The sequence below is a fragment of the Panthera pardus genome, unplaced genomic scaffold (genome assembly GCF_024362965.1).
Source record: "Panthera pardus isolate Hobbes unplaced genomic scaffold, ASM2436296v1 HiC_scaffold_2, whole genome shotgun sequence".
Taxonomy (NCBI): domain Eukaryota; kingdom Metazoa; phylum Chordata; class Mammalia; order Carnivora; family Felidae; genus Panthera; species Panthera pardus.
This window is the reverse complement of record NW_026526765.1, coordinates 25856476-26000654: the sequence shown is the minus strand read 5'-3', so window position 1 is coordinate 26000654 and position 144179 is coordinate 25856476. Positions and strand designations below refer to the sequence as shown.

Sequence of the window (144179 nt, the reverse complement as noted above, 5' to 3'; positions counted from 1 at the left end):
TTCTGTCGTGTCTTTGGACTAGTGCCTGAGCCATTTCCTCTGGATGGTGTGTTCTCTAGATCAGTTAAGCCCTAGAAACACACGGGTACATCCTATACACTAGGCTCTGGCACTACACTTCCCCTCCACCCGACACCAGCTGTAGGTGGCCTGGCCCAAATGTCCCCTCCTACGCAAGTTGTTCCTTGACTTTACCACAGGTAGATTTAATGCTTTCCTCATTCTCTGTTCCCATAAAGTTTTTTTTTATACGAAATAAACCCTTGGTATTCATAAATTTAGCCCTCCTCATTTAGCCAGTTCAAAAGTTGCTCTATAAAATAGCGAGTCTATAAAGTGTCATCATTTGTCGTTTTGCCAAAGCACAAATGGGAAACATTCTTCCTGAAGAGCTGGGAAACAAGAGTGAGTCACCTCCTCTTGGAAGCCTCTCCTGATACTCCATCCCACTCAGTCTCAGATCAGTGGCCCTCAGAATCAGTTGGGATATTTCCAGCTCTAAATGAAAATGGGAATAACAGCATTTAATTATTTCACCCAGCAGAGTCTGAAGGTGGGTGGCTCCAGAGTGTGCTCAGCTCCTTATCAATGTCAGGGCTCTGGGTTAGCATTTTTCCAAGTCTCCCAGCCACATCCACAAAGTCAGAACATGCCAACGGAAGCTCCAAACAATATGTCCTCCATAACTCCACTCAAAGTTGGATGAAAGGGCAGGCCTCTTTTCAACTCCCTTTTTCCCTGGAAGTGAGCATTCTTCCTGGAGGTCCTCCATAGGCTTTCCCTTTCGCTTCATTGGCCAGAGTTGGTCATGCGTCCATCCCTAACCCAAACACCAGGATGGTAGAACCAGTGGACCATTCTTGATTTAGATTAGCAGAACTCAGGTCAGCTGCAGCAGCATCACCTGGAATTTGTTAGAAATACAAGTTCTTGGGCCTCACCTTGATCTACTGAATCAGAAGCTCAGGGGAGGCTTGGGATTCTGGGTTTTAAAAGCCCTCCGAGGGTGATTCAGATGCATACTAAAATTTGAGAATCACTGGCTTAGGTCTATCATGGTTCATCCTGAGCCTGGGGAGGGTTGAACATCTTGCCTCTTGGGATAAAATCAGGATTCTATGAACTAAGGAAGAATGGATGGACGATGTTGGATGGGCATCACTTTCTATTATTTTCATTTGAGGTATCGCTAATTACATTTATCCATCAATTTTCTTGCCTGATTCCCTGACCTACCTGCACGCTTCCCGAGAGCATGAACTTTGTCTTTTATTAGTGTTTCTGTCCCTAGCACAATACAAGTCACTCAATCAATGTTCGCTAGACAAACAAGTAAATATCAAAGTGGCCTCTCCTTTCCAATCTTCCATACCCTTAACAGCTTCTGCCTTCCATTCAAGGAACATTTTCACATCAGCTCCTGTCAGTGAGCCAAGAGCTGTCTCTCGCAGGGGGTCTGAGAACCATTTTTTTTTTCTCACATGGGTGCGAGTGGAACATCAGCTTTCTGAACTCCTGTCAGACCTTTATGTGCATTCGTTTTTGTTGCTGGGTGTCCTTGGAGAGCCCTGGGTACACTAGCACAGAACTGAACATGTGGGCTGTTTAGCTGAGGCCTGGCTGCGACTCCTGGCTGGCAATCTTTCTCAGAGGCAGCTGTGTATGTACTCCGAGTCAAACATGACCTGGAAAGAAGCCTGCGAGCTTTATCCACTGCAAGAGCAGCATCAGAGGCAAAGGCATAGCAGCGCCCGCTCTGTTGGGCCCAGCACAGTAACTCTAACAAACCTGCTGGGCTTTCTGGACCCAGTTGTACCAGGTGGGACCCTTTCGGTTGCAAGTGACAGAAACTCAAATGCAAAATGGCGAAAATAAAAGGGAGGAGGGAAGACTTACGGGCACAAATAGCTAACAGTCCTGGGGCGTTATCAGTTTCAGCTGCAGCTGGATGCAAACACTCAGATAAGGTTTTGGGGAACCTTCTCTCTTCGTCGCACAACTGGATGCCTTGCACTGGGCTCCGTTCTCCAGCAAGCTTTCACAAAAAAAGGCCAGGAGCCACTCCAGACTTATATCCCATCCATTTAGCACTCATAGCAGAAGGCAAGCCCCACTGTCACAATGTGACAGCAAAATCCTGGGGCTGATTCTCATCATCCCAGCTTAAGTCACATGGACACCCCAGTGCGTTCACCGTGACAAATTGCTTAGGTCGATGTAAAGTGCCAGCTGGAATAGGGGCACTGGGGTGGGTGGGGTTTGGTCTCACTGATTATATAAACTGGAGAGTGAGGAAGACACGGTGTCCCCCCACAAAACCATAGGGCTGTTACCAGAGGAGGGGGAATGGCTGCAGAAGAACCAAAACCCACACATGCCCAGTCTATCACTGTTCCTTATTTTGAGTCTCCGAGTAACACTTCACAAAAAAGGAACCCACGTGCATGCAGAGGTGGGTATCATTTTCCAAAACAAGGAATAAAATCAAGTGCTTCCTAAAGATACGTAGTGCAGGCTCTCTCATTCCCACAGGCTGGAAATAGCTCCCAGCCCTACTGAGCAGGGCTGGGGGATGGATGGCACCCACAGCCTCACTCTCTGTAATTCAATCCTCCAGAGCATCTGTCCTGAACAGTCAGTTCAGCAAACCCCCTCCCCCCAACAGTTTGTTGGCCTGCTTTACTGTCTTTGTAATCATCAGTTAACATCTGCAATATTTTATATGTGGCAGAAAACAGTTTTTTTTTCCCTCCTGCACCCTTCTTCTCCTGGGTTGAATACAAAATAGATTAGAATAACAAAGGAGGCAGCCATGCTTCTTAACTACTAACCTAAAGATTTGTTAAACTGGAAGGTGTCAAAGGTTTGGATACCTCCCTCTGCCATTCCCCAAAGGCAGTCCCTCCCAGAGGCCTCTCTTGCCCTCTTTTCTAGCACCTTCCTGGCCCAAAGCCCTGGATCCATCCAGAAAAGAACCAGATGAAGCAGAAGGAATGAATGCAAACCGAGGAAGAGGACAAAAGGTGTAAGAAAGGAAGAGTCACAGTGCGGGGGGGGGGGGGGGGGGGGGGGGGGGGGGGGGGGGGGGGAGGGGACAGAAGAGATAAGAAATCCAAGGAGGTAGAAAATGAAGGCAAGACCTCTCTGTGCCTTGAGGGGCCTCTGTATTTTCCATCTGCAAGGAGAAATGCAGCTAGAGGTGGAGATACAGTCTTTACATTGATGACAAAATCGAGGACCTGGCCCTCCCTCCCCCCACCTAGCTTTTACCAGAAAGAAGAGAACTAAAAGGGGGACAGCAAAGGAGAAAGAGGCGATCTTGCTCACACAGTTCTGAGCTGAGATTTTCCACCCCAGTGAGGAAAACCAGGCAGGAAGCTGATGAAATAGGACAGAGGCCACCCCCTGGATCTCCAGCACCCCCCACCCTGGCCTGGTGAACCCTCTAATGGACATCCTTCCAGACTTGGGGTCTGGGCTTCATCAGCGTATCAATTTGTGGCGTGGATCAGACAGCTACTTCCTTTCCAACACAGGGGTAACCAATAGGATCTCATGTTTATTTTCCTCAAGATCATTCAGCGAGTACATTGCAAAGCATCATGAAAAGGGATGTTTTGCTGATTTAAAAATATCTAGCACAGGGGCGCCTGCGTGGCTCTGCAGTTTATGCGTTTCACTCTTGATTTTCAGCTCATGGTTGGTGGGATCGAAGCTGGAGTCAGGCTCTGTGCTAGAGCAGATCCTGCTTTGGATTCTCTCTCTCCCTCTCTCTCTCTCCCTCCCCCGCTCATGCTCTCTCTCTCTCTCTCTCTCTCAAAATATAAACTTAAAAGAATAAAAATATCTAGTACATTCATTTTTCATATAAGTATATCTCTTCTCCTTAATTGAACCGATAACCCTCCCCCAAATATGTACATGACAGGTCCTTTCCAAAGGAACTCACTCTGTCTTCCCAGCAGCGAAGAGGAAGATCACATCTCTCTTCCCGGGACCTATTTTCTTCTCTACAGACCCCAAAGACTCATTTCGTTTTCCTCCTCTCCTCCTCACTGCTGCTACCTTCTCTGTGTTTTCTGTCTGTAGTGATCAGAGTTGTGAGTGGCTGACAAGAACTCCCTCTAGTTAGTTCATGCAGAAAGGGATTAATTAAAGCTATCAGGTAGACTTATGCATTTCTGAGAAGACTGTGGAGGGAACCAGCCTTGGATTAGGGAAGCATCCTAGCAAACTAACAATAACTTCACTATTGCCACTGCAGGCCGCTTAGTGTCTGTCTCTTAGCAGGATTCTCTTTGTAATCCCAGGGAGTGCTACTCACATGGTAGACATCTTAGGTTACATATTTCAATTTCCAGCAGATGTGTGTTATTCTAATGCATCAGTGTGTCCTAATGACAATCTTTTTTATGGTTGGAATTGAAGTGCTTTAGGCCACATTAGGTGTCTTTTTCTAGGTGATCCGAAGATGTTGTATAACTTAGCAGTAACCATGCCCACGACATCAGATATTAAACAATAGAGACCCCACCACAGTTGTTCCAGCAGAATCAAAACCTCCACGGTGGCCCTTTCCAGAAAATACAGCCTCCCGGCCCTCAGCCGGAGCCTCATTTCCACCTCGAAGTCTCATGGGATGAGGGGTCTGAGGAGCCCTAGCTGTGCAGGAGTCTGGTAACTATAGGCTCCTCCAGCCCCCACATACAGGAATGTGTGAATGGTGTTCTGTAAAATAACCCATAGAGGCAGCCCCTAAGATTTGCAGTGGAGGGCACCATGTCTCCCCTGTCTCACCTTCTCATGCTACTAAAAAATATCGTTCAGCGTCTGTTCTTTAAAAAGTTCTGCTGATCCTTACGGTGAAAATCTGAGGAGGCATGCAAAAAAGAGATTTTGGAATCAGCAAAAATATCACTTTTTATGGTGCATTATGCTTTACAATTTACTAGTTGAATGTTGTAGGATACAAGGCTACGGAACATCTCAAAAAGATCTCTCTGTATTATTTTTTCAGTCTAGGTTGAATTGCAAATGGAGCTTCTGGTCCCACTAGGTAATCAGAGCCCACACATTAATAATCTATCGCTGACCACACCTGACACCTCATTCGAATGACAGTAAAGAGAACAGAGGAGAGGCCTTGCAGCTGAGGGAGTTCAGAGGCAGGCGTGTGAATGTAGGAAGCCACTGCCTTGAATATACAGGGAAGGTCTAACTCTCAGGGAGAAGCCCGAAGCCCTTCTGAGGGTCTGTGTCAAACTGTCAGGCTGTCCCTAAACAGCATGACCATGCAGCTGCCACGTCTGCTGACTTTCCATGCTGTCATAGGCAGTAAGGAAACAACCAGCCCGAGCAGATACAGTTTATTACTCCCAGCATGGCAGGCAGCAGGAGCCCCAAAAGTTTCCACCAGATCCACCTGCCCCCCCCCCCCACAGCCCTCAGGGGGATGATATGGAGCCATCTGGGTGAATACTGCCCACACAGAGGTCATACTGCAGCTGAGGAAACCCCCAATCTTATAAGGGAACTGCTAGCAAAACTTCCCCCCCTTCCCAGGCCCTAGAGGAAGACAGTATCTTTATTATACTGGTCAGGAAACAAGACTGTCTTCTGACCCAGAGAATGACATTGCTGGCTTCCAAGTATGATTGCCATGCAAACAATCTGGAAAAGGTTGTCCCGACAAAAGGCTGTCATAAAATGTGTAGAAACACCAGAAGAATTGCCTCACAACATACTGTGGGTATGACAGAGGCAGATGGAGAAGTGAGGAGGAAAACGAGGAGTCTACTAAATGTCTGTAGGAGGGGCGCCTGGGTGGCTGAGTCAGTTGACCACCCAACTCTTGACTTTCGCTCGGGTCATGATCTCACGGTTTATGAGATCGATCCCTGCACTGAGCTCTGCACTGACAGCGTGAAGCCTGCTTAGGATTCTCTCTCTCCTCTCTCTGCCCCTCCCATTGCCCTTGCTCTCTCTCAAAATAAATAAATAAACTTAAAAAAAAATGTTAAAAGTCTGCAGGAAGGGTGACACATACCTACTGCTCTGGCCCCAGGGTGGCTGGATGGGGAGTTTTAAGCTGGGGAGCTTTGCACCACCTCAGATTTCAGAATCAGTTGTAGAGGATTGCCCCTGATGAGGTTTTTTTTGGGTTTGTTTGAATTTTTTTTTTTTTTTTTTAGTTACTTATTTATTTTGAGAGAGAGAGTGTGTGTGTGAGTTGGGGAGGGGTAGAGAGAAGGGAGAGAGAGAGAGAGAGAGAACCAAGCAGATTCTGCACTGTCAGCAGAGAGCCGGATATGGGTCTGGAACTCACAAACAGTGAGATCATAACCTGAGCTGAAATCAAGAGTCAGATGCTTAACCAATGGAGCCACCCCAGGCCCCCCAACCCGTGATGAGTTTTAAAGCTCCTTTCGGGGAGTTTATTGACGTCTCAGGATGTTATATTTTGAGGATTAGCCAATGGTAAGACAAATAGGGGCTGAGCTAAGGTTTAGGGATGGACAGGAATCACCAGTTGTCATGACATTGGGTGAGATGTGGGCTAACTTGAGAAGTTCTCAAAGCACAGCTGCCTTAGCCCCTGAGCACAGGTAATGACAGGTAATAACTCAGCTCCCACTCACTTCTGGAGGCCTTGAATAAAGCCTCTTATCCCATCTAAGAGGCCATTTTGGGTCAGGCTTTGTCTCAGGAACCTCTCAAATCTCTCTCCTCATTCTTCTCCTCTCCTGGAGACTTTGACCTTTTAGAATCAAGCTAGATGGGGGTACCTGGGTGGTTCCGTTTGACTTCAGCTCAGGTCATGATCTCTCAGTTCGTGGGTTCAGGCCTCATGTAAGGCTCTGTGCTGACAGCTCAGAGCCTGGAACCTACTTTGGATTCTGTATCTCCCTCTCTCTTTGCCCCTCCCCCACTCACACTCAGTGTGTGTGTCTCTCTCTCAAAAATAAATAAACATTAAAAAAAATTTTTTTTTGAAGAGTCAAGCTGGACAAAGTTTGGAGCAACAAATTATGGTTACAAAACAGAATGTAAACTTTTACCAGTTTTGACAATGTGAAAACAAAATGATAGATGTTGGAAATTGGGAAGTAGAGCATGGAGAGAAAAGTTTAAGGGAAAGGCAATCTTTTTTGACTTTTAATAAAGTCACAGAGATAATGCCTAAAATCATTGGAACAAGAAAGAGACATGTATGTCCATCACTTAAAAGAGTAACCACAAGAAGAACTGAAAATGACAACGTACATCTACTGGGAGAGGGGTGTGAGCACGCTAGATCCTTATCGTTCACAACAGGAAGTCAAGAGATAATGTCTAACATTGATGAACCAAGAAACAGCAGTGTGAGCATAACAGACACACAGAGGTAATTACCTAAAAACTGAACCCAAGAATCTGCCTCTGGGTATCAGAGTATATTCCTGGTACACAAGAGTAGAACATTGTAGAATTTAAATTAAAAAAAAAAAAAATGTGCTTATATTACTTTGTTAAATACATTAAATTTTTTTTGTTTGTTTTTAAAAAAAAATTTTTTTATTAGTTTTCTTTATTTTTGAGAGGCAGAGAGAGACAGAGCGCATGTCAGAAGGGGCAGAGTCAGAATCTGAAGCAGGCTCCAGCCTCTGAGCTGTCAGCACAGAGCCCAATGTGGGGCCCAAACTCATGAGATCATGACCTGAGCCAAAGTCGGATGCTCAACCGACTGAGCCACCCAGGCACCCCAATACATTAAAATTTTTAAAGAAATATAAATGCGATTATGTTTGTCTCCCCTCTCTTCCTGTATGGTTCCATGAATAAAATGTTTCCTCAGCTTCTTTTCTTCTGTTCTTGTTGGTAAGACTCATCAGTTTAACTCCTTCCCAGTTCTGCAAGCATTGATTTAAGAGTGTTCAGTGTATCAAACACCTTGAAGGCTGAATCAAATGCCTGAGACCCCAATGAGAAATTTCCATCTTATTTATTTGTTTGTTCATATATTCATTCATCCATTCCTTTTATTTTCTGTGACTGTGTAATATGTGCTAGACACTGGGGAGGTAATGGTGGAGGTGAGTCCTTCACCTTGGATCCCTAAGTGACAATAGCAAGCGGAGTCCCTCTGCCGACCCACAGCAGACAGGTAACATAAACAAGAAATAAGCCTCCATTGTGGTAAGATTTGGAGGCTGCTTGTTATCATGACATCACCTAGTCGATAGGCAGGTATAGGGAGGCCAAACAGATGAAAGTTCTATATCTTCCATTCTGGAGTTTGCAGACCAAGATTTCACTCCTGCTACAAGTACTCACTATTTCTTATTTCTTCTGGCCAGAATTATCCTAGGGTTTGAAGCCCTGCAAGACCAGAAACAGCTCTTGAAGTCCCTGCTTAGAGTGTCCCTGGAATCAATCAGTGTTCTATTCCCATTCTGCCCTCCTTCATTCAAATCCCCTCAGCTCTAAAATTACCTCTTCCTCTCCATTCAATAAAAAATGTTTCTTTTTCTTCTCGGTGTGGGAGGTCACAAGTGTGCAACGAGAAGTAATGAGAAAATTCCCTCCAACCTGTCAATAGAAGCTTCATTTCCCCAAGAGGATTTGCATTTGAAAAGATTTAAAAACAAAACACAAATCCCGCACAAATGAAGCTATCCTTGGTGAGATTACAGAAGTGTGATTAAGTGAGATTTCCTCAAGTGAGGGAGATATCTGGGGGCAAGAGGAACTTTTCTCAGGTGCGCTGCAGATGATACCAATATTATAGTTGGATATTGTGCTTGAGATTACTGGGGGCTTCTGAGAGGCGCAGAACAAGGAGTCCTCAGAGATGCTTTCGGGCAACTTCCTGGGGTGTCCAATAATCCCCAGTCTCCTGCCAGAAGGCTCCCAATGACACACCAGTCTATCTCCTACAGCCTTACAGCCTTTCCTGTCCATCTTCAGACTCAGCTTCCCCCACTTTGTTTTCCACAGGGCAGCTTCCTGGGGAGTGTGGCCTTTACCTCAGGGTAAGGTTCTGGAAACCAGACACAGAAATATCCCTGCTGCCACATTTCCCCTCTTACTTCATCCCAGGAGGCCTACCTCATATCTCAAAAGTAATGTATATTCATAGGAAATCAACTAGGCAACTCATTTAAAAGACAGATTCCAAGATCTAGATTCTGATTCAGTAGGTTGGGATGCAGCCCAGAAAGCTGCATTTTTATAAACCTCCTTCCCCCAGGTGGTTCAAATGCATGAGGCAGACTATACTTAGAAAAATAGTGCCCCAGGGAGATGGGTTGAGCTATTAGCACAGCCTGCTCTCCAGAATCTCCAGCTAACTCTTTCCTCGTAAGCTCTGACTTCATGTGTTATTGATGTAGCTAGGCCATCTGCTCACAACCTTAAAACTAAACAAACAAAACAGACAAATAAACAAAAGATGGAATGTTGCTTCTTGGAATTTTGTGCCATTTTTCTCTTTTCTTTCTGTTTACAGGGAAAGGGTCTTTTTGTGTGTGTGATTTAGTCTTTGATGACAAAAATGAGGACAAAGGGTCCTCTCCTCTCCCATTTAATTTTTGCCATATTTGCAGAGCGCCTAAGGGTAAACACATTAGAAAGAAGCAATCAGCTGGAAGAGTTCTCAAATGAACACTGGGATAATCGAGAGTTAAATGAAACTTGTTAAACAGTGTCTTTCTAAACCTGGTTTAGAGCCAACAACCATAGGGCAGAACCAATGGTCAAAAAGAAATAAACCATTTGGACAATTGAAGGGTTAATTTCTATGGCCTCAGGGAAGAGGCTGCAGAGTCCCCACACCTGGAGGTAATTATCCCCCTTGGCTCCCGCCCAGCCCAAAACCAGATCTCTGGCCGACACGCGTTCGCCCCCTGGTGGTTAAAAGGTAAACTACAATTTACCTTAGAGAGGAGAAAATCAAATTTTATACTCTTGCATTTCGCCACTCAACACCCACACAGAGCTTTTTCAGGGACAGATCTGCAGGTACAGAGTCATCTTCAAAGACACACCAGGACTGTTCTATATGTCAGGATATAAGCTCTGGTAGTAGCCACACAATTTACTGCACACACCTGAAATATTTGGGTACTTTGATACTTCACAAAGGCAGACACTTAACAAGCCTTTAATGCACAGCTCTTGCCTAGCCCAACTCCAGGCCAACCTGCAAGTGTATGTCACAGAAAGTGCTCGATAAAAATCAAGTCCCAATTTCAGCGTGGGCCTTTGGCTCCACCAGCACCCGCTTCAAATCCAAACCTGCCCACCAAGCTTCCCCAGTCCTTTGTGGTACCTGGACCCCCAGAGTCTGCTCTCAGGGACCGAGCTTGCATTCACCCTGTGGCCCCTAGGCTCCATCTGGCCCATAGGTCCACACCATCCCCACCACCCTAATTAGGGAAATCTCACAACTCCTAACCAGAAAGTAATAGGAAAAAGCCTTTGAACTTTCAAAACAAGCTGGCTGTTAGCCAGACACTTTACACACATGCCAGATTTTTTTTTATTTTTAACTATAAATTACACAGATATAGTCTATTACTAAAAAAAAAAAAAAAAAAAAAAAATCAGGGTGCCTGGGTGGCTCAGTAGGTTAAGCGCCCAACTCTTGATTTCAGCTCAGGTCATGGTCTCTCGGTTTGTGGGATCAAGCCCCGTGTCAGGCTCTGTGCTGACAGTGTGGAGCCTGCTTGAGATTCTCCCTCTTCTTCTCTCTCTGCCCCTCCCTAATTGACACTCTGTCTCAAAAAAAAAATCAAGTATCCATACAGAAGTCACTGTTATTAGTTAGGAGTATGTCCGTCTATAACTTTCCATAGGTATTTACACGTATAGGCGTACATAGAGTAATAGAGATTTGTGAGCCTGTGGAGCTTTTTCAAATAAATAAATAAATAAATAAATAGGGTCTTATTGTACCTATCTTTTTTTACAACTTGTTTTTTTAAATTAACAATAAGATTCTTTTATAGGGCACCCAGCTGGTTCAGTTAGTTAGTGGAGCATGCAACTCTTGATCTCGGGGTTGTGAGTTTGAGCCCTGCATTGCGTGTAGAGATTACTTACAAATAAAAATGTTTAGGGGCTCCTGGCTGGCTTAGTCAGAAGAGCATGTGACTCTTCATCTTGGGATTGTGGGTTTAAATCCCATACTGGGTGTAGGGATTACTTAAAAATAAAATCTTTTGGGGCACCAGGGTGGCTCAGTCGGTTGAACTTCCAACTTCGGCTCATGTCATGATCTCATGGTTTGTGATTTTGAGCCCTGCATCGAGCTCTGTGGTGACACCTCAGAGCCTGGAGCCTGCTTCCAATTCTGTGTCTCCCTCTCTCTCTCTCTGCCCCTCTGCTGCTCGTGCTCTCTCTCTCTTTCTCTCTCTCAAAAAGAAATAAACACTAAAAATTAAAAAAAAAAAAACTAGTAAAAAAAGCCTTGTTTTATCAATGCATCTTTCCATTTTTATAAAAATGTGGAGCCATTTAACTGCTGTATAGTATTCCATAGTATTGGGAGTTTAGAAAGCCAAAATAATACTCCTTTCTTTCTCACCTAAGTCTGTGATCAATGGAGAAAGAAGGCACTGGAGACAAACAGATACAAATCAAAAGCTGGCAGAGATCAAACTGTCTGTGTTGTTAACATGTTGATTAGAAAACATGGCTTAAGGGTACATCTAGAAGGACTAGCATTTCACCCCTGAATGATTATAGACTTACCTGAAGGGTCACAGGCATCCGTGGATAACCACATGCCCTCAGGCTTCAGAGCTTACTACAGAGCAGGGCAGAGGCTAGAATGCCCCCCAGGCAGACACCTTGGAAAGTGGCAGTAAAAGGACAGGGAGGTAAGGTGCCCACCCCTTCCTACTCAACTCATCGATTGGGCAAACCAGTCCTCTTCTCAAAGGAATGAGTGGATGAGGGATAGGAAGGAAGACAGGAGTATAATCTAGAATCTAATGGAGGCCAGGGAAATGGAGATTCCCCCAATCATTTTCCAGCTTTTCTTGTAACCCTTTTAGCCTAAAATGTACGGGGACATGGTTGACTCCCTCTTTTTCCCTGTAGAAGAGAACAAGCATTTATCAGAATGTTCCTGGTTTCTGCCTTCATGAATCCATTCCCTCAATACCAATCACTAGTTTTTTTTAGATCTGTCTTGTGAACAGTTTGCATTTTAGCCTCAGAAGATTCTAATATGGGTTAGGACAGTCCATTTATTAAATCAACTCTTAGACCTTAATGTTATCTAAACAAAATATGCTCCATATTTTGCTTTCCATCAAAAACATGCCTAATCGCATTGTCCAATGTAACTTACCAAAGGTTATACAGCAAAAAGATATTCCTTTTGAAAATGCAATATCTAACATAATAAAGGTCATATATTAAAAACCCATAGCTAACATCATACTAAACAGTGAAAGACTAAATATATTTTTTGAAGATCAAGACAAAGATGCATGCTTTCACCATTTTTATTCAACATAGTATTTAAATTATTCAATGTAGTATTTAAAGTCCAAGCCAGAGTAATTAGGCAAGTGAAAGGAATAAAAGGCATCTAAATTGGAGAGGAAGAAGTACAATTGTCATTATTTGCAGATGACATGGTATGTGTAGAAAACCCTAAAGACTCCACCAAAAAAAAACAAAAAAAAACTGTTTTAACTAATAAATTCTGTAAAGTGGCAGGATACAAAATCAATATACAAAAATCTGTTGCATTTCTATATATTGATAATGAACTATCAGAATGAGAAATTAAAACACAATCTCATTTACAATTTCATTGAAAAGATGGGAATGCAAGCTGGTGCAGCCACTCTGGAAAACAATATGGAGGCTCCTCAAAAAACTAAAAATAAAACTAAAAATAGAACTATCCTACGACCCAGCAATTGCACTATTAGGTATTTATCCACGGGATACACTTATGCTGTTTCAAAGGGACACATGCGCCCCCATGTTTATAGCAGCACTATCAACAATAGCTGAAGTATCGAAACAGCCCAAATGTCCATCGATGGATGAATGGATAAAGAAGATGTGGTATATATATACAATGGAGTATTACTCAGCAATCAAAAAGAATGAAATCTTGCCATTTGCAACTACGTGGATGGAACTGGAGGGTAATATGCTAAGTGAAATTAGTCAGAGAAAGACAAAAATCATATGCTTGCACTCATATGAGGACTTTAAGAGACAAAACAGATGAACATAAGGGAAGGGAAACAAAAAGAATATAAAAACAGGGAGGGGGACAAAACAGAAGAGACTCATAAATATGGAGAACAAACTGAGGGTTACTAGAGGGGTTGTGGGAGGGAGGGATGGGCTAAATGGGTAAGGGGCACTAAGGAATCTACTCCTGAAATCATTGTTGCACTATATGCTAACTAATTTGGATGTAAATTTTAAAAAACAAAAAATAAATTAAAAAAAAAAAAACAATTTCATTGAAAAGAATAAAATACCTAAGAATAAATTTAATCTAGAAGGTGAAAGACCTGTACATTGAAAACTATAAGACACTGATGAAAGAAATTGAAGAAGACACAGATAAATAGGTATTCCATGCTCATGGATTAGAATAATTAATATTGTTGAAATGTCTATACTACCCAAAGTGGTCTACAGATCAATGCAATTCCTATCAAAATTCCAATGGCATTTTTCACAGAAATAGAACAATCTGAAAATTTGTGTGGAATCACAAAAGACCCTGAATAGCCAAAACAATCTTGAGAAAGAAGAACAGAGCTAGAGGCATCACTCTCCCTGTTTTCAAACTATATTACAAAGCCATAGTAATAAAAAAAATAAACATAGTAATCAAAACAGTATGGTATTGGCATAAAAACAGACACATAGATCAATTGAATAGAATAGAAAGGCCAGAAAAAAAAAAAAACCCACATATGTATGGTCAATTAATTTACAACCAAGGAGCCAAGAGTATATACCAGGGAAAGGACGGCCTCTTTAGTAAATGGTGTTGGGAAAACTGGACAGCCAAGTACAAAAGAATGAAACTGGACCACTATCTTATACCATTCATAAAAATCAGCTCGAAATGGATTAAGGCTGGAATGTAAGACCTGCAACCATAAAACTAGAAGAAAACAGTAGGCAGTAAGCTCCTTGATGTCGTTTTTGGCAAAGATGTTTTGGATTTGACATGGAAATCAAAGGCAACAAAAGCAAAAGTAAACAAGTAGAACTACATCAAACTAAAAAACTTCTGCGCGGAAAATGAAACCATCAACAAAATTAAAAGGTAACTTACGTAATGGGACAAAATTATTGCAACATATATATTGAGATAAAAATTCATATCCAGGTGTGGTGCCTGGGTAGGTCAGTCAGTTAGACATCCAACTCCTGATTTCAGCTCAGGTCATGGTCTCACAGTTCATGGGTTCAGGTCCTGTATCGGGCTTTGTGCTGAAGGGGGAAGTCTGCTTGGGATTCTGTCTCACCCTCTCTCCCTGCCTCTCCCCCAGTTGTACACACACACTCTCTCTCTAAAAATTAATAAACTTGTAAAAATAATATCCAAAATGGATAAAGAATAACAACAACAACAAATCCAGTTTAAAAATGGGCAGAGGAACTGAATAGACATTTTTCCAAAGAAGACATACAAATGGCCAACAGACACATGAAAAAGGTGCTCAACCTCAAATTATCAGGAAAATGCAGATTGAAACCACAACGAGATATCACCTCACACCAGTCAGAATAGCTATCATCAGAAAGACAAGAAATAACAAGTGTTGACGAGGATGCGGAGAGAAAGGAATCCTTGTGCATCTTTGGTGGGAATGTAAATTGGTACAGTCACCATGGAAAATAGTATGAAAGTTTCTCAAAAATTAAAAATAGAACTACCATATGATCCAGCAATGCCACTTCTGGGTATATACCCAAAGGAAATGAAAATGGGATATTGAAGAGATAGCTGCACTCTCAAGTTCATTGCAGAATTATTCATAATAGCCAGATGGGGAACAACTGATGTATCCATCAACAGATGCATGGAGATCTATCTATCGATCTATCTATCTACACACACACCCATATACACGCACACATATAATGTTATTCAGTCATGAGAAAGAAGGAAATCTTGTGACAACATGGATGGACCCTGAAGGCATTATAGTAAGTGAAATAAACCTGACAGAGAAAGACAAATGCTGCATGATACCACTTATGTGTGGAATATTAAAAAAAAAAAAAAAAAAAACAAGTCAAACATAAATAGAGAATAGAAATGTGGTTGCTAGGGCTAAGGAATGGGGAAATAGGGAGAGGTTGGTAAAAGGGCCCAAACTTTCAGCTATAAGATGAATAAGTTCTGAGGATCTAATGTAAAACAGGTGACTATAGCTGATAACACTGTATTGTATAACTGAAATTTGCCAAGAGAGTAAAACTTAAATGTTCTCACCAATAAAAGAAAACATGTGAGGTGATGGATATGTTAATTAGCTACATGGGGAGAATCATTTCACAATATATATATACATCAAATCACCATGATGTACCCTTAAATATCTAAATTTTATGTGTCAATTATAAACCTTATTAAAGCTGGATTTTCTTATTTTTTTATTAAAATATTATTTTTAAGGTTATTTATTTATTTTGAATGAGAGAGACAGAGAGAACAGGGAAGGGGCAGAGAGAGAGAATCCTAAGCAAATTCCACACTTCAGCACAGAGCCCGATGTTGGGCTCAAACTCATGAACCATGAGATCATAACCTGAGCCAAAACCAGGAGTCGAATGCTTAACCAACTGGGCCACCCAGGGACCCCAAAGCTGGTTTTTTTAAAAACTTACTACAAAGCTACAGTAATCAAAACACTGTGGTATTGACATAAAGATGACATACAGACCAATGAATAGATTACAGCATGCAGAAATATGCCCTCAAATATGTGGCCAAATGATTTTCAACAAGGATGTCAAAACCTGTCAAAGGGGAAAGAGCATTGTTCCAACAAATGGTGCTGGGAAAACTGGATATCTGTGAGAAGTAAGGGAGATAGATAATTCATTTTCAGAAGTACGAAATAAAAGCTGTACTGTCCAGTTAACAGTAGGTCTACAACCTACTGGAATTATGTACAAACCACGCCCCCACACCATCCCACACCCCCCAGTGGAGTCCTAACCTAACCTAATCTAACCTTTAGACACTTCACTTCCTGGTTCTTCCTGTCTCTGGGTTCGCGGGCTTATTTTCCTGGGTTTGTTTTCATGGGCTTTGCAATGAGCATGCGCCATAGAATAAGGGGAGGAGGAACCGAAAGTTTCTGCGTTACCTCCGGCAATGTACATTTGTTGCAGTCAGACTATTTTGCCTTACCTTACATGGGCATAGGTGATGTTGGGGGTTTGGGGGGAGGGCTGTAACTTCTTAGTACTCAGCCAATGAGGAACCAGGGGAAGGACATGCATGCTAGGAGATAAACTGCCTGCTGTGATTTCCCCAGGTGTGCCTGTCCATCAGATACCTAGTCTTGCAAGAACATTGATTAAAGCCTCGATTCACTGTGCTGCGAGTCTCTGCGTCCCTCCTTTGATTGGGTCAGTGGGCTTATTTCTCACAATATCCACATGCAAAGGAATGAAATTGCACTTCTACCTAACACCATATACAAAAATTAACTCAAAATGGATCAAAGACCTCAATGTAAGAGCTAAAACTATAACCACTCTTGAAGTGCCTGGGTTGCTTAGTCGGTTAAGTATCCGACTTTGGCTCAGGTCGTGATCTCACGGTTCGTGGGTTGGAGCCCCATGTCCAGCTCTGTGCTGACAGCTCAGAGCCTAGAACCTTCTTCAGATTCTGTCTCCCTCTCTCTCTTCTCCTTCCCCACTCTCTCTCTCTCTCTCTCTCAAAACTAAACATTAAAAATTTTTGAGTATATAACTAAAACTATTACACTTTTAGCAGAAAACATAGGGAAAAGCTTTACGACATTAGATTTGGCAATAATTTCTTGGATATGACACCACAACACAGGCAGCAACAAAAACGAAAATAGATGAATTAGATTTCATCAAAATTAAAACAGTTTGTGTATCAAAGGACACTATCAATAGAATGAAAAGGCATTCCATAGAATGCAAGAAAATTTTTGTAAATCATATATCTGAAAAGAAATTAATATTCAGAATATACAAAGCACCCCCTAGAACTCAACAACAAAAACAGACAACCCAGTTAAAATTGGGCAAAGGACTTTGCAACGGTTAATGTTATAGTTCAATTTGACTGGGCTAAGGGATACCCACATAGTTGGTAAAACATTATTTTTGGGTGTGTCTGTGAGGGTTTCTTTGGAAGCGATTAGCATTTGAATCAGTAGACAAAGTAAGGAAGCTCAGACCTTACCCATGCAAGGTGACATCATCCAATTCTTTGAGGGCCTGAATAGAACAAAAAGGTGGAGTGTTACAGAAAATACTCGGTGCCCAGGAAGAGACAAGCAACACCACTTGGGGAATTAAGGAAAGACTGTTTATTTCACACCGATGTTTATTTCCAAAGGCTGAGCCCAAGCACTGGCGGTGGTCTCCTTTTATGGGTGGGATTGCAGGGGCTCAAGGAAGAAAAAGTAGGGGGAGGGGGCTCTTATGGATTGTGCTACGCAGGCAGCTGGTGGATGCAGGGAGCAAGCAAGAATGCAGAAGCCAAAAGCATGCAAGGGGAGTATCAGGCCTCGGACATCTGGCTGGTCCCCTTTTGTATCTGCTCTCGCCAGATTTCCTTCTCAGGACATCTGGCTGGCTCTCTATCTGTTTTTGCTGGCTTTCCTTCTCAGAAGGAAGGAAGAATTTTCTCTTTCTCTTTTTGACCTAGGATATCTATCTTCTTCTGCCATCAGACATCAAAGCTCCTCATTCTCAGGCCGTCAGCGTTGGACTAAGAGCTCACCAGCTCACCTGGTTCTCACACCTTTAGACTCCGATTGTACTCCTGACTTTCCTCATTCTCCAGCTTGCAGATGGCAGGCAGATCATGAAACTTCCTGACCTCCATAACAGCATGAGCGAATTCCTATAATAAACCTCTGTCTATATATAGGATATATATATATATACTACATATATATATATACTATTGGTTGTTTCTCTGGAGAACCCTAGACTTGAATAAATTTCTCCAAAGAAGATATATAAAAGGCTGATAAACACATGAAAAGATGTTCAACATTACAAATCATTAGGAAAATACAAATCAAAATCACAGAGGATGTGGAAAAATGAAACACTTTCACATTGCTGGTGGGAATAGAAACTGGTGTAGCCACTGTGGAAAACAGCATGGGGCTCCTCAAAAAATTAAAAATAGAATTACCATATGTTTCAGCCATTTCATTTTTGGGTATACACCCAAAAGAATTGAAAGCAGAAACTCAAACAGATATTTACACACACAAATTTACAGCAGCATTATTCATAATAGCCAAAAGGTGGAAACAACCCTAATGTCCACTGACAGATGAATGGATACACAAAACGTGCATATATATACAATAGAATATTATTCAGCATTAAAAAGGAAGGAAATTCTGACACTTGCTACAATATGGCTGAAACTTGAAGACATTATGCTGTAGAGGAGAAAAAATAATTTTTCCTCTACTCTTCTGAGTTCTTTGCTGAAACTCCTGTAATAAAAGGCAGTTTAACACAAGAAAAGCAAAAAGTTTATTAGTATGTAATATATATATGGGAGATAATCAAAGAAAAATGAATAACTGTCCAAGATGGCATTAGAATTCTAGATTAAATACCATCTTACTAGGGAAAGGGGAGGGAAGATATAGGTCTCTTAGGAGAGAGTAAATGAGGGGTGCCTGGGTGGCTTAGTCAGCTCAGTCGGCTAAGCGGCCAACTTTGGCTCAGGTCATGATCTCGCGGTCCGTGAGTTCGAGCCCCGCGTCGGGCTCTGTGCTGACAGCTCAGAGCCTGGAGCCTGTTTCAGATTCTGTGTCTCCCTCTCTCTGACCCACTCCCATTCATGCTCTGTCTCTCTCTGTCTCAAAAATAAATAAACGTTAAAAAAAAAAAAAAAGGAGAGAGTAAATGATTTTTTAGGAAAGATGAATGGGCTCTTAGAAGAATAGGCAGGAAATATGATAGTTTGTGACAGAGTTTGTCTGGGGGTGCTGTCAACTTTCTAATCTCCTCACCAGTGATAAGAGTCAGTCCTCTCTGCTCATTGAAACGCCAGAGGAAGGGATCGATGACAATTGCGTTCCTTTGGATGACTGGTCTTTAGGAGGATAAGGGGACATCAGGGAAAGCCTCTCCCTGCATTTGCTGTTTTTTCAAGTGCCTAACCCTAAAAATGATCAATATACTAAAGCAGCATATTTTGGGGTGGCATATTCTGTTACCCTTCAATGCTAAGTGAAAGAAGCCAGTCATGGAAAGACGGATGCTGTATGATTCCACTTAACATGAGATTTCCTGGGATAATCAAATTCATAGAGACAGAAAGTTTAATGATATTTGCCACGGGCTGGGGGCAGGGGGAGAATGGGGAGTTATTGTTTTATGGTTATGGAGTTTCAATTTAGGAAGATGGAAAAGTTCTGGAGATGCATGGTGGTCATGGTTGCACAGCAATGTGCATGTACTTAATGCTACTAAGCTGTACAGTTAAAAATAGTTTTAAAAAAAGAGGAACATTTATTTTATATTATGTATATTTTGCCACAGTAAAAAACATACAATATTGGGGTGCTTGGGTGGCTCAGTTGGTCACGTGTCCAACTCTCAATTTCAGCTCAGATCATGATCTCGTGGTTCGTGAGTTCGAGCCCTGAATTGGGCTCTCTGCTGTCAGCACAGAGCTTGCTTCAAATCCTCTGTCTTCCTTCACCCCCTCGGCCTCTCTCCCACTTTGCACACTCTTCTGAGCTGAAGTCTGATGCTTAACTGACTGAGCCACCCTGGAGCCCCATGAGTACAGTTCTCTTAAACCCTCATACATTGAATCCATTCAATGGTAGGACTCTAATGTACTTCTCTTTTAATGAATCCAAAGAGTAAATAGGATTCACAAGCCTGTCAGCACCAGTCACATACCTACCACATTTTGGGAACTCAAGCAATTCTCAATCCCCCACGCTGTCTGTAAGTATACAGAGCTTGATCTAGAAACTTATGATTACCAAAGACCAAGGCCATGGGATCTGAAAGAAGCAGACTAGGTGGAAAAATCTTTGTTTCCAGCTCTATCAGAAGGCAAATCATCCATGTCAGCTATCTGGAGACCATAGCCTGAAAACAAACTATATCCAAATACTAATAATAATAATAAATCAAGAGGTGAATTAGAGAACCATGCATTTAATATACATAGAAGAAAAACGTCTCCTTTGGAGGATGGCATTTGAGATATTCCTACCTTCCTGCAAAGTCACCACGTTTTATTTGAGGTTCCTTTCTTAGCCACTGATCCAACTGATTTCAAACCTCTTAGTTCATATCTCCCCCTGGGTTCCTGGTCACTCCGTGCTCTGTCTGGTGACAAAGCCTTCACACCATGTCCTGAACAGACATTTTTAGTCGTCCTATGCTTCTCTTGCTATGGATGCTCAGGTCTATGCAGGGCTGAGATTCAGCAGAAATGCCCCAGGAAAGCTGTTCCAATTGTTCAGCACCAATCTTCTCTGGGGTTCCAAGGGCCTGTTTTCCCCAGTTTTGTAGATTCTGACCTGAAGCACTGCCTCCCACCCCCAGGGGCCTGCAAAGGGCCCAAACCCCTGCTATCTGTTCTTCCTCAAACCCTAGGTTTTCTCAGCTTTTTATATTTTTGAGGTCCTGTATTGAATTTCAGGTCTTGAGTTACTTTATTCTGCCAGGCCTTTTCCTGCAGTAGTGGTTTAAGCCTTGGGGTTCCATATCCACTTGTAGCTCCCATCCTCCGCCAGGAAGATTGTACGCATTTAGCCAGTTACTTAAGTCCACTGACTGTCTTCTCTAACTCCTACGTGGCTGACATTGTTCACTGCGCCTGAGTGCCTTCATCCCCACCATCCTTTTGCTTTCTGGCCCAGAAAAATTTTTTTTTCTGACACAGTCATCTGTAATTCATCTTGTAGAGTTTGGGAGAAAGAGACATTCAATTAGCGAATTCTGGGCTTTCTGAACACATTCATTTTCAAACAAACAACAGCAAACAAATTCTAATATCTTCCTGAATCAAACAATTCCATCCCGGGGTAGGTATTGAAAAAAAAAAAAAAGTCCCACTACCCTTCTGAGCTCTTAGCTAAGACCCTTGTAATAAAAGACAGATTATGGGGTGCCTGGGTGGCTCAGTCAGACACTACTCGATTTCGGCTCAGGTCATGATCTCACGGTTCATGAGTTCAAGCCCCACGTCAGGCTCCGCACTGACGGCACAGAGCTTGTGTGGGATTTTCTCTCTTTCCTGTGCTTTCTCTCTCTCAAAGTGAAAAAAAAAAATTAAAAATTAAAAATAAAATGGCCACATTTCAACTGTATCAGTCAAGGACAAAAGAACCCTGGCCCTGTCCTTCCTATAATGGCAACAAAGCCTAATGCCAGCAGCCCTGGCTATGCCAGGGGTATAGTCTCTCCATGTGTTTTTTCTGTTCGTAAGGCCAGTCCTCATCTATTGCCCAAGGTTCCAAGTTTCTGGGTTTTTAGGAGGCTACTATTTATAGTTCTTTATTCCCACCCCAAAACAGAACCAACTGAAAAATAGTAGACCACAGTGTCTGCTCTTTTTATAGTCCTGAGCACATGGATTCAAATCTTTGGCTACAAGCAGTTCAGCCTGTAATTAGACGGGGTGAAAAGACGGGGTGGAAAGAGATAGGCTTCCTCATTCAGTCACTAGTCCTAGAGGACTAGAAACTATCACACAGTGACAGGTCAAAATGCAGTGTTCCTGAAGGTCATCAAAAAAGAGAAAAAGGGAAGGACTTGGCTGAGCACGTCCAGTCTTTCTTCCAAATTCATTAATTATAGACATCTCTCCTTCCCATAGAGAGGTGTGAATAAAGGGACAGGGATGTTACTCTAATTAAATCCCCTCTCATTGGAAATAGGAGACCAGAAGAGAAATGAAGTTTCCCCTAACATATAGTATGGGCTTACCAGAGTTTATTTAACACTTCCTCCATTGATGGATATTTAGATTCTTTCTAGGCTTTCACACAACAAACGAGTGTCAGAGAAGATCCTGTATGTTTCACCGTGCACACATGTAAGTTTCCTCAGGCAAGCTACCTGGAAGTGAATGTCTAGGTTGAATGTATAAACATTAAAAAATTTAATAAATACTGAGAATTTGCTTTCCAAAAAGGCTATACATGGTTTACATTTAAGCCAGAATGTGTAAACACCTGTTTCCCCACATCTTCATCAATGTTGGTTCTAACTGACCTTTTAAATTTTTGCCAATATGATAGGTAAAAAAGATATCTTTGTTTTGGTTTACAATATATGATTCTATCACTGGGGAGAATGAGAATCATTTTTAAAAGATTTTTTTCATGTTTATTTATTTTTGAGAGAGAGAGAGAACAAGCAGGGAAGGGGCAGAGAGAGAGGGAGACACAGAGTCTGAAGCAGGCTCCAGGGTCTCAGCTGTCAGCACAGAGCCCAACGCAGGGCTCAAACTCACAAACTATGAGATCATGACCTGAGCCAAAGTTGGACACTCAGCTGACTGAGTCACCCAGACACCTAGAGAATGAGCATCTTTTTATGTTTGCTGGACATTTGTATTTCCTCTTCACAGAATTATCTGTTCATTTCCTTTGCCCATACTTCTCTTAGGTTATCTTTTCCTTATTCATTTGGCATTCTTTGTACATTTTGGATGCTAATATTTTGCCTTTTATATTTGTGACAATTACTCTTTCTAGCTTTGTAAGTTGTGTAGCTTTGGTGGTACAGAAATTTTATTTTTAGCAGGTTGTCATAATTTACTTTTTTAAAAAACTTCATTGTTTCTGCATTATTTTGTTGATTAAGTAAGTTTTACTATGTCAAGATCCTTCCGTATTTCTTTCTTCCCCATTTTATTCAAATACTTTTATGATTTTGCTTTTGAAATAAATGTAAAAATCCATCAGGAACTTGCAATGGAGGTAAGGAAATCATTTTATTTAGTTTTTTACCGAATAGCTAATTTTCCATTTGTTCCCCCACTGATTTAAAATGCCATCTTTATCAGGACGCCTGGGTGGCTTAGTTGGTTAAGCGTCTGACTCTTGATTTTGGCTCAGGTCTTGATCTTATGGTGGTAAGTTTGAGCCCTGCATCAGGTTCTGTGCTGACATCGCAGAGGCTGCTTGGGATTCTCTCTCTCCCTTCCTCTGTCCCTCCCCACCATGCACGTGTGCTCGCTCTCTCTCTCTAAAATAATAAAGTATATGCTTCAATGTCTTAAAAATAAATAAATAAATAAAATGCCATCTTTATCAATTACTGTCTTCCCCTGCTTGCACAGGTCCTGACGTGATTCTAACAGAGCTGGATAACTGGCTTCCTTGTCTATTACAGATTGGAAGCAAGAAAATAAATCAAGGACTTTATTTTAGAAAACAAGTCAAATGATGGCAAAAGGAAGTGAAAGCTGAACACAAAGAACACAGGTAAACAAAAGAGAGGAAGCTTTGTTGTTTTGCACAATAATAGATAAATATCCCAAGTCTTGAAGAAAAGACTGAAGAAGGTCACCTGGGTGACTCATCAGTTGAGTTTCTGACTCCTGATCTCAACTCAAGTCTTGACCTCAGGGTTGTGAATTCAAGCCCTGCATTGGGCTCCACACTAGGTGAGAAGCCTACTTTTAAAAAAAGAAAAAAAAAGAAGAAGAAAGAAAGAAAAGACTGGATTATGTTTAGGCCCTTTTGAATTAAAAAAAAAAATTTTTAATGTTTATTTTTGAGAGAGATAGAGAGAGAAGTGGGGGGAGGGGCAGAGAGAGAGAAGGAGACAGAATCCGAAGCAGGCTCCAGGCTCTGAGCTGTCAGCATAGAGCCCGACGTGGGGCTTGAACCCATGAACCACGAGATCATGACCTGAGCCAAAGTTGGACGCTTAACCAACTGAGCCACCCAGGCATCCTGCCCTTTTGGTTTTCAAAACAGTTAACAAATTACATATTTTAAAACAATATCTATTTTTTTAAAGTGGTCGAAATAAACACTGTTTTAGCACTTGAAGGGGCAAGTTTCCATCACATGGAATTATCAGCTGCATGGGACCTTGATTCACATACTATGTGGGTACACTGAGTGTTGCTGTAATTCTTAGATATGAAAAGAAGCCACGGTGGAACCAACCTCATAAATGCAGAGCAAGGAAGATCTTACCTGCAATTTTAAACAAACCTGAAAAAGACCTAGGAGCTTTATTTTTCCATGCCAGGCCTAGTTGCTACATTCACTGCCTGAGCACACAGCCCCCTTTACATTACAATTTGCAAACTCTACGTGCTCAAGTTCTCAGCCTTGGTGCTTCCTGCCAGAGACAGAAATGCCTGGCCCTGTAATTTGAGCTTCCACAGGCTCATATTTTAGCCTGGGGGCAAAAATCAAGGAGGCTCGAATTTTAGCCTAGAGGGTAAAAATCAAGGAATATGTATCAAAGTAACAGTAACAAAGGAACGATTCTGGCTGCGTGCCCCTACCTTTGAGATTTTAAGCTTCTCATTCAAGATGTTTCCATGGTAACTCACTTGTGCCTCCAAACAGCCTTGATGGGCCCTGTAGGAGATTGGGTTACTGCTCCTTCACTTCCTCCCTGCAAAAAAGGAAACATCCACAGCCTTTGCCTCAAGACCTTATAGGGTCTCCCAGTGCAGTACCTTTTCATGCCCCACTGATGTCAGGCTTGACTCTAGTTTGTTTGTCAACAGAATGTTAATGAACATCACCTATGCAGAGGTTTTAAATGTGCTTACAAGGTCTGGCTTGACTTGGTTTGGCTTCTTGGACCTCAGCCACCTGCTGTGAGAAGTTGCTGATCCCGGCTTAAGAGACATGGGGAGTTAACTTGAACCAGACTCAGCCTGAAGCCTATATTGGGACCTATAGTGAGAAACATAAATGTGGTGTTGATGTTGATATAAGCCTCTGAAATTTGAGTTTATTTGTTAATGCAAAACCATTGCAATAAAACCTGACTGATCCAGCCCCTACTTTTTAGAAGTAGAATTGCTCTAAAATATATAATGTATTACCTGTCTTAAAAATCGAAGGGTCTTCAACGTAATTCAATCCAGCCCCTTGTTGGGCACATCCCTGGTGTTTACCATGCAGCTGGTGTGTCATTCCAATAGTCCTTACTCACCAGACACATGCTGTGACTCTTGCTGCACGGGTCTTCACTCTCCCCACCATGGCTGGTGTCCCCACCACCCCCTGTAACATCTCCCATGTCTCTGTGGTCACAGGTAAGGTACAACTCCGCTCAGCTCCCACTGAAGTGAAACGCTTACTTTCTTCCAACCTGGGTTAAATTGTACAAGGTCACAAAATAGAGCCACCCTACGCTGCTCTCTGCAGCTCTGAAGCTTAACTAATTTTTTCTTTTTAGCACAAGACTCCTCGCCCCAGGAGATAGTTGCAAGATAGCTGGACCTAAAGATCATTTGAGACTCTGGGCTGCCTTCAAACCCTCTCTCCTCAGCAACCTCAACAGTGTCCCAGGGCAAGTAGGAGTGCTCCTGTTGGGGTGGGCTGCTTTCCTCTCAGAATACCATCAGGAAGGTTAAGGCAAAGTTAATGATCTCTGATTGAATGTGGTACAGCCCTGGGGTGTCAGTCCCCATGTACCAGGCACCAGGCTCTTGTGAGAGAACAATCCCTGGTAACACATGTGGAAATTCACATGAACTCCATAGCACACGCCTGCACTCTGACATTCGAAGCAGAATAACAGACTGGTATTTCCTTTTTTCTTTTCTTTTCTTTTCTTTTCTTTTCTTTTCTTTTCTTTATCTTAAGTTTATTTATTTTGAGACAGACAGAGAGAGAGAGAGAGAGAGAGAGAGAGAGAGAGCACTTCATCAGGGGAGGGACAGAGAGACAGGGAGAGAGAGAATCCCAAGCAGCCTCTGAGCTGTCATCACATAGCCTGACACGGAACTAGATCTCACAACTGTGAGATCATGACCTGAGCTGAAATCAAGAGTTGGAGGCTTAGGAGCGCCTGGGTGGCTCAGTCAGTTAAGCATCTGATTTCAGTTCGGGTCATGATTTCACTGTTTGTGGGTTTAAGCCCTGCATTGGGCTTTGTGCTGATGGCCCAGAGCCTGAAGCCTGCTTCACATTTTGTTTCCCTCTCTCTCTGCCCCTCCCCTGTTCATGCTCTGTCTCTCTCTGTCTCTCTCTGTCTCTATCTCTCTCTCTCTCAAAAATAAATAAACATTAAAAAAAAAAAAGAAAGAATCATAGGTTTAACTGACTGATTCACCCAGGTGCCCCCGGGCTGACATTTTCATTTTCCCATTCTTAGAGAAGATAAGTCTGTATCAGATTAATCTTGGAAGATTCATTCATTCATTCGCTCAACAAATACTTATTCACCTACTGAGTTAAGCCCTAGAGATAGAACAGTGAAAGGCATAAAGTCCTTGCCCCTGTGAATCTTATACTCCTGGGAGGAGGAGGGGAAGGAAATAGAAAACAAAGAAATAAACACATAAACATATCATTTTAAGTGGTGATAAGTGCTATACAAAAGAAGGAGGGTAAATGATAAGAAGAGTTAGGGCTCTTTCACATAGGGCAGAGAGAAAGCATCTCTGAGAACCTAACATCTAGGTAGGCACTGGAATCAAGGGAGGGAACAAGCCATAAAGTTTTAAGAAAGAACCATCTAGAATGAGAAGAGCAAATACTAGGACCTGAGGTTTGAGCAAACATTCAAAGAACATCATAAAAGCCAGTGGCTAGAGGAGAATGAGCCAAGAGGAGCGGGAAACAGAGGGTAGACAGGGGTTCAGGTCCTAGAGGAGATTGTCAGCCATGTGAGGAATTTGAACTTTATTACAAGTAGAAGAGGAAGCCACTAGAGAGACTTGAGAGGGAAATAGGGAGGTGACTTATAATCTGATTAATATCTTTAAAACCTAATCTTCACCAATACAAAAGACAAGTTGGAAGCTTACTGCAGTAGCCCAGATGAGAGATATTAGTGGCTTGGACCAAGTGGTAGTGGTACAATGATGAGCAGGACTCAGATTTGAGGAATATTTCAAGGTAGGGTCCATAGGACTTAGTAAGCAACTGGATGTGGAGAGTAAAGAAAAGAGAAGCATCAGGGAGGACTTCTTGGGAAGGGCAGGGTGTGGTGGGGTGTGTCTTGAGGAAACAACTCAAGCCCTGATGCACGGTAGCTGAAGAATCCCTTTCTTTATTGAGATGAGAATGTTCACGAAAACAGCTGAATATTTCAGTTGGCAATGAGGAGAGAGGCCTCGGCTGGAGGTGTGAACCCGGGAATCATCACCTTTTAGATGAGTGTGAAGCTGTGAAGCAGGGTGAACTCTTGAGGGAGAAAATGTAGTAAGAGAAGGTAGTTGAGGAGAGTCTGATGTATCTGGAGTCTCACAATCTGGAAGACGTCCTAAAAAATGTAGATAGTTCTCCATTTGGATGTAATGGTGGATTCATGTTCTCAAGGGCAGGGGCCTTGTCTTAATCATCTTGGTGACCCTTCCAGGTTTTGCATAAGTCCTGGTGTCTGGCCCCTGTCTCTATAGCAGGGAGAGTCTCAACTGAGGTTTCAGCTGGGAACCTGAAGGAGCAAAACCAACTCAGGACTGAGTTGCAGCCAGAAACCAGAGGTGAGCTGATAATTTACTTTGTGTCATACGTGGTACGAGTTTGGTTCTGTGACCAGAATGACAATTATGTTGTGTGGGAGGAGGAAAATGGAGATGAAAATTTCTTAGCATTTGAAATTTTCAACTATCTTTTGAGTGAACCTCCGAGTTTTTAAATAAGTCTTTTATAGTTGATAGGGTAGAAATTATTACCTACAATGAAATTTTGCTGGACATATTATAATTTTTAAAATATTTTTATTTGTGGAGAATTTCCAACTCACACAAAAGTAGATCAAATAGTATAATGAGCCCTCTCTGTATCACTTAATCCCCAAAATTATCAACCCATGACAATCCGGCCCCATCCACATCTTCATCCACTTTCTCTCTTGCCAAATTATTTTGAAGTAAATCTCAGACATAAAATTATTTCATCCTTAAAATTTTGAGTACGTTTCTTTAAAAGATAGTTTTTAGGGGCACCTGGGTGGCTCAGTCGGTTAAGCATCAGACTCAGCTCAAGTCATGATCTCGTGTGGTTCGTGGGTTCGAGCCCCAGGTCAGGCTCTGTGCTGACAGCTCAGAGCCTGGAGCCTGCTTTGGATTCTGTGTCTCCCTCTCTATCTGCCCCTCCCCTGCTCGTGCTCTATCTTAGTCTCTCTCTCTCTCTTAAAAATAAATAAATATTAAAAAAAATTTTTTTAAGATAAGTTTTTAGGGGCCCCTGGGTGGCTCAGTTGGTTAAGCATCTGACTCTTGATTTCGGCTCAGGTCATGATCTCCTGGTTTGTCAGTCCAAGCCCTGCATCAGGCTCCGTGCTGCCAGTACAGAGGCTGCTTGAGATTCTCTCTCTCCCTCAGATTCTCTCTCCGTTCCCCGCACCATTCACAGTCTCCTTCTCTTTCTCAAAATAAATACATAAAATTTAATTAAGTAAATAAAAGTTAAGCTTTTATTGATTTATTTTATTAAAAAATGTTTTTAATCTTCACTTATTTTTGAGACAGAGAGAGAGACAGAGTGCAAGCAGGGGGATGGCAGAGAGAGAGAGAGCAAGACACAGAATCTGAAGAAGGCTCCAGGCTCTGAGCTGTCAGCACAGAGCCCGACCTGGGGCTCGAACCCACGAACCACACAAAATCATGACTTGAGCAGAGTCTGATGCTTAACCGACTGAGCCACCCAGGTGCCCCTAAAAGATAAGCTCTTAAAACATAACCACAACACAACCATTACACTTTTAAAAAGTGTCTTAATAATGTCAAATGTCCCACCAGTGCTTAAATTTCCAATTGTCTCATAAATACTATGGATTTTTCTTTTTTCACTTTTTGAATTTTTTTTTCTTCTTTTTCTTCTTCTTTTTTTTTTTAAATGGGATCCAAATAATGTCCACACATTGCAAATGGTTGCTATGTTTTTAAAAATCTCTTTTAATCATAGGATTTTCTTCTACTTCTTTTTATAATACTTCCAATTTATCTGTTGAAGAAACTAGGTTGTTTATGCTGAATAGTTTCCAATAGTCATGGATTTTGCTTATTGTATCACATGGTTTATTAAACATGTTCCTTTGTCCTCTGCATTTTCTATAACTGGTAGTTGGAATTGGATCATTATTTTTAATACAACATTTTTTAATATAAATATTTTGAAAAAACACCAAAAAATATAGAAAAGCACCATTTACTCAAAGTTCCACCATCCTTTTGAAGAGTAGAGAATAGATGGAAGTTCTCCCTTCCCGTCCTGGAATCACACCTTTCAGGAGTAACCACAGGTAACAATTTGGGACTTGGAGTATATAGTTCCAATTCAAAAATGAAGAAGTAGTGATGGTTAATTTTATGTGTCAACTTGACTGGGTCATGGGGTGCCCAGACTTTTGGTCTAAGCTTATTCCGGGTAAGTCTGTGCGGTGTTTTTGGATAAGATTAGCATTTGAATCAGTAGACTGGGTAAAGCAGATTGCCCCCCCTCCCTCCCCCCCCCCCCCCCCCCCCCCCCCCCCCGCATGTAGATGCCCTTCATCGAATCAACAATAGAACAAAATACACTGACCCTCTTTCAGGTAAAAAGGAATTTCTCTTGCCTGATTGCTTGAGCTGGGACTGGTCTTTTTCCAGCCTTTGGACTCAAACTGAAACATTGGTTTTTGAGCCTCTGGGCTTTTGCACTGAAACTTACACCATCAACTCTTCTGGTTCTTAGGCCTTTGGACTTTGTCTGGAATTACACATCACCTCTCCTGGCCCTCCAACTTGCCAGCTGAAGATCTTGAGACTTCTTATCCTCCATAATTGCATGAGCCAATTCCTTATAATAAGTATATACGTCATATATCATCCATATATGATATACATACATATCTCCTATTGGTTCTGTTCCTCTGGAAAACCCAATACAGAAGACTAAGCAGAGAGAATGGAACTTGAGCTAACCTTGAAGGCTGGGTGGCATTTAAATGGTTAAAGACAAGGGGAGATAGTATGCCAGGAAAGCAAAGTGGAAGTGTCTGGAATATGAATATGTTACGTGGGGTTCAGAGGGGAGGTTGGGCAGACTGCAGCTAAGATTTGGGATTGTTGAGTTATGCAGAGTTTTGGAGGCCAGGGTAAGGAATAAGTACACTGTCCCACAGGCAAACAAGAATCATTGTCTACTCTTAACAAGATAAAGAGGCAGGTATTGAAGAAGTCCAATGTGTATGCAAAACAGCTCAAAGCAGTAGGATTTGCTGGGCAAGTTCCACTGTGGAATTCTGAAGGAACCCAAGATTCTCATTATCAACCGGGTGTCAGAAGGGTCACGTACACGTTAAGAAATGCATTTGCGGGGCGCCCGGGTGGCTCCGTCGGTTAAGCGTCCGACTCTCGATTTCTGCTCAGGTCATGATCTCACGAACTGTGAGATGGAGCCCCGAGTCAGGCTCTGTACACGGAGCCTGCTTGGGATTCTCTCCTGTCTCTCTCTGCCCCTCCCTCGTGCTCACATGCACACGCGTGCTCTCTCTCTTTCTCTCAAAATAAATAAAGCAAACTTAACAAAAAAAAAAGGAAGAAAGAGATACATTTGGGAACCCTCCAAAAGGGAGCTACAAGGTAAATGAGGGCTGTCCAGAGCTGTACCTCAGCATAGACACACACTCACACCCTGGCTCTGTGACTCTCCTGCTTTCCACCTCTTTCGGCTCTCTGGTTCTCATCCTTAGAATGCACCTGTATCTGTGTCTCCTTGACTTCTGGTGCATTCTGGTTGCCAGTCCTTGCTCAAGAGTTTGCTTTGTGTCTGTGCTTATCTGCTTGGCTTACATGAGAGGCAAAATTGGGTACAGTGGTTAAGTATCTCTGGAGCCATATTGTCGGCATGTAAATCCCAGCTCTGCCTCGTCACTCAGTCAGTAGACTGCTTTCCTCAGTCGGCTGATTCAAAGATGTTAACCTCATCCAAAAACACCCTCACAGCATATCCGGAATAAGGTCTGGCCAAGTGTCTGTGCACCCTACAACCAAGTCAAGGTGACACAGAGTGTGATCTGAGGCAAGCGTCTTAAACTTCCTGAGCCTCGGTTTCCTCATCTGTAAAGTGGGGAGAGTACTAGCAACTTACATGACAGGATTAAAAAGATGACACATGTTCTCCTGTCTCTCTGCCCCTTCCCCTGCTCTCACTCTGTCTCTCTCTCTCTGAAAAATAAATAAACATTAAAAAAAAAATTTAGGGAGTATGGGCTAAATGGGTAAGGGGCATTAAGGAATCTACTCCTGAAATCATTGTTGCACTATATGCTAACTAACTTGGGTGTAAATTAAAAAAGAAAAGAAAAGAAAAAGAAAAAAAATTTAAAGACAATATGGCACATGTGCAGTGCTTAGAACAGGCTTAACACAACAGTAAGTTATTTTTTATTAAAACATATGCAAAACATGTGGTCTCTGCCACCACTGCTCTATTCCGCTGCTGAAGTAACCCGTGGCCCTGAATGTCTGCCTTTCCTATCCAGAGCTGTGTGCTGCACTCACTCAGAGAGCTTCCCTGGGAATGCTGGATTTCTGCACTTGCTAAGCTGGTTTTCCATCCCTCGCCCCCAGCTAACTGAGCACCTGCAATGGGAGAAGAGATGCATGGTATCTGGCCCTGTCACTGCTCAGCTGTGGGCCTTGAGGCCTTTTTCCAGCAGGCTGAGCTGACCCTGACCGAGAATGGAAGGGTACTGGGAATACCCAAGCCACCACGGAAGGGATCTGGAATCCATCAGGCTGCCACAGGCCTAGCATCTGCTGTGCTTGAACTTCTCAAACCCCTAAGCCACAAGCATGCCCCTTTAAGCCTCAGGGTTCTGCCTCTACCTCCCATTCCTGGGCTGGAGTAAGAGTTGTCCCCTAGACAAGTCAGGAGTGTATGTGACACCCTGCCCTCTCTGGCCCAAAAGGGCTCTCCCCTGTTTTCCTCTAAAGGCTTTATTGACTTTTCCTTTCACATTTAAATTTGCAATCCAGCTGAAATTGATCCTGCCTTTAGTTCAAACGTTCTGCCTAGAACTGAATTGAAAATGGTTGGATTTCCTTCATGAGACAATGGTGTCTGTCCAGACTATTCCCGCACTTCCTGCTTCTTCACCTTCCAGAGCTGAGTTTGTTTCCATCCAGTTCCGAGCCTGATCCTCCAGGTTTCCTGCTATGCATGTAAGCTTTCTATAACCTCTTCCAAAGTTCCCTGTGGATTTCATCAGCCAGAGTTTGTTTCTACTGCTTGTGATCAAAGATCCTTAATTTTTATACCCCCAGAGAAGTGAATGACTGAGGTCCAGCTATCTGGGGTGAAGGTGGTGGAAATGAAAACATTTGAAGATATCAAGTGAAAAAGTATGTAGATTACTATTGGTGAAATTCTAATCTATTACATTTACTTTCTTTATTCAGGGGACTAGAAATACCCATCCCTAGGACTTGCCTAGGAATTGGGCAACATAGATAACTGTGAAGTTGTTTGTGATGGAGACAGTAGGCATTGGTGAACAAAGAATGCATGCACGGGGAACTCAGGAAATTTCCAATAGGCTACTGTACATGGTCATAAGTTGTAGACTTTTTGGGATACAGCAGGTCTTTTTATGGCAGAAGCAAGGCCACCCACACTCAGCCTATCCTATGATGGCTAAGATAATCAAGGACATTGTCTGTGCGTACAGCCCATTCACTAGGAGTCCCAAGCTCTGGAGGTCCATGAAGGAGAATGTGAGAGAATGTCAGGCCTGACTGGCTAGAGAAACATGATTTCACTATGGCTGAGAATACCATAATCACATCTTTGGTATCTCCTGCAACCGACATATTCCCCAGGCTACTACCAAGCTGGGACCACCTAATCATCCCACAGAGAAGGAATGGCAGACACTATTTATAGCCTACTTGGCAGCTGTTATGAATAGAATGTTTGTGTCCCCCACACACCCAACGCCTTCCCATTCATATGTTGAAGACTTAACCCCCAATGTGATAATATTTGAAGATGAAGCCTTTGGGAAGTAATTAGGGTTAGAAGAGGTCACGAGAGTGGTGCCCTCATGATGGAATCAATGCCTTTACAAGAAGAGACTTTGGAAAAGTTGCTCTCTTTCTCTCTCTCTCTGCCCCTCTCTCCCATCACACATGCCTAGGAAAGGGAAAGCATGTGAGAGCACAGCATGCCTGTTTCCAAACAAGAAGAAAACACTTAACAGAAACTGAACCCTGCTGCACCTTGACATTGGACTTTATGGCCTCCAATTTGCTGTTGCTTAAGCCACCCAGTCTACAGTATTGTTATGGTAGCCCTCGCAGACTAATACAACAGCCATTCTCTTTCTTTCCTAACAGAACCTTATTTTGTAATGGGTGGAAACCTCTGGAAAAAGAAGCCCAGGGCATCAACAATTATTTGTGTAGGACAATCATTGTGCTACTATTCCCCGTTTTCAATAATGGGTTTAGGGGTAGGCACATCAATCAATTATGGTCAATGAGATGGGAAAGAAAATTGGCTACAGATAAAAAACCATTAAAAAAAAAAATCCTTTTTCCTCTGCCCCTTGTTTCCTCTGGCAGAGTTGGAACATCAGCCGCCATCTTGTGACCAGGAGAAAACATATATGAGGAAGAAAAGCTAATGGGCTTTCACCCTGATGATGGTGAAGCCAAGGGTGTTTAATGATACTAAGCCATTTAACCAATCCTGAGACTTTGTGTTAAGTAAGCAATAAATGTCCTTATTGTTCATACTTACTGGTCAGCTTCGTGTTATTTGAAGCTGAATGTAATCTCACTAATACTGGAGGCTACCAGACTTCTCCCCAGGCAGGCTGAATTCCAACAGCCATTTAGCCAACGGAAGACTGCATCATGTCTCTATGCCTGTGATACAGGTTTTTGGCAAAACGGTGTTCTCCTTTTGGATTATGGAGCAAGACGCCATAATCATTAAGAGGTATGAATTTGGAATAAGATGCCTGGGTTCAAATCCTGGCTTTTAAGCTTATTAACTGTGTGACCCTGGGAATGTTATTTAACCTCTCTGTGTCTTAGTTTCCTTCTCCATCAAAACCTGGGAATAATAATAGTACCTACCTCATTGGGCTGTTAAAAGAATAAAATGAGATAATGCCTGTAAAGTGCTTTGCACAGGGTTGGTGTATAGCCTGGCATATAATAATCTTTCAAATGTTAGTTATATTCCATGGCAGAAGATGAGGTAGAAGGTCTCCAGCATTCACTGCAAGAATGTCCTGCATGGATTTGTGCAACTCTTGATCATACACACTGACAAATTAATGGGGCCCTCTTTTCTGGAACATCTGGAGTCTTATTTATGAAAACAAAGTAGGCAGGTGGCACCTGGGTAACTCAATTGGTTAAGCCACCAATTCCTGGTTTCAGCTTAGGTCATGATCTCATGGCTCGTGAGTTCAAGCCCAACATCAGGCTCTGCACTGACAGTGTGCAGACTGCTTGGGATTCTGTCTGCCTCTCTCTCTCTGCCCCTCCCCCACTTGCTCTCTATCTCTCTCTCTCTAAAAAATAAATACATAAACATAAAAAGAAAACAAAGCGGGGCTCTCAGGGCAGAGGTAGGGACATAGCTTGAAATTGCAGGCATAATTTTCACTTGTTTGTCCAAGAACATTACCAATCTCCTCTGATAGACCCTCAACCTCAGGCACCAACCACAAAACAACCCAAATCTTCATTAAGATTTCAGGGAGGCTAATTTGAGACAGGTCTACAGTGCAGTGAGTGGAGAAGCTCTGAAGACCTGAGAGAGCTTATTCAAATTGCTATGCCCAACAAATTACATTGATGCACAGATGATTCTTGACCAAAGTATTGCTGTTTCCTGGGGGAATATTGGAAAACTGTGGTTATTGCAATGACACCACTAGCATATAATGGTCAGGGGCCACAGATGTTAGACACCCTGCAATACACAGGGCAGTCCTGGACCCCAGTGGATTGTCTTACCTCCTGCATGACTTTATATCAAGTTGGACGTTCATGTACGTGTAAAGCAAGTTTGTAATGATTTAAGCCTATAATCTAAGTTGGCTTTGACAAATACAAAATATTTTTGCATAGTTTTAACATGCTCTAGATTTGAAAGAGATGTCATTATTGTGTAAATAGAAGGATGGTTGTATTGTGTTCTATTTAAAACTCTAGCACAGAGTTTTTTACCATTTCAGAAAAGCACATCACCAGTGCCCGAGTAATTAGCCAATTATATTACCTGATGCCATCTGAACCTGCAACTGCTGCATTCCTAGAGATTTTCACACTGGGTGCAGGAACCTGATGTACTCACTTAATGTCTTCCAGAGTAGTCATGACCAAACATTTATACATTGAAATACACAGTCTATTAATTACACATTGTATTTTATCATACACAGTATATTCTACTTTAAAGTTTCCCCCTCTCCTTTTTTCTTTATACTTCAACTAATGCATTATAGATTTTTTAAATTATAAAATTAAAATTTTGGGGCGCCTGGGTGGCTCAGTCGGTTAGGCGTCCAACTTCAGCTCAGGTCACGATCTCGCAGTCCGTGAGTTCGAGCCCCGCGTCGGGCTCTGGGCTGATGGCTCAGAGCCTGGAGCCTGCTTCGGATTCTGTGTCTCCCTCTCTCTCTGCCCCTCCCCTGCTCATGCTCTGTCTCTCTCTGTCTCAAAAATAAATAAAACGTTAAACAAAAAAAATTAAAAAAAAATTTTATTTTAAAAGGAAAAAAATTAATTATACATGTAGTATGTACAATTTTAATTTCAGGAGATACAGAGAATGTCACAAAACCCTTGTTATGAAAAGGGGGTGTTTGGGTTTGATAAAGTGGAGAACTACTGATCTGTGGTGACTTTTTTTTAATGGAAATTTTATATTGAAGTAAACACACATACAGAAAAATGCACAAATCATGAGTGGACCACTTGATGAATTTTTATAAATTACCCAAGTATTACAGAACTTATACATCTATAAATTAAAGTTTTATAAATTACCCATCACCTCTGATGGACTCTAATATTACCAGCTCCATAGACTTTGCCCTAATATTCTCTCCTAGTCACTTCCTACCCACTATCCTGACTTAAAACACCAGGGATTAACTTTGAGTGTTTTTGGTTAAAACTTCACATAAAAAATTATAATTATGTGAGGTGATGGATGTGTTAACTAACTTTGTTGTGGTAACCGTTTCACAATATATATGTGTGTCAAATCATCACATTGTACACCTTAAACTTACATATTATGTCAATTACATCTCAATAAAACTGGGGGCGGGAGAAAATTTCATGAAAATGATATATAACCTGTACTTATTTATGTCTGGCTTTTTTTCCCCCTCAGTGTTATATTTGTGAGTGCCATCTATGCTGTTGCATGTATCATTCATTCATTCTCATTGTTGATAATATTCTATTGTATGAATGTAATAGAATTTATTTTACCCATTTGACTATCGATGAATATTTGGACAGTATCCAACTTTAAACAATGTAAGTAGTTGCTCCCGTGAATATTCTTTTTTTTAAATGTTTTTATTTATTTTTGAGAGAGTGGGGGAGGGGCAGAGAGAAAGGCAGATAGAGGATCCAAAGCCGGCTCTGCACTGACAGCAGTGAGCCCAATGTGGGGCTCGAACTCATGAACTGTGAGATCAGGACCTAAGCCAAAGTAGGACACTAAACCAACTGAGCCAGCCAGGTGCCCCCTCCTATGAATATTCTTGAACATATCTTTTAGTAAACTTGTAAATATACATTTCCGCAGGCATGCCTAGGAGCAGTATCGCTGGGCAGGGCATATGTGCTTGTTGAGCTTTAATAGATACTGCCAGTTTCCTGAGGGGTTGAAGCAGTGGCATTTCCAATAGAGTTAACACAGATCCACTTGGCCCACACTCAGGTATTTAGACATTTAAATGTATTCTTCTATCCCTACCTTACATAGAACCTTGACGGTGGGGCTTTGAGGTGTGGCTGGGAGAAACCAGAAAGGTGGGAGTGTGACTACTTAGGCTTGGAGTCCTCTCTGGGAGTCCAGGAAGCCAACTGCTGCTTCAGGTCCTTGCTGGCAAGTGCAGAAGAGTCACAGCCAAGCCTAGAGGCTATGAGACTCTGGGGCTCTCACTGTGTCTCAGCGGGAAGATAACAACTCCAAGGCCTTCCCAGCAGAGAAGGGGCCTTTCAGATGTTCCTGGCCCCCAGCATAGCTGGGCTGCAGCAGTAAGGCAGGGCTGACCGCACAGGTGGAGTGTGGAGTGGGCAGAGGAACGGGAGAGGAAGGAGCAGTGTGACAGCTACGAAGCAGACCCAAGCAAGGTACGTTGGAGTGGGGGAGCCAGAGTACAAATGACTGTACTTCCAAGATGGATGCAGATGAACTTAGAACTAGATTTTTAATTAAAAAGTCATTCATTATACAAGGAAAACTTTTTTTTTTTTCCAACCACCACAAAAAGGCAAATAGTCTCTTTTGCTTCTTAGAAATTCTGGCCTTCCAGGCCCCTTCCCCAAAGTCCCTCTAGAAGCAGCCTGTGATTATGCAAGGATAGACACAAAGGGCAGAGTGTAAGAGGCACAGTCCTGAGAGATCCAGCCTCTACTTTTCCTGGTATTTCTGACATAAGGGAGAATAAGGACACTTAATATAAGTTTATTTTGCAAAGTTGGGGTTGCTATTTTTCATTTAAATCATTAATATAATAAATCTCTAAGTTGAAATGAAACTGGCTTTGGAGTAGAAGTCAGGTGTGTCTGGATGTGCCACTGTGGCAAAGGAGTTATGATCTTGCGCAAGTCACTTACCTCTCTAGACCCATTTCCTTGTGTATACAATGGAAGAATGGATTGGGTGGTATCTTATTTTACTGACTGTAAGGTGCATGGTTTGTGGGTTGTTGTTTTTTTTTCACATTTTAATATCTCTGAATTTGGAACGCATATATAACAATTACAATCAATGTTGTATTACAATTATTATTGGCAGAGTTTTTTTTTCTTTACCGCTCTTATAATCTATAGCAGATTAGAACAGTGAAATAATTGAAGTTTACTAAAAATTTACTTCTAGCCTGGAGAGGCTTCTGGGCCCTAGGAGGGACCGGACTGTGAGACACCAGGTGCCTATGAGAACTGTTCAACATGAACTGGGTATTATCTTTTTTTTTAAAGTTTATTTATTTATTTTGAGAGGGGGAGAGGGACAGGGGAAGAGGGGAAGAGTGAGAATCTCAAGCAGGGTCTGCACTGTCAGCACAGAGCCCGATGCGGGACTCAGACTCACAATGAGACCATGATCTGAACCGAAGTCGGTTGCTTAACTGACTGAGCCACCTAGGTGCCCCAAACTGAGTTATTATCTTATCTACCAAACTTTAACATGTACACAGCAGCATTCCAAAATAGAAGTGGTACATATATATGTGCATACACACACACACACACACACACACACACATATATATGCGTGTGTATATATACACATATATATACGTATACATATACACGTATATATATATACATGTATATATATATATGTATATATATATACACGTATATGTATATATACATGTATATATATATATATATACATGTATATATATATATATATATATAACCGGGCTGGAGCAATCCAGAAGGCACAAACACACTATCACAACCAGTGTCCAGAATCCCCTGTTACCTGCTCCTATTACTTTGCACTCTCTTCCTCCAGGCATCCCTGTAGCTTCTCGGGGAATTCCCTGTGATCAGTTAATGAAAGAGGCAAATTTGGAAGAATCATTGATCAATCTGTATGCCATATTGGTTCCAGCTGGAATTGGATGATTGTCCTACTGCCCGACTCAGGGTGGCCCTGACATATAATGATAAAGGAAAATCTTCCCAGAGGTCAAGATTTAGAGTGTCCACCTTATTGTCTACTTCGTGTGTAAATAAAGATAGACTGAGCATGGACCTGTATTTATTAACGAGCACTGGCTAGTAGGTTGGCCAGCTGATCAGAGACTTCAGAAAGAACAGGCCAAGGAAATGGTGACAAGATAATCCAGGGGAGAGGTTACATGGATGGACCTTTCAGAATGGTCACTGAATGTGTAATGTCCATATCCCATGTGTGGTAGGCAGAATCATGGTCCCCATATCCATTTTCCCTTACATGGCCAAAGGAATTTACAAATACTATTATGTTAAGGATTTTGAGATGAGATTATCCTGGATTTCCCAGGTGGACCTAATATAACCGCAAGGGTCCTTGTGAGAGGAATACAGGCATGTCCAAGTCAGAGGGAGATTTGAAGATGCCCTGCTGCTGGCTTTGAACATGAGGAAGGGGTCATGAGCCAAGTAATACAGGTAACCTCTAGAAGCTGGAAAAGGCAAGGGAATGGATTCTCCTCTAGAGCCTTCTAAGGGCATGCAGCCCTATTGACACTTTCACTTTAGCCCAGTGAGATTTCTGAACTAAAGAATTGTAAGGTAAAATGTGTAGTTTCAGGTCAAGAAGTTTGTGGTAATTTGTTATAGCAGCAATAGGAAACTAATACACCATGTTAATGCCCATGAGAGGGTATTCCCAGCAGAGAAGGCACTCAATTAATCAGGTGGACCAGATGACCCATTTTTGGATGTCAGTCAGCCTCTTTCCCTAGCCACCCCAGTGCTAGCTTAAAGTATATACTTAGTTACTTAATCCTCACACCAAATTTATGACATTAGTACTGTTATTATTGTCCCCATTTTATAGATGAGGAGAGCAGGGCACAAGGAGGTTGAGTAAATCAGTCAATCATATAGTCAGTAAGTAGTGGAGCCAGGATTTGAACCTAGGTCATCTGATTCTAGTACTGTACTATCCAATATGGTAGCCACTAGCCATATATGGGTATTTAAATTAAACAAAATTAGGAGAGCCTGGGTGGCTCAGTTGGTTAAGCATTTGGCTCTTGATTTCAGCTCAGTTTATAATTTCATGGTTCATGGGTTCAAGCCCCACATCAGACTCTAATGGAGCCTACTTGGGATTATCTCTCTCTCTTTCTGCCTCTCTCTCTACACCCCCCCTTCTCTCTCTGCCTCTCCCCTGCTTGTGCACACGCACACTTCTCTCTCAGAATAAATAAATAAAATTTAAAAAAAACAAAATTAAAATTTAGTTTCTGTCACAATACACCCTTCAGCATCTCTCATTAATTTGATAACAATCTCTAAATGATCACAGCATGGCTTAGACTCTTCTCCAAGCCCCTAAATAGCTATTCTTTGTGGCTGCCTTGAGTTCTGCATGTTCTTCAGATACCTCAAAATGTGTTACTGACACAAAGAAACGCTTACAACACAGGTGTTGAGTGTTGAGACTTGGCAACAGATAACCCATGTTCACGTGTCAAGGAACCTGGAGGACTAAAACAGGTTGGAATTTTCTTGTGTGCTTAGGATTGTGCCAGGTGGTAGCTGGAGGAGGGTAGACGGAGATACCAAAAATACATCGTAAAACCATTGCCCTCAAGAGATGAAGAACACAGAACTACTCTCATTCACTCCACAAATATGTGGGATGTGTCTATCATGTTCTTGCCATTTTCCTAGGCACTGGGAATTTTAAAGTGGATAAAACATAGCTCCTGACTCAGTGAAGCTTACTACATCCTTTTCTGGGGGAAAGAAAGACATTGAACAAGAAATAACAAATCTAATGTATGTTAGGAAATGTAAAGTATGGGATGCTTCAGAATAGAATAATTGGACAGTTGACAACATAAATGCTCTAGGAGTTTATAAATGAGATATAGCCAGGTACAATAACTGGCCAGGATTTTTACTTTAGGCAACAGGAATCTTCATAAGGTTTTCAGCAGGGTAGTTACATGCTGGTCAGAGGTGTTTCAGGAAGGTGGTATGTCATAGAAATTAGGCATTCTGGAGTCAGGTTGGTGTTAGATTTAAATCCTTCTCTGCCACTTACTAGCTTTGCGAACTCAGCTTCATCATCTCTAAATGGGATAAACATAATAGTCTCTACCTCATATTTTATTAAAGAATGAATTATTGTAATGTACATAGCTGTTTTTTCTATTATTACTACTAGTTTTTCAAACTTAGGTCCTTTGATAATTATGTAGAGAATGGGGATCCTTAGAAAGACCAATTGGTAGGCTGTTGAAGTAGCCTTAGCAAGAGACAAACTAGGGCAGTGACTATGCAGAGGAAGAGAATTTGAGATATTTGGAAAGTTTTTTTAAAGTTTATACCAGCAATTCCACTCAGGAGAAATGAAAACATGTCGATGCAAAATTTTGCATTAGTCAGGGCTTTCCAGAAAAACAGAACCAATAGGATATATAGTGATATATATAAAAGGATATCTGTTATAAGAATTGACTCACACTGTTATGGAGGCCACGAAGTCCCTTGATCAGCTATCTGCAGGCTAGAGAACCCGGAAAGCTGGTGATGAAAGTCCAAGTTGAAAGGCCTGAGAATGAGAACCAATATGTTCTCTATATATTTTTGATACTAATCTTTTATCTGATATGTCATTTGTGTTAAGTCCCTGTTGGATTTGAAAGGCCCAAGAACCGGAAACTCCAAGTTGGAGGACAAGAGAAGATGAATGTCTCAGCTCAGGCAGAGAGAGCAAATTCTCCAGATCTCTGCCTTTTTTGATGTATTCTGGGCCTTGGCAGATTGGATGATGCCCACTCATACAGGTGAGGGCATCTTTACTCAGCCTACTGATTCATGTGCTAATCTCTTCCAAAGACACCCTCACAGACACACTCAGAAATAATGTTTTACCAGCTATCTAGGCATTCTTCAGCTCAGTCAACTCATCACATAAAATTAGCCACCACAAATGTTCATAGCAGCATTATTTTCTTTAATATTTTTTCATAGTTTCTGAGTTTTCTTAAAAAATGGTAAATTTTTAAAATTTACATCCAAGTTAGTTAGCTTATAGTGCAACAATGATTTCAGGAGTAGATTCCTTAATGCCCCTTACCCATTTATCCCATCCCCCCTCCCACAACCCCTCCAGCAACCCTCTGTTTGTTTTCCATATTTAAGAGTCTCTTATGTTTTGTCTCCTTTCCTGTTTTTATTTTTGCTTCCCTTCCCTTATGTTCATCTGTTTTGTCTCTTAAAGTCCTCATATAAGTGAAGTCAAATGATATTTGTCTTTCTGACTGACTAATTTCACTTAGCATAATACCCTCCAGTTCCATCCATATAGTTGCAAATGGCAAGATTTCATTCTTTCTGATTGCCGAGTAATACTCCATCGTTTATATATACCACATCTTCTGTATCCATTCATCCATCGATGGACATTTGGACTCTTTCCATACTTTGGCTATTGTAGATAGTGCTGCTATAAACATTGGGGTGCATGTGCCCCTTCGAAACAGCATACCTGTATCCCTTGGATAAATACCTAGTAGTGCAATTTCTGGGTCGTAGGGTAGTTCTGTTTTTAGTTTTTTGAGGAACCTCCATACTGTTTTCCAGAGTGGCTGCACCAGCTTGCAATCCCACCAGCAATGCAAAAGAGATCCTCTTTCTCTGCATCCTAGCCAACATCAGTTGTTGCCTGAGTTGTTAATGTTAGCCATTCTGACAGGTGTGAGGTGGTATCTCATTGTGGTTTGATTTGTATTTCCCTGATGGTGAGTGATGTTGAGCATTTTTTCATGTGTTAGTTGGCCATCTGGATGTCTTCTTTGGAGAAGTGTCTATTCATGTCTTTTGCCCATTTCTTCACTGGATTATTTGTTTTTTGGGTGTTGAGTTTGAAAAGTTCTTTATAGATTTTGGATACTAATCTTTTATCTGATATGTCATTTGCAGATACCCTCTCCCACTCCATTGGTTGCCTTTTAGTTTTGCTGTTTGTTTCCTTTGCTGTGCAGAAGCTTTTTATTTTGATGAGGTCCCAATAGTTCATTTTTGCCTTTGTTTCCCTTGCCTCCTGAGATGTGTTGAGTAAGAAGTTGCTGCGGCCAAGGTCAAAGAGATTTTTAGTACCATTATTCTTAAGAGCCAAATAGTGGAAACAACCCAAATGTCCATCAATTTATGAATGATAAACAAGATGAGATATATTCAAATGGTAGAATATTATTCAATCATAAAAAGGAATGAAGTACCAAAACATGCTACAACATAAAAGAAACTTGAAAACATTAGACTAAGTGAAAGAAGCCAGATACAAAAAGCTACATATTGTATGATTGCATTTAATTTTTTTAATGTTCATTCATTTTTTGAGAGAGAGAGAGACAGATAGACAAAGAATGAGTGGGGGAGGGGCAGAGAGCAAGGGAGACACAGAATCTGAAGCAGATTCTGGGTTCTGTGCTGACAGCTCAGACAGCGATCGACATGGGTCTCAAACCCATGAACCATGAGATTATGAACTGAGTGGAAGTTGGCCACTTAACCGACTGAGCTACCCAGGTGCCCCTGTATGATTGCATTTACATTAAATGTCTAGTGTAGACAGATCCATAAAGACAGAAAGTAGGTTAGTGGTTGCCAGGACCTCGGAGGAATAGGACATAGTGAATGACTGCTAATGGGTTCAGGACTTATTAATGCAGTCATGGAAAATGTCCTGAAATTATACAGCAGTGAGAGTTGCACAATTTTATGTATATACTAAAAACCACTGAATTGAACACTTTGAAAGCATGAGTCTTATGGTAGGTGAATTATATTTTAATTTAAAAATTTAGTTGAGGGGTGCCTGGGTGGCTCAGTCAGTTGGGCATCAGACTCTTGGTTTTGGCTCAGGTCATAATCTCAGAGTTTGTGGGATCGAGCCCCACATCAGGCTCAAGCACAGAGCCTGCTTGGGATCCTCTCTCCCTTTCTCTCTCTGTCTCTGCCCCTCTTCCCCATGCTTTCTCTCTCTCAGAATACATTAATAAATTAATTTTTAAAAATTTTTAATTAAAAAAATAGTATAACAGGGTGAAAGAGATTAGAGATTACCTATGCCAAGAGATCCTTTATTCCCAAAGACATTGCTAATATCTATTCAGTCTTTGTGGTTTGTATTGAGGGATCGTATTGAGAACTTGCTATGTGCCAAGCAATGTTCCAAGAACTTTATGTGTATTTCCTTTAATGTCCACAACAACCACCCGAACTGAAGAAACTGAGGCTCAGCGAGGTTATATAACTTGTCCTAGGTCTACACAACTAGTATGTGGTGCAGGTAGGATTTGAACCCACAAAATTTAGCCCTAGAAGAAACCACTGTATCATAAACTCTCTTACTGAGATTAAATACATCATCATTGCACTAAACCCCCTTTTGCACCAGTAGGTGTCACTGTGTTTATCAAGGATGCATTCCATCTCTGTGGATTACCCTAGTGTCTGACATCTCCTAGACCACACAGTTATTCCTCAGAGGGAAGGAAAGAGACTAGAGGGGAAGGAAGAGAAGGAGATAGGAGGGAGAGGAGGAGAGAATATGGAAGAATTTAGAGGGGAACACTTCCTGATGTGTCACTGTCATATCCACCACCTGGAGTGCATCTCTCAGTTACGGTTTTCTTGATTAAAATCAGAGCTTTCTCGGGGTGCCTGAGTGACTCAGTCAGTTGACTTCAGCTCAGGTCATGATTTCGCGGTTCGTGAGTTCGAGCCCCATGTCCGGCTCTGTGCTGACAGCTCAGAGCCTGAAGCCTGCTTTGGATTCTGTGTCTCCTTCTCTCTCTGCCTCTCTCTCTGTCTCTCTCTCTCTCTCTGTCTCTCACTGTCTCTCTGAAAAACAAACATTAAAACAATTTTTTGTTTTTTTTAAATCAGAGCTTTCCCTTTGAATCAACACTGTCCTACCCCACTTGGCCCTTAAGAGCCAGTCTGATAGTTGGGTCAGCTCCCCAGACTGACTCTGTTGCTCTCCACATTCTCTCCTGTCCCACCACCACCTGTCTGTGTTGGGAAGGTCCCAGAATGCCTGGAGCCTCAGCCTGTTCGAGTCACGCCCAGAGCTAGAGCTTCATTTCCCATTCTTTCTTTATTAACCCCAAATGCAATGACTGTAGTTATCTTGAGAAAGCATCACAGGTTCCAAGTGAGCTTCCTGGCCTTCTTGCTCCTTCTCTGGGTTCTCAAGGAAACAACGATGCAACAGCAAGTTTGTCCCTTGCCTCTCCGTGCATTCCTCCCTATGACCCTCTATGCCCCTTTCCCTATCCAGGTCCCGCCCATTCTATGCCCTTGTGGACTCCATCTTCCCCCTTCCACTACAAAAAGAATGACCTCATCCTTTGGCTTTATCTCTGATTGTGATAAAACTGGGTGGGTGGTGGCTAGTGGCACCTGGGTGGCTCAGTCGGTTAAGCATTGGACTTGTGATTTCAGCTCAGGTCATGATCTCAAGGTTTGTGAGTTTGTGCCCCACTGACAGAATCCTGCTTGGGATTCTCTCTCTCTCCCTCTCACAAAATAAATAAACTTAAAAAAAAAAAAAAAAAAAAGAATGGGTGGTAGTTAGAAGGACCAGCCAATACTCATAGCACTTGCAAAGAACCCAGCATTGATCTAGGACCTTTACCTCTGGGAAGTTGTTAAAGCCCTGCCAACAAAACCCTGCTGTAGACACTACTTTTATAACCTCTTTTTACTTAGGAGAAAAATGAAGCACAGAGAGATTGTGGTTGAAGTCACACAACAGTTAGTGACAGCTGAGATTTGAAGCCATTTGGTTCCAGCTTCATACCAAGCCCTCATTCACCATGCCATACTCTCTTGGTTTATAGAGTAGCTCATATGTCATCCTCTCTGGCTGACACATTTGTATTTTAATGTTTATTTTTGAGAGAGAGTGAGAGTGAGAGAGAGAGAGAGAGAGAGAGACTGGGTATGATGAGGGGAGGGAGATATAGAATCCGAAGCCAGCTCCAGGCTCTGAGCTGTCAGCACAGAGCCTGATGCAAGGTTGGAACTCACAAACTGTGAGATCATGACCTGAGCCGAAGTCAGACGCTTAACTGACTGAGCCACCCAGATGTCCCTAACACATTTGTATTTTAACAAGACCTTTCAGGAAACCGGGCCTGACTCAAAGGTGTGACTAAAGGTGACTACAGATATTTGGGGTGAGATTAGGGGCAGGCCTTTTCAGGCTAGCTCCACCTTGTGGTTAATCGGTATGCCAATTAATGTTTCCTCATTTGCCCTCAGATGTTAATTGAGGTTCTTAATGATGACCCCGAGGCATTACAGTTTCCTGAAACTGTCTTCTGAATCATCAAAGATTAAGCTGTTCACTGCCTGGTTCATTTATTAAATAAGGACTTACTGAGTGCCCATCACCAGGCACCCAATATTGGCGCCCTGCCTTCATCAAGCTGTAGTTTGATGGGAGACATAATGTCAGTCAAACAATCACGCAGTAAGTGTAAGATTGCAGCTGTCACAAAGGCACCTTAAGGAGAGATGCCTGGTGCTCTGAGAGCATGATAAGAGTCTGATGGGGGGGAGGGGGCAGGGAAGGCTGAGGAGGGATTGACTGAGTGGAGATTTTGAAGCATGAGGATTAACTAGGTAAGGAGAGGAAGGAAGAACATTCTAGTCAGATAGAACATGCAAAGCCCTGTGGTAATAGCATGGTAGATGGGAGGCCAAGGTAGCTGGAATGAAGAGAAGGAGGAAGAAGCTGAAATTGGCTGGTAGGCCTGACTGCACAGGGTAAGCCAAGTGAAAGTTTTGCTTTGTCCTAAGAGTGAGGGGAAGCGCAGAAGTGTTTGATCAGATTTGCATTTTGAACACGTCACTGGAGTGAAAGTGTGGAGAATGACTGGTAAGTGTAATTTTTTGTATTCCAATGCCAAGCATTTCTGGACATGAAGCATGACAGATGTTATAAGTGACTTCCTCCTGTCAAGTCTCCCACCTGGCCCAGAGGACTGCATATTGCTCTGTTGGCTGGACTGGGTACACTCTGGGACATAAACCCTCTAAGGCAGAGCCACCTACTTTTTGGTTTTAGGTGAGTGACTTGGGCAGTGCATTCACTTTTTGGAAGGAAGATTTTAAAAAGATTCACAATCATCCAGCCTACTTCTTTTTACATAAATACCCTGTGCTTGGAGTTGTTCTATAGAAATGCTACCTTATTTAACCCCCACCACAGTCCTGGGAGACATTAGTATTATTCCTGTCACAGAGGTTCAGAAAGGTTCAATAATGTGTTCAGGTCATTCCACTACTTAAAGCCCAGGAAAAGGACCCATTGCTTCTTTTTTTTTTTTTTTTTTTTTTTACTGTTTATTCAGTTTGGAGAGAGAGAGACAGAGCGTGAGCAGGGTAGGGGCAGAGAGAGAGGGAGACACAGAATCTGCAGCAGGCTCCAGGCTCTGAGCTGTCAGCACAGAGCCTGATGTGGTGCTCAAACTCACAAACCATGAGATCATGACCTGAGCTGAAGTCGGATGCTTAACCAACTGAGCCACCCAGGTGCCCCAGGACCCATTGCTTCTTGATTCCAAGTCCATCCCAAACATCCCAAAACCCCTTCCTTTTTTATTTTTTTTAAAGGCTTATTTATTTATTATGAAAGTCAGGGCGGGGCGGGGGGGGGGAGCAGGAGCAGGGGAGGGGCAGAAAGAGAAAGAGAATTCTAAGCAGGTTTTGCGCTGTTAGCAAAGACCCCAATGTGAGGCCTGAACTCACAAATCCTGAGATGACCTGAGCCAAAGTCGGATGCTTAACCAACTGAGCTGCCCAGGCGCCTCCCCCAAAATTCCTTCCTTAAATAAATCCATGCTAGTTGGTGGAGCCCTTCCTACAGATTCCCTCTTTAAGGAGTACACTGTGGTAAATAATTTTCACTACTGCCACACCTACTCTGAACTCTAGGAACAGTTACCAAAGACAAGAGGCACGCCTTCCTCTTTCTAGTTACTTGCTTGCTCATTGGGGTGTGCCAGCAGCCCTCTTCCATCCCCTAAAGGCCTGCCAAGCATAAAATTGGCCTAAAAATAATCTTAGGTGATTAACACCTGTCTTTTCTCCTCCAGTTTTATTCAAGTAGCCTAGGAACTAATAGTGCAAGTTTATCAAAGCAGTGATAGTGCCTTAAAAGCTTTATTGCTCCATGAAGTTCAAGACAAATTACGTTGAAAATGCAGTTCTAATACCCTATGTGTAGGAGATATTTTTTTCCTAGCAACACACTTGGACTGCAAAGAACTTCTGCCTAGGGAAACACCAGTATTGTCAAAAACAATGACATTGGGGCGCCTGGGTGGCTCAGTCAGTTAAGCGGCCGACTTTGGCTCAGGTCATGATCTCTCGGTCTGTGAGTTCAAGCCCCACGTCGGGCTCTGTGCTGACAGCTCAGAGCCTGGAGCCTGTTTCAGATTCTGTGTCTCCCTCTCTCTGACCCTCCCCCGTTCATGCTCAGTCTCTCTCTGACTCAAAAATAAATAAACGTTAAAAAAAATTAAAAAAAAAAAACAATGACATTGATTTTTTACCCCCAATGTTCTACATTTTCTCTTTTTTGAAATGAGTAATAGGATAAATCAGACAGGTTCTTAGAACTTGCACCTTTGTAGGTGGTGTGGGGGAGCCAGGTTGGCACAAATAGGAACTGAGGTATTGTTTCTGCTCTGGCATAGGAAGGTGGGATAAAGCCCTAAACTTCATGATGAGTTCTGATTCACCCTTTGCATTTCTCTTTTCAAAAAATTATTGTTTATTATTATTATTATTATTATTATTATTATTATTATTTGAGAGAGACAGAGAGAGAGACAGAAAGCACAAGCAAGTAAGGGGCAGAGGGAGAGGGAGAAAGAAAATCCCAAGCAGGCTTCACGCCCACTGTGGAGCTGGATTTGGGGCTTGATCCCCTTATTGTGACCTGAGCTGAAATCGAGTCGACACTCAACTGACTGAGCCACCCAGGCACCCCTGCATTTCTTTTTAGTGCTCATATTAAACACTGAGGAGGGGCACCTGCCTGGCTCAGATGGAGGAGCATGTGACTTTTGATCTCTAGGTTGTGAGATTGAGCCCCTCATTGGGCTGTAGAGATGACTTAAATAAACTTTTAAAAATGGGAGGCACTTGGGTGGCTCGGTTGGTTGAGCGAATGACTTCGGCTCAGGTCATGATCCCAGTTTGTGAGTTTGAGCCCCGTATCGGGCCTTGTGCTGACAGCTCAGAGCCTGGAGCCTGCTTCACATTCTGTGTCTCCCCCTCTCTCTGCCCCTTCCTTGCTCGTCCTCAGTGTCTCTCTGTCTCTCAATAATAAATAAATGTTAAAAAAATTTTTTTTAACTTTAAAAAATCGTTATTTTTTTAATAAATGATTTTAATAAATAATAAACATTGAAGAGAGGCCAGTAGCAAAGGGTCTGGGGCACGGGCATGGAGAAGATGAGCAAGAGGTGAAATGGAGCACTTATGCATTAATGGGAGGCAAGAAGGAGGGACTGTAAGAGGAAAGAGAATGGTTGGAAATGAACTGGGAAAGCAAAGAGAAAACAGTGAGAAAGCAGAGGAAGAAAGAGATGCTTGCACGGGAGACAGTATTCTGTCCTTACCATGAAAGACCTGGCATCCCTACCAAGGACCTTTCAGAAGATCCTGTATCCTTATCACTCAACTCCAGTCGGACTAACTTCCTTGCTGCTCTTGCGCACTTGGCTTTAGGACCCTCCATTTGCTGTCCTTCAGGTATTTACCGGGCTCTTCCCTCATTTCCTTCAAGGCTCTACCCAAGTGGTCGCTCTATCCACACCCTACATAAAATAACACCTCCCTCCTTTTTATCCGACTTTATTCTTAAAGCCGCAATCACCATCCACCACACGATTTGCGATTGTCTGACACTCTCCACCTCCCTCCCCAGAAGGTAAATTCTATGTGCGAAAGGGTCTTCACTTTCCTCACTGATACATCTCCAGGACCTAGCCTGACACTTTGAGGTGGGGGCGGGGCTCAACATAAGTTGAAGGACTCAAGAAGTGGGTGTAGATGGGCGGAGACGGTGTTCCGAAGGGGTGTTTGGGGGTGTGCTTACAGCTCAACACAACAGCAATTTTTCTCTCCTCCCCAGGCATTGCCTCCCCTAGGAAGCTAGGAATCAGAAGCAGGAATGAGAGAATTAAGGAAGCATCCAAATTAGTCCAGCTCAAATTCTAATTAAAAGTGCAAAAGCGAGAAGGACTGAAAGGTAAAGAATACTGCATACACGCAAAAGTGAGAGTGAAAAGAGAAGACTAACAGGCGTCACTCTTTCCAATCTCTCCCTGATTCCACCCCCCCCCCCCCCCACGTTGGGGCGAGGCGCTGCTCGCACGCTCCTCTATCGCCCCTGTTGCGTTTCGCAGTCACCATCACTTTGGCGGAGACCAGGCCCGCCTTCGCCCGTCAGCTTCCCCCGCCCGCCTCGGCCAAGGCCCTGGCACGCGCCGGCCAGAGCCGCTAAGGCGACCGGGACTACACCTCCCAGGGTGCCGAGCGCGGGGGCGCCTGCGCAGTGCGGCGGGAGGCGGCGGTCTGTTCTCCGCTGAGGAGGAGCGGGGCAGAGGAGGGAGGCAGTGGGTGAGAGTTCAGAGTTCAGCAGCAGCAGCCCGAGCCCATGATTCCCATATGCCCTGTAGTTTCTTTCACCTATGGTGAGTATAATGTGCCCCGCCGAGGTCCCTGCCCGGCCCCTTCCCCGGCCCGGGGCCGCGGGGAGGCGCGGGGGTTGGGGCTGGCTCCAGGGAGGAGGCGGCGGCCGCCACCGGGGCGTGCGAGTGAGTGAGGGAGTGCGAGGCGGGAGGGGGAGGCGGCGCGGCCGCGGCCCTGGCCCCGGCCCGGCGAGGGCGGCTTCTCACAGCGCCTCTCTCTCTCCCTTTCCCTCCCTCGGCGTCTCTGCCCCTCTGCGCCTCTCCTCCCGCCATGGGACCCGACTCTCCGTGCCCGCCGCAGTGCCCAGCCGGCTGGGGGAAGATGCCAAAATGGCGACCGGCAACTACTTTGGATTCACCCACAGCGGGGCGGCGGCGGCGGCGGCTGCGGCCCAGTATAGGTAACGGCTCCCCGCCCTCTCCCTTCTTTCCCCCTGCTCGCTCTTCCGCCCACATCCCGCCGACACAACGCCCCCGCGCCGGCCCCCGCCCGGCGCCCCCGAGTCCCGGCCCGAGACGGGCCCGGCCCGGCGGCCTCTCCCGCCCCGCTGGCCCGCGACGGGGAGGGCCCCCCCCCGGTGGGGGCGGGAGCGAGAGACCGCCGAGGTGTTGGGACGTGGAGGGCCGCCGGGGCTTTCGGCGGCCCCGCAGCTAAAATGGCCTCCCGCGGCCTCGGAGCCCAGCCGCCACCCCCGCCCGGCCGGCTGAGGGAGGGAAGCGAGGCCGGGGCTCGGATCTCCCCCCCAGTCTCCGCCCCGCCTGTCCAGTTCCCCCCTCTGAACCCCCTCCCACTTGGGGAATGGAGCGGGTGGGCGCAGGGGAGCGCCGAGTCGCACTGCCCACCGGCCTGTTCCGCGACGCCTCCCGTGCGCCAGTCTTCGCCCAGTGCCGAGGCCCCTTGAGCCAGATAACGTGTCGTTTTCTCGGGTACCTTCTCCTTCGGCTCCTCCTGTCCCTCCTCTCGAAACCTGCAAACAAACCGCGGGTGTCAACTACATTGGGTTCCTTTAGTTTTTCCTCTAGGGAGAGATGTAAACATACCAACCACCTGTGAATTTGTAGTTGGTAGACTGGTAAAGATGTGCGAAGTTTCTAGTACTGATAAATGAATCCATGGCCTTATTCTAGCTATTGAGTTTAGGCCGGGGGGTGGGAGGTGGTAATAATTCCCCTTGGCGGGTCTTTTTCCTCGAGTATGGGGGCGGGTTGGGGGGGGGGGGGAGTTCGAGTGAGATTGTACTGACATTGTGATGCATCCAATGAAATCTGTACCTTAAGGGAAGCTCTAATTTCTGAAGTGTCAGTAGTTCATTATACATCTTATCAAAAGAGAAAAACGCGCTAGATTTTTTTTTTTTTTTTTTTTTTTGTGGTCGTTGTTGCTTTTGAGTCAGTCTGAGACATTGTGTTCAGATTCAGGCCATAAACCTACAGGGCTCCTAAGCGACCAGCTTTTTATAGAAAGAGATATATTAGATATGTGTGTTAACTATTTGGTTAAACCCAGGGAATTTTTTTATCTCCTTAACTTCAGGTGATAGGTTGTGTAATGCAAAGGGCATCACTGGGAATCAGAAGACCTGGCTTCCATGTCTTTTTTCCTCTTGATTTTAGTCGTTGGGGGCATCACTTGTTTGGGCTTTCATTTTCCTCATCTGTAAAATGAGATGTTCGGCTGTCTTCTTGAGTAAAAGCCTGTAACTCTGAAAAGGTTGCTATATTTCATGGAATTGTAAGATACCGCTTATGTATGCTTTATTTTATATATCACCAGAGAAAGTTGTTGCCAATTAAAGTATACAGTGCTTAAGACCCCATTGGTTTTAAGAGATGTTAAAATGTGTAAATGTACATTTTATTTTAAAAATTGGTATTAAATTTTTATAATTGTTGAATTCCTTTTTTTTTTTTTTTTTTAATGTTTGTTTATATTTGAGAGAGTATGCCGGAGGTGGGTAGGGGCAGAGGGAGATGGAGACAGAATCCAAAGCAGGCTGCAGGCTCAGAGCTGTCAGCGCAGAGCCGGAATCCCGGCACTTGAACTCACAAGCCCTGAGATAATGACTTGAACCAAAGTCGGACACTTAACCGACTGAGCCACTCAGGTGCCCCTGTAATCGTTGAATTTCTTAAACGCATGTGGCAATTTTTACAAATCTGTTTTATCTTGAGACATTCCAGAAAATATTGGGGGCAAGATCTTGGGGCTTTTCAAACACTAACAAATTCTTTGCTACTAACAAAGCATCAGTTACTTTGATCAAAATCTTTTAGAGCTAATAATTTTCATGGAGAGAGGGGGAAAAAAACCATTTCTTTTCCTGGAAAACAAGCTAGCTAATCAGCATCTGTGCCATAAATCCTGTGCTACCAAGTACTATGTGTTCTAGACAAAGCTGTACTTAACCATTAGAAATTTTACTTGTTTCACCCAGTATTTTTGTTGTTACTATGGGCAGAGTGATAGATTTTGGGATTATTTGCTGAAAATAGAATGGGTTCTTTGGCAGTTTTGAAATCATTGTTTTCTAGTCCAGACCTACAGATAGAAATGGGGGAGGAGGGGCGCCTAGGTGGCTCAGTCTGTGAAGCATCCCACTTTGGCTCAAGTAATGATCTCACAGTTCATGGGTTCAAGCCCCGCATTGGTCTCTGCTGACAGCTCAGAGCCTGGAACCTGCTTCAGATTCTGGGTCTCCCCCTCTCTCTCTGCCCTTCCCCCACTCACACCCTGTCTCTGTCTCCCAAAAATAAATAAAATGTTTAAAAAAAAATGGGAGAGGAAATGCTAACTTAAAGATGCTTAACCTTTTTTTTTTTTTTTTTTTTAAGTTCATTTATATTTTGAGAGGTGGGGGAAAGGAGGGGCAGGGAGAGAGGGGAGAGAGAATCCCAAGCAGGCTCTGCATTGTTAGCACAGAGTTCCGATGTAGGGCTCTATCCCACCATCTATGAGATCATGACTTGAGCCGAAATCAAGGGTTGGATGCCTAACCCTACTGAGCCACCCAGGCGCCCCACTTAATCATTTTTTTTTATAAAATAGTTGTATGTATGTGTTTTATCCCAGTATAGAAAAGTAGTACAGAATTTCTGTACCTAATTTTTCTATTGGCTTTGAATCTCAAGTTTCAGTAAACTGTAACAACCATCCAAATTACTAAATTTTATCTATATGTCTAATAAGGAAATACTAGTCTTTTAACTATACTTATTTATGCATATGCCAGCAAAACTAATTGTTAATATGTTCTGTCCTTGTATATAGATATAGTACATGGCAAATTGGTTGCTTTTATGGAAAGAAATCAGGCCCAATAATGCTAATCCTGCAGCTCAAGGAAGATAAATAGCATTAATAATAAAAGCATATACAAAAAATGCAGTGCTGATGCTTATTTTTCTTCCTGTCTAGAAATCACTATAATGTAACTTGTAGACATGGAAGACCAAGGGCTTACTTTGCAAGTTTTTGTTGTTAGTTTTTGTTTTTTATTTTAATTTAAAGGATGCAAACTTGGAAATTTTAAGCATTTACTTGTGGATAATGTGTTGAGTCAAATACAAATAACTCATTGAATACAAGTAAAAAAGTAACCTAAGTCTACATTTCATTCTAGTTCTTAGTTTTCTTGGTTATAGCTGTCTGTGTAAGGCTGTAAATTCTACTTCTCACTGCTAACTTCTAAATAAACTAAGTTTTTTATTTGTATAATGCATATTAAATATTTTCATGATAAGCACTCAGTCCTTGTGCTACATGTTCCATCAGCTACTGTTTTTCTTTTTGTATTTTTTTAAGGCAAGTAAATAAACCTATGCCTATTAGCCACTGTTGCAGATAAAATCTTTTCATTTTTTTGGCCTTTTTTCCTCCTTAGAAATGAAGAAATCAAAATACTTTTAAGTATTAATTTATATGTTTATATGTATGTGTTTCTGGTAGTATTAATTTGTGGGGCACAGGATGAAGCAGATAAGAAGTATGGTGAAAAAATAGGATGGCTTCATGGCAGAAAGGGGGGGACTTGGTTGGGTAGGTAACCTACTTTAGTAGAGCTAACCTTTTTTGTTTGAGAAGAAAGACTTTCAGATAAATTTAATTTTGCAATCTTGGAAAAAAGTATTTCAACAGTTATGAAGACTTAGTGTAGCAAAGAATGTGGGGCAAGATAGTTCTCAATAGAAAAAAAAGTTTTCTGATAGTTACATAGGCTCAAAATCAATTTTTTAATTCATTCATTGGCAGTGATAGAGAAGTTCTCATAGTTTTTACTTTTTGAAAGGGGTTGTGGCATATACAGATACATGTATATGTAATAAACATGTAAAATAATATATATTATGTGTATTATATATATAATAAAATAGTAATATAATCCCATTATATTTTACTATTAATAGGACATAAACATTTCTTTGAGAGTTTTAAATAGCCAATTTCCCTTATTTATTTATAATTTTTTTTTATTTTAATGTTTATTTTTGAGAGAGAGAGAGCAAGCATGAACAGGGGAGGGGCAGAGAGTGGGAGACCTAGAATCTGAAGCAGGCTTCAGGCTCTGAGCTGTCAGCACAGAGCCCTGCAGGGGGCTGGAGCTCACAAACCTGAGCCAAAATCAGAGCTTGACTGACTGAGCCACTTAGGCGCCCCTCCCTTTATTATTTAGACAAGCCTTGGACATACAAGTTCCTTGTCCTCTTTCTATCTAATCAAGCTATTTGTTACCTGGATAACCTAAATCTTTAGCTTTTGCTTAAACTAATTTTCTTTGTCCTATATATAATTCATAATGTATCATTGAATAATTTAAAGTTAGCTATTTGAAAAAATCATTTGGTAACTTTCTTTTTTACCCTTTTTATATCTAGTATTTATTGAATTTAAAGGCTTTTGGGTAGAGATTGTATAAAAATATAAAATAATTACTTTACCCCCATATTCTTAGAATCTTAGCAAATGTCATTTAAGGATAAATGTTTAAGTGGATTTTGACTATCATCTGGACATTAGTTTAAATTCAGCATCTGCTAATTCAAAAGAAGGCATCTCATCAGTGATTCTTAAGATCTGTTTAGTATATCTGTTCCTAAAGGTTAATCTCCTCACATCACTAAGATAACTTGGGTAGGTTGATAGCTGGTGAATTTTTTTTTTTTCTTTCCTTTTTAGTTTATTTTGAATATAGTGTTAAGAATACTCTCTTGAGGAAAGAATGAGAGTAACATTAGTAGGGTAAAAAAGGAGTAATCCCTAACCGAGAAGGTGAAAAACCAGGTGAACAGGTTTTTGAAACCAATCATGGTGATGGAAATTTACTGGCTCTATAAAAAAAATTCTGCAACTGCTAATTATATCAGCTCTTTCATTGTTGAATCAGAGATCTTAGGATTCATAATGCTTGAATGAGTTTGAAATAATGAAAATTTTCTTTCCAAAAGGATTACTACTGTTACATTGATGATATTTCTTGCCTATGTTATTAGTAGCCTTAAGGGTAGTGTGAGCCAGAATATTCCTGTAGAGAATGTTTAAGGTGTATGCTTGACTGTGCTTTTGTAAACTGCTTTACAGTATACTCTAATGGGAAGAGCATGAATTTGGAGCTTGTGAGACTTCAGATTTGAATCTCAGCTCTATCCCATCAGTCATTTGGCCAAATCACTTCATCTTTCTGAGACTGTTCCCTCACCTGACTTACCTTGAGGTGAAGATTAAATATAAAAACTTTCTACACTGGTCCTGATTTTCAGTAGGCATTTTACCAATGTTAGTTTTCTATGAAGTATAGATATTTGAATAATACTATAAGGGTTTTAAAGGAATTCATTAGTTGATATCTTTCATATATTTAATGTATAGAGTTTCATAATCTCAAGGTAAAATGTTTTAAAAGTAGGTAATTGAGTATCAATTGATGGGCCTCAATTTGTGTCATTTTGTTTTTTTTATTTTACTTATTTTTAAATGTTTAAGAGCGAGGACACTTGAGGGGAGGGGAGGGACAGAGAGAGAGAGTGCGCGCGCAAGGGAGAGAATCCCAGGCAAGTTCTGTGCTGTCAGTGGGAGTCTCTCCAAATGTGAGATCACGACCTGAGCCAAAATCAAGAGTCAGATGCTCAACCTACTGAACCACCCAGGTGCTTCCCACTCCCCCACTCCCCTGCCACCGTGTCATTTTAATGGGGAAGGAAGGAGATTTTTTTTAAGTTTATTTATTTTGAGAGAGAATGAGCAGGGGAGGGGCAGAGAGAGAGAGAGAAAGATCCCAAGCAGGCTCCATGCTAAGACTGACCAGGGGCACAATTTCATGACCAACCTTGAGATCATGACCTGAGCAGAAATCAAGAATCAGACACTTAACCAAGCCACCCAGGCACCCCGGAAATTTTTTATTTGCAAGCAACATGATTATTTTATTTGCAGCCAACAGACAAAAATAAGAGAAATAGTAAGTACTTAGCAAATTTTCTGAATCTATAATCAGGCAGGAATTGGTAACTTTCTGTTTCACCAATATTGTGTTAGATTATTAAATTTCAAAATAAATCTTTTTTTATATAGCCACAAAACCTATTAAGTAGAAATAGAACTAATGAGATCTACAAAACACTTAGGGAAAAAAATACATTAGGATATAAAGGCCATAAAAGAATACATAAATAAATGAGGATGGACTGGGTCCGTGGAGTGAAAAAATACCATCAAGTTATCAACTTTCTTCTATGTAATCTATATAATGCAATTCCAATAAAAATCAACAGTCTTGAGGGACGGGGGTTAACTTGATAAAGAGATTCTAATGTTGGTAATGAAGATAGTGTTTGTCCAAAAGTAGTCATAACAGTCTTGTAAGATATGACAAGGAAGGTCTTGTATTATCACATACCCAAACTTTATTAAACAGGAGAATGTCATATTAATCAGTTACAGGGATAGACAAATAGATAACTGGAATAAAATAGAGATCCCAGAGATAGAATTATGCTTATGAGCAGTTGGATTGTAATGTATAGCTGTTTAAATAGACATATTCGTTAAATCAGCCAAATTAGTTTTCAGAAGTACACCATCATGTTAATTAGAAGACAGGCCTTGGGCTTATAAGTGTGGTAATTGACAAAGTATGTTAGAATTACTTAGCTAAATGATTGAAGGTGTGCAGTGCACCCACTATGCTTGGCCATAAATTGTCCTTGGCACTTCTTCCTCAGAATTAGGGTCACTGTTCAGAGTATAGTATTTCTTAGTGCTGTGTGAAAGCTATGTGCAGTGCAGCTCTTTAATTCAGGCTTGTAGAGGACATACTAATAAAGATTACATTGGGCTTTAAAAAATATTTCCTATATAATATGTATATTAAAATACATTTTTAGGGAGTAACATGTAATATTTAATGAATATCTACAATATATATGTGCAGTCTCTGTACTCAAGGAGTTTATGCTTTTGTGGGATGTCCTGTGGGAGGGCAAATATACCTGCAAATAACCATGCCATGATAATGATCATACTTGAGTTTAAATGAAATACTAAAATGGGGAATTGGAGGATTCTCACTATGGAGTTTGAGATGCACTTCCATGGTCTTTCATTCTGAAAATTGAGGGAAGATCATTTTAGACAAAGGAAATGTGTTGAGCCAGGAAGGCAATGTATGATGCTTGATATGATTGAGAGTGGAATGACTTTGAAGTCAGACTACCTGAGGTGAATCCTGGTTCCCTGTACTACTTGCCGTGTGACCATGGGCAGTCTCTTGATATTTAAGCTTCATCTTTAAACTGGAGAAAATATTGTTCCTTTCTTCAGAGGATTGAGAGTTTTAGAAAGTTCTATGTTGAAGTACAACATATAGAAAAACTGCACAGTATAGCATGATGAACTGTCATATACTAAACTTTACCTGTGTAAACAGCATCCAGATTAAAAACAAAAACAACATTATCAGCATCCTGGGAGGCTTCTACATTCTCCATTGTGTTGTTTTGATAATTCAATGACATAGTATTTGCAAAATGCTGGGAACAGTCCCTGGCATATATTACATCCCCATCAGTGTTAGCTATTATATTCAGTAGACATTTGGAATGGAGCTTAAGAAAGGGATAAGGGTTGGTAGTGTAAATCTGGATATCATTCATATGGTAGTGATGCCCCGTTTAGTTGTTGAGCATGGGTGAAACCAGAGAAAGTACAATGGCTGGCGTACGTCATTTAGTAAAAAATTTTGAACGGGGGCGCCTGGGTGGCGCAGTCGGTTGAGCGTCCGACTTCAGCCAGGTCACGATCTCGCGGTCCGTGAGTTCGAGCCCCGCGTCGGGCTCTGGGCTGATGGCTCGGAGCCTGGAGCCTGTTTCCGATTCTGTGTCTCCCTCTCTCACTGCCCCTCCCCCGTTCATGCTCTGTCACTCTCTGTCCCAAAAATAAATAAAAAAACGTTGAAAAAAAAAAAAAATTTAAAAAAAATAAAAAAAAAAATTTTGAACGAAAGAGAGAAAAATAGAAAAAATAAAGCCATGGTTACAAACTTGGGAAACATCTGTGTTTAAGGTAAGGCCAGAGAAAGAAATAAGTAGGGCATGCACAGAGTTCCTGGAGGGGGGAAGGCCTTCTCCCAGCTTCTCAGCCTCACTGCAAGGTGGATGGGGTAACTTCACTCCCTGTGTCCTGAGTCCTTGCTAGAAACCTGCATTTCTGTCCACACACCTTGGACCTTGGTCCTGGGGGCTCAAAAACAAAAACAAACTGAAAAACTTTTATGGTCTAATTTAGTATTCAAATAAGTTCTTGAGGGCCCTAGAGATCAAAGGGGCTTAAAGTATTGGGAAGATCAATTAAGTGAAAATAAAAATTTTAATATATTTTTTATTTCTGGGAAAATATATGCTGTATAAAATGCATTAACATTGATATGGTAATCAGTTTTAAATGGGAAAGAATGTTCTTAAAAAGATTTGAAGAAATCTAATACTTTTTTGATAGGAAACAACACAAAAACCTTTTAAACAATAATCATCGAGATGAGGGCGAAGTGCTGTTATTTATGAAGATGGCTTTATAGCTTCTCTCACTCTCCCAGTCCTACACATCCCAAACCATTTTTTTTTTATTGTAAACAGAATACTCATCATAAAATGTAAATTCAGTCACACCACTCTTCTGCTTAAAATCTTCACTGGCTGTCTATTACTTTGAGAATATCTGGTTATCCTAGCTTTATTAAGGACTTCAGTATCTTATTGTACACATTTATAATTCCTTATCTACATTTATGAAATCAAAAAACTACTGAAAATACTCCTGGTAAGTTTGTAAAACACTTGACAATAAAAAATTGATCTGAAGTATCAGGAGCCTATTTTTAGTTTGTGTGTTTTTTGTTTTTAATGTTTGAGAGAGAGCGAGTAGGGAAGGGGCAGAGAAAGGGAGACAGAGAATCCCAAGCAGGCTTCACACTGTCAGCGCAGAGCCCCACATGGGGCTTGAACCCACGAACTGTGAGGAGATGACCTGAGCTGAAATCAGAGGAGTCAGTCACTTAACTGACTGAGCCATCAAGGCACCCTAGTTTTGTTTTGTTTTTCATTTTACTTACTGTGAATATTCATATCTTTAACTGAAGAAATGTTAATGTGTTTGTGAAGTAAGGAAGAATATTTTTTCTTGAGTTTGGAAAGTTACAAGGCACTTTGGTTTAATTACCTTATAGTATCCATCAGCTTTTATTGTACCTAATAGTTGGTGAATTTCTTTTTTGAGCAGTTCTATTTATAAACAGTTAAAAGGATTGACATTTCATGACTTGTTCCTTTTTAGAGGTCTTCAAAGAAAATCTGCTTAATTTTTAAAAGTGGAGTAAAATTCATTTTATCTTGCAATTACTGTATGGATCCATTGGGTCCTTTTTATAAGTCTTAAGATTTACCAGATGGGATTTTAGTGATTTTACTTTTCTATGTCTTGAAACATTTTGCTGTTTCATCATCCTAGGAATTATTTCCTCTTGTCACTTATTCCCAACTACACTAAGAAAGATTAATACGATAGAAAAATGGAGAAATGTTGGAATCACCTAGAAGGGTAGTACAATAGTGAAATAACTGGAGGACATTGATTGCATTGTCCTCATCTTTGCATCTTTGAAGAAATATGAAAGAAAGAGACACTACCATTAGAGTTGGCTTTTAGTTTTGTCCTTCAGCACAGTTGAGGATTCCAAGCTGTTCATACTTTGTGCATATTGGCAAAGAAAAGAAAATTAACAGGAAAATATTTGACAATTATTAGATAAATAGCATGAATGCCAAAAAACAGGATCACTGTAGACTAATGATAGTGACATTGATTGTAAAAGCAAAATCTCAGACTAAGAATCTTTAGATACAATATCCTAGATGACATTTTTTTTTAAGTCAGGAATCAGTGAGTGAAAAATCAAGTTTTTCTAAGGATTAAAAGGTAAGTATGGTAAGGGCACCTGCATGGCTCAGTCGGTTAAGTATATGACTCTTGATTTCCTCTCAGGTCATGATCTCATGGTTGGTGAGTTTGAGCCCCTCATTGGCCTCTGCACCGAGAGTGAAGAGCCTGCTTGGGTCTCTCTCTTTCTCTCTCTCTCTCTCTCTCTCTCTCTCTGTCTCTCTGCCCCTCCCCTGCTCTCTCTCCTCTCCTGTCTCTCTCTCAAAAAAAAAAGTAAATATGGTATTCTCATCTAATCAGTCAGTAGGAAGGACTTCTTACATAATATTCTGTGACAAGATCTTCAACATCTCAATTTGCTAGAAGTGTATGTGGCAGAATTCTTTCATCTTTTTGTAATGTTTATGCATCACAATTTACTGGATAGGATTCATCAGTGGACAGATACTGAAGGTACATATGTATTCAAAGATAATCGGAAGGAAGTTGATGATGTAGAAAGGAAAAGATTGATTAGATTGATCATTCCAGACTTAAAATTGAAAATGTTTGTATGGAGCAAAGAAGATGACTGTCTCTCAAAAAAAAAAAAAAAAAAAAAAAGGAGCCATCAAATGTTCTAAAAAACTTTTTAAGCATTGTATTTTGACAGTTCAGGTGCAGGAAGAAGAGCCAGAAGTAATAAATTAGAACTCATTGGAGATACATTTGAAATCTGGATTCCACATTTACGAGGTAGAAATGTTGTGGTTTGTGCATAAAAGTTGATGAGCAGTTAGGCTCAGGGAACGTGGTTTGTTTTAAAACCAAGAACATACGGAATAAAAATTTGGGTTTCTAATAGGTTTTTATTATCCCTTAATCTTCTGTAAATAATTTGTTAAATGACTTCAAAAATATAAAAAGTGCCAGGGGCACCTGGGTGGCTCAGTCAGTTAAGTGTCCAGGTCTTGGTTTCAGCTCAGGTTATGATCTCACAGTTTGTGAGTTCGAGCCCCATGTTGGGCTCGGTGCTGACAGCTTAGAGCCTGGAGCCTGCTTCACATTCTGTGTCTCCCTCTCTCTCTGTCCCTCTCCCGCTTGCACTCTCTCTCTCTCTCAAAAATAAATTAAAACATTAGAAAAAAAAGAAAAAGAAAAATCTCTCAGTGCTTTGGTAGATACATAAAATGCCATAATTTGACCTGGAAAATTTAGAGAAGTCCAACAATGTTGAGCATTAAATTTGGACTCATGAAAAGATCAAATTGTATTTTGAATGCCATGAAAAAGAAAAAAACATTTTGTCTATCAATCAATTTGACATTTTATCCAAAATTAAAAATAATGCACACAGAGTATGTTTTCCAGAGGAGAAAAAAAAAACACCTTTAATAATGTGAGTGACAGAAGCAGTCTGCATTTTCTTGATTGAGACTTTTTCTCATTCCTTTTACAACATCAGGTATTAAACATTGTTTCTGTTTTACAGTGGTTGCTCTAGAAATTTAATATGGATATTTCACACTGTCCAAAGTTAATCATTATCTTTACTCTCCTAAACAATGTAAGGACTTAAAATGCTTTATTTTTTTTTCTTTTTTGCCTTTTTTTTAAAAAACTTTCTATAATTTATTTTTTATAACTTACATCCAAGTTAGCACATGGTGCAACAATGATTTCAAGAGTAGATTCCTTAAGCCCCTTACCCATTTAGTCCATCCCCCTTCCCACAACCCCTCCAGCAACCTTCTGTTCTCCATATTTAAGAGTCTCTTCTGTTTTGTGCCCCTCCCTGTTTTTGTTATTTTTGCTTCCCTATAAAATGCTTTAATCTTAATCCTCTCCTGATTTTGTGCCATTATTATACAATATTTTAGATTTTTTTAACCCCACAACTAGTCATTGTTGAACAAAATTATATAGTCAGTGATTTTTTTTAAGTTATTTATTTATTTTGAGAGAGAGCGTGCACAAGTCGGGGAGGGGCAGAGGGGGGTGGAGGGCTTGAACCCATGATCCATGAGATCATGACCTTGAGCCAAAATCAAGAGTCAGAGGCTCAACCAACTGAGCCACCCAGGTGCCCCATATTAGTGATTATACTTGCTTTCATATTTACCATTTAAAAAAAATTTTTTTAATGTTTATTTTTGAGAGAGAGAGAGAGAGGGAGTGCGAGTAGGGGGAGGGGCAGAGAGAAAGGGAGACACAGAATCCGAAGCAGGCTCCAGGCTCTGAACTTTCAGCACAGAGCCCGATGAGGGGCTCGAACTCACAGAGAGATCATGACTTGAGCTGAAGTCGCAGCTTAACTAACTGAACAACCCAGGCACCTCTATCACTTTTTTTTTTTAAGTTTATATATTTTGAGAGAGAGAGAGAGAAGGAGAACACGAGCAGGGAGGGGTAGAGAGAGAGAATCCCAACCAGGCTCGGCACTGTCAGTATGGAGCCCAATGTGGGGTTTGAACTGAAGAATCATGAGATCATGACCTGAGCTGAAACCACAAGTTGGTTGCTTAACTGACCGAGCCACCCAGGCACCCTATATTTACCACTTTTTAAACATAAGTTTATTCATTCGGAGATCATTTTCATTTTTCCTAAAGGAAATCTTTAAAAATGTCCTTAAATATGGGTCTACTGGTAACATTTTGTGTGTGTGTTGTGTGTGTTTTTAATCTCATGTTTCTCATTATTGAGAAGTCACCACTTAGGCTCTGTAGGCAAATTGTTTTCCCTCAGTGCTTCTCTTTGTTGGGGCTTTTGAATCTCAGGATTGTTATTTTTTTATTAATTTTAGGAAATCTCAGACATTCATTTTAGGTGTGTTTCCTTTTTCTCCATTTGCAACTCTACTTAGATGTAACTTACCACTTTTTGTTCTTTCCTCCTGATTTTTTAACGTCTAATATTTTTCACCTCATTGTCTCTGTCCATTCTAAGTAATTTTGGAGACAATTTTAAGTTTAATTTTTTTTTTGTCAGCCATGTCTAATCAGTTATGTAATGCCTTTCTAAATTCCTGATTATAATTTTTATATATAGTGTATTTTGTTTCTGGAAGTTTTGTTCTTTTAAAAATTCATCTGGTTGTGTTTGATCAATTTCTTGGTCCTTGGTCTTAGTTTTGATAGTCTCTTTTACTTTTTTTAGTGTACTTATTTTATATTTTGTATCCAGTAATTCTAATACTTCTAGTCTTTTCAAATTTTTTTTTTTATTCTGCAAACTCTTTGCTCATAGTAACTTGTTTCTTTGTGGGTTTTGTTGTGTTTTTATTGAGAGCTCCTGTTTCTTGGAACATTGTAGCATTTAGAGAGGAAAATGTGTTTTGTGGCATCTGGAAGCACTATCAGCCCAGAGATACATTCAACGAACTTCTTAGCTTGGAGTGTTCCTAGTTAGAGAATGTGCATTCCAGAGCCCAAACTAGGGGAAGGCTGGCTTGTGATTAATTGTCAGGGGAGACTTCTTTCCCCTTTCCCCAGAGCCAAGGCTGAGATAGTAAAGTTTCTTTTACAATTTTCCCTTAAAAGGGGAAATGGGGGTCCCTGGGTGGCTTTGTTGGTTGGGTGTCCAACTCTTGATTTCTGCTGAGGTTGTGATCTCATGGTTTGTAGGAACCAGCCCCAAGAGCCCTGACGTGTGGCCTCTGTGGTGACAGGGCAGGGCCTGCTTGTTGGGTTTCTCTCTCTCCTTCTCTCTGTCCCTCCACCCACGTATGCCTCAAAATAAACATTTTTTAAAAATCTTTAAAAGAAGTGGGGGTAATGGATTTTTTCCTAATTCACCTTCTGTGCTGGTTCTCGTGGGAGTCCCAGAGTTCTAGGCCATTGCTTCCCAATGCCTTTCATGTCTGCTAACACAGAAAATGATGTTTGTTGAGCGGCACAGTAGGCAAAGTGGGAGATTTGGAGCCCTGGATAGGGTTATTGCAGCTGTAGGCAGCAGATATAGGGCTCTGACCATGTGCACTGCTCATTTTCCTGGAGAACTGTTTCCCTGTTACAGAATAGAAGGAAATGTTTTTGTTTAAAGGTATAATTTAAAGAGTGGGGAAATGAATGATGAATACCATTATAGACTCTAAGTTAATGCTCTATGATAAAATGGTGGTTCTTGAAGCGTACAGTTTTGGGACCCCTCAAGCAGTTACAAGTATTGAAGACCCCAAAGAGCTTTTGTTTATTTGGGTTATATTTACTGTCTTAGAATTTAAAAAAAAAATATTTATTGGGACACCTGGGTGGCTCAGTCGGTATATAGAGTATAGAGAGTATAGTATAGTATAGTATAGAGAGTAGCATGGCAGGCTCAATCTGAAGAGCATACGACTTTTGATTTCAGGGTTGTGAGTTTGAGTCCCATGTGGGGTGTAGAGATTACTTAAATAAATAAACTTAAAAAAAAAAAAAAGAGGTATAGAAATGTTTTCCCTGTTACCAGATGCCACTTATATGGACAAGTCATTGGTACACATAGTTGTTTTAATGTCATTAGTGACTATAACTTTAGTATAATAGCCAACTCATACTAATGGAACTTGCAAATGCTAAAAATGGGCTCAGGGTTGGGTATAGGTTAGGCCAGAAATGTAGAAATTAGGAGTATCTTAAATTTGTGGTGGGTGGTTCGTTGGTTATTCAAGTTGCCAGTTTGAGAATTCTATTCCAATACTTTCATGCTCCCCCCTAGAGTAATAATACTGTAATCAAAAATAAAATAGTATAGAAGGGCTTTTAATGAAAAAATTCCCTTATTTTCCTTCTCCCTTCTTCCCAGTTCCACTTTGTAGAGACCCTTACTTTTAGTGCATTCTGGTTTTATTTCTAACCTGCATATCATGAAATCATATGCTTCTCTGTATCTTAATTTATCAACTTTTTATGCATTATATTTTGACTTCCTACAGTCAGGAGTTAGTACATACTCTCTCATGCTTCTCATTTCTCCTTCCAAATTCATTGATATGCCTATTTCTCTTACTTCAACACTCCATTTCCATCAAAGGTAGTCAGTTTCTCAGTACTCTCTATTTTAAGAAAAGAATCTTGGAACTCTGGTGCTTTACTTTCCCTCTTTCCCCACCCCATCCCCCAACTTAGCTGTGGTTGTACTTGTGATTAACATTTATGTTATATTCTGTAATCGTAGTTTGTCTTCTGTAATTTAGGTTGATTCTGAAACTTTAATGCAAAAACTTTTATTCTTTTATGATTGTAAATAGTAGTACTTACTGTGGAGCCAAGTGGTGGTGGTGTACGATTATCATTTCTAATATGTTTGTTCCATTTTTACAACCCTGTGCCACTTAATAGAACAATCTTCCTAGGTTCAAGTTCAAATGGATGTTTGTTTTTTACATCCTACCGATTGCTTAACTGTGGTGTCTTTTACCAGGATCATGCCTTTCTTGAGCAATTTCATATTTGCTGAAGCCTTTCATTACCACCCCCCCCCCCCACCCCCCCATCTTTTTGGTGCCTTGATTGTATCTTAAGATTTTTCCAGGCTCCTGGTATACTGTCCTTTGTCCAATCCTGTTTTCCTGGACATTTCTCTCCTGGAGGCCTCTATACTGTTTTTACTTACAGTCTAAGCTCATTGCCTGTGTCGGTCTGCTGCACAGCTGCTGACCTGGCCTCTCCTCTCTCCTGGATTTGGATCCACTGTTTATAGGATCTCATTTTTTTTTTTCTTGGTTTATTTTTTATTGAAGTACATCCTCATGTTAGTTACTTCGGAGTGGGGTGGGTGGTGTATAGGTAGTAAACTCTTTCAGTTCTCGAATGTCAAAAAGAATAATTCTGTCTTGATGGTTTAGCTGGGTACAGAACTCTGTATTAATAATCATCTTTCCTTGAATTTTTAAGACAGTCTGCTGTCTTCTAGCCACTAGTGTTATCAGTAAAAGTCTGATTTTCATTTATTTGTATACAGCTGACTTATTTTTTTTCTTTCTGGAGACTTGAAAGATTTTTTTTTTTTTTTTAAACCTTGAAGTGTTGTAAAATGTTACATGTCTCTAGATGTAGTTCTTTCATTCAATTTTGCACTCTGTAGTCCCTTTAAATTTGAAAATCTATGCTTCCCTTCCAGAATGGGAAATACTATTTCTTAATTTCTTTCATTTGCTTTTTTCTTTTCTTTTCAGAATTCTTTCCAATTGGATATTGGACTTCCTAGATTATCTTCTCTTTTCTAGTTTTCATATTCTGATCTTGTCTGTATCCCTCAACTTTATCTTCTACCAGAGTGTAAAGTTTTTATTTTATGGATAAATCAGAGTTTTTTAAATTCTTGTTTGTTGCCTTGAGATATTCATTTTCTTTGGATCAATCCTGTTTCTTTTGCAGTTTATAGTAGGCTTTCTTCCAACTGTCTGGTGATTTTGGTTAGCTGTCTGTTGTGGTAAGGTCTCTGGTTGGTTTCACTTTCTGGTAAGGAAGGGGAGAAAGCTGGCCATTAACCTCCAGTTTAAGTCCAAGAATATAAAAAGTGCCATTACTCTTTAATATTAATAATTCCCTAAATATTTTATTTTTCAACCCCCAAGAGAAATACCTTTCCATTTTATGTCTGATTCTTCAAGTATTTCATAACCTTGCTTACACATATTTTTATATGTTTGTTTTGTGGTTAATTATTTAGTTTGTCCTGGTTTAAAACTAACTGAAGTTTATTAGACTTAATTTATTCACAAAGGATATTATCTAAATGGAAGCTTCTTCTGAATGAAAATGAAAGTCTTCTCATTTCACAAATAAATTTTTATTACAAGACTTGGGTTCTTAATTACTTGTCCAGTTTTATTTTAAAAAATTAATGACCATTAAGCCTTAAATTTTATGTAGGGATATAATTTAAGATCTTTTATTCTAACACTCCAAAGTAGGCACAATCCTTGGTTTAAAATATTTCGACCTAAGACTAATTTTGTTCAAACTAATTTGAACTTGAATTTTTAAAAATTTACTTACTTAGACTTAGCCAGTAGATATTTAATTGAATTGGTATGGTCCAGGCTGGTCATATACATCACATTAAAGGCAGTTTTTCTAAGGATATTTCAAGTTGAAAAAGAATTTCCCAGATGGGTTTAAGATAACCAGAGAATCTTTATTTTGAACAGCAGACAGCTGCCCTAGCCCTTAAACCCCTGGGAATTGGGACTAGATCATCGTTCATCATGATGCTTTTGGTAGAGGATATAGTTTCAGCCCAGATGATGGGTAGGTATCTGGCTAAGAGCATTTGGGTTAGGCAGCCCTAGGCATGTACTTTATGATAATTGCTAAAGGTATTGACATACTTTTTATATGGTTACTGGGAAGGGTGATTATAAGATTTATTGTTCAAGCCAAGACACATGGGTGTGAGAGAGTACTGTTAATAATTATGAGGGGACAGTGGGCTTAAACCAGAGCACATTGTCCTCCCTTTCTTAGTCACAGGGTCTTTTAAGGATCAGAGGCAGTATAAGTCAAATTGACTTAATGTTCCTATTCTATTCCCACTCTCTTTTTTGTCCTGTAGGACAAGTTTTGGGGATCAAGAAGTGTGAACAAATATTTTGATAAATAGCGTGGGGTGAATGGAAACTGTATAGGAGTCCAAGACTATCTAAATTTTTATATAAACAAACCCCTTTTATGCAGTGTAGTCTGAATGTGTGAAATTTTATCAGTAAATGTTAAATATAAGTTTCACAGAACTGGTGTATTTATATTTTAAATATAATTCCTTTTCTCAGTTCTAGGAATTTTGAAGAAGTATAATATGTTATTGGCATTTTTTTCTTAAGGCTGTGGAATTATCCATAGAAAATGTCAATCCCAAACCAATTTTCCACTATTTAAATTTCCCTTTTCCTGTCTTTCAGTTGTCATATATGTAGAAATTATTAGCTATTTTTAATATCAAAATGTGGAAAACCTCTTCCAAATATAAATTATAAGAGTTTCTTTGGACTTTGTTCTAAGTTTTTGTTTTTTTTTCTTTTTCATATTGGGCTGAAATCTGCCACCCTTCCATCCATTGGTTCTAGTTCTGTTCTCTGGAGCAGCATGGAGTAAGTCTCTTCTATTAGAAGGCAGCTCTCATATCTTCCCCAGTCATCTCTTCTAGACTGAATGTTCCCAGGTCCTCTACTTTTTATGTGAAATAATACCCATACTTATAAGTTTCATATTGATTCCCTTTGAATACATTATAATTATCAGTGTTTTCCCTAATATGGTTAAAATGTGATGGCCCCAAATTTTAATTGTATGCCATATTTGTATGGTATTGTGCACACCAGTGAAGAATATCCTGTACTATAACCCGTGAATCAGACACTCTGTTAGTGCAGCTTCAGCTTACGTCGGGTATTTTTTTTTCTTAGCTATTCTTAACTTGTTGGCTCATATTAAAACTTACGGTCATCTAAAACCTGTCAGCTAAAATAACTTGGGGCTTTCCTTTTTTTAGAAGGCATTTCTGCCTTGATAATAAAACTTAAGTGTAATTCTAAGTGTATTAGAATAACAAATACACTTTCATGTGCTAACATCTGTAAGCCTTGGTTTTATATGACATAGACTCTCAATTTAAAAATTAAACATTTTTCTGAGAACTTTAGCTGGAAATTTATTTGATCTACAGTTTTGAAAAATGTCTTTGCCTCTTTATGTTTTAAATGGTTATGATTGAAAAGCATCTGACTTAGGTCTTCTTTTGCAACATGTGCTACATTTTTAAGAGAAAAATAAATGTATGTAACGAAATGCTGCCTGTAACTTGGGTAATTTATCTAAAATCATAGATAGTCCATTGTAGGTTTTGTGCCCTAGAGCAAGATTTCTCAACCTCAGCACTATTGACATTCTTTGGATAATTCTTTGTTGTGGGTAGTTGTCCTGTTTATTGTAGGATAAGTAACAGCATCAATGGTCTCTACCCACTAGATGCCAGTAGCACACATCAATCACCACCACCTCCTCTGCAATTTGACCATCAGAAATTATCTCCAGACATAGCCAAATGTTCCTGGAGGGCACAATCTCCTCCAGTTGATAAGTACTGCCCTAGGGTATCAGAAGTATTTCTTATGTCAAATAAGTAATAGTTTCTCCTTTAAATGTTTTCTGTAATTGGAGTTAGAACTCAATATTTTTAACATGATTTCTTTGTAGAGTTTTTTTAACTATAGAACAAGAGTAAAGAACTTTACAAATATTTTTTAAAATTCCTAGTTTCATCAGTTTTTCTTTTCTTCCTAGTACTGCTTTTTATCCCAGTTTGTCATCCCTGCTTTGTGATATGGTCCATGATCTTAAGTGTAGTATGTGTGACTGTCCAATGTTTTAAAATTAAGGAATAAAAACTATACAACAGTAACAAATATGGTATTGACTAGGAGGTTTATTGAGTTCAAATACTTGGTGTTTTGTAGCCCGTGATTAAATTTCTTGAAAATGTGCTTTGTATTTTATTAAATGCTTAGATTTTACAACTAAATTGTATTATCTTTATTCTTCTACTCCACAATATAGCCAGCAGCCAGCTTCGGGTGTAGCCTACTCTCATCCAACTACAGTTGCTAGCTACACTGTCCATCAGGCTCCAGTAGCTGCTCACACAGTTACTGCTGCCTATGCACCAGCGGCCGCCACGGTTGCAGTTGCCAGGCCTGCTCCAGTAGCTGTTGCAGCTGCTGCAACAGCTGCTGCTTATGGAGGCTACCCCACTGCACATACAGCAACTGACTACGGTTATACCCAGAGACAACAAGAAGCACCACCACCACCACCCCCAGCTACTACACAGAACTACCAGGTAAGAAAACTACTGGTTCCAGTAGTCTTGACATACATGTTTCAATGGCCATAGTGTGTGATACAATGTCCAAGCCAGTGCTTTCAAACTTGGGTCTTTGGAAATCTACCTGTAATGATGAAGTGAGTGTGTGTTCATAGGTAATTTAGGGGCATCCTTGCAGTGAGTTTTATGTTAGTAATTCCTCTGAGTCCATTCAACTCCATTTTGTATCTGTGTCTGCTTTAATTAAAAATATTTTCCATTAATTACTGGTTAAATATTAACCAAGGTTTTCAGAAAAATGAAGACATAGTGAAGATGCTCCTTGTTTGTATTATGGCATTATTCATCCATTTGGAACACAAGCTGTGTCTCCTCTTTTGAGAACCATGAGCCTAAGCTATATAGGCCAAACAAGTTACATAGTGTTCTCTTGAAATTTAACAAGGACAGAAAACTGTTGCCTGTACATTCTTCCACTCAAGGTATTCTTTCTTGTTATGTAACAAATTGATGACTGCTCTTATTCATTTAGTTGCTTTTGGTTCAGTCTTTTGGGGACCCAAAGATCTAATTCCCTTTTATAGTAGTACTATGTTTGTTATGACACTAAATTACTACTTACTAAATTTGGTCCTCATGTTTTAGTAACCCATTTTCTGTTTGTTTGCTTTTAGGATCTGTATTTATTTATTAATTGATTGATTGATTGATTTAAATGTTTGTTTTGAGGGAGGGGGTGGGGGAGGGACAGAGAGAGAGAATCCCAAGCAGGGTCAGCACAGAGACTTACACAGGGCTCAGACTCATGCAAGATCATGTCCTGAGCCAAAATTGAGTTGAATGCTTAACTGACTAAGCCACCCCAGCTCCCCTAGGATCTGTTTTTAAACTCAGATCCTTCTGGACTTTGCCTGGTTTTCCTATATTCCTTCTAAAGTATATAAATTTATTTTGTTCAGTAATGAATTGACATGTGAATCATAACATTAGTATTTTCTGTTACTATTGGGCAAGTTACTAAACTCAGAAATCCTTTTGCCATGTGTGATTGTTTTTATTATGTCCAGAGACACAATATAATAAATCCATTGTTTTTAATAGGGTGTATGCAACCCATCATTTTCTGGGCCTTGCCTATTTTTTCAGCCTTTCCACCTGCATATCCCACCTCCTCACTTTATGCAGTGCCAGAGTTCACCCAGCTCACCTTGATCTTCACTGCTTTGGAGACTTATATACAGTGTTCTTTCTTCCTGGAACCTGAGTTCCCCTTTCCTCTCCACCCAGAAGCTGCTACTCATCATGTTGTTAATAGTGATAAAGAATGAAAAGAAAGCCAGAGCAGTCAAAGCTTAGAACACACAGGAGGTCTTTACTATGAGATCCATTTTTAAAGATAGGCATTATTTTTAAATGCTTCAGTGATTTTTTTCTGATGTGAAAGTTAAACATGCTGCTTGAAATGGTTTTGACCTTATTTGAAGTCCAAAATGATTGCCCTTTGTTTTGAATTTGATTCTTATACATAGGCCTGTAGTTAGTTGTTTTCCTTTATTACACTTTTATATAGTAGAGTTGGGTTTTTTCCCTGCCACTTCACTTACAGGAAGACTTTCTTTTATTGCCTTTCTTTAGGACTCGTACTCGTATGTAAGATCCACCGCTCCTGCTGTAGCTTATGATAGTAAGCAGTACTACCAACAGCCAACAGCAACGGCTGCTGCCGTAGCAGCTGCTGCCCAGCCTCAGCCTTCTGTTGCTGAAACCTACTATCAGACAGGTGGGTTTTATTAGCATACAGTTTCATTGAAAACTACTAAAATAAATTGTTCACTGTGTTTAATGAAGGTACCCTTTTGAGTTCATCTAAGCTCATTGTGTTACATTACTTAAAAAGAAGCAGGTTTTAGCCTTGTTCTCTGTTCTGCTGTTGTAATGCCTTTGAGTACCAAAGAGAGAAGGCCATGGGGACAAATCCTAATCATGCCCTTTTCTTACAGTTCTCTTCCTGCTGTGAAATAAGCTATACAAAAGGAGTTATGGTGATAATTTCTGGCCACATTCTTATCTTCACTAGAGATGCTCAGAACATATTGCTGCCTGCCTTTGTGTAACCAGTGGAGACCCTTTGAGGCCCCCCCCACCTTTTTAAGTTTTTAAATTTATTTTGAGAGAGAGAGTGCAACTGGGGGGAACAGCAGAGAGGGAGGGAGAGAGAGAATCCCAAGCAGCCTCTGTGCTGTCAGTGCAGAGCCCCACACAGGGCTAGATCTCAAGAACTGTGACCTCATGGCCTGAGCTGAAATGGAGAGTCGGACACTTAACTGAGTCACCCAGGCACCCTGAAGATGGATTTTTTTAATAGAGATTGAATTGAAAAGTTTTAAAAACAGCTGAGTTCAGAAAACTAAACAGTTCATTTATTTTAATTGTTTTTGAAGGACTGTGAGAGTGTGGGTAGAACCTTGGATTAGGAAAAAGTAGGACTAGCCTCTAGTACTGACTTTACCACTAATGTGGGTAGTGATTTTTACCTCTTTTCGTCTCTGTTCTATTAGTAAGTGAGGTAGTTGATCCAGATCTCTCTAGGGTACTTCTAGTTCTCAGATTTTTATGAGTCTCTTAAAAGTGGTATACAAATATTTTTATAGTTATGACTGATTTTTCTTATAGTTTGTTCTCTAATGATTGGTGAGTACACTGATCTGTAGTGAACTTCCTAGTTAATTATCAAAGTTAGATTGTATTTAAGAGTCAGAAGAGCCTTGGTTTAGTCTTGGGTCTGATATTGACTATGTGACTTGTAAGTCATTTAGCTCTTGGACATTAATTTCCTTTTGTAAAATGTCCTGATCTGTGTGTTGTGTGGATCAAGTTTCATACTACATGTAGATAACAGTTTTATAAACTGAACTGCTGTTTATTTAAGGTGCCTTTACTAAACTAAGCATAAGGTACTGGCCCTCTGATATTTGGGCCTTTATCAGGAATTAGACTTGTATGCCTTAATGGTTGTTAATAAATGATTAATTATTAATTTAGGGCTTAATAATAAGGTTCCTAAGATTCCTAAAGCATGCGGTTTAAAAAAACCTTAAAACATAAAGTTCCTAAGATTCTTAAAGCAAAATAAATATTTTGAACATGGTCAAAGGCAGCAGAAACCTGAATATTAGCCATTTGAGAACAATTGCACTCAAGCCATTGGACATTTGAAGATTTAAGTCAGTGTTACCTTATGAGTTGAAATTAGACTGAAGTTCACTATGGATGAATTAATAAAAATGTGATTAAGTATATTTGAACAAGTTGACGTAATTAAACAATGAAATTTTTATTGTGAATTGAAATACGTATTTGAGGCTCGCTATTCCTAATATTAAGCATAATGCTCAAATTAGACTGACTAGCCTAAATACACACACACACACACACACACACACACACACACACACACACCTTTTCTAAAAACGTTATTTAAGTAGTACTGCTATTCAGTTAGTTGTAAATTTGGACAGAATGCCATTTTGGAAATATATAGAAAGCATCTGAGAATGGGATATTAGATGAATTTATATAGATGTGTTATTTAATTGGTAGTAAGAATTTCAACCCTTGTGCTAAGAAAAAGCTGCTAGCATCAAATTTACAGTTGATGTTTATACTTAGTTTATCAATATCCTTGAAAATTAGAAAAAATATCAAGGTACACCCTTCTAATTTTCTGATGTCTCTTTCCCATTTTAGCCCCCAAAGCAGGTTATAGCCAAGGTGCAACTCAGTATACACAAGCCCAGCAGACTCGACAAGTGACAGCCATAAAACCAGCCACACCAAGTCCAGCTACCACTACTTTCTCCATTTATCCTGTATCTTCCACCGTACAGCCAGTAGCAGCTGCAGCTACTGTGGTGCCATCTTATACCCAGAGTGCTACTTACAGTACCACGGCAGTTACTTATTCTGGTAAGATGGATAAGCTGTGTTTAAATGAGTAAACAAATAAGTTACTAGAAGCTACCTTGTTTTATGGAATGATCTTCCTCCCAGTAGCCAGAATTGAATTAATTGATAGTTGTTGTTATATGTGCATAATGTAACAAATAGACCGTACCCTAGGTTGTATTTTTGTTGGTGGTAGTGTTACTGTTTGTTTCTTTTTTTATTTTTATTTTTTTTAAGCTAGGAGATTTTAACAATGTAAAATGCTCTTTGGGCATTTGAAAGGTAGTCATGAGTCCTGGGCCTAGCATTGCAGTTAGAGAAAATAACACCTAGTATTTTACGTGGTTATTTTTTTTTTTCCTGACTTTTCCAAATGAATTTGAAAACTTAAGGTTGACATTCAGGGACTACCACTGACAAATTGTATTTATTTCAGCTGTGTCAGGGAGCTGTTTCTTTATCTTTATTATCAGGAATAAGTAATCTTGAAAATATTAGGTAGCTTTTGTAAACATCCATAAGATTGTTCTGTAACACATGTCTCTTAGAAGGACAGAGTAGCTTTATTTTCCTTAAATAATCATATATTTTTTTTATTATCTTATTAAGGAAAGTATGTGTTTCCTTAAGTAATCATTATAGTGAGAGAAATATAATCACTAAAATCTTACTTATGTCCACTGCTTTTCTCATTTCTAGCTGAGGTACTTTGCATTGTTTCAGTGATTAAAATCATATGTTGTGGCAGCTCTTTCTGCCCACAGGTCCTGTCCCCGTGCTTTAATAAAACCACCTTTTTGTATTGGGGGAAAAAAAATGACATGTTGCTTTTTTGTAGATCCGTAACCTTGCATTACTGTATGGTTTGTTTTGTTCTGCAGTTTATTTCTTAATACCCCCCATCTTGTTCCATGGAGGATTTAAAGCAATATGGGCAATTTTAGTTCTTCTTGATACTTTGTTGTAGCTTGGTGTTAGAAGACTAACTACAGAATTTAAAAAAAAAAAATTTTTTTCAGAGTTTTTTGTTTTTTTGTTTTTTTTTTTTAATCTCTTACCCTATGCAAAATTAAATGCTTATGCTGGGTGCTAGGGATATAATGGTGAGTTAGGCAGACATGGAGTATTTAGGAAAACCTTTTTTTTCTGGGTGGAATACAGGATACACGAGGTAAATCTCAAGATATGAGGCTAGAAATGTCATTGTGAAAAGCCTTGTAGGCTCTGTTATAGTCTTATGGGCCAAAAGGGTGCCAAAGAGGAAATCTTAAGAACAGGAGCAGTAGGAGCAGGTTTTAAGTTAACTGTGGCAACCATGCAGAAATGAATTAGGAGTGAGGAAATGTTATTATTCCTAGGTCTGTGATTCCTAGGATTGCCAAGATACAACTTTTCTGCCTCTCTTTATCTCTGATTAATAAGTTATAACTGCGTATGGAATTATTTCAGTGGAATCTGACTAGACACATTTTAAAGTTTTGTTTTTCTCTTTTTGAGAGAGAAGGTGTGTGTGTGTGGTGGGGGAGGGGCAGTGGGGGGGTGGAGAGAATCTTAAGCAGGCTCCATGCCTAGCACAGAGACCAATGCAGGGCTCACTCTCAAAACTGTGAGATCATGACCTGAGCTGAAATCATGAGTTGGACACTTAATTGACCCAGCCACCCAGGTGCCCCTGGGCACATATTTTTAAAATGTCCACATTAACTTCAGCAAAATCAGGAGTACAATAGTATTCTTTCCTATTGTTGCTTCTCTCTTACATGTTCTCCTCCCTCTCTTTTCTCTCTTCCATTGTCTCAGTTGCTTGAAAAAATCTTACACAGGATGAAGTTAATTGTTTTTATTTACTGCTATATTACATGAATAATACATGTAAATACATTTAAAACTAGAAACTATAGATAAAAAAGGAGAAAAAATTAAATCATTGGACATCTACTCCTAGATACTTCCTGCCATTAACATTTTGGTGCATGTCTGTCTTTTCTTCATGGGAATATACATATACAGTATATACCTTTTTTTTATAAAAAGGAATTTGTCTAATGCATATTATTTTGTTAATTGGCTTTTTTCTCATTGTGAATGTTCTTTCATGTCATTAAATTAAAATATATCATCCTTTTGATTTGTTTTTCCCAACTTTTTATTTTAGAAAATTTTAATTTTGCAGAAAAGTTGAAAAAATAGTACAAGTGTACTATATACCATTTAACTAGATTTATCAATTCATATTTTATCATATTTGCTTTATCAAAACACATTTTCAAATGGTTCAGCAGCATATTTACAAGTTGCAGATGACCTGGTGCTTTGCCTAGAATTTTTCAGCATGTATTTCCTAAGAATAAGGGCATTCTTTTACATAACCAAATGCAAATATCATAAAACGAAATTGAATATGGATATTATCTAATTTCTTTAATTGTTCTCAAGTGTCTTTTATGGCTGGGCTTTCTAGGTGTTTGGTGTGTTTGCACTTTGTTTTATTGCTTTATTTACTTATCTATTTATTTATTTAATGTTTGTTTATTTTGAGAGAATGTGCACAAGCAGGGGAGGGGCAGAGAGAAGGAGACAGAGGATCCCAAGCAGGTTATGTGGTGTTAGCCAGAGCCTGATGCAGGTTTCCAGCTCAAGAACTAGGAGATCATGACTTGAGCCGAAACCAAGAGTCAGGTGCTTAACTGACTGAGCCACCCAGGCTCCCCATTTTTTTTTTTTAAGTTATTCTTTCTTTCTTTTTTTCTTTAATGTTTTAATTAACATTAATGTTTTAATGTTTATTTATTTGGGTGGGGAGGGGGAGGGAGAGAGGGAGACACCGTATCCGAAGCAAGCTCCTGGCTCTGAACTGTCAGCACAGAGTCTGACGCAGGTCTCAAACTCAGAAGTCATGAGATCATGACCTGAACCGAAGTTGGACATTTAACCAACTGAGCCACCCAGGCACCCATGTGCTTCATTTTAAATTCAGATTCTAATCAAGGAGCATGGATTGTACTTGGTTGTTATACCTTGTTAGTTTCAGTTTTCTTTAATGTAGAATAATCTCCTATTTTTATCTTGTCTCTCATAACCTTGACATTTTTGAAGAGTTCAGGCCAGTTGTCCTATAGAATATCCCACAATCTGGATTTTTCTTTCTTTATGCTTAGATTATGACAGCTTTTTAGTCAATAAAACTACCTAAGTGAACTTTTGTGTCTCATCATATCAAGAGCACATAAGTAATGTTATAAATTCTGTGTTGGTGATGCCAGCCAGGTATAATGACTATCAGATCTCTCCATTTTAAGGATACCTTTTTCACTTTGTAAGTAACCGAGTAATCTATGGGCCTATTACCCAACTACTCTTCACTCTATGGTGTTAGATCCTTTGAAAATCTCTTAACTGAATCAAGGTCAATGATGGTGGATGTAAAATCCTTTTACATTGATTCTTAGCACTCTTCTCTAAGGAAGAGTCCCCTATTCCTTCTTTTTTAGTATTACTGTGGACTCATTCTTTTTTATTCATTGTAGTATAATCCATTATTCTCTTTTTTCTTTTTGAGGCACACATTTTCCCAAATTTGGCCAATGGGATCCATTTCAAACTAGCTCCTGAGCCTTTTGGACTTGGCATCGTTATTCTTTGAGCCCCTATTTCGTTTTTGGCACAGTAAGATATTGCTGATACATACACTTAAAGCATTTCCTGCCCGAGTCTCACAATCAGCTATTTCACAAAGGAGCTGTGATTTCTGATATAGTATTTAGAAATCAAAATCTACGTTTAGAAGTACGTAGTTTTTAAGGGGTGCGTGATATTTTGTTGTATGGATGTACTATATAGATTTTAGAGTTTGTGTCTTGGGATGCTTGGTTTCGTATTAGGGAAAAGCTAAGAATGACATTGAGTTAAATAATCCTTGTATGAAAAGATTTGTGTAGTTGTCCGTTGTTTTCCTAAGATAAATTCCTAGAAATTCCTGTTGTGTCGAAGGGTATGCACTTGAAAAAAATGCAGTAATACACAGTGTGAAATTGTCATCCAGAAGAGTCATTATTAGGGTGTCTAAGTTCTGTATATGCAGTTTTATATCAGCTACAATTTAGGTTAGCTATTTTTTTGGTGTCATTAAGATGAGTTCTAGAATATTGGTATGTACTAAATGGTGACTTGTAGCATGCTGAGTTTTCTACTGAAGTGGTATGTTTTTGTTTGTGATATCTTACACTTAAAATTTCAGCTTATTTAACTTACTAATTGATAAGCATTTTATTTTATTTATTTATTTATTTTTTTATTTTTTTTAATTTTTTTAAATGTTTTTATTTACTTTTGAGACAGAGAGGGACAGAGCATGAGCAGGGGAGAGGCAGAGAGAGAGGGAGACACAGAATCTGAAGCAGGATCCAGGCTCTGAGCTGTCAGCACAGAGCCGGATGCGGGGCTCGAACTCACAGACTGTGAGATCGTGACCTGAGCTGAAGTCGGAGTCTTAACCGACTGAGCCACCCAGGCACCCCTTGATAAGCATTTTAAATAAGAGTACTTTTTAATTGAAACTGTCTTAGCCCTCAAAAATTGAGCTTTTACTTAAAGATGCAGCCTTATATTTGTTTTTCTACAGTGCTTTTACAAGAAATGTACGATTGTTTGCAAGTGTTCATAGGAGATTAAGTAGTAAGCTATAGTTAAGCTTGCCTTATATTAGTTTTAGACTACATGTGTACAGATGGAGATTATTTTGTAAATAGTAAGCTTAACCTGGTTATTTTTGTGGTTTAGATAACTCAGTGTTTAAAGTATTTCACAATCTCTTAGCCTCAGTTTTCTCATCCGTCAAATAAGGAGATACTTGCCTTAACACACCTGTTTTGAGACTTCACTGTGTCTGGAAAACTGCCTGTCATACTGTGGATTCTCAATTAAAAAAAAAAAAAAGCAAAAAACTGCAAGTCCTGGTCATCCAGCATTGTAGTATGCTGTTGCTGTTACCCTGTTTTTTACTTTATGATACATAATTCATGAGGTTACATTTAAGTGGCATTTTTACAGTTTCTGTATATAACAGCTAGTTATTTAGAAAATATCTATTGTAAAGATTCATACAAAAATCATGGTCCTAGCCAGTTTTAATCTAAAGGTAGCTTTAACTAGACAATTTAATGGATTTTAAGAGTGATATTTAAACTATTATTTTGAAGATACTTGGCTGTGAACTTAATTATATTTTTCTATCACATTCCTAAAAAATTCTTTTATTGTTTTTTATTTATTTTTTGAGAGAGAGATAGAGAGCAAGCTGGGGAGGGGTAGAGAGAGGGTGAGATACAGAATCTGAAGTAGGTTCCAGATTCTGAGCTGTTAGTACAGAGCCCGACGTGAGTCTCAAACTCACCAACTGTGAGATCATGACCTGAGCTGATGTCAGACACTTAACCGACTGAGCCACCCAGGTGCCCCTCTTCTATCCCATTTTTAAATAACAAAGGACATTGGTAAAACTGACCAGAAAAGAGTTTATTGATCTATATAGGTTTTCCCTTGGTCATTTACATCAGTTCTCTTTTTTCTTTCTTTTTAAAAAATGTTTGAGGGAGAGAGAGAGAGAGCATGTTAGCTGAGAGAGAGCATGTTTGAGAGAGAGAGAGAGAGAGAGAGAGAGCGCGACCGACCCAAGTAGGCTCCAAGCTGTCAGCACAAAGCCCGGCGCGGGGCTCGATCTCATGAACTATGAGATCATGACCTGAACCGAAATCAAGAGTCACACACTTAACTGACGAAACTGCCCATGCGCCCCTACATCAGTTGTTTTCTAATTGTTTTTTTTATCTGATCATATTCTTAGTATTGATATACCTACCTACTTCTCCCTACTTTTATTTTTAGATGTTTTCTTCTCTTACTACACTTTCTTTCTTTTTTTTTTAATGTTCACTTATTTTTGACAGAGACAGAATGTGAGTGGGTTAGGGGCAGAGAGAGAGAGGGAGACACAGAATCCGAAGAAGGCTCCAGGCTCCAAGCTGTCAGCACAGAGCCCGACGGGGGGCTCAAACTCACAAGCTGTGAGATCATGACCTGAGCCGAAGTCAGATGCTCAACTGACTAAAGCCACCCAGGCACCCCTACTACACTTTCTATCTTTAGAAGCATTTATGTAATTTAATAACCTGACAATAAAACTCTAGGAAGCCTTTTCATGCAAGTTATTTGGTCTCTTTTCTAGATATTTCCAGTTTCAGATGCCATGATTCTGATTTCCCATGCATCTTAAAATCCTCACCTTTCTAATTAATGTTTTCTTCCCTGCATGTAGATGCCTTGGAGCTAGTGGGTCAAAAGTCTTATTTTTTTTTTTTCTTCAATAAAGCAGTCTGCATTTGAGACATCAAAAGTTCAGTTTTCCTCAAGTAGTTCTTCTGTGCCACCTGGCAACCAGGAATCTTTTTCTTGAGCCTTACATGACTCTTTTTCCACTCATTTCCACTTCAGAGAAAAAAGAAGTCTTACTGTAATGGGGTAAATAGGGAGTCCACCAAATTTCCAGAGATCTTAGTTTAGAAAGGGGGTAAGTTTTCTAGTTTTGAGGTCATTTTATACAGCAGCTTTGTCAAATTTAAAACTTTTATAGATTTTTAGGTCTATAAATCACTGAACATAAACAACGTGTATATGTATTATGTTTATGTCAGTAACAAGCTTCGTGTTCTTATTCATTAGACTTTGAACAATGGACATGGATAGAATCCATACGTTCAACCAGAAAATATAGTGCTTTTGTCTCTTTTGGAGGATGAAAAACAGTGTATTTGGTCCTTAAGTCCAAAATCTTCCGTCTGTTGTCCTGTATATTCATCTAAACTCTGGTTCCATATCACAAACTTCTGCTAGGGTTTATTCACCTTACTTCTCCAAACCAGCTTCTGTCAGCCACTTGGTTTTATCAGTTGCACAGCCCATCAGTCAATCAGTGGATTTCAAAATCTTGGTGTGTTTTCTGTTCTTTTATTTCTTCTATTCTCTTAGCCATCAAGTATATAAAAATCTTACTTTCATGAGTTTCTTTTTTTCCTATTAGTATCTTAGTTCAGACTCTTCCTCAAATTCAACCCTTCCCAAATTGTATTCAGAGGAATTCTTTTGGGAGAAATATTAACAGATTCCGTGACCATGTAACTTTATCACTCTGTTGTAGCCCACCAACTGAACTATATGTTTTTGAAGGCAAAAACCAAATCTTAAACTTTTTCTATGCCTCTGTAACGCCTGGCATGTGTTGAGTTAAAAACTTGATTGACTTCTATAAAAGGAAGATAAAGATTTTTCCAGGTTTTGTGAGATACATATTTGTAAATATGCACACGTAAACCTACCTATATTGGCGGAATTTATTGAATTTAAATTCATGACATTTAACTTGGCCTTTTGTAATTATTTAACATAATCTTTGTTTGATTTTATTTGTAAGGTACGTCTTATTCAGGTTATGAAGCAGCAGTGTATTCAGCTGCATCCTCCTACTACCAACAGCAGCAGCAGCAACAGAAGCAGGCGGCGGCCGCAGCAGCAGCTGCTGCTGCAACAGCTGCCTGGACAGGGACCACCTTTACTAAAAAAGCACCATTCCAAAATAAACAACTGAAACCAAAACAGCCTCCCAAACCACCCCAGATTCACTATTGTGATGTTTGTAAGATCAGCTGTGCTGGACCACAGGTACTTAACGTTGTATGTTTTACCATGAGTCTTCAATGGGTATTTTTGATAGTTAAGTATGGTTGATATTCTAACTCTTATGCTTACAGAGAAGGTTTACATTTTCTTTCCTATTAGCTTTTAGCTAACACATACGTATTCTCCTAAACAGTCATTTTCAAGGAAGTATTTGTACTGACACATAAGAATTCTAGTAAGAAGAAATTTTAAAAATGATTATGAATGTTAATGAAAAATGGGCAAATTGTACTTTTTTCCGTAAAGATACTTTGCTCTTTAAAGTAAAACTTAAATTTAACTTAGAAGCCTTACACTCAGATTAATTGGGGCTGGGGGTAAGATTGAATTTTTATTTCTCTTTTAGCATCCACAGCTTGCTTAACACAGTTGGCTCTTGATTTCCTTAGCTTTTCTTTGAGGTCCATTTTGAGTGTATGGATAGAATTTTACACCTGAAAAAGGATGACCATAGAGAGAATTCAGCTTTACATACTTGCATTAAAGATGAGAGGACTTTGTCAAGTGTGCTACTTTTTTGGAGCATATAAATAGCAGAAGAAAATTGTCTTTCTGAATTTTAAAAATTCTTAAAATAAATTTTTTTCTAATCTGTAGTTTGCAGGGTAACATTTCTAATAAGACTGATTTTTGTATATGCTTTGTAGAATATTACTATTGCTATATAATATCTTCCATGAGGGAATAGGAACTTTGGAAACAAGAAAGATGTGGGGAAGTGTCTTTTTCAGAAATATCAACTAAAGAAGCATAAAGTAAAGCATAAAGTAAAGTATAGTAAAGCATAAAGTAAAATCTTTATGCCCCCCCCAACCCCCATTTTGTTTTTTTCCTGATTGCTGCAGTTTAAAATGTGTGATTTAGGCATGAGTGTTTATAAAATCTAGTATGTTCAACTCTTATCCCAACATAACTTGTTAATATTTAAGAGTGTGTTTTTATATAAAATTTTGATAAGCAGTTTGGCAGATAAAAGGCTTATTGGAAAGGAACAAACTTTGACTCTGTAGTAGTTTCTTTCAGTTACATTGTTTTCCACTCCTGCCCCACCTGTGTACATTCTTGTTAATACTAGATAAGTTCTACTTTTAAATACCTATTTTTTAAGATTATTTTAAATTGTCAGTATTTCCTGTGTTACACCAAATTAGGAAATAATTGTGGAATATTTAATATATGTGACTAGTTATGTAAAACCTTTTTTCTCTCTATTTTGAGTGTGATAGGAAACAGTTTCATTGTGATTACATGGCTAGGGGAGAGGGAACAGGTGGGAATGTTGGTGTTGGCCCAGGATTAAACATGGAAGGAGGATATCCTACTCCACGATGGCTGTTTAGAGGAGATGATGCTATGAGTGGCCTAAGAGATGTTTTGAATATGTGATGTACATATAAAAGGATAGAACATAGCTGTAGGATGACAGGTGAAAAGCAGCATTTTAATGAGTATATATAAGGCTGACCATTGTCTAGATTGTTCTGAAAGAACAGGCCAAGCAGGTCAGAGGGCAGTGCCTTAAGGGGCTGATGAGCCTTAGGGAAAAATATCACTGATATTGTAAGTTAGAGTCTAGGTGTAGACATAAGGAGGGAGAATAAGTGGGTTCAGATTTAAGGGGCCATGGTTCCCAGTCCTGGCTCCACCATTGTGTGGCTTTGGGCAAGTTGAAGGCCTTTACTTCTTTGGGCTTTTGTTTCCTCACTTCTGTGATAAGGACGTGCCCTAAATAATTGAGCCTCAGAGTGCTTCATGGAGCCAGTTCAGGCCACTGCAGATAACGAGAAGAATCAAATGGCTGGGTCTTAGGTCTCCCTCTTCTGTTTCAAAAACAGAACAACTTTCTCTACTTCTGTATAAGATTTCACTTGGAGAAAGGATTCTCTTTTTTAAAAACTAGAAAATCACTGTTTTAGGTTATCTTTAAAGTCCCATCCACCTCTGTGATTCTATGATGAAAATACAATTTTTTGCTACTTATACATCTGTCTTAAAAACAATTTTAAAAATAAAACATGAAAGAGGAACTTTTGGCCCCACTCAAGACAAAGCAAACAGTAGTCCTTAGTAGCCTCTTCACTTCTGCCTTCTTCACAAATCTGCCTTCTTTGATCATCTGATTCCAGACAATTTTTTATACACAATTTCACTATTTTGTTGGTTAGAATTACAATAACTTTTTCCTTGCAAATATATACAATTTTGGCTGTTACCTATTTTAAATAGGCTTTTGTTCGGGATGGCATGGATTCTATGTGAAAATGCATTCTAAGTAGAAAAGTCAGTTTTATAAATAGACATACCTGTTTGTAAAGAGTCTTGTTACCGTTCCATAATTTTTTTTTCATGATGTAGATACAGCCCCCCCATCTTAATTCTATAATGAAAATAATTTGTGGAACGATCACTCTGTCCATGATTATACATAAGCAGTAAAAGATGCAGATTCTTAAAACTGAAAGTGATGTACCTTCTATTGATAATGTGGCTAAGTATGAAAGGCCTTTGTAAATCAGTGTTAGATAAATGTATTCTTGGTAAACAAAGTGCAGAGAACCACAGATAAATACAGATAGATAAATAGATACGGAATCCCACATGCTGTAATTGCTTTTACAGTTGTTTAGTACTCATTCTTAAATGAGTATTAGAGATTTGAGAATTGAATATTTTAAATGGTTATAGATAGAAAATTAGCAAAGCAAAATTTATCCTTTTTGTTTGAAACAGACTTATAAAGAACATTTAGAAGGACAGAAACATAAAAAAAAAGAAGCCGCATTGAAAGCCTCACAAAATACCAGCAGCAGCAACAACTCTACTCGTGGGACTCAAAATCAGCTACGTTGTGAGCTCTGCGATGTGTCTTGTACAGGAGCAGATGCATATGCTGCCCACATTCGTGGTGCTAAGCATCAGAAAGTAGGTGTTTTTTCCCCACACACCCTTATGTCTTACTCTCTTTTCTTTTACTTTTTCAATGGAGGGTTTATAGGTGACTTCAAAACTTAAAAACTGAGTGGATTACATGCCTTGTTTATATGTTAATATATATAAAAGTAATATCAGATACTCATTGCTTAACGAGAGAAAGACTGTAGACCTTTTTTCTTTAAATTGAACTCGATCATTTATTCTGCCAATTGGAAATTTGTTGTATGATTATTTGCCTCCTCTTGTCATACTTAAATCTAGGTTGGTGTGCATGTAGCCAAGTTGATTTCATCTTCCTCTGCCTTGGTTTCCTCACCTAGTGCTAGATGGAATATGTATCGAAATCTGCATCACAGAGATTTGTTTTGAAAGTGATGAGTTTTGTGTATAAAAATACGAAAATATAGTTCAGATTTTCATTGTATAAAATCTTTTAGACAAACTCAAAAATCTACACTTTTTGAGTTTCCTGACAAATAAATGTGCTTTTATTTTGTAGGTGGTTAAATTACACACAAAACTTGGTAAACCCATTCCTTCAACAGAACCAAACGTTGTTAGCCAAGCTACTTCTTCAACAGCTGTGTCTGCTTCAAAACCAACTGCCTCTCCCTCAAGCATTGCAGCAAGCAATTGTACTGTGAATACTTCATCAATTGCAACTTCTTCAGTGAAAGGTCTTACAACTACAGGAAACTCGTCTCTTAATAGCACATCCAACACTAAAGTATCAGCAGTGCCTACAAATATGGCTGCCAAGAAAACCTCTACACCCAAAATAAACTTTGTTGGCAAGTACTGAAGATTCTCTGTGTTCCTCCTAACTCTGTCAAAGTGATGTTTCTTCTCCATTCCAGAACTAACCCATCTGCTTTACGCTCTTGTATCCATCTCCTCCTTTCTTCTCTGGGACCTTCTTTAATCACATACCTGTTCTTTTCTCTTGAATTTTTAAGCAATCCTCAATCTTCTAATGGTTTCTTCCTTATAGTCATACAGGTTTCCCTGTGTCTTCTGTAGTCTTAAAAATATATATATATTGTCTTATTACTATAATCTTCTCAAGCTGCAACCTAATTCTTACTTTCTCTACTTCTATGCTTTTTTTCTAGTCCTTAGTCTGTTTTAGTGTTTCCACTCTATTCTTCTAAAACCACTTTCAGAAGTCACTAAAGACCTAATTGCCAAATCTAGTGGCTAGTTTTCGGTCTCAACTTGTTGACCTGTGTAATATTTGCTCAGTTGACTGCTATATCTTAGAGCGTTAAAGTCTCTCCTATGTCCACCCACCTCTTTCTCAGGTGTCTCTATCGGTTCTCCTGCCTTCAAGTTCATTAAATGGCGGTGCTCCTAAGATTGTGATTCTGGCTCTCCTCTCTAGTCACCCAGTGTTCTCAAGTTGTCTCATTCACTCCATTGTACAGGAACTTTGAAATCTTTTGGGCAAACTCAAAACTCCCACCTTTTAGAGCTATTTGTAGGAATTACCTGGTCATTATCTGTGTGGCTCTCTATGGCCAACCAGTGTCTCATTCTGTCACAAGAATACCATGAAATAATCTGTTCAGTTTGCTGCTTTTTTCACATGGAAAACTTCACTCACGTTATTTCCGCTTGTTTATTGCCTCCTTCAGTTGTGTACATAGTTCTTTTATTTCTGTCACCACAGTATCTCTACAAAAAATGTCAGTTTTTCTTCATAGCTACTGCCTTGTTTTTAGGCCTTCAAAGTCTATTCTTCAGAGCTTTGTCTCTGATTGCGTCCAGTCTCCAATGCTTGTCAAAGTTATTTTGTTAAAATATGTGTCAAGTTGTGTTAGTTTCCTGCTTAAAAATTTTCACTGACCTGGCATATCAGAAAAAGTTATATTCCTTATTTATGTCATCCCACAGTCTTCACAATCTGACCCCTGCCTCATAGGTCATCACCGCTGTCTGTCTAGTAATTGATGCTGATGTCTTCCTTGAGTTTACCATAGTCTTTTAAACTTTGTGTTGTTGTACGTGGTGTTCTATTTAAACATCATTCTCTTCTTTCTACCTGGCCAAGTTCATGCTTGTTACTCTTCTTTCAAAGCCCAGCTCAAGGGACACACCCTTGGTGAAGCCTTTCCTAACTGAATCATGTTAGAGGGGAGTGGCTTTTTTTTTTTTAAGCATTCCCATAATGTATTTCTACTTACTATAGCAGTTACCACATTGTATTGTAATTATTTGTATCTTCTCTTAAATTGTTGGCACCTCAAAGGCAGCTACACAGTCTTACTCTTATATCACCAGAACTTAGGGCATTACCCAGTTGGGAGGGAACTGGGGTTACAAACGTGAATTAGGTTTAGACCCTACCTTTTTAGGTACTTGCTGTTCGCTTTTAGGTACTTGATGTTAGTAGAGTCCTGGTGGGGATGGAGAGGATCCTTGGGTGGTGGAGAAGGGCAAAATCCAGACGTGTATTTATTTCATTAATAGGATAAAAAGGCCAAATGGTTTATATGTTCTTCAAAATTCTGATGGATGTCACCAGGAGTTTGACTATCGGTAGAAAAAATAAGAACTTTATCTGAAATTTTTCCTGTATCAGATTATACATTTACACAAAAAGAAAGTTAAAATTACTGTAATTCTTTTATGTTCTTCCAGGTGGGAATAAGTTGCAATCAACAGGAAATAAAACAGAAGACTTAAAAGGAACTGAATGTGTTAAAAGCACTCCTGTCACCTCTGTACAGATTCCAGAAGTAAAGCCGGACACCGTGTCAGAACCAGTCACACCTGCATCTCTTGCTGCTTTGCAGAGCGATGTGCAGCCAGTAGGGCATGACTATGTGGAAGAGGTATTGATTTGAGAATACCGTTCCTGTGAGATTAGATATAGGAGAGAAGTGTGTCACTTTGTTGCAGGCATGCTTTAAGTCTAAAATTAGATTTAGGTTACTGATTAAGGAATATAATATGGTAGGTATTGTTGTTAAAGGTTTTTAAAAAACATGCCCTTGAAGCTTGCCTAAGTGATACCATGATTTTTTTAACTTCTCTCTTTCCCTTCCAACACCATCACTGTGATAGAAGGTAACGTTCCATTTGTTTGGTAGGCATTCTTGTATCCTTCCAAGTGTCCTGCAAATAAGAGTAAAAAAAAAAAATTGTGAGCAGTGAAGATATTGACAGAGAGAGCCAGTATTTCTTTTTGAACAGTCACGTAGTTTCACGTGTAAAATTAAAGGTGCTGATTTAACAGAGCGTGTTTATTTGGTTTCTCAAGCTGGTAAGAAAGCTTCCGGTTTTATAGCTAAACTCAGGAAATTGAGGAAAGAGGGAAAGTCAGAGGGTCTAATAAATATTTGCTGTTAGCAAAAGGCCCAACATAGAGTGGTCACTACTCTTTACTTTCACTGTGTTGTAGAACATATGTAAGTTCTCTGAGCTTCAGTGTCCACATCAGTAAAACTTGGATATTTCCAAAGTTGTGAAGATTAAATAAAGTACCTAGAATAGTGCCTAGCATGTTGTAGGTTTTTGGTAAATATTTGTTCATTTTTTTTTCTCCCATCAAAAAAAATTACGTATTCTGTTGTCTTCTTTGTTCACCAGATAGAAAACTGGAATGTGTAGTTTATAAGTAGATCACAATTTTAAAAGTACAGATCTTAAGAGAGTAAGATTTGGTTATCTAAAGAAATATACATGCCAGGACACCTTAGAGAAATATTATCCAATGACACTTTTTTCCTTTTTTAAATTTACTCATTATTTTCATGAGAGAGAGAAAGTGCAAGTGGGGGAGGAAGGGAGGGAGTCATAATCAGACTCCATGCCCAGTGCAGAGCCCAAGGCAGGGCTTGATCTCACTCACAACTGTGAGCATGACCTGAGCTGAAATCAGAGTTGGACGCTTAACTGACTGAGCCACCCAGGCACCCCTAGCCAATTGCATTTAAATCTAAATGTTTGCACATGGATAAAAGTGCTGAAATTAAAGTTAATATCAAAAGCAAATACATGCTAACACATCTTGCATCTTACAGTTAAGAATTTTAACAATTCATTTCTATAGGTTATCCTTTCAAAAAATTATAGACGTTGTCTCTTATTTTTCCCCTACTTCAAACTCTTAATTGTTTACAACATTTTCTTATCACAGAATCTGTGAAGGTTCGTGAATGAAATCTTCAACTGTAGCATACCTGTTATGATTCTTGGGTTTTTGTTGTTTTTTTTTTCTCCCTGTGTCAAGGTACGAAATGATGAAGGAAAAGTAATCCGATTCCATTGTAAATTATGTGAGTGCAGTTTTAATGATCCCAATGCTAAGGAGATGCACTTAAAAGGGCGAAGACACAGACTTCAATATAAAGTGAGTAAGATTTCAACTTTTTTTTTTTTTAAACACAGCTTGGAACATTCTATGTGGAAAACAAAGCATCTAAACATAATGCACACAGTTTGTGAACTTCGATTTTAACAGCATGTCATGTCTCAGTTAGATTCAGATGTTTGTTTTTACTGATTAGTTTGTTATACTTAGGTAAGAACAGTATAACCATATTTCATCACTTTGAGTGACTTGTAACGTTGCTTGGATCCAGTAATATGTAAATACAGATAATTGCTTCACATAAAGTGTTTTGAAAGAAGTATCAGGTCTTCATTTACCTTCTCTGTCTTGGTAGAATTCTCATTAAGATGAATTTTGAGATGAGAAATTCTGCATTGAAAACTTGTTAAGTGTTAAGTTAAATACAAATCATCTATTTAAAGTTTTGCTTAATATTTTTATTTATTTTTGAGAGAGAGCATAGGTAGGTGAGGGGCAGACAGAGAAGGGATCAGAGGATCCAAAGCGGGCTCCAAGCTGACAGTAGCAAGCATGATGCAGGCTCGAACTCATCAACCGAACTGTGAGATCATGACCTGAGTCAAAGTCAGATGTTCAACTGATTGAGCCACCGAGGCGCCCCCTAAAGTTTTTAATTAGGCTAGACTGATGCACTAGATTCATGTTTTCCCTTCTAAACACAGAGGTGGTGAAAATTAAAATAGTTGTTTTTCTAACCCCAACACTCAAACGTTTAGAATCATCTACTCACAAACAAGTAAGGGAAAATTAAATAGCCATTAGTTCCCTAAAGATTTCTTCAGTTGGTTAGCACTAAGTTATGTACTTTTTATATAAGAAGTATGTCGTCATAAGTTTGGACAAGTAAGAATTTGGGGGTGTGGGAGGGGAAAACGAATGTTTATTAATGTATTCTGAATCTTTAATACAACTTATTTACTGATCTTACTCTTATAATAGGAAATTTGAAACTGAAAGCCTCTATGATGAAAGAATATGTATGATTGTATGATTCAATAATATGTGTAGATTGTTAGAGGGGCTGCTAATTTTTTAAATGTCTTTTTTAACAGAAAAAAGTAAATCCAGATTTACAAGTAGAAGTAAAGCCCAGTATTCGAGCCAGGAAGATTCAAGAAGAGAAAATGAGGAAGCAAATGCAGAAAGAGGAGTATTGGCGAAGACGAGAAGAAGAAGAACGTTGGAGAATGGAAATGAGGTAATATCTTTAACTTCTAGTAACATGATAGTGAGTGGTTCAGCCTTTCTAAAAAACAGCTATTCTGAGTATGTGACTCCCATTCAAAGCAATCCAGATTTGTTTAATGCACTTTTAATTTTCACTTTTCAGGAAGATCCTAGGTCTAGGAAAGAAATGCATTAAAATTAACTTATTGACTATTCTAGTATTTGACCGTGGCCTTGGTATTAGGAATTATGTGGTAAGTGGTACCTTATATATATTAAATATGTGAAGAAATAGTTTAATATTATATATATATATTTATAGATTTCTTTTTTAAAATAAACTCTACACCCAGCATGGAGTTTAAACTCACAACCCCACAATCAAGAGTCACATGCTTTACTGATTGAGCCAACCAGGTGCCCCAAAGTAGTTTAATATTATAAGTAATATTATAAGTTTAATTATTATATTTAATATTATAAGTAAATGGTCTCTGTTTAAAACAAAACAACATTTGGTTACATAATAAAAATATCCTGAGTATAAGATTTGGTAGATTCTAGACATAAATAAAGTGTGGGTTTGTTTGTTTCAAAGAAATTTCTATTTAAAAAGCTTTAGAGGCTACAGGGAAGGAGAAAGGAGAAAATTCATCTTCTGGAGATATATAAATGTTTGGTTTTATTAGTATAACTGACATATCTTTAAATAATGCAGTTCAGGGGCGCCTGGCTGGCTCAGTTAGTTAGTAGAGCATGTGACTCTTGATTTTGGGGTCATGAGGTCAAGCCGCACATTGGGTGTAGAGCTTACTCGAAAAAATTAAATAGTACAATTCAGTGTTTTTTAAGTAATGTTCACAGAGTTGTGCAACCATCACCACAATCAATTTTAGGACATTTTTATCACCCCCAAAAGAAACCACAAAACCCATTAGCAGTCACTCCCTATTTTCCCCGGAATTCCAGCCTTTACCCCCAGGCAACCACAATATACTTTGTCTATAGACTTACTCTGGAGATTTCATATAAATGGAATCATACGATATGTGGACTGTTTTTTCTGCCTACTTTTGGTTAGCACAATGTTTTCAAGGTTCATCCATGTTATAGCATGTGTCAGTACTTTGTTCCTTTCATGGCTGAATAATATTCCATTATATGGAGGTGTAACATTTATCAATTGATAGACATTTGTGTTGTTTCTGCTTTGGGGCTATCATGAATACTGTTGCTAGGAGTTTTTGTGTACAAGTTTTAAAATACAATTTCGGAAAACAGGAACAGAACCACAATGTATCACTTTTATAACCTACTTTTTTCATTTATATGTCAACTTTTTAAAAAATGAAGCTATATCTTTATTTTCGGGGCAGCATAGTATTCTCATATAGATGTGTAATTTTCTTTATAACTTTTCTCATGTTGTTAGATATTTACATTGTTTCCATTGTGTCTTTAATCATTACATTGACAATCTTTGAGGTTGTATTATTGCATAAAACATGATTGGTTGCTAATAATAAAATCCCAGAAACAGAAATACTTGTTTGAAGGAGACCTGTACCTTTTGCCTATACTGAGTAGTATAATTCCAGTGGTTTAAGCTATGCCTTTTATTCCTGTGACTTAACTCATTTCATAACTGGAAGCCTGTATCTCCCACTTCCCTATACCCATTTTGCCTATTTCCCCATTCCCTTCCCCTCTGGCAAAAATCAGTTCTCTATATTTATACGTCTGAATTAGCTTTTTGTTTGTTTTTTCATTTGTCTTTATTTAGATTCCACATGAGTGAAATCGTAGGGTATTTTGTCTTTTTCAGTCTGACTTTTCACTTAGTATAATACCTTCTAGATCCATCCATGTTGCAATAGCACTATCTTATCCTTTTTTATGGCTGCATAATATTTTGCATGTGTGTGCCAAACCTCCCTTACCTATTTGTGTATCAGTGGACACGTAGGTTGATTCCATATCTTGGCTGTTAAAAATAATGCTGCAATAAGCATAGGGATGCATTATCTTTTCAAATTAGTGTTTTTATTTTCTTTGGGTAGATACCAAGTAGTGGCATTATTGGATCATAAGGTATTTCTGTTTTAACTTTTTGAGGAACCTGCATACCTTTTCCACAGTGGCTATACCAATTTACATTCCCACCAACAGTATACAGGGGTTTCCTTTTCTCTACATCCTTTCTCTACATCCTTGCCAACACTTGTTATTTCACAAATTGAATTAAAAAAAATTTTTTTTAATGTTTGTTAATTTTTGAGAGAGTGAGAGACTGAGCACAAGCGGGGCCGGGGTAGAGGCAGAGAGAGAGGGAAACAGAATCCAAAACAGACTCCTGTCAGCACAGAGCCCGACAGTGGGGCCCGAATTCATGAACCTTGAGATCATGACCTGAGCTGAAGTCGGACTCTTAACCAACTGAGCCACCCAGGCACCCCACAAATTGAATTTTATTTCCTGTTCGAGGACTTGTATTTTTTCTGTGGTAATTACCTATTCACTTTTTATTTTTTTATTTACCTGTTGTTGATTTCTATAGATTACTATATTGTAATAGCCTATTATTAGCATGTGACCTTTAGTTTTTGCTGTTATGTGTTTTTAGTTTTTATTTTAAAAAAGTGTTGTTGTTTTTTTTTAATGTTTATTTTTTGAGAGAGAGAGCGTGAGCATGTGCGAGCAGGGAAGGGGCAGAGAGAGAGGGAGACTCTGAATCCGAAGTAGGCTCCAGGCTCTGAGCTGTCAGCATAGAGCCCGACCGGGGGCTCGAACTCCATGAACTGTGAGATCATGACCTGAGCTTAAGTCAGAGGCTTAACCAACTGAGCCACCCAGGCTTTTAAATATATTTAAATATATCATTCTCATTTTTTAATGAATAATCTGCCTTTGTAATGTATTAGAAATTCTTTGTGGGGCGCCTGGGTGGCTCAGTCGGTTGAGCGGCCGACTTCGGCTCAGGTCATGATCTCACGGTCCGTGAGTTCAAGCCCCGCGTCGGGCTCTGTGCTGACAGCTCGGAGCCTGGAGCCTGTTTCGGATTCTGTGTCTCCCTCTCTCTGACCCTCCCCCATTCATGCTCTGTCTCTCTCTGTCTCAAAAATAAAAATAAACGTTAAAAAAAAAAAAAAAGAAATTCTTTGTACTTAGATTACGCAGCTTTTCCTCCTTTGCGTATAAATATTTATTAAGCACCTACGATATGCTAGGAAATTGCACATAGTGTGTTAGGCACTGAGTATGGATTGGTAAACAGTGGATAAAAAATCCCTGCCCTTATATAACTTAAATGTTTCTCTTCAGCAATAACAAAAAACTATTCAAAATTGGTATGTACGTGGTTTTCCAGAGCCTTCAGCTTGTTGTGATTCATTTTTCTTCCAAGACCTAAATAATAGAGAAGTATGTTTCTATACTTCTAAGTCAGATGACCTAAAAAGCACAGCTTATTCCCCACCTGAGGAAATTGGTAATTTTTGCAGAGCTACTTGAGAAGCATACTTCTTTCTTAATGTTTCATATTAAATAAATTTATCTACCAAAACCTTATTGCTATCAGAATTTTCTTTTTTTTTTTTTTTTAATGTTTGTTTATTTTTGTGAGAGAGAACTGGGGAGAGGTAGAGAGTAAGAAGAATAGAGGCTGTGCGCTGACAAGCATAGAGTCCAATGTGGGACTCAAACTCACAAAACTGTGAGATCATGACCTGAGCCAGAGTTGGTTGCTTAACCAACTGAGCCACCCAGTTGCCTCTCAAAATTTACTTTAGAGACATGATTTCCCTTGGGAGTTATTGATATCATAGTATAAAGCTAAAAGTGAAGAGAGAACTGGGAGAAAGTGAGATAATAAAAAAGAAGTTAGATTCTGAAGAGGACCATTAAAGCAGAGGTTATACACTAGCTGCCTGCAGTCCCAAGTTCAGCCCATGGGTGTTTTATTTGGTATACATGGTATTTTTAATCTGAACCAACATTAAAGATACTGAAAGCTGTTAATAAAATCTTGATGATTTGGGGATTGCAATCTTTATTCCCTTATAGCAATAATTAATAGAGGCTGGGTGGCAGCTGTTCTGTCTAGCCAGAACATGTGCTTTCTACTTTACCGTAGTCCTCTCCACTGTTAATATATCCCCCAAAATGAGACAGAATGTGAGTTGCCATTTATCACTGTCTTGCACTGTTGTTTTTCCTCATAGTGTACAGATGTCTTTGTCTCTGCCTGTATCATAAATGGGGAGATTAAAAATAGTCTTAGGAGATTCTCTCCAGGGGCGCCTGGGTGGCTCAGTAGGTAAGCATCCGACTTCGGCTGAGGTCATGATCTCACAGTTCTTGAGTTCGAGCCTCGCATTGGTCTCCATGCTGACAGCTCAGAGCCTGGAGGCTGCTTCAGATTCTGTGTTTCCCTCTCTCTCCGTCCCTCTCCCATTCGTGCGCTCTCTCTCTCTCTCTCTCTCTCTCTCTCTCTCTCTCTCTCTCTTAAAAATAAATAAATAAATAAACATTAATAAAAGAGATTCTAAGGAGAAAATAGGAGAGAGAAAATTCTTGAATGTGTGCTTCCAGTCTTTCACACATGTTACTGGTCTGGCCATTTGAGGTAGGCATTTAAGTTTACCATCTTCCCCTTAAAGAGGGAGAGATTGGAAGGAACTCTGAGGTTTCTGGTGTTTGCTCCCTCAACTTTGACATCAGGCTATGAAATTTTGTGTTGCTTTTCTCTTTGTTTTCTCACCTCTTCACTTATATTTGCCTCCTTACTTATAGATGAAAGCAAATGAAGGACATTAGATACAGTAGTGGAAAAAAGGCATTAGGTAGGCTGATTTGGGAAGGTTTTTTTTAATTGTGCTTTTTGTCATTATTGATGTAAGTTATTGGGGTGTATTTCTCTCAGGCTTGTAGCATTATTCTGTATTTTCAGACGTTACGAAGAGGACATGTACTGGAGAAGAATGGAGGAAGAACAACACCATTGGGATGATCGCCGCCGAATGCCTGATGGAGGCTATCCTCACGGTCCCCCAGGCCCGTTAGGCCTTCTGGGAGTCCGACCAGGCATGCCTCCTCAGCCACAGGGGCCTGCAGTGAGTATCCACTTTGTCTACATAGGGGGTGAACGTGTAAGATTGGTTCAGTATTACAGGATAACAGTTTGGGGGGCTAATGCTTAGATTTAATAGTCTCATAATCTCAATGTAAGTTTTTCATCTGATACAGAATTTTCCCTCCTTTTTTTTTTTTTTTTTTTTTTAACAGGTTCCCAGCTCATGCTTTATATATAAGGAGTTGATAGAGTTTCCATGAGTCTTTCTTACTTTCAGTATAAGCTACACAGGAGAAGAGCTTGTTTTTTTTCTTTTTCTTTTTTAAGGTTTATTTTGACAGAGAGCGAATGAGCACACCATGCAAGCTAGGGACAGAGAGAGAGAGAGAGAGAGGGAGGGAGGGAGGGAGGGAGGGAGGGAGGGAGGGAGGGAGGGAATCCCAAGTAGGCTCCATAATGTCAGCACAGAGCCCAACACAGGGTTCGATCGTACAAACCATGAGATCATGACCTGAGCCAAAATCAAGAGTCAGACATTAAACAACTGAGCCACCTAGGCACCCTGAACTTGTTTTATCAACTGTTCTTTAACATTAGAGATTTTCTATCCTTTGTTTTTCTCGAGATCAGCAAGAGCAACCAATTTTGAAGGCAGCTACTTGGCCTTCAAAATTATTACCTTCCCATTACCAGTTGTTAAGAATCTTTTTTTTCCTTCTTTGAATCCTGACCATCTAAAACCTACTACTACTTCTGAATTGAGTACAGGATAAGGGGTAGGTAAATGGTTCCACATGAGCATGACACTTGATGTATTAGGGAAACTATAGGAAAGATATGCATCTTGAGAGTTTGTGTTCCATGGAAGCTGTAAAAGAAGAGACACCTGGGTTATGAAGAACATTTCATAGAAGTTTAGATTACAAAAAACAAGAGGATTTTGTTTTGTTCTGTTGTCCAGAGAGCACAGCAAATTCCTCCTCTTTATTTAACCGATTCTCTTTCTCATTTGTCTTTACACAGAACAAGCATTTGTAAGACCTGTTTTATCAAAGCCAAAAAAAAAAAAAAAAAAGTGTCACAACCACTGGTCTTTAAAATTGAGTAAAAAATATTTTCATAACCTTAGATCTGGTGTTTAGGCAAAGCATATATACATACAGAGGTACATACTCTTGATAGTATAACTTTCCATAGTTTGCATTTTTGTTTTTACTGAAATGGAAAAAGAGAAGATAATTTTAAATAGACACTTGGCATCATTGTCTTTTCTTATTAAAAAGATACTAAAAACATGTAGAGTTGAAAAATAGTTTATTTTTGCCCAGGAAACATCGTTTTTAAATGAAGTAACTTTTTTTTCTCTAGCCTTTACGTCGTCCTGACTCATCTGATGACCGTTATGTAATGACAAAACACGCAACCATTTATCCAACTGAAGAAGAATTACAAGCAGTTCAGAAAATTGTTTCTATCACTGAACGTGCTTTAAAACTTGTTTCAGACAGTTTGTCTGAACATGAGAAGAGTAAGAACAAAGAGGGAGATGATAAAAAAGAGGGAGGTAAAGACAGGTGTGTTTTCAGAGTTATTTACTTTGCATATTTTTGTTTTTCTTTACATGGGCTTCTTACACCTGAAATAAAAAGTTACAAAGACTGAAAAACTCCCTGGTGTGAATGTACATGTCTTATCTTGCTTGGTCAGATATTTAATGTATTCAGCTGCTGTTTGCTAAAATGAGAAATGCACAGTTCCTTAGAATCTCCAACCTTGTGATTTTACTCATTTTATTGAAATTTATATAAAACTATTTTGAGTCTGTTTTCAAAGCAGCCTTGGTAATTGGATTCAGCTGCTCTTCAGTTTTTATGTGTTGCATCTGTCCCATTTTCACTCTTTGTTTGAGCAACTTTTTTCCTTAATGCATTGACCATAAAGCATAAAGAAGCTTAAGCTTTAGGAATATCTTTCATATCAGTTTTGCATATAACCTCTCAATAACCTCTCATTTTCCTTTTACCATTTGGAAATATTTTTATATTAAACATGACTCTAATTTATAAAGTGAGACAGAAATGTTAATGTTCTTTGAAATTGTCCCTGTGAGAACTTAGCTCTTCATTTATTTATCCATATTTCTTATCTAAATGAAGTATACTTCTTAATAATATTGAATTCATCTTTATACTGTAGTTGATGAAACTTTTAATAGTGTAAAAAATATTTGATTTACTATTGTGTAGATATTATGATGGCTCTGGTTGAGAAGAGAAATGTCATAATATAATTTGATTTCACTGCAGAGCTTTAAAAGGAGTTTTGCGAGTGGGAGTATTGGCAAAAGGATTACTTCTCCGAGGAGATAGAAATGTCAACCTTGTTTTGCTGTGCTCTGAGAAACCTTCAAAGACATTATTAAGCCGTATTGCAGAAAACCTACCCAAACAGCTTGCTGTAAGTATTATGGAAATGTTCATTTTTACCCCTTGTCTAGTTCAGAAGTTTTTGGCAGGACTAACTGTGCTTTAGCCTAAACCTAAGCCAGCCTTTAAATTATTGGCTTGACTTTCCATATTGAGTTTTTTGCTTGGTTGTGCAAACTGGCAGAACTATTTTCTACTTTGTCTTTTTAGGTTTTATAGTGCTTGTATTTGACATGAAGCCATCCTGCTAATTTATTTAAAAATGTTAAATTTTAGCACATGTCTTCTTCCTGTTCTTTTTCCAAGATTTGAAGCATAGGAGAGAAGGCAGTTGTTATAGGACAGAAAATGGTTTTTCTTTCTTTTTTAAATAAAGACCCTGTATTGCAAGCTTAAGTTTTGAAAATTCATGAATCTTTTGCCTATTTAACCGAATGCATGTTTTTAATAAAATATAATAAGAAATAGCCTTTCCAGTTTGAATTTCCTCCATTTTATTGTGTTTGGTGTATTTTTTTGTTGTTGTTTGTTTTGGTTTTCTGTGTTTATGATGGTAGGAATTACTTCTCCTGTCTGTGTCCACTAAGTTACGGCAATGCACAATTAGTAGCATACCCCCTTCTGGTCTTACAAAAGCAAACTTTTTTTGTTTCAAGTTTTATACATTAGTTTGTCAGAATCTCAGATTAAGATTTAAAATAAATATCCTTGAATAATTCAATGTATAAAATTTATTTCAAAACCTTGCAATTTAATTAGGCATTCTAAATCCAAGGATTGACATTTCATTGATAATATGTATTCTACAGCAGTGAGTCAGAATAAATACTGCCTGACCACAGCAAAGCAACTAATACTTTTAAGTATTAGGAACCAGCAGAATTAGCATTGTGCATCTACTTCTTATCCCACTGTTGAGGCTGCAAGGGCAGTGGGGTGCACAATGGGGGGAGAGGAAAAGGTTTGAGGACCTTGAGAGAATTATGTAACTTGCAAGAAACATCTTGATATTAATTGTGATGCTTAGTAAAACTACAACACAGGAAATATATCCTAGGGAAATAATCAAGCACTTAGGCTAAAAGCAGAATACTCTTTCCAAATCAGTCTGTACTTTATACAAGTGGATAAACAAAAGAAACAGAATTAATTCATCATCATCATCAGTGTCAGTTGACATTTATATAATACTTAGTATGTACTAGGCACTGTTTTAAGTGCTTTATGTAGTTAATTCATTTTGTCCTCCAACGGTTCTATAGGTTAGGTAAAATTACAGTCCCCATTTTACAGAAACAGAGGAGTTAAATAATTTGCCCATGTTCACATCACTAGTAAAGTAACAGCTAGAATTTGAATTTAGATACTGTGTTATAAACAGTATAATTTCTGTAGTCTTCATTCATTAATGTAAACTGGGGCTTATTAAATATCTTCCAAATTGCAGTGATTCCTGGTTTTGTGAATGTTAATAAAGACTTTTTTGCTCTCTGATGAAATACAGATCTGTTGATTTCACAATTTACAATGGGAAAGGTTGAATTATGCTTCTGTTAGGTTCAAATATCTATTTAAGTTTCAGTCAAATTCTGCAAATGTACAAGTACTTAGCTACCCAGGTGCTATTTGGAAGGTACAATAATAAATACGGCAGTGTTTCTGTTACCCAAGAATTCATAATCTAAGAGGGACATATCCACATAACTCATGATACAGATAATGGTAATTCTAAAAGGAAAGTGTAGTAAGAAACTAATGATATTTGCATTATTGCAAGGCTTCTTGGAGGAAGTAAGTATATTATCAACTTATAAAATGCTTGAGGTAGGGAGGGGCAGCTGGCTGGCTCAGTCAGTAGAGCATGCAACTCTTGAACTTGGGGTTATAAGTTCAAGGCCCATGTTGGGTGTAACGATTACTTAAAAATAAAATTTTTTAAAGTAAAATGCTTGAGGTAGCGAGAAAATGAAAGATCCATAATGAAATTGCTTTGTCTGATAATGTAAAATGTCCAACTAATTTGTTTGTACTTTTCATTACATAGGTTATAAGTCCTGAGAAGTATGACATAAAATGTGCTGTGTCTGAAGCGGCAATAATTTTGAATTCATGTGTGGAACCCAAAATGCAAGTCACTATCACCCTGACATCTCCAATTATTCGAGAGGAGAACATGAGGGAAGGAGGTTGGAAAGCCATTAAGCATTCTACTTTTCTATTAACTTTTTTTTTTTCATTTATCTACTCTTTTAAGATGGCATTAAGCCCTAGAAGGCAACATGCTGGCATTAAATATGAATTTGATAGATTTGATTTATAGCAACCAGTTTTGCTTAAGATCACTTCCCAGAAAGTAAATGTTTTTAGTAATGTACTTTTACATAAAACATTCATGATATTGTTGATTTTATAATTTTTTTCTTTTCTTGCTAACCTCAGATTTCTGGAAAAAAAAAGTTCAAAATTATTCTTGCTGACACAGTGGACACATGAAAAAAATTAAAGAAATGTTGGTAGTAAGGGGCCACAAATTTAACTTCTATTAAGAAGTTCTTGTTCTTGCCTTGTCTTACAAAAAAGACAAGAGAGTTTCATAAATAAAATTGGTTTAATACTTGTAATGCTTATACTTTAAGAGGCATTGTTATAAGTGTAATCATGGATTTGGCTTGTCCTCAGGTAAATACTTCTAGTTCTCTGAGGTTGCTCTTTGGTTTGGAGAGTTTTAATAAATGCAGAGCATCCTAATGCACATAGATTTGGGCGTTTGATCCCAATATTATTATACTAGATATATTGAAAAATAAATGGTGTAGGTGTAGTTAGTAAGTTCTAGTACAATTCAGGGTTTTTAAACTTACTTTACAATTGTAGAATATGAAATCCTGCTGGTGCCAGCAATGTTGCTTTAGGGACTGTTCTATAACATTTTCAAAGCTTCGAAAGCTTTTAAGCCAAAAAGCATGGTCAGTGTCTGCCTTATGTTGGTTCTGTTGTTTTATGGGTCAGATAAAATTTACTTTGTTTCCTTTCATGTTGTTTTTGTACATCTTAACTTGTTGAGTATGGAGTTAGTCTACACTAATATTTCTTTGTGATAAAGGAGAAGAGAAAATACTATATATTGAATATTAAAATTAACTTGTCTAAAATAGCATGATTAGGCTCTTAGTTGTAGTCCCTTTAAATTTGTTTTTTTTTTTTTTTACAGCAAAACAATTTTTTTAAGGCACTGGGCTTTCCACAACCCAGGAAGAGAACACTTTATTTAAAATGTAGTCATTGGGAGACATGTCTCATATACTTCATATGTATACCATATCAGGGCTTGTATGTTGTAAAAGCTTTGCATCTTAAAAACAAATGGGTTTTGTGAAAAGGATCTTTTCTATGAACATGAGTTTCCACTCAAGGTCTAGCTGTGGATATTGCTAGAAAAACAGTTCCTGAGTCAATCTGGTCAATTCATATGCAACATATGACCCTTAGGATTTGGGGGAAAAAATCTAATATGATATAAATAAAAGTTGCTATATTTAGGATGAAATTATATTCATATAACCATTTAACTATTTCAGAGCACATTTTATCTAATTATATTTAACTGTAGTTAAATTTGTGCAATATCAAGTCATTTTATTATGTTGCAAAAGTCTAAAGTTCATATCGCATTTGTGGTAGTCGTTGATAACCTATCCCTTCTAAAGGAAACAAAATTATATTTTTGTCTGACCCAGACTTGAGTTAGAATTACTGTTCTGGATTTCATAAATACTTTGGTGAGAGAAATGATCAGTCCAAAATTGGAAGATTTTACTTCAAGACACTGAGCTGAAAAGTTGGATGTGCAAAAACTGTAGAAACATTGATAGAGTGTTCCTTGCTGCAGATAACTGCAGTAAACTATGTCTTTAGCTTCATTATGAAGATTGCTTCTTTCTTGCTGCAGAATAACGGTATGTATTCTCTCTCACTGCAGCTCCCAATGCTCTGTGTCTTAAAATCACGTAAAGCCTATAGCTTGCTTTGGGGAGTTAGTCCAGAGGGTAAGGAAGGCTTTGCCGGAAGAGCAATTATAAATCTCAAGACTTGCGCAGTGTGGTAGCCTCTTTAACAGTCCTGGTTAATACCAAAAATTATCTTTAAATTACTTAAAAGAAATTATTAAATTGCCCAAATAACTGTTAAACGCATGACAGATCTATTTTATGGTACTGTGTTTGGCAGTTAAACATTAAGTTAACAGTTAATTGACTTGAAGCTTGAAATGTTCGAAATGCTCTAACCCTTGCTACAGAGTCTTTTCTGCAGCAAGACAAGTATTGTGTGTGTTTTTTTCCACCTGTAGCTTATCAGGCCCGGTCCAAAGCCTTCTAGCAGAGGGGATTGATTCCTGTCAGGGGTTGCTGCCAAGACATCGGAAGGATTTTTGACCAAGGTTTTCAAAAGCTCAGTGTCACACCTGCCATTTGATTAAGGAGGGATTTTTGGATGCAGAGTCTGGCATTTATTGTCCTTTGTGTGGCTGTTTTGTTTGTTTTGTCTTTGTCTATTTAGAATTGAGCAGTGTTCACACTAGTTTTTAAATGGTTGTGGGTGGATTATATATTTTATATAACCATGTTAATTTAAATTAATACATTCCCATTAACTTTTAATCATAAAGTAGTGTGGACACAGCATGTCTTCTAACTGGTGATTAACCCCTTAAAATTTATGAAATACATTTATGTAGGGTAAGAATTTGCCTTTTTTTTTTTTTTTTAAATTAACTGAGTTTTGTTAACTGGGTATTAAGCAACAAGTATGATTTTTTGTTTTGTTTTGTTTTTAGTACACAATACCTAAGGGGTTAATCCACTTGAAATATAAAATGGGTGCAAAAATCCACACTCTAAATTTAACAGAAACTTCCTACTTACAGCTCTTAATTTGTTTTTAAATTGCAATAGGTGTCTTGGCATCTTTGAAATTGTCATTAAAATTTTCAAAGTTATGAATGTGTGCTAAAAGAGAAATTTTCTTACATTTTGGAGGAAATTATTGTAAAATTGTAAAAATAACATTTAGAAATTCAGAAACTTTTTAGAAAGAGATTGCACATTGTCACCTATTTGCATTCTAGCTTTAACAAATAATGTAAATAAGGGGACATGGAAAGAGGATCCTTCAGCAGTTCTGTAATCTTGCTTTGAGGAGTGGTTTCTTGTTTCTTTTTTTCTTTCTTTTTCTTTAGTTAGCTGTGCTTTCCTGTGTCCCTTTTCCTTATCTCAGAATAGCCCCATTTCTAATGGTCAGTATGTTTCTAACTTTAGTAGTAGGTCTTACAGGTTTTAGGATTATTTACTGTTTTTTTTAAATATTAAAACATTTTTTAATGTTTGCTTATTTTTGAGAGAGAGACTGAGTGCACGTAGGGGAGGGGCAGAGAGAGGAGACACAGAATCCAAAGCAGGCTACAGACTCTCAGCTGTCAGCACAGAGCCCGACACAGGGCTCGAACTCACTAACTGCAAGATCATGATCTAAGCCAAAGTCTAAGACATTTAACCAACTGAGCCACCCAGGCGCCCCACCCCGTTCACTGTTTTTTTTTTTAACACTAATATTTTGTCTTGACAGTTTCTTTTTAGCACTCAGATTCCTCTTTTAGTGTTAATTCTCAGAATGTGGCGTAGTGTGGCGTAGTGTTCTTGGATTATCTGTAAATCGCCCTTCTAACATGTCTTCTAAAAAAATCTGTATCATCTGATTATTTGAAGAGCAAGAATTAAGAACAGAAAGCCCATGCAGTGGAGAGACTTCGATACCATTTCTAAAATAAGGTTTTTTATGTGTAACCTATTCAGAATAAGAGCAAGTGTCTTTTTTTTTTATGTTTATTTATGAGGGAGAGAGTGGGGGAAGGGCAGAGAGAATCCCAAACAGACTGCGTGTTGTCAGTGCAGAGCCCGACACAAATCAAGCCATGAGATCATGACCTGAGCTGAAATCGAGAGTTGGATGCTTAACCGACTTAGCCACCCAGGCAACCCAGGACAAGTGTCTTTTAAGATAACTGAATGCTCATACAAAATATACAATTAAATAACTTACCTAAAGTGGCCCTGTACTCTTAAAACCAACTTTAACTTCTTTTATCATATATTTCTTTTGACCCTCATATTCCTTTGGTACCTTCAATGATTTATTAAATTATATCTTAAAAAAAATTTTTTTTTATTGTTTATTTTTTGAGAGAGAGAGAGAGAGAGAGAGAGAGAGAGAGAGAGAGTGAGCGGGGGAGGGGCAGTGACAAGGGAGACACAGAATCTAAAGCAGGCTTCAGGCTTTGAGTTGTCGGCACAGAGCCCGACGCGGGGCTCAAACCCATGAACCCCAAGATCATGACCTGAGCCGAAGTCAGACGCTCAACCAACTGAGCCACCCACGTGCCCCTAAATTATATCTTAAGTACTGCATACATCTGATGCACTTAGCCAGAAGACTGTTAAATTCAAGAGACTACTTTCCTGGTATATGATTATACTGTATTTAGGAAATATTTATACTATTAAAATTACCCAAGAGCTATGAATTAGATTGACTTGGTTGCTATTTTGGCTAGTTTGATTAGCAGATATGCTGTTATTTTTATACACACTTTACAGATATGTATAGATGGATACATAGCTGGCCCTCCAGCTATCATGAATATAAAATTACCTTCTTGTCTCTAGTTTTCTCCTCAAGTTTTTAGATAGCTCATTTATGTTTTAATACAATAATCTAATTAAAACCAGTTATTATCATTTTAGACCATACATATTGTTTATCATCAAAGCATTCTGCTTACTTTACTGCATCTCTTCCTTTCTGTACGTATTCTGTTTAATCATGCTGGTTCCTATCGCCCTTTTCCACTTTACCCATTGTTCCTCTACATTTATTCTTTGGAATATTTTATGGTAACCTTTTAAAAGAGCATTTCATATTCCCTTGAAGCTAAAATTTTCCTTGCAGGAGAGAAAGTATTGATCTCTTAGAAATGCTTATCTTTGACTCTTCATTTTTCTCTGATTATTACTATATTGATAAATCCATCTTTATTATTAGTTCTTTGCTATATGAGCCCCAGAATGACATGACCATTTAGAATACTGAACAAACTTCATAGTTTATCATACACTCTTCATTTATTAAGGTGGATTTTTGTGTTCCCTCTTGTCTTGTCTTTGTGCTGGTGCGCTGTGTCCAGTAATCCTCCCTTTTTATTTTGGTGGGTAGGGTTTATATTTGGAGAAATTATTTATTATAAGAGTTTAAATTCTCCTTTTGATCTTCACATTGGATTATGTAAATTTGTTGAAAATAATTCTCTGGGTACATTAATGTGCCGGTAAACTCTCAAATGGCTCATGTGACGCTGATGCTACTATAAGGAAGTGTCTTGCTCACCTGGTCAAACACCCATTCCTCACTGCATTTTGCCAATTCAATCCATTTTAGATGTAACCTCGGGTATGGTGAAAGACCCACCGGACGTCTTGGACAGGCAAAAATGCCTTGACGCTCTGGCTGCTCTACGCCACGCTAAGTGGTTCCAGGTTCGGAACATCATTTTACTTTTTTCTTGTAGCCTTATGAGAGAGTAGTTCAGTACAACATGTTTAACTGTGCTTAAACATTTCAAAAGATTGCCCAAGCAATACTATTTTAAATTAAATCTCAGAAAATATGTTAACATAGAAAGCTGGGTATGAAGATCTGCATATTGCAGTTACTATTAATTTGACAATAACCTTAGGTTTTGGGGGTGTTTTGTAGTTTGGGTTTTTTTATTTTAATTTTTAGTAGCTATATTTAAAGTTTACTTGTTTAGGAACATCACATGTTTGTGTAAATATATTATATTCCATAAGGCTGCAGATTAACTTTTGCTTTAAATAATGGAATATGTGTTTAAAGCTTTGTGTATAGTTTTAAGATTTTTCCCCCTCTTTCTCTAAGTTAATAAGTGTAGGGAGTGAAAGGTGAGGAAGAAACTGTTTGGTTTAGTGACTTTGCAGTCATGCAAAGGCACAGAAGGGAAACCAAACAGATTTCCTTAACCTTTCAGTCCCTAGACAAACTTTTTAGCTCTTTACTTTTTCTTTTATTTCTAATGTAGGCAGATTTTTTTTAAGTTTACTGTTTTAAATGACACAGGTCAAGGTTCACAGGGGATCAAGAAATATTATTCTTGTATAATCTGTTTACTTTGACCTAAAATACCAGCTCTTAAATACTAACCCTGGCATAAAATACTGCTGTAAATGGCAGCTCATTGAATCCAATTTTAAGTGTGATTATTTTTGTTTTATTTTTACCTGAGCTTCCATTGAACAGTGGTATTTTAACTTTTTTTCATCAAGGGATATTTTCAATATTTCTCAGATTAATTCACCTGGTTTTTGTGTTGCTCTTAAGGCTAGAGCTAATGGTCTGCAGTCCTGTGTGATTATCATACGTATTCTCCGGGACCTCTGTCAGCGAGTTCCAACTTGGTCTGATTTTCCAAGCTGGGTGAGTACTATGTAACTTCATGGTGTGAAAAATAAACATTTAGGAAATATTTCTGCAGTTTTTATAATCTTTTATATTTAGTCATCAACTTTATGTTCACTTGCTAAATATTTCTTTCCTTCTCTAGTGAGAAATCCTAGGGGTCATAGAATATCTAATTTTCTGAGATTTTACTATTTGAAGAATTGGACTTGATGTTTCTTTTTGTATCGCCCCCCCCCCCTTTTGCCCTTCTCACAATGTTTATTTTTTAAAATAACAGCAATTATTAATTGGCTTTTACTTACATAAAGGTACAAAGTTTAAAAATAAGGTATTTATCTCCCTATGCCGTGTTCTGTTGACAATTGTTGACAGTTGTTTTAAAATAATGTGCAAAAATTTAAAATTTTAAGAATTCAGAAATCTAGGCTTTTCAAAAATGTGTAGAGTTAGGAAATTCAAATAATGCAGAAAGGCACCAAAAAGTGAAAGTCTAACACTTTGTTGTGGGTTCTTCCAGGAAAAAAAATGCATGCGTATGCATCATATATATTCCTGTTTTTATATATGTAGTACTAGTATCCCTTTGATGTTGGAGCTTTTTTGGTTCCTCAGTAGCAAGAATTCAGATAGAGAGGGGTTCATCCAAAAATATGACTGGACCTATTGATTCCAGAGTTGGTTAGTGAGAATTAAATAGCCAGGTTACTTTACTTCTTTTTTTTTTTTTTTTTAATTTTTTTAATGTTTATTTATTTTTGAGAGAGGGAGAGAGACAGAGTGTGAGTGGAGGAGAAGCAGAGAGAGAGAGAGAGGGAGACAACAGAATCTGAAACAGGCTCCAGGCTCCAAGCTGTCAGCACAGAGCCCGATGTGGGCTCACAAACTGCCAGATCATGACCTGAGCCAAAGTAGGATGCCCAATCAACTGAGCCACCCAGGCGCCCGAACTTTTTTTTTTTTTTTTAAGATTTTTTTAAAGTTTATTTATTTATTTTGAGAGAGAGAGAGAGAGAGAGAGAGTGCATGCGCATGTGGGGGGAGGGGCAGAAAGGGAGAGGGAGAGGGGGAATCCTAAGCAGGGTCCGCACCAACAGTGCAGAGCCCAACGTGGGGCCTGATCCCATGAACCGTGAAATCATGACCTGAGCCAAGATCAAGAGTCAGATGTTCAACTGACCCAGGTGCCCCTGGGTTACTTTACTTCTGTAATTTTTTAAATAAACAGGGGTGTTTATGCTATTTACATTATTCGGATTTTTCTTAACAAAATGCATCTTGAAACTCTTTGAGAAGGTCACAGTCAAATCTACCTTATTCTCTGCATTGACTACACGGTGTTCCCTTTGTATGGATATGCCAAATTTTATTTAACCTGCATGCATTTGATAGACATTTTGGTTGTTTGCAGTGTTTTCCCATTAAATCTTCATTATAATGCTATCAAGCTTTTGTTGAGTACTATGTTCATGTGATAAATTGTTAGGGCTAGAATTCCAAGGTCAAAGAACATGTGCTAATCATTTATCAGAAAGTTGGATCATTGAAAACATCCAAAAACTGTTGGATTGATCATTTCCTTCACACCCTCACTAACTCTGGGATATCATCACATTTCTTAACAATATAATAAATACAAAATGGTGTCTCATTTTTTATTTACGTTTTTTAGGGTCAGCTTCAGCTCAACTGGTTACTTCGCATGTGGTTATTACATTTCTTTGAGTTGAGTGATTGCTGGCACTTGTAATTATTTTTTTCTTAATTTGCAGTTCCATTGTTACTCAACATTTTCTAAATAATTTATATCAACTCTTTTTTATAAGAAAATAGCCCTTATCTGTAACAAAAATTATTTTTTCCCGTTTTTTATCTATTTTTTAACTATATGATCATTTTTGCTGTATCAGAGTTTTAAAATTTTTGTAAATTCTAATCCATTGATCTTTTATGACTTCTGGGTTTTGTTTATTCTATTTATAAAATCCTCTTGTATTTTAGGTTATATATTATAGGGCACCTAGGTAACTCAGTCAGTTAAGCGTCAGACTCTTGATTTTATCTTAGGTCGAGATCAAGCCCAAGGTCGGGCTACACGCTGACAGGGTGGAGCCTGCTTGAGATTCTCTTTCTTTCTCGCTCTCTGCCTCTCCCCCCCCATCAAAATAAATAAACTTTAATTTTTTTTTTAACGTTTATTTTTGAGAGCTAGAGCATGTGCAGGGCAGGGGCAAAGAGAGGGAAACACAGAAACCTAAGCAAACTGCAAGATCATGACCTGAACCGAAGTCGGATGCTCAACCGACTGAGCCACCCAGGCTCCCCTCGAAATAAATAAACTTAAAAAAAAGTTCACACATGCTTTCCTCTGAAGCCTCCCACCGTCCTCCCCACAATCAAATTATATTTTGGGGCACCTGGTGGCTCAGTCGGTTGAGCATCCAGCTCGATTTCAGCTCAGGTCTGTTCTCATGGTTCATGGGTTTGAGCCCCCATCGGGCTCCCATTGGCAGGTGTAGAACCTGCTTGGGATTCTCTCTGTCCCTCCCCCACTCATGCTTGCTCTCTCAAATAAACTTTTAAAAAATTATGTTTTCCACAAGTGTGTATTACATATTTTTTTAATACATAACAAAAGCTTTGAGAAAGCTATATATCAACTTAAAATTAAAGCACTTATCTCTGAGGAGTAAGAGAAAGGGATGATTATAATAGAGATCTGTAATGTTTAATTTTACCAGGACAAAATACACATATATGACTTAACACAATTAAAAATAATTTTAAATAAATAATCATTTAAAATCATAAGTGGTTTTAGCTAAATGTTTTTTCAGACCAATTGCCAATTATTCCAGTACGATTTAACAATTTAACAGTGAAATCTGTTATCCCAACCCCCAGTTTGAAATACCACCATTATTCATAAACCAGTGGTTCTCATGCAGGGGCAGTTTTGCCCTCCAGGAGACATTTTTCTTTATCAGTAGTACTGAGGTTGAGAAACCCTGTCCTAAACCAGAGTTCCTTTTTTTGTGGGTCCATTTTGGCAGTCTTTTATCACTCAGTCTGACTGTTTTGTTTTCTTCTTTTTTTTTAATTTTTTTTTTTAACGTTTATTTATTTTTGAGACAGAGACAGAGCATGAACGGGGGAGGGGCAGAGAGAGAGGGAGACACAGAATCAGAAGCAGGCTCCAGGCTCTGAGCCATCAGCCCAGAGTCCGACGCGGGGCTCGAACTCACGGACCGCGAGATCGTGACCTGAGCTGAAGTCGGACGCTTAACTGACTGAGCCACCCAGGCGCCCCTGTTTTGTTTTCTTCTATAGTACTAAACTCTTAACTATGAAAGCTTCAGAGTATGTTTAAAAAAAATTTTTTTTAATGTTTACCTGTTTATGAGAGAGAACATGAGCAGGAAAGGGGGGTGCAGAGGATCCAAAGCAGGCTCTGTGCTGACAGCGGTGATCCCTATAGGCTCTAACCCACAAACCATGAGATCATAACCTGAGCTGAAATCAGACACTCAAGGGACTGAGCACCCAGGCTATTCTCTGCCCCCATTTTATTTCTGCCCCTCATTGTAAACATCGTCTTGCACAGAAGAATTTCTCTGGCTTTTCTTATATGCTTGTTTTTCCAAATGAACTTTACTACAGCTTTGTTCAGTTTCTCCAAAGTTCTCATGATGTTTTTTAAGTAGTACTTCACTGAATTAATAAATTAGTTTGGGGAATATCACTTTTATAATACTGACTCTTCTTGGCCAAGAGTATGTGATATCCTGCTTGCTGAAGTTAATTTTACATACCTGCTCAGATTTGAATAGGTTGTATGCATGTTAAATTTTGGTTTGGGTTGTTTGTTTGTACCTACATATTTAATCTTTCAGGGTTTTTTTTTTCCTTCCCCCTTCACATTTTATTTTCCGGTTGCTGTGTATATAAAAGCTATTAACTTTCAGTATTAATTTTGCAACCTGCCACTTGACTGCATTCCTTTATTTGTAATATTTTTTTTCATATGATATTCTTGGGTTTTCTAATCTTAGAAACATAACTATAAATGATATTTTGCCTTCTTTCTCTTTTCTAATTTAATTGATACTTGTAGAATAAATAGGGAATATAATAATACTTTACATGCATGCTATGTTCATACATGCATTGAAAATGCTTCTGGGAAAAAGGAAAAAAGTGCTTCTAGGTGTGAAATGTACTAATTAACATGATGATTAGCCTTTTATTGTAGAGCATGCACCTATTGATCTTGGGGTTATAAGTTCAAGCCCCACATTGGGCATGGAACTTAGATGAAAAAAAAAAAAGTAAAGAGGGGCACCTGGGTGGCTCAGTAGGTTAAGCGTCTGACTCTTGATCTCAGTTCTGGGTTGTTAGTTCAGGCCTCACATTGGGCTCCCCACTGGGCATGAAGCCTACTTAAAAACAAAAAGTAAAAAATAAAAAGAAGGAGGAATGGAAATTGAACTTTACCAGATAATTTTTCAGGGTTTATTGACCTAAATGTATAGTTTTTTTCCTTTCAGTCTGTTCAATATTGTATATAATACAAATAAATTATCTCAATTGAGCTAGCTTTGCGTTCCAGGGGTGATTCTCATATATATGAGACTATTAATGAACTATTAAATTCTGTTTGCTGACGGTCTGTTTAGGATTTTTTTTGGTGATAAAAATTTTTTCTAGTTTTATTTTTATCCTTGTTTTCAGATTTAGAATAAATAATGCACTAATAGTATAAAAACAATCTGGAACCTTTTATTCTTTCTCTGAACTCTGAAACAGTTTTAATAGGATCAAACTACTACTGTCATTTGATGATACTGTTCTCCAATGTCTCTCTCTTTTTAATTTAATAAATTTTTATTTTCCAAAATGTGCATTTGGTGAGATCTCTTCATGCATGTTCACCAGCAGCTGAGACATCTCCACCCTTGGTGTTTCTGGTGTAAATTACTTGAGCTCTGTGCTTTGAAACCAGTTAGTAAGTTCTTTACTAACCAGCTCCTAAAGGGCTTCCCTGGCCAAGAAAACTCAAATCTTCAGTCTGAGACAACAGCTGGAGTTATAACCTTATGGTTGGGAACTTCCTTACAGAGTGTCATATGTTGCTTTGTCAAACAAAACCAGGTTATCTATTGAGCTTGTCCCAAATTTTGCCTTTGGGCCACTTCTTTTTGGGCCCGATTCGTTCATTGAATCTTTGTCTTTTTTGGCCAACTTTCTGCCATCTTTCTTCTTGACCTTGGGTGACATTGTGAAGCTCAAAGAGCAGCAGCCACCTCCAGTGTCTTTCAAGAAATGGGGTAGCATTTTCTCAATTTTTTCTGTTGATTAATTAGTCTAATTTTTCTCTCTCCTGAGCTTCATTTTGGCAACTTCCATTTTCCTAGAAAAATTGACCAATTCAGCTAGATATTCAGATTTTTACATGATAGAATTTTGCTGTCTCAGGGTTTAAGTACTTGCAGCATCTTTATTATTTTGTTTCTTTGTAATTCTCCTTTTGATTGATTACACTAGCCAACAATCATAGTTAGCATATAAGAGCAAAATGAATGAGTGTTTCAGTATTTATATGTGGTCAGAATTCACAAAATTCTTAATATATTTTAATATAAAATTGTATTAAGCATTACCTAACTTCATATTTTTTTAATGTTTATTATTGTTGAGAGAAAGAGAGAGCAGGGGAGGGGTAGAGAGAGAGGGAAACAGAATCCGAAGCAGGCTCCAGGCTGTGAGCTGTCAGCACAGAGCGCAGTGGGGGGCTTGAACTCACAAACCCTGAGATCATGACCTGAGCAGAAGTGGGAAGCTTAACCGACTGAGCTACCTAGGCGCCCCCAAAATGGTTACTTATTTAGTTTGAGACAGAGAGGGAGCAGGGGAGGGGCAAAGAGAAAGGGAAACACAGAATCCGAAGCAGGCTCTAGGCTCTGAGCTGTCAGTGCAGAGCCCAGTGCAAGGCTCGAATTTATGAACTGCGAGATTATGGCCTAAATTGATGTCGAAATCCCAACCAAGTGAGCCACCCAGGTGCCCCTCAGGTTTTTAGTGTATAAAAATATATGCCCTATACATCATTTTGCTTTCTGCTTCCTTTAACTTCAGTCCTCTCCATCCAGGTGCCCTTGAGGCTATTTCACCTGATGGCTGATCTTTGAAATCGTGTACATATAACAAAAGTACACCAATTTTTTGATTGTTTATAACACACCAGAATGTCAGTATTTTGAGATTTAAAAATGTCTTATTTAGGCAGTGGTTTACTTTTCATATTATTTTTTCCTGTCCCCAAAGAATCAGCTCCTTGGGTTTATTTGCCAGATCTACCATTTTCCTATTTATTTCTAATTTCATCTCTTTATATTTTTTGGGTGGGGGGTTATTTTATTGTTCTTTTACAAACTTTTTGAGATGGGTACTTGTTTCATTCACTCTCTTTAATTCTAATTCCAGTATAGTTAACATACAGTGTAATATTAGTTTCAGGTGTACAATGGAGTGATTTAACAATTCTGTACATCACCCAGTGCTCATCAAGACAGGTACACTCCTTAATCCCTATCACCTATTTCACCCATCCCCCCACTCTCATTCACTCTTTAATTATGTAGAGGTTTTAACACAGATTTTGGCTATATATGTAATATTTTCTTTTTATTTTCTATGTAATCTGAAATTTGTCTTCACATTGTCTTTAAGCAAAAAGTAGTTTTGAGGGAATTTTTGAATTCGTTGTGATTGAAGGAGGGTTGCTTTTATTTCTGTAAATAAGCTCTAGTTTTTATAGCATTGTAATCTGATAAAGGTATTCTATTTATAGTTTTTGGAATTTAAAGTTTTGCTTTGCAGTCTGATATATACCATTTTTATAATCTATATGGGCACGTTAAAGAGGTGTTCTCAGTAAGATATTGGGGCGCCTGGGTGGCTCAGCCAGTTAAGGGGCCAACTCTTGATTTCGGCTCAGGTCATGATCTCACAGTTCATGAGATTGAGCCCTGCGCCCAGCTCTGTGCTGACAGCATGGAGCCTGCTTGGAATTCTCTTTTCTCTGCCTCTCCCCCTGTTCTCCTCTCTCTCTATCCCTCCCTCTCAAAATAAATCAATATTTTTTAAAAAGTTACAGCGGGGCGCCTGGGTGGCTCAGTCTGTTAAGCGGCCGACTTCGGCTCAGGTCATGATCTCGTGGTCCGTGAGTTCGAGCCCCGCGTGCAGGCTCTGTGCTGATAGCTCAGAGCCTGGAGCCTGTTTCAGATTCTGTGTCTCCCTCTCTCTGGCCCTCCCCTGTTCATGCTCTGTCTCTCTCTGTCTCAAAAAAATAAATAAACGTTAAAAAAAAAAATTTAAAAAGTTACAGCAAACAACATTCACTCCTTAGTTCAATCATCTTTCTATATAGTTTCCTTACATATATTTTGTCTACTTTGTTTATCCATGGATTGATGAAAGAATTAAAATCCGCTATTTCTATTGTGTTTCTGTTTCCTATAGTTTGTGCTTTACTGTTTTGTTGCAGTAATAATTTTGGACATAAACACTTAATATAGTTTTGTCATTGTGAATATGAACCCTTTCCCATTATAAAGGGCCCCCCGTTTTAACACTTTCTGCCGAGAGTTAATAAGCCTTGTTCATTGATTAATATTGAAACTCTAGTTTTCTTTTCGTTGGCATTTGTCTGGTAGGAGTGTATTTCGTGTTTCCTTTGTTTTCTTCTGTGCTTTACCATAATTCTTATTTTTTCCTTTTCTTGTCCTTTTTATGTGTGAATTTTTTTCTTTTTGACTATTAATTGTTGCCCTTCTATTTTATATACTATTCTTATTCATCTATCTCTTTTAACAGTTTTAGATAATATCTGCCAACCTCTCACCTATAAAAGCTGAGAAAATGATCACTTATACATCCTCCCCTTACCCCATCCTTCTTGGGTTTGTTATTTCTTTTGTTCATTCCATTTATTTCTTTAATGTATTTACACCTGTTTCTTGATTAACTTATCTTAATATATACTGATTCCATTTAGAAAACAGGTCAATTTACACAGTTACGCGTTTTAAATTTTAAAAGTGTAAAAATAACTACATTTACCTTCTGTAGCCATATCCTGTATGATTGTTTAATGTTCTATATTTTAATGGTTCAGTGCCAACCACTAGGTCTTTTTACTGGGGCTTTGCCTTTTCATTTCCTAATTGACTGCATTTTATCATCAAATAGTTTTTATCAAAAGGTGTGTAAGTTTTAAAAAATTTCTCACATTTGAGAATCTCTGCCAATCGCCATTACTTTAATGAGAAATTCATTGTTAGGTCACAGTTTTTCCTCTCTCCATTTTTAGTTTTGCTCCACTATTTTCCAGCATTGTGTATTGGTAAATCTAAATTCAGCCTAATTTTTTTGCCCTGACGTTTTTTTTTACAGGCTATTGAAAGAATTGTTTCTTTATTCTTCCATATCATTACCTTAACCAAATTATGTCTTGGAATCTATTGTTTAATATCAGCATTTTTTTTTTTTTTAATCTTTGTGTCCTTTTGTCCTGGAGATTTGGTTTTTCTTTCAGTTAGGGGAGAAATAATCTTCCATTATGTCTAATTTTTTTTTTTTTTTAATTTTTTTTAAAGTTTATTTCTTTTAAGAGGGAGCAGGCCAGGAAGAGAAGCAGGCTCCTTGCTGTCAGCACAGAGCCTGACCAGGACTCAAACTCTCAAACCCTGAGATTGTGACCTGAGCTGAAATGATGAGTCAGACACTTAACTAACTGAGCCATCCAGGCTCCCCTCTGATTAATAGGATTTTCTATTTTAGGGAAACCAGGTTTCCTTACGTTGGATTGCCTTTGTCTTGCATATCTTTTATCTTCGTAATTATCTTAAGTCTTGTTCTCTTTCCTCTTGTATCCCTATGATTGTCTCTTCAGCAGTACCTTGGTTTTCAGTTATGTTGTATTTTTCTTTACTATTTATAATTCATTTATTCTGTAATAATGTTATTTTATGTTTCAGTGTGCTTTATTAGCTCTAATCTTGCTTTTCATCTCAACTTTGAGTTCTTAATTTTATTGGCTTTTTGCTGATCAGGTTCTCTCTTACAACTCAGAATGTTAGCAGAGAGATTCTTTCAGAACAGGTTTTTTTGTTGTTGTTAAGTTTATTTATTTTTGAGAGAAAGAGCAGGCAGGGGCAGAGAGAGAAAAGGAGACAGAGAATCCCAAGCAGGCCCCACACTGTCAGCACAGAGTTGATGCAGGACTCAAACCCACATAGTGTGAGATCGGACACTGAACTGACTGAGCCAACCAGGCACTTCCACAGCAGGTTTAAAAAAAATTTTTTTTAATAGACATTAATTTTTTAGAGTAGTTTTTGGATCTTCTGCTCTCACATGTTCACTCCCTCCCTGTCAATATTCCTCACCAGAGGGGTACATTAGTTACAAGCAGTGAACCTGTATTGACACATCAACATCACTCAGTTCTGAGAATAGATTTTTCATCTCTGTTTTTCATGGTACATTCCACCCAAATATAGAGATGTCATGTCTAGTTTGTTTTTGTTTTTTCTTCTCCTTGGTTGTCAGTTCGATTACAAAATTGTTTTTGTGCTGAGATATCCAAACAAGAATTGTCTTTGAATCTGTGCCTTTTAAAATCCCTTTCTTTTTCTTCTCCTGTGAGCTCTGCTTTGAGGATTGTTTATTGGAAAGACATACGGGTTTGCTGTATCCAGCCTTATTGCAGACATAGGCTGTGCTCTCTACTATATCTTGGTTGAATGTGCTGTGCTATTGTGTGAGATAGATTCCATTGACACATTTCAGGCTTTAGTGTTCAAACCCAGGGTGGACACCTAGAGCTTTTTCGCCTATGCAGAATCTGCTCTCTTCCCCACCCCTGCCCCCACCCCCGCTCCAAGCCTATTTACCTTCTCCTTGTAGAAACTACTTCCATTTCCCTGAACCAACAGGGTATGTGATGCCACTTTGGGACACTTGAGAGTTTACAGCCATCCTTGGTAATACATTTTTCCTACCCTTACTCCTTTGAAAGATCTTTTTTTTTCTTTTTTATCTACATGTTAGCCAAATGTCTATTTAGGGATAATTAGATGTGGATAATTAGGATTCTTCTTGTTCTTTCCTTCCTCCCTTCTGCAAGAGTCTTCAGGATGGTGAATTCTACTCTTTTCCTTTCTCTGTTAAGATGGAAGGGGAGGTAGAAGGAAAAGGGGTTTTTACATTTAGGAAAATTTCTTCTGGAATTACCTTCAATATGACTTGTAATGCTTCAATATGAATTTTATTGCTAAAATTTTTTGGAGTTTTCTCACTCAACTGCCACCCCCACCCCCATCTTCTGTCTAGAGAACCAAGTTGGGAGCTACATGGAGAGTTGCCCAAGGCCTGCAATTTCTTGGAAAGTTCTTTCACTGCTTTTCCTCTGTTTTTGGTTGAAGCTGTTACATTTTTGCTTGGGTGGTATGTGTTGTAATATATTCCTTAATCATGTTTTGGGCCAGAGATGGTGAAGTTTGGGTTTGTGCTGTCACCTTAAGCAAAGAGCAACTTTTCTGGATTTCATAAAAGAAATTTGAAATTTTTTATGAACTTTATTATCTTTAGTTTTATTTAGCATTCAGATTATTTGAATAAATCTTTAAGTAACAGTGCCTGCTTTTAGGCTTTCATTTACCACTACAGTGAGTACTGAAATGGTACTTTGCCTTCAGAGTAGTTCTTTTGTCCTAAACCCATGGTGATGAAGTAAAGAAAAGGCAGAGCTGTTGTCAGGTTGGCCTGGCATCAGAGTTGCTATGTGGTATCTGAACCTCCTTTAGAATGGTATACCTCTATAATGGTATACTATGGTATAATTTACAAAGGGCATATGATTATTTTTTTAATGTTTATTATATATTATATTTCTGAATAGTATATATGAACTTAAGGAATATTTTACAAAAAGAATAACCTGTCACAACATACATGAACCTCCAAAATACTGTGTTAAGTGAAGGAAGCCTTAGACACAAAAGGTCACATTATGTGATTACATTTGTGTGAAATATCCAGAATAAACAAATACATACAGACAGAATGCAAATTGATGGGCTTCCAGAGACATGGGGGGAAAGAGGAAATGGGAGAAACTACTTAATGGATAAGAAGTTTTACTCTGAAATTATGGCAATGTTTTGAATTAGAGGTGTTAGTTGCACAACATAGTGAATTATTCACTTTAAAGTACTTGATTTTATATTATGTGACTTTTACCTTACTTTTTAAAAACTTGTATGTATTTATTTTTGAGAGCAAGTGGGTGAGGGGCAGAGAGGGAGAGAGAGAATCCCAAGCAGGCCCTGTGCTGTTGGCACAGAGCCTAACACGAGGCTCAAACTCATGAACCATGAGATTGACTGGAACCAAGATCAAGAGTTAGACGCTTAACTGACGGAATCACCCAGGTGCCCTGAATTTTACCTCACTTCTTTCTTTTATTTTAAAAAAAAACATTTTTTTTTTAAACGTTTATTCATTTTTGAGAAACAGAGCACACAAACGGGGGTGGGGCAGAGAGAGGGAGACACAGAATATGAAGCGGGTTCCAGGCTCTGAGCTGTCAGCACAGAGCCTGACGAGGGGCTCAAACTCACAAACCATGAGATCATGACCCAAGGCAAAGTCTGATGCTTAACCGACTGAGCTACCCAGGTGCCCCTACCTCACTTTTTAAAAGAATGATCTGCCAAATGTTAAAGGACAGTTCTCAAAGAGGCTGAGGGAACTGCCGTAACTCTTCTGCTTTGTGCTCAAATAACTGTTGAAATATGTGATTATTTCTTTCTACATATTTTGTTATGTTTTTTCCCAAGAATATAAGTAATTTAGGTTTTAGTGGTGGTGGCTTGTAGTAAGAGAGTTCCTATCACTTTTTTCTTTTTAAGTAATCTCTACACCCGACATGGGGTTTGATCAAACTCGCCATCCTAAAATCAAGAGTCACATCCTCTACTGACTGAGCCAGCCAGGTGCCCCCTGCCTGTAACTTTTAGAACCAGTGAAGAGTTTTTAAATGATAGGACACTGACATTCAGGGCGAAGAAATAACATTGTCTTAGCTTGTAAAAGAATCAGCAAGTTACACTTGAAGGGTATTGTCTCATTCACTTTAGTTTAAAAATAATAATGTAGCACTTAGCTACCCCCCAACAAAAACCATCTACTTAAACCATCTACACATGTACCCCCTAATCACCAAAAGCTGTAAAAAAATTATTCTCACAAGACATGACAATTTTTACCAAGAATTGTTGAGTCTGAAATGAGGTGTTACTGCATAAATGTAATACAAAAATACAATATCCTGCAAATGGACGTGGGAATGAAAATCTGTCATGCATGTATCAATATTAACCTGTGTCAACTAGAATATAGAAATGGATTTTGTGTATATAGTTGCTTGTTGTAAATGATATTCATAAAATCCTATTTTATTATTACTAACGTCTTCATCTGTCAAATGGGAATAATAGTCCTATCTGCCCCTAAAAGGTGATTGTGGGAATTTACATTGGTTAATGTACATAAGAGCTTAGAATAGTGCTTAGTTTATAATAAGCACTCAATAAGCATTAGTTTTAATAAAGAGTTATAACTACTATTATTTCTGTTATATAACCAGACTTCCTAGTGTTAGATTGTGCTTACATTAAATATAATAGCCCTATTGTAAATCTTTGAGCTTGTCAGTTGTATGCTAAAAAAGGGTTTACCCGTTTACTTTGCCACCAAATGAAAGTATCTGCGTTCTCACAGTCTCAGAAGATGTTTTTTTAAGTCAGTGGCACACCTGGCTGGCTCGGTCAGTGGAATGTGCGACTCTTGATCTTAGAGTTGTGAGTTTGGACCCCACATTGGGTGTAGAGACTACGTAAAATCTTTTAGGGAGGTCTAGGTGGCTCAGTTGGTTGGGTATCTGACTATTGATCTCAAGTCTTGATCCCAGGGTTCTGAGTTCAAGCCCCATATTGGGCTCCACACTAGGTATGAAGCCTGCTTAATTAATTAAATCTTTAAAAAGAAAAGAAAAGAAAGAAACTAATATCCAAGGAAACTAGTTAACTGGTCTGGATCACCCATTGATAAAGGATATACATTGCAATATAGTTGTGGTTTTTAAAAACAAAAACATTTTAAATCAGACCTGGGTTTAAATCTCAACCTAATTTTTACAGTTTAGCTGCATAACCTTGGACAAGTTATTTAACCTCTTTAAGATTTTCCCCCCAGTCTTTAAAATTCAGGTATAGTAGCATCTAGTTATGAGGATTAAATTAAATTATGCATTTAAAGTGCTTATTAGCACGTGGGACACCTGTGTGGTTCAGTCGGTTAAGCATCCAACTTCGGCTCAGGTCATGATCTCACCTTTGGTAGGTTCAAGTTCCGCATCTGGCTCTGTGCTAACAGCTCAGAGCCTAGAGCCTGCTTCACATTCTGTGTCTCCCTCTCCCTCTGCCCCTCCCCTACTTGCATGCACGATCTCTTTCTCTCTCTCTCTCGCTCGCTCGCTCTCACAAAAATAAATATGGGCGTATGGTGGCTCAGTTGGTTAAGTGACCGACTTCGTCTCAGGTCATGATCTCACAGTTTGTGGGTTCAAGCCCCATGTGGGGCTCTGTGCTGAACACTTGCCTGGAGCCTGCTTCAGATTCTGTGTCTCCTCTCTCTGCCCCTCCCCCGCTTGTGCTCTGTCTCACCCTCTCAAAAATAAACAAACTTAAAAAAATTCTTTTTAAATAAACATTTAGAAAAATAAAAATAAAGTACTTAGCATAAAAAATAAAGTGCTTAGCATGGTGCTTGCCACATTGTAAGCCTAATTAGTACAACTAGAGATGAGAAGGAAGAATAGGCTTCATAAGTGGTTTGGGTTAGGGGGCAAATAATTTTTTTTTTTTTTAAACAATACACCAAAGAAACATGCAGTACTGCCAGCATTGGATGAAATCCTGGGCCACAAGTCTGCACACTCTTTGGCAGCTCCTCCTGTGATAGCAGAACCTATCATTTCACCTTTATTGTTTACTGTGACCCTTCTGCTATCTTCAAAATAGAAAAACACACCATCTTTTCTCTGGTATGACCTTCATTGACAAATTACCACTGCTGGTTGTACCTTCTTTCTGAACTCTGGTTTGCCTTTCTTCACTGTGGCCATCACCATGTCACCCACAACAGCAGTAAAAAGTCTGTTCAGTCATTGCTTGATCCCCTTCACAGAGATGATACACAGTTTTTTAGTTCCTGTGTTGTCAGCACAGTTGATCATGGCTCCTACTAGAAGACCTAGGGAAATCCAGAATTTCACACTGAAGGACCCACCACATCCTCACTTCAACATCTTGAATGCCAGAAAGGAACCCATGAGTGTATGTGTGTAAAAGTTTGTTTATTTATTTTGAGAGAGGGAGAGAACAAGCAAGCAGGGGAGAGGCAGAGAGAGGGAATCCCATGTAGGCTTTGCACTATCAGCACAGAGCCTGATGCGGGGCTTGAACTCATGAGTCATGAGATCATGGCCTGACTTGAAATCAAGAGTCAGACACTTAACTGACTAAGCCGCCCAGGAGCCCCTCCCCCCACAAGTGGCTTTTAAAGCAAATATTAAAATTGTAGATCTCAAATCATTTAATATGGAGAGCTTTTCTCTCTACATAGCTTCAGCTACCAAGATTCTTTATAATCTAAATATTATTTCTCTTGATTCTGTTCATCTTTGATGTTTACTTTTTACTTTCAAATGCATACATTTCAGAGTTTATAAACCACGTGCATACTATTTTTGTTGCTTTCCCAACTATAGACATTTGCTTAGAAAATAACCATGTTCTGTAGAAAATTAATATTTTTAAATTGCTTGCTTCATAGCAAATGATCTCAGAAGGCAGATCGTTGACCTAGTTTTATTGTAGGTATTTATATATTGACTTTGGTTTTCCACAAGTAATTTATCTCCTTCTTGGTTTTTATTTAGTCTATACCTTTATTTGCAAGTATAAATCATAAATCCTCACTTTTCAAGGTTAATAAGTAGATTTTGATAAAACTTTGAATTACTTGAAACACACCCTGTGTCTTGACATACCAAGACTACAGCTGATTATTTAATACTTTTTTTCTCTTAACATTTTCTAAAAGTACTTATTAAAAGTGTGAGGTACAGTTGACCCTTGAACAACATAGGGGTTAGGGGCACCAATCCCCACACAGTTAAAAATTCGTGTACAACTTTTGACTGCCCAAAAACTTAACTACTAATAGCCTGCTCTTCATAGGAAGCTTCACAAATAACACAGTCCATTAACACATTTTGTATGTTGTATGTATTACATCCTTTGTTCTTATAGTAATGCCTAACTTTTCTTAAATTCTTTTGATATATCAAGGCTACATTCATCTTGTTGTTGTCGTTAATGTTGATGTTATTTATTTTGAGAGAGTGAGCGGGGAAGGGACAGAGATTCCCAGGCAGGCTCCCCACCCAGCGTGGAACCCAACACAGGGCTCAATCCCATGACCATGAGATCATGACCCGAGCCGATAACAAGAGTCAGATGCTCAACTGACCAAGCCACTGAGGTACCCCTCATCTGTCTTTTCAAATTATAACAAATGTCCAAAATATTGTCCTACTTATTTATTAAAGATTTTTATTTTTAAGTGATCTCCACACCTAATGTAGGACTCAAACTCACAACCCTGAGATCAAGAGTGAGATCAAGAGCATGCTTTACTGCCTGAGCCAGCCTGGTACCCGTCTAATATATTTATTTTTACAAAATCCATGTATTGGTGAACCCACACCGGTCAAACGCATGTTATTCAAGGGTCACCTATATTTGTGAAAGCTGCATATTTTGTAACTCAGTGTTGTATTTTGAGCACAGCATCAGGAATTTTGATAATTACCACCTTTAATTTCTCTTATGACCAGGACTGTTCTCACATTATTTTCAAAAGCATTTTGTTTCCTAAACATTTATTGAGTAATTTCTACATGTTGGCTACTTATGCTAGGCACAGGAGTTCAAAATAAATGACATTGATCTTCTCTTCAATGATTTCACAGTCTGTTGAACATCTTAAAATAGTACTTGATTTGTCTAAAAAAGGAGAGCCATTTATTACACATTCATAGAGTTGTCTGAGTAACTGAAGCTGATTCCTTAGAATTCTCAAAAATTTTTTAGGTTTATTTTTATTTATTTTGAGAGAGAATAGAGAGCAAGTGGGGGAGGGACAGAGAGAGGGAGAGAAAGAATCCCAAGCAGGCTCCTTGCTCTCAGCTCAGAGCCCGATGTAGGGCTTGAACTCCCAAACCGTGAGATCATGCCTGAGCTGAAGTCAGACTCTTAACTGACTGAGCCATGCCACCCAGGCACCCCTAAAATTCTAAAAATTTCTAACTGACAATCTTTAAACAAAATGTCTTGAACATCTTCCTGCATTCTTCTGAGTAAACTGAACCATCTTAATTTTTTTCATTGTGATTTGCATTTATCATATGAACATTCATTATTTTCATTTTTGTTAATCAGTGTCTCATGCTGCCGGCTATTATTTTTGTACCTGTTAATTGTGTAGTGTCTCTTTAAATTTCCAACTCTCTTATAATTTATTCCTAATTTGTTTGGGGCTACTTCTCCACATGTCCAGACTTTTTAGTTATTGCTATTTAAAGATCTGACTAATGCAGGGGCACCTGGGTGGCTCAGTTGGTTGGGCATCTGACTTCAGCTCAGGTCATGATCTTGCAGTCTGAGTTCAAGCCCCACGTCGGGCTCTGCACTGACAGCTCAGAGGCTGGAGCCTGCTTCAGATTCTGTCTCCATCTCTCTCTGCCCCTCCCCTGCTCTCACTGTGTCTCTGTCTCTCAAAAATAAAATAAAAACATTTTTTAAATTTTTTAAAAAATCTGACTAATGCGGCGCCTGGGTGGCTCAGTCAGTTAAGCATCCGACTCTGCTCAGGTCCTGATCTCACTGTTCACGAGTTCTTGGGCTCTGTGCTGATAGCTCAGACCCTGGAGCTTGCTTCACATTCTGTGTCTCTCTCTCTCTCTCTCTCTCTCTCTCTCTCTCTCTCTCTCTCTGCCCTTCCCGTCCTTGCACTCTGTCTCTCTCAAAAATAAATAAAAACATTATATAAAAAAAAAACAATCTGACTAATGGCCTTAGGGTGAATAGGTTGATAGGGTAAATCTCAGATTATATAACTTCATAAGCATTTTAGGTACACAAAAATAGATTCTGACTAAGGTATTTTCAGCTTCATTATCATTTTTGTTTTGTTTTGATTTTTTTTTCTTTTTTTTATTAATTTTTTTTTAATTTACATCCAAATTAGTTAGCATATAGTGCAACAATGATTTCAGGAGTAGATTCCTTAGTGCCCCTTGCCCATTTAGCCCATCCCCCCTCCCAGAACCCCTCCAGCAACCCTCTGTATGTTCTCCATATTTAAGAGTCTCTTCTGTTTTGTCCCCCTCCCTGTTTTTATATTATTTTTGCTTCCCTTCCCTTATGTTCATATGTTTTGTATCTTAAAGTCCTCATATGAGTGAAGGCATATGATATTTGTCCTTCTCTGACTGACAAATTTTGCTTAGCATAATACCCTCTAGTTCCATCCACGTAGTTGCAAATGGCAAGACTTTATTCTTTTTAATTGCCGAGTAATACTTCATTGTATATATATATATACCACATCTCCTTTATCCATTCATCCATCGATGGACAGTTGGGCTCTTTCCATACTTTGGCTATTGTTGATAGTGCTGCTATAAACATTGGGGTGCACGTGTCCCTTCGAAACAGCACACCTGTATCCCTTGGATACATACCTGGTAGTGCAATTGCTGGGTTGTAGGGTAGTTCTGTTTTCAGTTTTTTGAGGAACCTCCATACTGTTTTCCAGAGTGGCTGCACCAGCTTGCATTGCCACCAACAATGCAAAAGAGATCCTCTTTATCTGCATCCTAGCCAACATCAGTTGTTGCCTGAGTTGTTAATGTTAGCCATTCTGACAGGTGTGAGGTGGTATCTCATTGTGGTTTTGATTTGTATTTCCCTGATGCTGAGTGATGTTGAGCATTTTTTCATGTGTCAGTTGGCCATCCAGATGTCTTCTTTGGAGAAGTGTCTATTCATGTCTTTTGCCCATTTCTTCACTGGATTATTTGTTTTTTGGGTGTTGAGTTTGATAAGTTCTTTATAGATTTTGGATACTAACCCTTTATCTGCTATGTCGTTTGCAAATATCTTCTCCCATTCTGTCAGTTGCCTTTTAGTTTTTCTGATTGTCTCCTTCGCTGTGCAGAAGCTTTTTATTTTGATGAGGTCCCAGTAATTCATTCATTATCATTTTTTTAATGTTTATTTGTTTTGAGAGAGAGCAAGTGGGAGAGGGGTGGAGAGAGAGAATCTCAAGCAGGCTTCATGCTGTCAGCATAGAGTCCAGCACAGGCTTGATCTCAGGAAGCTTGAGATCATGCCCTGAGCCAATATCAAGAGCCAGATGTTCAACCAACTGAGCCACCCAGGTGCCCCAGCTTCGTTATCATTTTAAGGATTTTATTGTAGTTTCAATCTGTTTAGTTTCTTTGAATATTGTATTGGTGGTCATACTTTTTAAATTTCAGTAAAAACTATCACAAAATGCAAAAGGCCATATTTTATATTTGTTCCATTTGCGTGAAATGTCCAGAAAGACAAATCTGTAGAAATAAAAAGTGGTTTACTGGTTGCCAGGGGTTGGAGGAAAGGGAAAATGGATAATGATAGCTGGTGGATATGGAGGTTTTTTGGGGGGGTTGGGTGGAGGTGATGCAGTATTCTGGAATTAGATAGTGATAATGGTTGAACAACTTTGTAAGTATACTGAAAACCACTGAATTATACTCTTTAAAAGAATGGATCTTATATGTATTATATCTCAAGTTTTAAAATCTAAATTAAAGCAAATTTTCTAATAGACCATTCAAAACATATTCTGAATTGGTTTCTTTCTAAATCTATACTTTTACTTTTGTCTTTTATTCATTGGTTTAGATTTTGAGTCTCTCAGATGTAATTTATTTATAGTGAAGGCATAATTTGTATTTTCCTTAGGGATAATATAAGTGCAGTTGTGCATTAAATGAAAATTTAGATAATCTACATTGTTTTTAAAGAAAAAAGTCTTCTTTACTTGGGATATTGATCTACTCTAACTGTAGGTATTAAGGAACAAACATGTGAGCCCTAAATATCTAAAGAATTTTAAGGACTGTCATAAGTAGTTTTTCATTCTGATGTTTGAAACTGAGTAATTCCTTTGGTCTGTAAGTTATTAAACACAGTTTTTATTTTTTTATTTTTAGGCTATGGAGTTACTAGTCGAGAAGGCGATCAGTAGTGCTTCTAGTCCTCAGAGCCCTGGAGATGCACTGAGAAGAGTTTTTGAGTGCATTTCTTCAGGGATTATTCTTAAAGGTAGTTTTGGCTCATTTTTAATGTTTGTGCATTTGATAGTTGAATAATAACTCTTTCTTTTACAAATGGATAATGCTAATGCCTTTTTTTCTCTATGGTGATTGTAGGTAGTCCTGGACTTCTGGATCCTTGTGAGAAGGATCCATTTGATACCTTGGCAACAATGACTGACCAACAGCGTGAAGACATCACTTCCAGTGCACAGGTACCAGTGTATTCCTAATCCCAAAGTTTTGTTGGGGCACTGCCCTTAAGGTTTTTTGTGGTGTGTGTGTGTGTGTGTGTGTGTGTGTGTGTGTGTGTGTGTGTGTGTGTGTGTGTGTTTTAATGTTCATTTTATTTTTATTTTTGAGAGAGAAGGAGGGACAGAGAGGGAAAATCCCAAGCAGGCTTCGCACTGTTAGTGCTGAGCCCTATGCGGGGTTTGAACTAACCATAAGATCATGACCTGAGCCGAAACCAGAGTCAGATGTTTAACTGACTGTGCCACCCAGGTGCCCCAAAGTTTTATCTTTTTTGTAATTGTCCTTTAGAAATCATTGTATAGTATTTTTTTTTCTTTTCAAGTTTTTAAATTCTAATTAGTTGGGGCGTCTGGGTGGCTCAGTCATTTTAGTACCCAGCTCTTCTCTTCATTTCAGCTCAGGTATGATCCCAGAGTCATGGTATTGAGCCCCATGGCAGTATTAATGCTGAGTGTAGAGTCTGCTTAAGAGTCTCTCTCTCTCTCTCTCTCTCTCTCTCTCTCTCTCTCTCTGCCCCCGTCGCTCGCTCTCTCTCTCTCTCTTTCTCTCTCTCAAATTTAAAAAATAAGTAAATAAACACACACAGATAAATTCCAGTTAGTTACTATACAGTAAAATGTTGGTTTCAGGAATAGAATTCAGTGATTCATTACTGACATATGACACCCAGTGCTCATCATAAGTGCCTTCCTAATACCCATCACCATCTACCACCCACCTTCCTCCATCAACGTTCAGTTTGTTGTCTGTCTTTGTCTTTTTATGTTTCGTTTTCCTCTCTTTTTTTTTTCCTCCCATATGTTCATCTTCTTCGTTTCTTAAATTCCACATATAAATGAAATCATATGGTATTTATCTTTCTCTGACTGACTCTAGCTCCATCCACGTTGCAAATGGCAAGGTTTCATTCTTTTTTTTATACTTTAGAACTTTTTCCTTAATGTTTATTTTTAAGAGAGAGAGAGAAAGAGAAAGCGCACACATAGGAGCAGGGGAGGGGCAGAGAGAGAGAGAGCGAGAGCGAGAGCGTGCACGCGCGCCAGGATCCGAAGCAGGCTCCACACATCCAGTTGAGGTTCGAACTCAGCAACCGTGAGATGACCTGAGCTGAAACAAGTGTCGGATGCTTAACTGACTGAGCCACCCAGGGTCCCCAAAGATTTCATTCTCTTTAATTGCTCTGTGTGTGTGTGTGTGTGTGTGTGTGTGTGTGTGTGTGTGTGTGTAGTGTTTATATATACATAATGTGCATGTGTGGGTATTCATCAGTCAGTGGACATTTGGGCTTTCTCCATAGTTTGGCTTTTGGTTAATAATGATGCTGTAAACATCAGGGTGCCTGTACCCCTTCGAATTGTTTTTTGGTTGTTGTATCCTTTCTGTAAATACTTAGTAGTACAATTGCTGAGTTGTAAGGTAGTTCTATTTTTTTTAAGTTTTGGGGAACCTCTATAGTTTTTCAGAGTGGCTGCACCAGTTTGCATTCCCACCAACAGTTAAGAGGGTTCCCCTTTCTCCACATCCTCACCAACACCTGTTGTTTCTTGTGTTGTTAATTTTAGCCATTCTGACAGGTGTGAGGTGCTATCTTATTGTGGTTTTGATTTGTATTTCCCTGATGATGAGTGATGTTGAGTATCTTTTCATGTGTCAGTCAATAGGATGTCTTCTTTGGGATGTATAGTATTTTTTTGTGCTTCTTTAGTAAGCCCTTGGAGGAGATATAATTTAAACTAGATTTCACTAATATAATCTTAACTGCATTATTTTAACTATAATTTATATGTCTAAGTAAGTATATTATATAAATATAAAAATACCTCTGTATTTTCAGTGTCCTATTAAATCTGAATATTAGGTTATATATCATGATCAGTATAGGAACTGTTTTATGTCCTCTGGTTTTAAGAAGTGGTGTGCTGTGTGGTTTTTGGTAGTTATTCCTATAATTTAGCCTCCCCTGCCACTGGAAAGGCTGTCTAATGTAGTTAATTAAAAATGTAGTCTCTGGAGTCAAGACTGTCTAGGTTTGAATATAAGCTCTTCCATCTTATCTATAAAACAAAGACCAAAGCAGTATCTGTCTCAAGCAGGATTTGGGGGAGGATTAAATGAGTTAATGTGTATAACTATTAACTGTATCTGATATATGGAAGGATCATAATAAATGTTAGCTATTATCAGTTAACAGTTTTTTTTTTTATATAATATTTTTATTTATTTTTGAGACAGAGAGAGACAGAGCATGAGCAGGGGAGGGGCAGAGAGAGAAGGAGACACAGAATATGAAGCAGGCTCCAGGCTCTGAGATGTCGGCACAGAGCCCGACACAGGGCTCGAACTCACGAACCGCGAGATCATGACCTGAGGCAGAACCAAGAGTCCGACACTTAACTGACTGAGCCACCCAGGCGCCCCTAAAGTTTATTTTTTGAAAGAGAGCGTGCACAGTTGTGCACGTGAGCAGGGGAGGGACAGAGTGATTGAGGGAGAGAGAGAATCCCAAGCAGGCTCCACACTGACAGCACAGAGCCTGATGCAGGGCTCAAACTCAAGAACCATGACTGGAGCCAAAACCAAGAGTCAGACTCTTAATCAACTGAGCCACCTGGGCGCCCTATGGTAGAAATGTATTAATATTCATTATTGTATACCAGGTATCTTTGGATATTTTCTGTTAATACAGAAAAAAATTACTCTGTTTATCTTTCATAAGTCTCTCTCAGAGAATTTGTATTCTGTTATGGTAAATATTCCTAGTTCTGGCTTCAGAAAGTTGCCTTATAGCTTAAAGGAGATAGAGAAGCACCCACTACTGGTGAAAATCCAGAATTACAAACTAAATAGAATACCTTATCAAGTCCTTATTAACACAGATGATTTGGGGACTTTTAGGATTTCAAAAGCCAATATAATGTGGCACAAAGTTCTAAGGAACTGAAATTGTATGATCGGGGAAAGTTTTAGAATAGTAAATTCTCACACAGATGACTATAGCCAACAACTGTATCTCAGCTGAAGAAAATCAACAGGTATTAAAAATATTCTCAATAGCAGCCATTTGGAAAACAGACTCCAAGGTATATTCCCAAGAGAACTGAAAACATGTCCACACAAAAACTTGTACAGGAATGTTTGTAGCAGCATTATGCATAATTGCTAAAAAGTGGAGACATCCCAAATGCCCATCAACTGGTAAATGAATAAACAAATACAGTATATATTCTGTACAGTGGAATATTATTTAGTCATTTAAAGGAATGAAGTACTGATACATGCTATAACATGGATTAACCTTAAAAACCTTATTAAGTGAAAGAAGTCAGACACAAAGCTATATAATGTAGGAGTCCATTTATATGAAATGTCCACAGTCTTCAAATCTTGTAGACATAGAAAAGCGGATTAGTGGTTGTCACTACCTAAGAGTGAAGGGGTTGAGGAATGACTGCCATTGAGTCATAGTTTTGCCGGGGGGTGGGGGGGGAAGTTGTGTGTGAAAATGTTCTGAAATTTGTGGTTATGGTTGAACAACTTTGTTAAGTGTACTAAAAAACACTGTACATTTTAGAAACGTGATTCTTAGGATATGTTAATTATATCTCAAAAAAATAGTCTGGGGTGCCTGGGTGACTCCGTCAGTTAAGCTTCCCACTCTTGGTTTCAGCTCAGCTCATGATCTCACGGTAGTGAGTTTAAGGTCCAAAGTCGTCAGGTTCTGCACTGACAGCGCAGAATCTGCTTGAGATTCTCTGTCTCCCTCTCTCTCTGCCCCTTCCCTGATCATGTGTGTTCGTTCTCTCTCTCTCTCTCTCTCTCTCTCTCTCCCTCTCCCTCTCCCTCTCCCTCTGTCTCTGTCTCTGTCTCTGTCTCTGTCTCTCTGTCTCCGTCTCTCTCAAAAATAAATAACTAAATGTAAAATTAAAAAAATAGTCTAAAGACGCCTGGGTGGCTTACTGTCAGTTAAGTGTCTGACTTCAGTTCAGGTCATGATCTCATAGTTTGTGAGTTTGAGCCCTGCATCAAACTCTCTGCTGTCAGCACAGAGCCATCTTCAGATCCTCTGTCTCCCTCCTTCTCTCCCTCCCCAACCTCAAAAATAAATAAACATTTTAAAGAAGTAGTCTAAACAGTTACATTGAAGGTTATAACCATATAGTAAAATTTGCCATATAATCAGATGATTACATCTTCTTGAATTAGTTTATTTAGAAATTTGAGGAATAGATTGTTTTGTGAAATCTTGTGACATTGATGCCTAACATATGTATGCCTGTGTGTACATAACCATGTAGTGAAATTTTTATTTTTAGTTCGTGAAGTAACAAGTTAAAGAAATGGCCTTTTTGTAAACCTGAGGAAGTGTGTATATGTATATACGTGCAGCCTATACACATGGTCATCCACAGAAAAAATGGGAAAATACATGACTATAAACCAAACAGGGATTTACTGCATGAGTAAGAGACACTTTGTTTTGCTGTATATTGTTTCAAGGCTTTAAAAAAATTTTTTAATGTTTGTTTATTTTTGAGAGAGAGAGAGAGACAGGGTACAATCAGGGGAGAGGCAGAGAGGGAGGGAGACACAGAATCTGAAGCAGGTTCCAGGCCTCGAGGTGTCAGCCCAGAGCCTGACATGGGGTTTGAACTCATAAACCCTGAGGTCATGAACTAAGCTGAAGTTAGGTGCTCACCTGACTGAGCCACCCAGGGTGCCCCTCAAGATTTTTTCAAATGAACATAATACAGAATTTTTTTTAAGATTTATTTTTTAATTTAGGTTTTAAAAAGCAAAATAGCATGTATACAGAAAAGTCTGAACATATAAAACAAGAACAGTATTTCACAGTATTTCAGTTGTGAAACTAATATTATTGAAGTTATTTCACCAAATATGCTTTTTTATATTGTTACATGGAGACCTAAACCTAGTTAAGAATGAATATTTTTGTCTTTAAAATTAACTCTGAATTTTGGCTCTTTTTGTTGCAGTTTGCATTGAGACTCCTTGCATTCCGCCAGATACACAAAGTTCTAGGCATGGATCCATTACCCCAGATGAGCCAACGTTTTAACATCCACAACAACAGGAAACGAAGAAGGGATAGCGATGGAGTCGATGGATTTGAAGCTGAGGGGAAAAAAGACAAAAAAGATTATGATAACTTTTAAAAAGTTTCTGTAAATCTGCAGTGTTAAAAACAACAGGTGCCCATTTGTTGGTTGTTTTTCATTCATAATAATGTCTACTTTGAAAAGTTTATCAAGAATTTAAAGAATTTCATGGAAGAACCAAGTTTTTCTGTGACATTAATATCTTAATGTACAGTGTTAGGTATTATATTGAATGGAAAGACACCCCAAAAAAAAAATTGTGCTCCAACTAGGGGAAAAACAGTGGTTCAGATTTTTTCCCCATTATTTTGGTTTTATTTACTGGTTGCCCTAGCTCCCCCTATTTTTGTGTCTTTTATTAACTAGTCTATTAAATCTTTACTGTATTTAATGCAGTATTTGTGCTTCAGTTGCTATGTGTATTTTGATATTTTTATTTAGTTTTGTTTGCTCTTTGACACTAGATGTTACTTTGTGTTATAGATGATATCCTTTGCCCTTCTTAATATTTTACAGCAGTACGTTTTTTTGTAACGTGGAACTGCAGAATTTTTTCTTTTTGTTTTATTCTGTATGTGACGGATTTCAACACAAAAAGTTATCCTGCCATTTAAGTGCTCAGAACTGAATGTTTCTGCAGATCTTGTGGCATTTGTCCCTAGTGTGATATATAAAGGTGTAATTAAGACAGATTTCTGTTAATCTAATCAAGTTTGCTGTTAGTTGTGCATTAGCAGTATAAAAGCTAATATATACTATATGGTCTTGCAACAGTTTTAAAGCCTCTGCATAATTGATAATAAAAATGCATGACATTTTTGTTTTTAATAGACTTTTAAAATTATAATTTTAGGTTTGACACGTAGATCTTTGTACAGTTGACTTTTTGACATAGCAAGGCCAAAAATAACTTTCTGAATATTTTTTTCTTCTGCATAAGTGGAAAGGGCATTTTTCATATATAAGTGGGCTAACCAATATTTTCAAAAGAACTTTATCATTGTGCAACTAACAACAGTAACTAGCCCTTAATTATGATGACAGTTCCTTATTGGTGTGTGTGAGATTACTCTAGCAAACTATTACAGTGTAACACAGTTGAATGATTCCTCCCCCTGCCCATCACCCACATAATTTACAGTTCTCTTAACAGTGAGGTTGATAAAGTATTACTGATAAAAAATTAAGGTTATCTAAGGAGAAAAACCAGAAAATTATTTGGTGTGGCCATCTTACATGCTTATGTGTCCTACAAAAAGCTAAATATTCTAGCAGTGGTGTAATGAGAAGTTACATCTTACTGTTGATGTATGTATGCTCTGGTACACAGATGTCATTTTGTTGTCACAGCACTACAGTGAAATACACAAATAAAAACTTAAATTCATATAATGACTTAAATGTATTATATGTTAGAATTGACTCATAAACTACTTTTTCTTTGAAATGATTTATGCTTCAGTAAAACCATATTCAAGTTTTTTAGGTACTTACATCTTGTTATGCTACCTGAACACATAATTTCAGAAAAATTTATAATTCAGTAGTCTATTGGCTTAACTTCTTAATTTGGTCAGAATCTTTCCCTGGACCCTTAGAGAACCAGGAAACTGTAGGAGACGACTACCAGAGAACTAGAACAAGAAACTTGGGCTTTTTTACCAATTTTGTCACATATACTATGTAACATTGGCAAGCCTTTTTTTTTTTTTTTTTTAAATATTTCTGGGTCTTCTTTTACTCTTTTGAATAATTAGTTGCCCAGTAAAATTTTGGAATTTTGTTTTTCACAGTTCTCTTAAGAGAGAAGGCAAGAACTGACATTTGGTCATGCACTAATGACACAACATACCATGCTTGGTCATTTCCCGTTTTAACCTATCATAACGATAAGAATAAGTGACAGTGCTGTATTTCTTATTTTTCAGATGAGAACACTGAAGCCCAGAGTGGCTAACTAACAAAAGATCACAGATCCACTTATGTGACAGGATTGAAATTGAGTCAGGTTTCAGTAGGAGCTATAGTTAGCGCTGTTTAAATTTTTTATGAAAATAAATGTTTCAGTACCACTTATTTTTTGCATGATGTAATGGTTTCATAGTTGTGCCTAGACCCACATTAACCATCTTGTGTGAAATAACTTGGATTTGTTAATATCTTCTGCTTTGACAATTTTTTAAAGAAAACTATAAACTTTAGTTAAAAGAGGCATTGGTTATCACCCTGATAATACATTTTGGAATCAGTTGTTTTGGTAACTAATTATTAGTTATTCTCTGCATCTCAGGCTGGCTTTCCCTGTTACTTTGTTACAGTAATTTAATGATGACCATAATAAAACAAATTGATTCCTCTCACCTACCTCCATTTAAATGATACACTCCAAATTAGAATTTTCTTTTTCTTCACCACTACTATTTCTTCTGTTTCTTTGGATAAGTTAGAATTGAAAATGCAGAACTGCATGAACAGCATAGCAAAAGATCTCTAGTTTTTATTGTTTTTTTCAATGTTTATTCATTTTTTGAGAGAAAGAGAGCGATTGGGGGAGGGACCAGGAGAGAGGGAAACACAGAATCTGAAGCAAGCTCCAGGCTCCAAGCTGTCAGCACAGAGCCTGATGCAGGGCTCAAACTCCTGAATGGTGAGATCATGACCTGAGCCAAAGTCAGATGCTCAACCGACTGAGACACCCAGGCACCCCCAGATCTCTGGTAAGTCAAGAATATTTTAAGTAATTTTTTCCTGCTTGTTAACAAAAACATGAATAAAGATTTTTCCCAATAAAGGGCAAATTTTATAGTGTCCTAGAAAGATAATGTTCATAGCATTGGTCTCAAATTTGACTATTCCATGAGAGTTGTCTGGAGAATATTCTAAAAAGATTGAGGAAGGCCAGAATAAGCCTAATTAGGAATGTGCTCTTCTCTCTTCTCTCCCTTCTCTTCTCTTCTCTTCTCTTCTCCTCTCCTCTCCTCTCCTCTCCTCTCCTCTCCTCTCCTCCCCTCCCCTCCCCTCCCCTCCCCTCCCCTCCCCCCTCCCCCACTCCCTCTCCCCCTCTCTCTCCTCTCCTCTTTCAGAGAGAGAATTCCACGCAGGCTCCATGTTTTCTTGCTCAGCGCAGACCCATTGTAGGGCTCAAACCTAGGAACTGTGAGATCATGACCTGAGCTGAAGTCAAGAACCTGACACTTAACCAACTGAGCCACCCAGGCACCCCAAGGCTGTACATTTTAAGATGGCTTTCTTTTAGGTATTTACTTGAATGGATGGTTTACACACACGTTTAAAATTTTAAAGGTGTAAAGGAATATATGGCTTAAAAGGTCTGCCTCTTGTGTTGCCCTTTCCCAGAGGCAGTCAGTGTTATCCATTGTATGTCCTTCCACACATGGTCTGTGCACGTGGCATGAACGTGTACACCTCTTTGCTTTTTTACAAATGGCTGCATACTGGGCTTATTCTGCACCTGCCTTCCTTTCCTTTAAATATCTGAGTCCTAGAGATTATTCCATATCAGTACACGTAGGGAAATTGCATTTTTAACAAGCACTGTAAGATCATTCAAATTAGAATTTTTTTTCTTTAAGTATAGGTGGTTCTGATTGAGTGGTACATTGGTCATTCTTGAATAAATGTGCGTTATAGCAGTGACCATCATTTACTCTAGAGTTCAAAAGCTATTTTGTGTGTGTATGTGTATACATTTGTTTAAATAAGTTCTATGCCCAGCATGGGGCTTAAACTCATAACCCTGAGATCAAGAGTCACATGCTCTACTGCCTAAGCCATTGAGGCATCCCTACAAAACTGTATCTTAAATTTTGTATTCTAAGTATTTTTTTTTTTTTTTTTATCAGCCACACATTATATATGGCAATATATATGACTGGATGGCTCAGTCTGGTAAGTATTTGACTCTTGATATTGGCTCAGGTTATGATCTCATCTCACAGTCATGAGATCAAGCCCGGTGTTGGGCTCCACACTGAGCATGAAGTTTGCTTGAGATTCTCTCTCTCCCTCTGCCCTCTTCTCTCAAAAAAAATAAAAATCTTAAAAATGTTAATGCTTAAGGTAGGGGTTTGGAGGGAAGTTTAAACCTACATTACCAATAACAGCTAATTTTGGTGAGATAGCATTGGAACTTCTAACCTGGAAGGAACTCCCTGTGTCCTTTATCTGATATCCAAAGAGAGAGAAACATATCCTTAGCATTGGTTCACACCAATGTTCAGTTTGGTGTTCAGTTCTGGGCTGCTTCTTGTTGATGTTGTTGTTGTTAACTGAGCTTTAGCCCAATGTGGGGCTTGAACTCACAACCTTGAGATCAAGAGTCATTTGCTGTACTGTCTGAGCCAGCCAGGTGCCTGTCTGAGCATTTGTTGTTGAGTGATAACTTGGAGTGACCAAGGTAGTGAAAATTTGAAACTAAACTCTACAGTTAGAACCACAGCACAGGAGGAACAAGAGATGTGGGGGAGAGAAAGGATTAGAAGTATCTTCAAATATGAATATCTATAGAAAGCATAGTTTTTGAAAATGTTAACTGCAACAATAAAATAGATGAATGTCCGTGGAAAGAAGTTGGTGCCTGTGTTCAAATATAACCACCTGCCTAACATTTTGGTTAAAGGTTCTGGCATTAAGTATGAAAGTATATAAGCTAACCAGATCTTTTCAAAGTTTAAGATGCTGTTTGTTACCAGGAATACCTCAGATACTTGGAGGTTCAGTTCCACACCACCATAACATAGTAAATATCACAATAAAGTGAGTCAAATGAATTTTTTGGTTTCCCTATATATAGATAGAAGTTATGTTCATCTATTAAATGTGCAATACCATTGTGTCTTTAGTAAACATTGTACAGGGGCATTTGGGCGGCTCAGTTGAGTCAGTTAAGCGTCTGACTCTTGATTTCGGCTGAGGTCATCATCTCACAGTTTGTGAGTTCCAGCCTGGCGTCGAGAGAGAGGTGAGCGTGTGTACTCTCTCAAAATAAATACATAAACTTTAAAAAAAAAAAAAATGTACATACCTTAACTCTAAAAAATAAAAAAATTAAAATTTTAAGAAAACAATTTTTAAAGCAAAAAATGCTAACCATCATCCATGCTTTCAGTGAGTCATAATCACTGATGACAGATCACCATAACAATTATAATAATAATGAAAAAGTTTGAAATATTTTGAGAATTAGCAAATATGATACAGAGACACTATGTGAGCAAGTGCTGTGAGAAAAATGGCACTGAGAGACTTGCTTGATGCACAGTTGCCACAAACCATCAATTTGTAAAAAAATAAAAACAAAAACCACACAGTATCAGGGCACCTGTCTGGTTCTCAGTTAAGTGTAGGACCTCAGCTCAAGACATGATCTCATGGTTCATGTTTTGAGCCTCGCCTCAGGCTCTATGCTGTCGGTGCAGAGCCCACTTTGGATCCTCTGTCCCCCTCTCTCCCTGCCCCTCCCCTGCTCATGTGTACTCGCACTCTCTGTCAAAAATAAACATTAAAAAAATTACAAATTTATTTATTTTGAGAGAGAGCATGCTTGAGGGAGCACATGAGTGGGGGAGGGGCAGAGAGAGAGGGAGAGAGAATCCCAAGCAGGCTCTGCACTGTCAGCACAGAGCCCAATGCGGGCTCTGGCTCATGAACCGTGAGATCAGGACCTGAGCTGAAGTCAAGAATCAGACACTTAACCGACCGAGCCATCCAAGCACCCCTAAAAAAAAAAAAGAAAAAATCTTTAAAAATAAAAAAAGCCTCAATATCTGTGAAGGGCAGAAATAAAGCAAAGCACAATAAAATGAGGTATGCCTTTATACTGTTAGTCCATGTGCCTAGTAAAGATCATTTGAATAGAATTCAAATAGCCATTGTCTCAAAGTTGGTAATTATTTCATGGCAGCCAAAATGCAGGCATGAATAAGATTTCGGCAAAGTGGAGGCTGGTTTTGCTCTGTACCTTGTTAAATTTTCCCTTGTTTTCCATGGCATTGAAATTCCTGGTTGGTTGGTTTTATTTCCTCCTACCTCTCTGAACATTCCTTTTGTGCTGCTGCTTCTAGGTGGCACTTTCCATGGTTCTGTCATCAACATCTTCTGCATGTGTACATGCTATTGATGATCTCATCAACCTTTCAGGATTTAAATACTCCCTTTGTTAAAATTATTTCCAAATCCTGCCTTTTTCCAAACTCCAGTCTATTCAGCCTACAACCCCCAGATTATTCCTCCTAAAGCATCTGTTTGATTATGTCACTGCTACTCAAGATACCTTCAAGCAACTCTACATCAATGTACTGAACAGTATGTATTCATCCTCACAACATTGTATTTACTACACATGAGTAAACTAGGGTTTGAGATTAAGTAACTTGCTGTTTCTGTAATAAAAGGTCACTTGAATGATAGAGTTTCTTGAATTGGGTCAGATCATCAGAAAGCTACATATTTGGAGAGTTCTTTGACTTCAAAGCCTGAGCATTTAACCTTTATGGCATGTACTTCCCATAGATGTATCTTGCAGCTAAGCCTCTTTCTGTACAATTTTAATGCTTAAGACATGGATTTTAAGTATCCCAAATTTTGGTCTACTCCAAAGGCCTACCCATCAGCCCTTTTCCACTCTTCAGATTCTAAAGAATTCACAACACTACTTCTTTTTCAAAGGTCAGTTGTTAATAATAGGAAAAGGGAATGCCATCTCCATTGCTCTGCATTTTAACCTTTACCTGAGCCAGAAGTCATATCTTATGTACTATATCCAGGATATAGCTATGTCTTATTTGGCCCAAACTGTTAAAAACAGCCAAAGGGCGCCTGCGTGGCTCAGTAGGTTGAGTGTCCGACTTCAGCTCAGGTCATGATCTCACAGTTTGTGGGTTTGAGCCCTGCATCAGGTTCTGTGCTGACAGCTCAGAGCCTGGATCCTGCTTCGGATTCTGTGTCTCCCTCTCTCTCTACCCTTCCCCTGCTTATTCTGTGCCTCTGTCTCTAAAATAAAATAAACATTAATTTTTTTTTCTGCAGTTTTATACCTTTATTTGACAATCAGCAATTCTCATCCACATTAACAGTCTGTAGATTTTTGAAAGTGGTGACAGGTACATAGGTAACCAACGTATAGAGCTTGTTTGGTGAATCCTCATCCTCATTACTTTTTCTGGACAACCACACACGGATACAGTACGGAACATTCCTTATTCCTTTGGCCAAGACAGCTTTGTTGAGCCTGGTGTCAATGTGCACATCTGGGGTTCCCATCTCCTGCATAGCAAATTTCCGGATCTCTTTGAGTGCCTGAGGGGCACGCTTTTTAACATTTATTTATTTTTGAGACAGAGACACAGCATGAACAGGGGAGGGGCAGAGAGAGAGGGAGACACAATCCGAAACGGGCTCCAGGCTCTGAGCTGTCAGCACAGAGCCTGACGTGGGGCTCGAACTCACAGACTGTGAGATCATGACCTGAGCCACCCAGGCGCCCCCCAAAAATTTTTTTAAACAGCCAATGTTAAAGAACAATTTCACAGGGGCACTTGGGTGGCTCAGTCAGTTAAGCATCTGCCTGGATTTCAGCTCAGGTCATGATCTCACAATTCTTGAGTTCAAGCCCCACCTCTGACTCTGTGCTGGCAGTACAGAGCCTGCTTGTGATTCTCTCTCTGCCCCTCCCCTGCTGGTGCTCTTTCTCTCTCTCTCTCTCAAAATAAATAAATAAACTTAAAAAAAAAGAAAAGAAAAATTTCACAGGAAATCCCAATTTGACTTCTCTTGAAAAAATGGAAGATTTGATGACAGAGGGCATGTGTTCCTCTGTGGTAACAATTAACTGAAGCTGAGATGAATGGCTGTTCCCTCTGGTGGATAAATTTAAGACCGTCTTCTCTGGAAAGTTTATCACAGCCTATACCATTCCCTGTTTTGTCTGCCAGGCTGGCCTTGTGTGCATTTGATTTTATGACATTAGAGACCCCAGCCATTTTACCTATGGACTCTCCTAAATTTAGTGTGCAAACACATCTCTTAAACTGAGGCATAATCTCAAAAATTACTTTCAGTTCCCAAATTCTTCAATTCTGTGATCACATGTTTCTCTTCTTAAACACTAGGATACTTGATGTCCCTCACACTTAGTATAAAGGACAGTCATAGGGGCGCCTGGTTGGCTCAATCGGTGGAACATGTAACTTGATCTCAGGGTTGTGAGTTCAAGCCCCATGTTGGCTGTAGAGATTACTTTTAAAAATAAATAAAATCTTAAGGACTGTCATAAAGAAACACTCAATGCACTTCCTTCATTGATTGTTTCAAGAGAAATGTCAGGAAGGAGGCCTAAAATTTATGCAAACTGCATATTCAGGGAATCCTTTATTTCAAAGCAGAGACCAAAATCTTCCGGAAATCTCATGGTAATGTTGGAGCAGCCTGTCTGTCTTCCTGTCTGCTCTTTGGTTGGACTTAATGAAAGAGAAGAATCAGTGGGAGTTGATGAGGAGCAAAGATGGGCTCAAAGGAAAATAAGATTTTCTAGATGACAAAATTCTTAATTGTATGAGTTTTTAGGGGCACCTGGGTGGCTCAGTTGGTTGAGCATCCAACTTCAGCTCAGGTCATGATCTCACCGTTCATGAGTTCGAGCCCCGTGTCGGGTTCTGAGCTGACAGCTTGGAGCCTCCTTCAGATTCTGTGTCTCCCTTTCTCTCTGCCCCTCCCCCGTTCACACTCTGTCTCTGTCTCTCAAAACTGAATGAAAATTTAAAAAAATTGTATGAGTTTCTAAATTTTTTCTTTTCATGAAATTTAGTGTACAACAAAGGAGATGAAAAGGAGAGGGCTTAGTCTACAGTAAAGTGGAAAGGCAGCTGCACCTAAATTATTAATTGAAACCACATTTAGATATTTTTAATGTTTATTTTTGAGAGAGAAAGGAAGTGGGGAAGGGGCAGAGAGACCAGTGGACAGAGAATCTGAAGTGGGCTCTGCACTGATAACAGTGAGCTCAATTCAGGGCTTGAACTGACGAACCTCATGAACTGTGAAATGATGACCTGAGCCAAAGATGGATACTCAACTGATTGAGCCACCCAGGTGCCCCTGGAAACCAAATTTATGAGTGCCAGTTCCCAGTAAAATGAAGTAAGCACCCTCATCCCTGTCTGTCCCTCTGAATGCAATTATAAAATGTGGCTAAAATACATAAAGCAGCAGTTTGAGGACTCTGAAACAACTAATGGCAGGCAGATTGGAGAAGACAAGAACTGATGTATCATCAAACTTAACAGTTGACCACATTTCCCCCTTCCAGAGGTAAAATCACTGCTTAGCCATGAACTTGAATAGAGCCATGGAAGTGTGTGACAGGCAGCAGTAACTAAAGCCCCAGCTGGGACTTTTCCTGGCCAGAGGATTGAAAGGGGGAGTCCTGGGTAACGAGAACATACTGGGCAGATTGGGGAGAAGGAGAAGCTAGGGTAAGTGACCCCATAAAGTTATCTATGAATAACTTCACAACGATTTTTTCTGGTGCCCAACCTCAACTTATTTTATGAGGCCAACATTACCATGATATCAAAACCAAATAAACACAGTTCAAAGAAAGCTCAGGACTGGCTGGCTGGCTCAGTTGGTAGAGCACGTGACTCTGGATCTCAGGGTTATGAGTTCAAGCCCCACATTGGGTATAGAACTTACTTTAAAAAAAAAATTCAGACCAATGTACCTGATGAAATTAGATTGAAGAACCCTTAATGAGAGATTTATCAAATCATATCCAGCAATATATGTGAAGAATAATATACTACAACCAAGTGGAGTTTATCTTAGGAATGTAAAGTGGGCTCAATAAATGAAAATCAATTAACATACGAATTTTACCACTAAAAATATGAAACTACCATATCCCAGAATAAAATTTAAAGTCAAGGGGCACCTGGGTGGCTCAGTCAGTTGAGTGTCTGACTTTGGCTGATGCCATGATCTTACGGTTCGTGGGTTTGAGCCCCACATCGGGCTCTGTGCTGACAGCTCAGAGCCTGGAGCCTGCTTTGGATTCTGTGTCTCCCTCTCTCTCTATCCCTCCTCAGCTTATGTGCATTCTCTTTCAGAAATAAATAAAACTTTAAAAATGTTAAAAAAAATAATAAAAATAAAGTCAAATAACTGGGGAAGCCATTACACCATAATATAACAGTTGGTATTAATAAAGATATTCAAATCATTTGTATCTGATTCCACTAAGAAAAGAATTGGACACAGGCATAAAGATTTGTTACCTAAATGGTCAAGAATTAAACAAATGGAACATGCATGTAGTGACCAATTGCATATAATGTTGTAGCTATGTACTCACTGGCATACCGAGATATTCACAAATAATACGTGTAAAACAAGTATCTGTGTAAGAGTCCACTATTGCCATACAAGCATCTACATATGTATACACATCATAGAAAAAGTTCTAACTCAAAACTGTTAGCACTGGTTATCTCTGGGTTACAAGATCCTCAATGACTTTTTTAAGAGATGCAGATGATTTGACAACATGGAATACTTTGGTAATAAATAATAAGATAAATTTCTGTTTGAAAGTGTAAATGAACAATATACATGAGTGGACAATTCTCAAAAAAAAATACAAATGAAAACCATATAAAAACAAAATTTCAACCTTACTACTGAGAAAATACATGCAAATTATTTTTAAAAGGTCATAGACTTTTTGTCAGCCAGATTTACAAAGATTATAAAGATTGAAAATATTAATGTCTGAGCTAGTAATACCAAAAATTGCAAAGGCAAAGGCAAGGGTCACTCATTCAGTTGACATCTAAATTGTCTCTCTTTTTTTTTAAATGCAAATAAACAGCTGAACTTCAAAGAATTTATCTTAAAGAATTAAATCTAATTAGTAAGTTTACAAACTGTGAGTTCAAATATATTGACTGAAACATTCTTAGCAAATGTGTAAGATTAAAAACAATGAAAATGTCCGCGAGTATTTTATTGAAATACAGCTCAACCATCTAAATGGTATCATAGACCAATGATTCTAAAGAGGAGTGCATCTCAAAAATCACTGCTTGTTCAACCTGTTACTCATGACTTGGTGTTAGCTCCCTCAGGAATCTTAGTTCAGGAAAAAAGTTGAAAATAACTATGCAGGGGCGCCTGGATGGCTCAGTCGGTTAACCAAGTCTTGATTTTGACTCAGGTCGTGGTCTCATAGTTTGTGGGATCAAGCCCTGTGTCAGACTCTGTGCTGACAGTGCAGAGCCTGCTTGGGATTCTCTATCTCCTCCCTCTGGCCCTCCCCTTCTCTCTCGAGCTCCCTTTCTCTCTCTCAAAATAAATAAAAAGAAAAGAAAAGAAAAGAACTATGCATAATAATAATACACGAATAAATTTACTTTATAATGTTTAATGAAAAAAATCAGATCACAAAGCCATGTGCAAAGTATTATCCCTTTTTATTTTAATAGATAAGTGTATATAAAGACCGTTCTTTCTCCAAATCTTTACAGTGGTTACCTCTTGTGTAGTATGATTATGGTTTGTTCAGTTTGGGACTTTTATTTCTACCTGATTATGAGATTTTCTTGTTTCTATGTTTATATAATAAATTTTATTACATAATAATAAGTGATCACCTAATAATTCTTAAATAATTACCACATCATTCTTTAAAAAGAAAAAAAAAAAAGGTGTAAAAAGTCTTCACTAGCTCCACATACCTAAGGATAAATTACAAAATCCTTAGCCTAGCATACAGGGCCCCCTAAACTACAGCTCCAGCCTGTCCTTCCAGTGCCATCT

The 144179-nt window shown here is 38.9% G+C and overlaps 1 protein-coding gene and 2 pseudogenes across 4 annotated transcripts; 1 reads left to right on the top strand and 2 right to left on the bottom strand.

Annotated features, from left to right (window-relative positions):
- The first annotated feature begins 50920 nt into the window (after positions 1-50920).
- ZFR (zinc finger RNA binding protein) lies at positions 50921-134707 on the top strand. Of its 4 annotated transcripts, XM_019450698.2 has the most exons (21): positions 50921-51054; positions 51353-51452; positions 69507-69530; positions 70996-71278; positions 72899-73043; positions 75011-75229; positions 82674-82921; positions 85670-85861; positions 86373-86664; positions 88514-88707; positions 90108-90227; positions 91283-91428; positions 96346-96508; positions 97837-98042; positions 98775-98925; positions 100939-101080; positions 106383-106480; positions 107343-107438; positions 126874-126985; positions 127093-127190; positions 132225-134707. In XM_019450698.2, exons 1-21 carry the CDS (start codon positions 51018-51020, stop codon positions 132402-132404), a joined length of 3246 nt encoding a protein of 1081 aa, XP_019306243.1. In that variant the 5' UTR covers positions 50921-51017; the 3' UTR covers positions 132405-134707. The 4 variants fall into 4 exon arrangements, with proteins under 4 accessions (XP_019306243.1, XP_019306244.1, XP_019306248.1 ...); XM_019450699.2 differs by lacking the exon at positions 69507-69530; XM_019450703.2 differs by lacking the exons at positions 82674-82921; positions 85670-85861; positions 86373-86664.
- Positions 112339-112697, bottom strand: LOC109267740 (40S ribosomal protein S25-like; annotated as a pseudogene).
- LOC109267739 (60S ribosomal protein L23-like) lies at positions 121334-121854 on the bottom strand (annotated as a pseudogene).
- Positions 134708-144179: the final 9472 nt, after the last annotated feature.

Coding starts and splice junctions, on each gene's coding strand:
- ZFR (XM_019450698.2), top strand. CDS start 51,018: ATGATTCCCATATGCCCTGTAGTTTCTTTCACCTATG. Junction 51,055..51,352: donor TGTAGTTTCTTTCACCTATG/GTGAGTATAATG, acceptor TGCCCGCCGCAG/TGCCCAGCCGGCTGGGGGAA. Junction 82,922..85,669: donor TCAGCTGTGCTGGACCACAG/GTACTTAACGTT, acceptor TGTTTGAAACAG/ACTTATAAAGAACATTTAGA.